A 110,910-nucleotide genomic window follows, 5' to 3' on the forward strand; every position below is an offset into this window, starting at 1 on the left:
TACAGTTTTGGTCTCCTTATTTAAGGAGGGATATACTTGCATTGGAGGCTGTTCAGAGAAGGTTCACTAGGTTGATTCCGAAGATGAAGGGATTGACTTACGAAGATATGTTGAGCAGGTTGGGCCTCTACTCGTTGGAGTTTAGAAGAATGAAACGTATAAGATACTGAAGGGGCTCGACAAGGTGGATGCAGAGAGGATGTTTCCCTCGTGGGAGAATCTAGAACTAGGGGTCATAGTTTCAGAATAAGGGGTCACGCATTTAGAACTGAGATGAGGAGGAATTTCTTCTCTCAGAGGGTCGTGAATTCTCTGCCCCAGAACATGGTGGAGGTTGGATCATTGAATATATTTAAGGTGGAGATAGCAGATTTTTGAATGATAAGAGAGTCAAGGGTAATGGGGAGCAGGCAGGGAAGTGGAGCTGAGCACAAGATCAGATCAGCCATGATCGTATTGAATGGCGGAGCAGGCTTGAGGAGCCAAATGGCCGACTCCTGTTCCTATTTCTTATGTTATCAATCCAAAAAATCTGCACAGAATAGAAAATGAAGCATCACACATTGCTCCCCCTGCGTGTGGGACTGTCCCAGTGTGGGCAATGTCTCTCCCCCTGCCTGTGGGACTGTCCCAGTGTGGGCAATGTCTCTCCCCCTGCCTGTGGGACTGTCCCAGTGTGGGCAATGTCTCTCCCCCTGCCGGTGGGACTGTCCCAGTGTGGGCAATGTCTCTCCCTGCCTGTGGGACTGTCCCAGTGTGGGTGATATCTCCCCCTGCCTGTGGGACTGTCCCAGTGTGGGTGATATCTCCCCCTGCCTGTGGGACTGTCCCAGTGCGGGTGATGTCTGTCTCTGCCTGTGGGACTGTCCCAGTGTGGGTGATGTCTGTCTCTGCCTGTGGGACTGTCCCAGTGTGGGTGATGTCTGTCTCTGCCTGTGGGACTGTCCCAGTGTGGGTGATATCTCCCCCTGCCTGTGGGACTGTCCCAGTGCGGGTGATGTCTGTCTCTGCCTGTGGGACTGTCCCAGTGCGGGTGATGTCTCCCCCTGCCTGTGGGACTGTCCCAGTGTGGGTGATGTCTCCCCCTGCCTGTGGGACTGTCCCAGTGCGGGTAATGTCTCTCCCCCTGCCTGTGGGACTGTCCCAGTGCGGGTGATGTCACTCCCCCTGCTTGTGGGACTGTCCCAGTGCGGGTGATGTCACTCCCCCTGCCTGTGGGACTGTCCCAGTGTGGGTGATGTCTGTCTCTGCCTGTGGGACTGTCCCAGTGTGGGTGATGTCTGTCTCTGCCTGTGGGACTGTCCCAGTGTGGGTGATGTCTGTCTCTGCCTGTGGGACTGTCCCAGTGTGGGTGATGTCTGTCTCTGCCTGTGGGACTGTCCCAGTGCGGGTGATGTCTCTTCCCCTGCCTGTGGGACTGTCCCAGTGCGGGTGATGTCTGTCTCTGCCTGTGGGACTGTCCCAGTGTGGGTGATGTCTGTCTCTGCCTGTGGGACTGTCCCAGTGTGGGTGATGTTTGTTTCTGCTTCCCCTGTGGGACTGTCCCAGTTGGAATTGTTGTCCGGAAGTTCAGTCATAAAACAAACAATCAGATGCTTAATTAAAAGGATGCTGAGGGAAATCTCTGGCCCTTGGCACCTAAGTACACAATGCCTGCGTCTCTCAGACCCTCCTCTATCTCGAGGAGGGTATATGATATCCTCTTCCACTTAGGCGGTCCCTCAAATCAAGGATGACTTGTTTCCACGCCGAAAAGGGATGAGTTCACAGGTGTTTCAATGAAGGACATAAAAGTCCAGGTCCCGAACTACACGTTGAAGGGTGGAAGATGCCTGTGCGTGGATTTTTTTAACGTGTGGTGGCCGTTGCACAGCAATCATGACACGGGTTTGACAGAGCTAGGTCTTGGTCCAGTGGCAAGGGTTAACCAAGACGACTGGAGAACCGATCTGCTGCATGGACCTATCGCAGTGTGGGCTGGCCCGTGCTGCCCCTGGGCCCTCGCCTCTTCTGGGCCCCGGTCACTTCCCTCCACAATCTCTCGCCGCTCCTTCGCCCGACCTCACATAAATAATATATGATATCCAAGCACATGCGGGGAGGGTATTTTTATCTTTAATTCTTGGGATTCAAAGCGGTTCAAGAAGGCGGCTCACCACTAACTTCTCGAGGGGGATGGGCAATAAATGTCAGCCTTGCCAGCGATGCCCACATCCCATATATGTATAAAAAGAAAGCCATGCTCCCACTCTCTGGCTCACACAGACGTTTCAGCGGGAGCACTGGTGAGTGACCTGGAGCGGGAATGGTGATGACCTCTCTCCGCCTCAGACCGCGACATGCCAAGCCCCGCTGGAGAAGTCCTGTCATTTGTAAAAAAAAAGGGGGCAAATCTTCTGATGACGAGTCTCCGGAAAAGTGTGAGGGGAAAGAAAGCGGGAGGAAAAAGATAAAGAAAGGTGGAATGGGAAATGGAGAGAGAGAGAAATTAAACAACCGGGAGGAGGAGGAACGACCAGGAAGAAACATTTGAGAAGCAATTGTGATTGTGCAGCTTTGTCTGACAAAGCCTTGTTGACAAAGCTGTGTCGCTGCTCCTGATTAGACCGCCCGCCCCCAGCCCCACTCAAGAGTTGTCAGCTATCTGATTGGAGCTGATAGGTGTCAAACACAATGAAGGGCAACTGCATGAGATGCCATCACTGTGGGCTTTGCAGCATTAATCACGCGACAGATGACAGTAATTTAAATTACATTACATTTCCATCTTTATCCAGTTAGCATGAGTCTCAACGCTCCCATTCAGTGGGGAGTTGGGGATCTGTGAGCATTGCCAGAGCGGCTGGGACTTGTCACAGGACTCGGCTTGTCCAGAGTGGTAAAAGGAATCTGCCCCTCCGACAGTGCAGCACTCCCTCAGTACTGTCCCTCCGACAGTGCAGCGCTCCCTCAGTACTGACCCTCCGACAGTGCAGCACTCCCTCAGTACTGTCCCTCCGACAGTGCGGCACTCCCTCAGTACTGTCCCTCCGACAGTGCAGCACTCCCTCAGTACTGCCCCTCCGACAGTGCAGCGCTCCCTCAGTACTGACCCTCCGACAGTGCAGCACTCCCTCAGTACTGTCCCTCCGACAGTGCAGCACTCCCTCAGTACTGACCCTCCGACAGTGCAGCGCTCCCTCAGTACTGACCCTCCGACAGTGCAGCGCTCCCTCAGTACTGTCCCTCCGACAGTGCAGCGCTCCCTCAGTACTGCCCCTGCAACAGTGTAGCACTCCCTCAGTACTGCCCCTCCGACAGTGCAGCACTCCCTCAGTACTGCCCCTCCGACAGTGCAGCACTCCCTCAGTACTGCCCCTCCGACAGTGCAGCACTCCCTCAGTACTGCCCCTCCGACAGTGCAGCACTCCCTCAATACTGCCCCTCCGACAGTGCAGCGCTCCCTCAGTACTGTCCCTCCAACAGTGCAGCACTCCCTCAGCACTGCCCCTGCGACAGTGCAGCACTCCCTCAGTACTGCCCCTCCGACAGTGCAGCACTCCCTCAGTACTGCCCCTCCAACAGTGCAGCGCTCCCTCAGTACTGACCCTCCGACAGTGCAGCACTCCCTCAGAACTGCCACTCCCACAGTGCGGCGCTCCCTCAGTACTGCCCCTCCAACAGTGCAACACTCCCTCAGTACTGCCCCTTCAACAGTGCAGCACTCCCTCAGTACTGCCCCTCCGACAGTTCAGCACTCCCTCAGTACTGCTCCTCCGACAGTGCAGCACTCCCTCATTACTGCCCCTCCGACAGTGCAGCGCTCCCTCAGTACTGACCCTCCGACAGTGCGGCGCTCCCTTAGTACTGCCCCTCCAACAGTGCGGCGCTCCCTCATTACTGCCCCTCAGCCAATACGGCGCTCACTCAGTCCTGTCCCTCCTCTGACAGTGCAGCACTCCCTCAGTATGCCCCTCTGACAGTGCGATGCTCCCTCAGTACTACCCCTCCAACAGTGCGGCGCTCCCTTAGTACTGCCCCTCCGACAGTGCGGCGCTCCCTCATTACTGCCCCTCCGACAGTGCAGCACTCGCTCAGTACTGCCCCTCGGACAGTGCAGCGCTCCCTCAGTCATCATCATAGGCAGTCCCTTGAAGCGAGGATGACTTGCTTCCACGCCAAAAAGGGATGTGTTCACAGGTGTTTCAATGAATGGCCTAATATTCCAGGTCCCGATCTACATCCTGACGGGTGGAAGATGCCTGTGCGTGGATTTTTTTTAACGTGTGGTGACCGTTGCACACCATCCACATGGGCTTGACAGAGCCAGGTCTTGGTCCAGCGGCAAGGATTACCCAAGACTAACTGGAGACCAGCTCTGCTGCACGGACCTAGTGTGCACACATATCACAGTGTGGGCTGGCCCATGCTGCCCCTGGGCCCTCGCCTCTTCTGGGCCCCAGATTCACGCCTCTCCTGGGCCCCGGTCACTTCCCTCTACGGACTCTTGCCACTCCTTTACCCCTCTTGCTGTGCCTGCCTGCACTGCAATCAGTGACCTGGCTTCGTAGCCATCGCCCTCCTGCAGCAGCACGCGGCAACTCTATCTTGATCAGCCCGAGAACATATATACTGTATATATATAAGTTTTCCAACTCCCCATTCTGCCCCTCCCTCAGTCCTGCCCCTCCGACAGTGCGGCGCTCCCTCAGTACTGCCCCTCCGACAGTGCATCACTCCGAGTACTGCTCCTCCGACAGTGCAGCACTTCACAGGGGAGGGAACATAGGAACAGGAGGAGGCCATTCAGCCCCTCAACAACAACAACAAATTGTATTTATATAGCGCCTTTAACATAGTGAAACGTCCCAAGAAGCTTCACAGGAGTGTTCGGAGATTTAAAAATTTGACACCGGGAGAAATTCGGGCAGGTGACCAAAAGCTTGATCAAAGAGGTCGGTTTTAAGGAGAAAAGAGAGGTAGAGAGGCGGAGAGGTTTAGGGAGGGAGCTCCAGGGCTTGGGGCCCAGACAACAGAAGGCACGGCTACTGATAGTTAAACAATTATATTCAGGGATGCTCAGGAGGGCAAAATTAGAGGAGGGCAGACATCTCGGGGGGTTTGTGGGGCTGGAGGAGATTACAGAGATAGGGAGGGGCGAGGCCATGCAGGGATTTGAAAATAAGGATGAGAAGTTTGAAATCGAGGCATTGCTTAACCAGGAGCTTATGTAGGTCGGCGAGCACAGGGGTGATGGGTTAGGACATGGGGGCAGCCGAATTTTGGATCACCTCTAGTTGACGTAGGATAGAATGTGGGAGGCCAGCCAGGGGTGCGTTGGAATAGTCAAGTCTAGAGGTAACGGAGGCATTGATGAGGGCTTCAGCAGTGGAAGAGCTGAGGCAGGGGTGGAGACGGGCGATGTTATGGAGGTGGTCCTCGAGGAACTCAGTGACAGGGGTCCTTTCACCCCCCCACCCAACCAAAATCTAACGTCCTGGCTGTAATTTTAAGGTTACGTCCCTTGTTCTGGTCTTTCCCCCCAACCAGAGGAAACAGTTTCTCTCCATCGACCCTGGGCTTTGTTCTTCCTGGTTGACCATTGGAGGGTGGCTTCTAGCTTGGGTGGGCTTTAGTGAGATTTGTTGCCAGTGGAGGTCCCAGTGGTTTCTGGTTGTGAGTCTATGACTATTCCATTCTCCTCCCCACACAGAGATCATGCTAATGTCCCGTTACATGCAAGTTGCATTCAAGTTCATCACATGGGTTTTACATTTACATCTTGGTACATTTGTTGGGTGGATTACAGTTGCGTTTCTTTTTGTGTGGTACATTTACATGATCAGTACAGGTATATCAGTACAGGTACACAAGGACAGTCTAGTTCCAGCACGGCCGGATGAGATCCAGGTCGTTTGGTGGCGGTACAGCGCCCCATGCTAGTGGGTCTGTGGTCGAGGTGAGCTCATTTTGTTCGAGTTACCGGAGCTCAGGTCTTTTGCCGTTACTCCTAGTGTCGGGCAGGCCCAAAGACAGCTGATGTGTCTGTGACCTCCCTGTCCTTTTCGTTTGCACAATGTCGCTGCTGCTCCCTGGGAAGCGGTCTGAGCGAGTGAGCGTTTCGTCTAAGCGACGTTGGGGCTGCCTTGTCTTGTCTAGAAGTTCGTAGGGGACTGCTGACTCACTTTCCTTGAGCGCACCGTTGTGAGCACTCTCCAATTTGGGATCCTAGCTGGTTCAGGTCCCGTTCGGAGGAGCCATTGCAGGTGACCCTTTGCTCTTGGGCATTGCCGTGGTGGGGAGTGGGTTTGTGGGCTGTACCTTTTCCACCCGGGTGGTGGGCGATGGTAGCCGACTGCGAGCATAGGCGCAGATTACTGTTTCTGACCCGTGGCGGTTCATGCCATCGGGTGCCTGCAATGTTAAACTGATCTGAGGCAGGGTATCGCTACCGGTGCCTCTGCTCTCCGGGGATCGTTTACTCTGCGACTTGTCTACTTCTGTCAGCTGTGGGGACACTTTATGATACATCGCTCTGGTCCCGGGGACGCAGGCTACAGCATTGGATAGCCCGCTGGACATGTATACGACCGTTAGGTGTTCGCCCACTACATTGGCTGATTGTAATTTGCACCCGACATCGCTCAACAACATTTTGCTCATTACAGCTGGACTTTTACATTGATTATCAATTTCAAGCAGTTCATTCAAAAATGGCGGGTTGCTGGCCTCCTTTAAAATGGCCTTACTACTTTTACCCCAATCGTCTTCCTTGTGTGGAACCACGTGTCGTTGCTCCATTAGCACTGCACCTCGTGGTTTAGACACCATCTTTTCCCTGTCCATGATGTCGACTGCCGCGATCTTCTTTCCCAGTGATTCTGCCACTGAAGCTGGGAAGGCGCTCTCGGATCCAATCTTCCTCCCCAGGAGTCCTGCCACTGAAACCGGGAAGGTGCGTTCGGGTCATCTCGGCCGGATCATCGCCACACAGTCGTGATGAGTAGTCTGTGCCTCGGGGGCTGCGCGGATCTGCTCTCCTGTGCCTGGTCCAACCGAAGGTGGGGGCTTGCTCTACCTCTGAGCACGGGAGATATCGATCGCTGGAGGGATGAAGTCTTCCCAGTTCCAATGAATCTTTCCCATCCATCTTCTTCTAAGTAGCGTTGGTCCATCACCTGAAACAATCCACAATGGTAAATTGTGCACCACGCCATCATGGGATACACTTACATCCACACTACCAACAATTGATATCAGTTCCTTGGTGTAGGTGCGCAGCTTTGCCTGAACTGGGACCAGCTTGGGTCGTTCAGCTTGATCATTCCATAGCCTCTCAAAGGCTTCCTGGCTCATTACTGACTGACTCACCTCCGTGTCCACTTCCATGAAGACTGGAACGCCATTTATCTCGACTTCCATTATCACTGGAGGACAATCTGTGGTGCAGGTATATACTCCATACCCTTCGTCCTGGGACTGAGCTGCCTCTCTCGCCATCTCCTCGTAATCCGCACTGGATTCACAGCCAGCTGCTGATTCCTCTTCCACGTGGTGAGTCTCAGCTCTTTTGCACATTCTCTGGAGGTGGCCCTTTGTGCTGCAGCCTTTGCACACATAGTCTCTGAACTGACACTGATGAGCCCTGTGATTACCTCCACAACACCAGCATGGTGCTACTCGACTTAAGTTTGCACCCCTCGGCGGACTCTGAGTTACAGGACTTGGGGGCCTGTACGCTCTGCCCTGGGCAGATTCACGTTCAACAGTTCTGCCTGTGAAAGGTGCCATTCTATTTACAGTACTTGCCAAGTTTGAGTCCTGAGAGTGAGTCATCATCTGCTTGGAGCTGCAGCTTGAGGTCATGAACGCCTGGCTGATGCTGATGACCTTCTGCAGAGTGACGGTGGTTTCGGCAGACAGTAGTCTGTGAAGAAGGGCCTCATGACCGATGCCAGTTACGAAGACATCCCGCAACGCATCGGCGAGGGATGCGCCGAATTCACACGGTCCTGCCAGCCTCCCGAGGTCGGCAGCGAACTTCGCGATTTCCTGGCCCTCGGGGAGGCGGTGTGTATAAAATCGATGCCTGGCCATGAGGATGCTCTCCTTCGGTTTGAGTTGGTCCCGAATTAGCACTTTCAGCTCCTCATATGACTCGTTGTTTTCTCTGGTGCAAGCAAGTCCCTGACGAGGCTGTAGACGGCGGGCCCACAACTGGTCAACAGGATAGCTCTGCGCTTATCTGCCAGCGTGGCCGGAACATCGCCTAACAGGTCATTTGCTACGAAATATTGATCGAGCCGCTCCGTGAAGGCTTCCCAATCTTCACCCTCTGAGAACTTTTCTAATGCATTTTTGCGTGAAAGTTTGTAATCTCGTCGCCAGTTGTTATGTCTTTAATACTCTTATGAATGACTCCACGAGGTCTTGTAGTATACTTTAGATGTTGTGACCTTAGTCCCATTTATTGTAATTCCAGAGTGAGGCACAAGCATGGTGGGCAGCCTTTTATACTGGGCCCTGCACACCTATGCAGGTGACCCTCAGGTCTCCCACCGCAGTGCCCTCTGGTGGCACACCTTATGTGACTATACAGTTAGTATACATGGTCCACATACATGACAGATTAGATCGCCGTTTAACCCGTTAACCTCCTTGGGAATACAAGCCCAGTCAATGTATTGGGTGTCTTCATCAGGTTGTGGAGCAGAGAATTGTGCACAATGTCCGATCCATCCTTCAGTGTGGGGGAATGGTCCCCAGCACTTACACCATTCACACTTATCACACACAGACCATTATAATTGGGCAAATAGAAAGACTTGCATTTATATAGCGCTTTTCACAACCTCAGGACGTCCCAAAGCGCTTTACAGCCAATGAAGTACTTTCTGAAGTGTAGTCACTGTTGTAATGTGGAAAATGCAGCAGCCAATTCGCACACAGCAAGCTCCCACAAACAGTAATGTGATAATGACTAGATAATCTGTTTTAGTGATGTTGATTGAGGGATAAATATTAGTCCCAGGACACCGGGGAGAACTCCCCTGCTCTTCTTCGAAATAGAGCCATGGGATCTTTTACATCCACCTGAGAGAGCAGACGGGGCCTCGGTTTAAGGTCTCATCTGGAAGTGTCAGCCTAGATTTTTGTACTCAGTCCCTGGAGTGGGACTCGAACCTACAACCTTCTGACTCAGAGGCGAGAGTGAGCCACACATTTTTTTCCACTTTTTAAAAAATTATTTATTCAACATTAAAAACATCGTGATCATTCCACCCCTCTGCACTGCCATTCCTCCAACACATATTAATATCAAAACCTGAAATTTAATTTGTCTCCTGTAACATAATTAATCTATTGTACAGGTACAATGTCCCGAATCCACAATTCCGGAAACCGGATATTTTTGAGGCAGCCAAGATGGCGATATCGGGCGGCGGGAGATGAGGATCGGTGGGAATCGGCGGGAATCGGCGGGTGATGAGGAGCGGAGGAGTGACGAGGTTCAAAATGCGGCAAAACCCAAAAACAGTCACGGACTCGGTCCCGAGGTGGCTGGATTTCAGACATTGTCCCTGTACTTTAAAAATTGATCATAACCAAAGCTTCCGAACTCTCTCCAGGATCTCCTCATCCCAAAAGATTTCTTACAGACACAACAGGTCCGTGCCTTCAAAACACTGCAACAACAACCGACCCCCCCCCGCCCCCCCCCCAGTCCGTTCACATTAATCGAGAACAATGTAATCATTGCTCCTAATAAAGAAAGTGTGTCTGATAATTCCCCATCAGTTCATCTCCAGCCTTCCCTCCTCTCATGCTCCTCCCCAACTTTTCTGGCAGCTGTTGCTTTCTCCCACAGCCTCCGGCTTTTTCACCTCCTGTTTGGACCTTCCCTGCCGTTTCAGCCTCTTCCTTACATTAGGTTTAGGCCGAGGAGCTTCCCCTTCTCCCTCCTTCTGCCCCTCACTAACCTTTCCTTTTCCACATGACCCCCCCACCACCCAATTCCATGTAAGAACATAAGAATTAGGAACAGGAGTAGGCCATCTAGCCCCTCGAGCCTGCTCCGCCATTCAATAAGACCATGGCTAATCTGGCCGTGGACTCAGCTCCACTTACCCGCCCGCTCCCCATAACCCTTAATTCCCTTATTGGTTAAAAATCTATCTATCTGTGACTTGAATACATTCAATGAGCTAGCCTCAACTGCTTCCTTGGGCAGAGAATTCCACAGATTCACAACCCTCTGGGAGAAGAAATTCCTTCTCAACTCGGTTTTAAATTGGCTCCCCCGTATTTTGAGGCTGTGCCCCCTAGTTCTAGTCTCCCCGACCAGTGGAAACAACCTCTCTGTCTCTATCTTGTCTATCCCTTTCATTATTTTAAATGTTTCTATAAATTACCCTTCTGAACTCCAACGAGTAAAGACCCAGTCTACTCAATCTATCATCATAAGGTCACCCCCTCATCTCCGGAATCAGCCTCGTGAACCGTCTCTGTACTCACTCCAAAGCCAGTACATCCTTCCTTAAGTAAGGTGTCCATCCCCCACTGACTCCTCACTCTCGAGCTCTTCTGTAATCTCCCGTCCCTATGCCCCGTCAGATATAGAATCTCCTTTAGAGAGTCCTCCTGCTAACATGGCTTCTCCAACAGTGCCACTCCCTTCGGCCTCACCTCCACCGTTGAACCTTGCTCCCCGTTTCTTCTCTCTCTGGGACAATGGCGCGTCGCCACCCAACTTACTCCCTTTTAGCATCTTTGTCTCCCCGTTCCTGTCCTGCTGCCCCTTTAAGGCTCCTGCCTCTTGCACCCTCTCCTGGTCTTGCCCCCTCCTGCTCCCGAAGTATACAACTCCCCGTCTCTCTTTGGAGTACATACACTTACCCCGCACCCCGCTCCCCCCACGGACACCTGATTCTTTAGGGAGAGGTCAGCCATATTATGGCTCGACTCGGCCCTTGACCTGTGCCGCCCTCCGCTGACTTTTTCCTTTTCCACCAGACTTTGTGCGTTTTCCACCATCTCCATCCTGTTTTCTGCTCGGCAATTTTCTGCCTCTTCTTGTGCTCTTTCCTCATTCCGTTCGCCGGCTGTGTCTTCCTCCTGCTCTGCTCCTCCGGCCATTCCACTCACACCTCCTGCTCCTTCTCCCATCTCCTCATCACTCAAGGGACTTCCTTCTGCCTCACACTCACAGTGGGTGGGGCTTTTGCGACAAACTGCACAGCTCTCTGCCTTGCAGCTCTGAACAATGTGTCCAGACTTGCCACGGTTAGAACAGTACAGGTCTGGACAGCTTCTTACATGATGGTCGTGTCCAAGACAGTAATAGCAAACCTTCACCTGGTTATCATGCAGAACCCGGAAGTACTGCACTCCTTCCATTGTCTTGACTTTCATGCTGTAGGGTAATGACTTCACCCTCTCTGGGAACCACACTTTTACATAACGGGTTCCATCAGCTACCCGCGTTCCAGGATAGTATCTCCTCTTTATTATTGAGTAAAGTTTAACATCCCATGGCTCCAACTTTTTTATCAACACATCATCCTCAACATAAACCAGCAGGTTTAAGAATGAAACTACCACCTCTTCGGAATCCAGCAAAGATACATCCAAGTTCTTCTCACCGACCTTCAGGCTCAGTAAAAGTCTTTGCACCTCCTCTCGGCCACTGACCGTCAACTCGAGCCCAACATTCGGCTTTGGTCGTCAGGCAAAGCAACTTCCCTCCCCGCAGTCCTCATGTACCGTCCGAATAATATCCCAAGCTCGCATCTCCTTATCCTCGCACTGAACCACCACTGTGTTTTTTCTTCCAAACCTCCTGGGCTCCCAGCCCAAAGCTTTGGGCCTTTTATGCTCCCCTCCCCCAACATTTTTTCCCCTGATTAAATTCCTTAGAGGGCAGACGGGGCCTCGGTTTAACATCTCATCCAAAAGGTGGCACCTCCGACAGTGCAGCTCTCCCTCAGCACTGTCAAAAGTCCGTGCATGCATGGGTTTATCAATTTAAACAATGGAGGTTCAAAGACTTGGGAGTCCAGGTACATCGATCATTAAATTATCATGGACAGGTACAGAAAATAATCACAAAGGCTAATGGAATACTGGCCTTTATATCTAGAGGACTAGAATACAAGAGGATAGAGGTTATGCTGCAGCTGTACAAAGCCCAGGTTAGACCACACCTGGAGCACTGTAAGCAGTTCTGGGCACAACACCTGAAGGATATATTGGCCTTAGAGGGAGTGGAGTGTAGGTTTACCAGAATGATACGCAGACTTCTAGGGTTAAGTTACGAGGCGAGATTACACAAACTCGGGTTGTATTCCCTAGAATTTAGAAGGTTAAGGGGTGAACATAAGAAATAGGAGCAGGAGTCGGCCATTTGGTCCCTCGAGCCTGCACCGCCATTTAATAAGATCATGGCTGATCTGATCCTGGCCTCAGCTCCACTTTGAGTTGAGGTGAAGTGTCACATCTTTGGAGAGCACACAATACACAACCTGTAAGATGGCTGCAGGTTCCGGAATCTTCTGACCTGCTGGTCAGGTGACCTGCTCTTTATTAAACAGCACTAGCTGCAGTAACACAGGCGTCCACAGTGTGGAGCTACAGACATTACACTTCTCCCTCCTTAATGAAGAGTTATTATAACAAACAATCATCATACATAACTTGCATGGTTATACATGACAAAGGATATGGACTTATTTTGCCATATTTACAAATCAAGCTTAACCACTTGTTTTCTGTTTCGAAGACGATGCCTTCGCTCTTGAACAGAACCTTCCAAACGTGGTGTCGAATTTAAACTCATTCGAGGCTGATCCTGAGGGAAGTTTTCCTCCAAGGGTTGCCCTTGATTTCCATTTGAACTCTCTCTAACTTCAGACTGTTTGTTTTCCTGACTCGGACTCAGACATAAATTCTGACTTTCTCTTGGATTTGGTTCCAGTACATTGGATGTAGGATATGCTACTGATGTATCAAAACTATCTGATGAGTCAGAAATAATTGCATCACTCCCACCTTCAACTACTTCCATGTCTGTGGATAACATAGGATCAATGTGAACACACCTAACCTGTCCATTATCAAATATCTTGATCAAATATGTGCGAGGGCCACATATCTTCACCACTCTTCCTAGTGACCACTTTACCCATTTATGGTGATGGTTCTTCACTCTCACCTTCTGGTTTAATTTCACACTTCTCTCTTTTACTCTACCTCTATCATGATTCTCCTTCTGTCTTAATTGTGTCTCTTCTACGGACTGTGCCAAATTTGGTTTTAACAATGAGAATCTGATTCGTGGCTGTTGTTTGAGAAACAACTCTGCTGGTGTTCTACCAGTAGTTGTGTGAGGAGTATTATGATACGTTGTTAGAAAATTAGCCAATTTGTGGTCCAATGACAACTGTCATTTCTTTGGATTTGGATCAAACATTTGTTTTATGAGGGCACGTTTTACAATTTGTACAATGCGCTCTGCTGCACCTTTCGAAGTAGGGTGGTACGGTGGAACCTTGGTGTGTTTCACACCATTTTTGCTCGTGCAAATTCTTTTGAACGAAATTGTGGTTCATTATTCGAAACAATTTCTTCTGGGAGGCCAAATGAAGAAAATAATCTTCACAAAATGTGTAATGTTTTATTTGTTGTTATTTTCCATATTGGAAACATCTCGACCCACTTCGAATGGCTATCAATCACAATGAACAATTGTTGTCCTTCTAACTCAACAAAATCAATATATAGCCTTTGCCACACCCTGGGAGGCCATTTTCATGGCTGTAATGGTACTGATGATGGTTGCTTGCTTATCGATTGACATGTCGTACACTGACTTACGATGTACTCTATATCTTTAGCAAGACCTGGTCACCATAAGTAACTGCGTGCAAAACCCTTGGTCAAGCACATTCCCAGGTGCTGGTCACAGAGGTTTCCTAATAATTTGGACCTGAATTTATTTGGTATAACCACTCTTGCACCCCATATGATACAATCTTTATCGACTGATAATTCATTCCTACGAATGAAGAATGGATGAATATCTTTGTCTGTTACCTGATTTGGCCATCCGTTTACAATCATACACCTTTGACATAACTGGGTCACGTTTTGGTTGCTCTACCAATCTCTTCAGCTGTGACTGTCAGTTCATCAATGTATGAAAAATAGAACACCTCTTCCTTATTGGGTGTAACTTGTGATGGGGAAGGAAATCTAGACATTGCATCAGCATTACTGTGATCAGCTGATCGTCTGTATTCAATATCATATGTATATGCTGAAAAAATCAAAGCCCATCTCTGCATTCGGGCTGCAGCTAATGTTGGAACTGGGGACTTTGGATGGAGGATTGCTGTCAGGGGCTTATGGTCCGTAACGAGAGTAAACTTACGACCATACACGTAATTGTGGAACTTCTTGACCCCAAAAATTAATGCCAAAGCTTCCCTTTCGATTTGCGCATAATTACGCTCACTGGCACTGAGTGTGTGTGAAGCAAAAGCAATTGATTTCTCCTCCCCACTACGTAATACATGAGAGATCACTGCCCCAACTCCATACAGAGAGACATCACATGCTAGCTTGATCTCCTGAGATACGTCACATGGTGCTCTCTACCAAGTTGCTTTTACACTCCTTGAATGCTGTATCGCATTCTTTTGACCACTTCCAATGGACCTGTTTTTTCAATAGGTCATTCAGTGGATGTAATACTGCAACTAAATTTGGTAGGAACTTCCCATAATAGTTCAAAAGACCCAAAAATGATCGAAGTTCAGTGACATTCTTGGGAGTGAATGCATTTCTGACTGCATCCAGTTTTTCCTTGGTTAGATGTAAACCATCTTTAGCTACTCTGTACCCTAAGTACTCCACTGAGTTTTGAAATAACTCACACTTGCGAGCTTGTACTCTGTGCTTCTCTAGCCATTTGAGTACTTCATTCAATATTTTATTATGAATTTGCCTATTTGGTGCTGAAATTAGTATGTCATCTAAATAACATACTACCCCTTCAATACCTTGCAAAATCTGGTTCATTACCCCTTGGAATATGGCAGGGGCGGAAGACACTCCAAATGGTAGCCTATTAAATTGATATAGGCCTAGATGAGTATTTATAGTCAAGCATGACTTGGACTCCTCATCTAGTTCAAGCTGTAAGTAGGCATTCGTAAGATCCAACTTTGAGAAAATCTGACCACCTGTCAGTGTTGTGAACAAATCTTCTATATTCGGCAATGTATTGGGGACATTACCCTCTAGAACCTGGTTTACGGTTACTTTTTAATCACCACACAATCTTACCTTATCATCGGACTTAGGTACAACAATGGGTGTAGCCCAATTACATCGCTCTATCTTAGAAATAATGTTCTCAGTCTCCAGTCTCTTGAGTTCTTGCTCAACTTTCTCCTGGAGTGCATATGGTATGGAACGTGGCTTGCAGTAAACCGATCTAGCGTCCTTCTGTACCCTGACACTCGTCCACTAAAGCCTTGGATGGGATGCCCATTTCGCAGAACACCTTCGGATAATTCTTGATGACATCATGCTTTGACGCAAATCTCATTTCAACATGAAAAATCTCACTCCAATCCAGCTTCAGTGATCCCAACCAATTTCTTCCTAGTAAGGCAGGCTTGTCTCCTGCCACTACTATTAGAGGCAAGTTCTGAACTTGATCCTTGTATTTCACCAGTACGGTGATACAACCTACCACAGGAATGTTCTTTCCCGAGTAGCCTCACAGCTCTATCTTGGCTTTCTCCAATGGGAAATCCCGCAATTTTGCGAGGTATAGCGACTCCGGTACTACACTCATGGATGCACCAGTGTCGATTTCCATGGGTATCTTGAATCCTGCAACATCTATGTGGATTATGACACTTTTCGAATCGCCGTCCGTTAACCTTGTGCTCCTGATGACGTTTAACTCTAACATCTCCTCGTCCTGTTATTGTTCTTCCATGCTATGTAGTCTCTGGGGATTTCTACTCATAGTTTTGAAAGCTGGTTTACCCTTCAGTCAGCATGCCTTCGCAAGATGCCCAGTTTTCCTGCATTCACACATGGACAACTTTGAGGAATGTGTTGTCCCAGGCCGATAGCAGGACGTCAATGCTCTGTTCCCATTTCCAGTTTCTGAGACTTTGGGGCCCCACCGCCTTTTACTTTGAGCCTGCAGGCGATTCACCTCGGTTGTCTGATGACTGAAATTAGTATGAAATTCTTGGGAATATTGGTTGGCTATGCTCATCGACCTAGCTTCTGACAAGCTAAATCAAAAGTCAAGTTCGGCGTCATCAATAACTTACTTCTGATCGTATCATTTTTCATCCCACAAACAAAGCGGTCTCACAATGCTCGGTTCTGAAAGTCTCCGAAATTACAGTGAATGGATAGCTTTTTTAATGCTACAATGTACTCACTGATATTTTCTTTGGCCTTCTGATTTCGTATTCTGAAACGATAACTTTCAGCAATTTCTAACGGAACGGTGCTGTAATGTTGTTCTCAATTAGTTAGAATCTGTTTTAGCTTTGTATCCTTTGGCTTGTCAGGCACAAGCAAATTCATCAGCGTTTCATACACCTCAGGCCCGGCCTTGGTTAAGAATATAGCTCTTTTTCATTCCAACACCGCCTGGTTATTGTCTTCGTTACTGGGGGTTTTGATGATATTATTTGCAGTGAAAAACATTTCTAGCTAATCCACATATGCTCTGAAACTTTCACGGTCGTGTTGAAATGCACCAAATGCCCTATAACTCCAATCGGGGCAGCCATTTTTACTCTGGCAGTCTAACCAAGTGTGCTCGTAGTTTACCTCAGATTTGTAACTGTTTCCAAAAAGAGAGAAGCTCTCAAAGTCTCTATCGGCTGGCTGAATCCTTCACCAACAAATATTTCAGCTTTGTATTATCCGATTACATCCCATTCTCATTGTCAAATGTCATGCTCCACTTTGAGTTGAGGTGAAGTTTTCAGGATATTAAGGGGAACAGATAGGGTGGATAGAGAGAAACTATTTCCGCTGGTTGGGGAGTCTAGGACAAGGGGGCAGAGTCTAAAAATTAGAGCCAGACCTTTCAGGAGTGAAATTAGGAAACACTTCTACACACAAAGGGTGGTAGAAGTTTGGAACTCTCTTTTGCAAATGACAATTGATGCTAGAGCAATTGTTAACCAAAGGTATTACGGGATATGGGCCAAAGGTGAGCATGTGGAGTTAGGTCGCAGATCAGCCATGGTCTCATTGAATGGCGGACTTTTGACAGTGCTGATGGCCTCCTCCTATCCCTATGTCACTATGTTGACAATCTAGCTCACTGAACCCCTGGAGCACTGCACTGCCCCAGAGCTTAAAAGGAGCATTGGTTGTAGAGCCGGGGAAGGTTTCAGAGATAGGGAGGGGTGTAGGGCCAGGGGAGGTTAGAGAGATAGGGAGGGGTGTGGGGCTGGAGGACGTTAAAGAGATAGGGAGAATTGTAGGGCTGGAGGAGGTTTCAGAGATAGGGAGGGGTGTAGGGGCTGGAGGAGGTTACAGAGATAAGGAGGGGTGTTGGGGCTGGAAGAGATGACTGAGATAGGGAGGGGTGTAGGGGCTGGAGGAGATTACTGAGATAGGGAGGGGTGTAGGGGCTGGAGGAGGTTACAGAGATAGGGAGGGGTGTAGGGCAGGAGGAAGTTACAGAGATAGGGAGGGGTGTTGGGGCTGGAGGAGATTACAGAGATAGGGAGGGGTGTTGGGGCTGGAGGGGGTTACAGAGATAGGGAGGGGTGTTGGGGCTGGAGGGGGTTACAGAGATAGGGAGAGGTGTAGGGGCTGGAGGGGGTTACAGAGATAGGGAGAGGTGTAGGGACTGGAGGGGGTTACAGAGATAGGGAGCAGTGTAGGGCTGGAGGAGGTTACTGAGATAGGGAGGGGTGTAGGGGCTGGAGGAGGTTACTGAGATAGAGAGGGGTGTAGGGCTGGAGGAGGTTACAGAGATAGGGAGGGGTGTTGGATGGAGGAGGTTACAGAGATAGGGAGGGGTGTAGGGCCGGAGGGGGTTACTGAGATAGGGAGCGGTGTAGGGCTGGAGGAGGTTACAGAGATAGGGAGGGGTGTTGGGGCCGGAGGGGGTTACTGAGATAGGGAGGGGTGTAGGGGCAGGAGGAGATTACAGAGATAGGGAGGAGTGTTGGGGCTGGAGGAGGTTACTGAGATAGGGAGGGATGTAGGGCTGGAGGGGGTTACAGAGATAGGGAGAGGTGTAGGGGCTGGAGGGGGTTACAGAGATAGGGAGGGTGTAGGGCTGGAGGGGGTTACAGAGATAGGGAGGAGTGTAGGGGCTGGAGGGCGTTACAGAGATAGGGAGGGTGTAGGGCTGGAGAGGGTTACAGAGATAGGGAGGGGTGTAGAGGCTGGAGGAGGTTACAGAGATAGGGAGGGGTGTTGGGGCTGGAGGGGGTTACTGAGATAGGGAGGGGTGTTGGGACTGCAGGGGGTTACAGAGATAGGGAGGGGTGTTGGGGCTGGAGAGCGTTACAGAGATAGGGAGGGGTGTAGAGGCTGGAGGAGGTTACAGAGATAGGGAGAGGTGTAGGGGCTGGAGTGGGTTACAGAGATAGGGAGGGGTGTAGGGCTGGAGGAGGTTACTAATATAGGGAGGGGTGTAGGGGCTGGAGGAGGTTACTGAGAAAGGGAGGGGTGTAGTGCTGGTGGGGGTTACAGAGATAGGAAGGGGTGTTGGGGCTGGAAGGGGTTACAGAGATAGGGAGGGGTGTAGGGGCTGGAGGAGGTTACAGAGATAGGGAGGGGTGTTGGGGCTGGAGGGGGTTACTGAGATAGGCAGGGGTGTTGGGGCTGGAGGAGGTTACAGAGATAGGGAGGGGTGTTGGATGGAGGAGGTTACAGAGATAGGGAGTGGTGTAGGGCTGGAGGGGGTTACTGAGATAGGGAGGGGTGTCGGGCCAGGAGGAGATTACAGAGATAGGGAGCGGTGTAGGATTGGAGGAGGTTACTGAGATAGGGAGGGGTGTAGGGGCTGGAGGAGGTTACTGAGATAGAGAGGGGTGTAGGGCTGGAAGAGGTTACAGAGATAGGGAGGGGTGTTGGATGGAGGAGGTTACAGAGATAGGGAAGGGTGTAGGGCCGTAGGGGGTTACTGAGATAGGGAGCGGTGTAGGGCTGGAGGAGGTTACAGAGATAGGGAGGAGTGTAGGGGCTGGAGGGCGTTACAGAGATAGGGAGGGTGTAGGGCTGGAGAGGGTTACAGAGATAGGGAGGGGTGTAGAGGCTGGAGGAGGTTACAGAGATAGGGAGGGGTGTTGGGGCTGGAGGGGGTTACTGAGATAGGGAGGGGTGTTGGGACTGGAGAGCGTTACAGAGATAGGGAGGGGTGTAGAGGCTGGAGGAGGTTACAGAGATAGGGAGAGGTGTAGGGGCTGGAGTGGGTTACAGAGATAGGGAGGGGTGTAGGGCTGGAGAGCGTTACAGAGATAGGGAGGGGTGTAGAGGCTGGAGGAGGTTACAGAGATAGGGAGAGGTGTAGGGGCTGGAGTGGGTTACAGAGATAGGGAGGGGTGTAGGGCTGGAGGAGGTTACTAATATAGGGAGGGGTGTAGGGGCTGGAGGAGGTTACTGAGAAAGGGAGGGGTGTAGTGCTGGAGGAGATTACTGAGATAGGGAGGGGTGTAGGGGCTGGAGGAGGTTACAGAGATAGGGAGGGGTGTAGGGCAGGAGGAAGTTACAGAGATAGGGAGGGGTGTTGGGGCTGGAGGAGATTACAGAGATAGGGAGGGGTGTTGGGGCTGGAGGGGGTTACAGAGATAGGGAGGGGTGTTGGGGCTGGAGGGGTTTACAGAGATAGGGAGAGGTGTAGGGGCTGGAGGGGGTTACAGAGATAGGGAGAGGTGTAGGGACTGGAGGGGGTTACAGAGATAGGGAGCAGTGTAGGGCTGGAGGAGGTTACTGAGATAGGGAGGGGTGTAGGGGCTGGAGGAGGTTACTGAGATAGAGAGGGGTGTAGGGCTGGAGGAGGTTACAGAGATAGGGAGGGGTGTTGGATGGAGGAGGTTACAGAGATAGGGAGGGGTGTAGGGCCGGAGGGGGTTACTGAGATAGGGAGCGGTGTAGGGCTGGAGGAGGTTACAGAGATAGGGAGGGGTGTTGGGGCCGGAGGGGGTTACTGAGATAGGGAGGGGTGTAGGGGCAGGAGGAGATTACAGAGATAGGGAGGAGTGTTGGGGCTGGAGGAGGTTACTGAGATAGGGAGGGATGTAGGGCTGGAGGGGGTTACAGAGATAGGGAGAGGTGTAGGGGCTGGAGGGGGTTACAGAGATAGGGAGGGTGTAGGGCTGGAGGGGGTTACAGAGATAGGGAGGAGTGTAGGGGCTGGAGGGCGTTACAGAGATAGGGAGGGTGTAGGGCTGGAGAGGGTTACAGAGATAGGGAGGGGTGTAGAGGCTGGAGGAGGTTACAGAGATAGGGAGGGGTGTTGGGGCTGGAGGGGGTTACTGAGATAGGGAGGGGTGTTGGGACTGCAGGGGGTTACAGAGATAGGGAGGGGTGTTGGGGCTGGAGAGCGTTACAGAGATAGGGAGGGGTGTAGAGGCTGGAGGAGGTTACAGAGATAGGGAGAGGTGTAGGGGCTGGAGTGGGTTACAGAGATAGGGAGGGGTGTAGGGCTGGAGGAGGTTACTAATATAGGGAGGGGTGTAGGGGCTGGAGGAGGTTACTGAGAAAGGGAGGGGTGTAGTGCTGGTGGGGGTTACAGAGATAGGAAGGGGTGTAGGGGCTGGAAGGGGTTACAGAGATAGGGAGGGGTGTAGGGGCTGGAGGAGGTTACAGAGATAGGGAGGGGTGTTGGGGCTGGAGGGGGTTACTGAGATAGGGAGGGGTGTTGGGGCTGGAGGAGGTTACAGAGATAGGGAGGGGTGTTGGATGGAGGAGGTTACAGAGATAGGGAGTGGTGTAGGGCTGGAGGGGGTTACTGAGATAGGGAGGGGTGTCGGGCCAGGAGGAGATTACAGAGATAGGGAGCGGTGTAGGATTGGAGGAGGTTACTGAGATAGGGAGGGGTGTAGGGGCTGGAGGAGGTTACTGAGATAGAGAGGGGTGTAGGGCTGGAAGAGGTTACAGAGATAGGGAGGGGTGTTGGATGGAGGAGGTTACAGAGATAGGGAAGGGTGTAGGGCCGTAGGGGGTTACTGAGATAGGGAGCGGTGTAGGGCTGGAGGAGGTTACAGAGATAGGGAGGGGTGTTGGGGCCGGAGGGGGTTACTGAGATAGGGAGGGGTGTAGGGGCAGGAGAAGATTACAGAGATAGGGAGGAGTGTTGGGGCTGGAGGAGGTTACTGAGATAGGGAGGGGTGTTGGGACTGCAGGGGGTTACAGAGATAGGGAGGGGTGTTGGGGCTGGAGGGCATTACAGAGATAGGGAGGGGTGTAGAGGCTGGAGGAGGTTACAGAGATAGGGAGAGGTGTTGGATGGAGGAGGTTACAGAGATAGGGAGGGGTGTAGGGCCGGAGGGGGTTACTGAGATAGGGAGCGGTGTAGGGCTGGAGGAGGTTCCAGAGATAGGGAGGGGTGTTGGGGCCGGAGGGGGTTACTGAGATAGGGAGGGGTGTGGGGGCAGGAGGAGATTACAGAGATAGGGAGGAGTGTTGGGGCTGGAGGAGGTTACTGAGATAGGGAGGGATGTAGGGCTGGAGGGGGTTACAGAGATAGGGAGAGGTGTAGGGGCTGGAGGGGGTTACAGAGATAGGGAGGGTGTAGGGCTGGAGTCGGTTACAGAGATAGGGAGGAGTGTAGGGGCTGGAGGGCGTTACAGAGATAGGGAGGGTGTAGGGCTGGAGAGGGTTACAGAGATAGGGAGGGGTGTAGAGGCTGGAGGAGGTTACAGAGATAGGGAGGGGTGTTGGGGCTGGAGGGGGTTACTGAGATAGGGAGGGGTGTTGGGACTGCAGGGGGTTACAGAGATAGGGAGGGGTGTTGGGGCTGGAGAGCGTTACAGAGATAGGGAGGGGTGTAGAGGCTGGAGGAGGTTACAGAGATAGGGAGAGGTGTAGGGGCTGGAGTGGGTTACAGAGATAGGGAGGGGTGTAGGGCTGGAGGAGGTTACTAATATAGGGAGGGGTGTAGGGGCTGGAGGAGGTTACTGAGAAAGGGAGGGGTGTAGTGCTGGTGGGGGTTACAGAGATAGGAAGGGGTGTAGGGGCTGGAAGGGGTTACAGAGATAGGGAGGGGTGTAGGGGCTGGAGGAGGTTACAGAGATAGGGAGGGGTGTTGGGGCTGGAGGGGGTTACTGAGATAGGGAGGGGTGTTGGGGCTGGAGGAGGTTACAGAGATAGGGAGGGGTGTTGGATGGAGGAGGTTACAGAGATAGGGAGTGGTGTAGGGCTGGAGGGGGTTACTGAGATAGGGAGGGGTGTCGGGCCAGGAGGAGATTACAGAGATAGGGAGCGGTGTAGGATTGGAGGAGGTTACTGAGATAGGGAGGGGTGTAGGGGCTGGAGGAGGTTACTGAGATAGAGAGGGGTGTAGGGCTGGAAGAGGTTACAGAGATAGGGAGGAGTGTTGGATGGAGGAGGTTACAGAGATAGGGAAGTGTGTAGGGCCGTAGGGGGTTACTGAGATAGGGAGCGGTGTAGGGCTGGAGGAGGTTACAGAGATAGGGAGGGGTGTTGGGGCCGGAGGGGGTTACTGAGATAGGGAGGGGTGTAGGGGCAGGAGGAGATTACAGAGATAGGGAGGAGTGTTGGGGCTGGAGGAGGTTACTGAGATAGGGAGGGGTGTTGGGACTGCAGGGGGTTACAGAGATAGGGAGGGGTGTTGGGGCTGGAGGGCATTACAGAGATAGGGAGGGGTGTAGAGGCTGGAGGAGGTTACAGAGATAGGGAGAGGTGTAGGGGCTGGAGTGGGTTACAGAGATAGGGAGGGGTGTAGGGCTGGATGAGGTTACTGATAATAGGGAGGGGTATAGGGGCTGAAGGAGGTTACAGAGATAGGGAGGGGTGTTGGGGCTGGAGGGGGTTACTGAGATAGGGAGGGGTGTTGGGGCTGGAGGAGGTTACAGAGATAGAGAGGGGTGTTGGATGGAGGAGGTTACAGAGATAGGGAGTGGTGCAGGGCTGGAGGGGGTTACTGAGATAGGGAGGGGTGTCGGGCCAGGAGGAGATTACAGAGATAGGGAGGGGTGTTGGGGCTGGAGGAGGTTACTGAGATAGGGAGAGGTGTAGGGCTGGAGGGGGTTACAGAGATAGGGCGAGGTGTAGGGGTTGGAGGGGGTTACAGAGATAGGGAGGGTGTAGGGTTGGCGGGGTTACTGTGATGGGGAGGGGTGTAGGGCTGGAGGGGGTTACAGAGATAGGGAGGGGTGTAGGGCAGGAGGAAGTTACAGAGATAGGGAGGGGTGTTGGGGCTGGAGGGGGTTACAGAGATAGGGAGGGGTGTTGGGGCTGGAGGGGGTTACAGAGATAGGGAGAGATGTAGGGGCTGGAGGGGGTTACAGAGATAGGGAGAGGTGTAGGGGCTGGAGGGGGTTACAGACATAGGGAGGGGTGTAGGGCTGTAGGAGGTTACTGAGATAGGGAGGGGTGTAGGGGCTGGAGGAGGTTACTGAGATAGGGAGGGGTGTAGGGCTGGAGGAGGTTACAGAGATAGGGAGGGGTTTTGGATGGAGGAGGTTACAGCGATAGGGAAGGGTGTAGGGCCGGAGGGGGATACTGAGATAGGGAGCAGTGTAGGGCCGGAGGAGGTTAAAGAGATAGGGAGGGGTGTTGGGACCAGAGGGGTTACTGTGATGGGGAGGGGTGTAGGGGCAGGAAGAGATTAGAGAGATAGGGAGGGGTGTTGGGGCTGGAGGAGGTTACTGAGATAGGAAAGGGTGTAGGGTTCGAGGGGGTTACAGAGATAGGGAGAGGTGTAGGGGCTGGAGGGGGTTACAGAGATAGGGAGGGGTGTTGGGGCTGGAGGGGGTTACTGAGATAGGGAGGGGTGTAGGGGCAGGAGGAGATTACAGAGACAGGGAGGGGTGTTGGGGCTGGAGGGGGTTACTGAGATAGGGAAGGGTGTAGGGTTCGAGGGGGTTACAGAGATAGGGAGAGGTGTAGGGGCTGGAGGGGGTTTAACAGAGATAGGGAGGGTGTAGGGCTGGAAGGGGTTACAGAGATAGGGAGGGGTGTAGGGGCTGGAGGGGGTTACAGAGATAGGGAGGGTGTCGGGCTGCAGCGGGTTACAGAGATAGGGAGGGGTGTTGGGGCTGGAGGGGGTTGCAGAGATCGGGAGAGGTGTAGGGGCTGGAGGGGGTTACAGAGATAGGGAGAGGTGTAGGGGCTGGAGGGGGTTACAGAGATAGGGAGGGATGTAGGGGCTGGAGGGTGTAGGGCTGGAGGAGGTTACAGAGATAGGGATGGGTGTTGGGCTGGAGGAGGTTACAGAGATAGGGAGGGGTGTTGGGGCTGGAGGGGGTTGCAGAGATCGGGAGAGGTGTAGGGGCTGGAGGGGGTTACAGAGATAGGGAGAGGTGTAGGGCTGGAGGAGGTTACAGAGATAGGGAGGGATGTAGGGGCTGGAGCGTGTAGGGCTGGAGGGGGTTATAGAGATAGGTATGGGTGTTGGGCTGGAGGAGGTTACAGAGATAGGGAGGGGTGTTGGGGCTGGAGGGGGTTACTGAGATAGGGAGGGGTGTTGGGACTGCAGGAGGGTTACAGAGATAGGGAGGGTTGTAGGGGCTGGAGGAGGTTACAGAGATAGGGTGGGGTGTTGGGTCTGGAGGGGGTTACTGTGATCGGGAGGGGTGTTGGGACTGGAGGGAGTTACAGAGATAGGGAGGGGTGTAGTGGCTAGAGGAGGTTATAGAGATAGGGAGAGGTGTTTGGGCTGGAGGGGGTTACAGAGATAGCGAGGGGTGTAGGGCCGTTAAGGGTTACTGAGATAGGGTGCAGTGTAGAGCCGGAGGGGGTTACTGAGATAGGGAGGGGTGTAGGGCTGGAGGGGGTTACAGAGATTGGGAGAGGTGTAGGGTCTGGAACGGGTTGCAGAGATAGGGAGGGTGTAGGGCTGGAGGCGGTTACTGAGATAGGGAGGGGTGTAGGGGCTGGAGGGGGTTACAGAGATAGGGAGGGTGTAGGGCTGGAGAGAGTTACAGAGATAGGGAGGGGTGTAGGGCTGGAAGGGGTAACAGAGATAGGGAGGGGTGTTGGGGCTGGATGGGGTTACAGAGATAGGGAGTGGTGTAGGGGCTGGAGGAGGTTACAGAGATAGGGAGGGGTGTAGGGCAGGAAGAAGTTACAGAGATAGGGAGGGGTGTTGGGTCTGGAGGAGATTACAGAGATAGGCAGGGGTGATGGGGCTGGAGGGGGTTACAGAGATAGGGAGGGGTGTTGGGTCTGGAGGAGGTTACTGAGATAGGGAGGGGTGTGGGGGCTGTAGGAGGTTACAGAGATAGGGAGGGGTGTTGGGGCTGGAGGAGATTACAGAGATAGGGAAGGTTGTTGGGGCTGGAGGGGGTTACAGAGATGGCGAGAAGTGTAAGGGCTGGAGGGGGTAACAGAGATAGGGAGAGGTATAGGGGCTGGAGGGGGTTACAGAGATAGGGAGAGGTGTAAGGGCTGGAGGAGGTTACAGAGATAGGGAGGGGTGTAGGGCTGGAGGGGATAACAGAGATAGGGAGAGGTGTAAGGGCTGGAGGGGGTTACAGAGATAGGGAGGTGTGTAGGGGCTGGAGGAGATTACTGAGATAGGGATGGGTGTTGGGCTGGAGGGGGTTACAGAGATAGGGAGGGGTGTTGGGGCTGGAGGGGGTTACTGAGATAGGGAGGGGTGTTGGGACTGGAGGGAGTTACAGAGATAGGGAGGGGTGTAGGGGCTGGAGGAGGTTATAGAGATAGGGAGAGGTGTTTGGGCTGGAGGGGGTTACAGAGATAGCGAGGGGTGTAGGGCTGGAGGAGGTTACAGAGATAGGGAGCGTTGTAGGGCTGGAGGAGGTTACAGAGATAGGGAGGGGTGTTGGGGCTGGAGGAGATTACAGAGATAGGGAGGGGTTTTTTGGGGCTGGAGGGGGTTGCAGAGATAGGGAAGGGTGTAGGGGCTGGATGGGGTTACAGAGATAGGGAGAGGGGTAGGGCTGGAGGGGGTTACAGAGATAGGGAGAGGTGTAGGGGCTGGAGGGGGTTACAGAGATAGGGAGAGGTTTAGGGCTGGAGGAGGTTACACAGATAGGGAGGGGTTTGGGGGCTGGAGGAAATTACAGAGATAGGGAGGGGTGTAGGGGCTGGAGGGGGTTACATTGATAAGGAGAGGTGTCGGGGCTGGAGGGGGTTACAGAGATAGGGAGAGGTGTAGGGGCTGGAGGGGGTTACAGAGATAGGGAGGGGTTTGGGGCTGGAGGAGGTTACAGAGATAGGGAGAGGTGTCGGGGCTGGAGGGGGTTACAGAGATAGGGAGGGGTTTGGGGCTGGAGGAGGTTACAGAGATAGGGAGAGGTGTAGGGGCTGGAGGGGGTTACAGAGATAGGGAGAGGTGTAGGGGCTGGAGGGGGTTACAGAGATCAGGAGGGGTGTAGGGGCTGGAGGAGGTTACTGAGATAGGGAGGGGTGTTGGGGCTGGAGGAGGTGACAGAGATAGGGAGGGGTGAGGCCGAGGAGCGATTTGAAGACAAGGATGTGAATTGTGAATTGTAGGTGTTGCTGGACCGGGAGCCAATGTAGGTCGGCGAGCACAGAGGGTGATGGGATCAGAAGTTAATTGCTGGCCGGCTTCATGTGGTCAGGAGTTTGCTCTGAGCTCAGCCCCGACAGGACTCAAAGCACAACTGTGTCTTCAGTCGAAAGCTTGTGCTGCAATAAAGTGGTTGCACAATCAAAAGTATATTAAATCAGATCAGGATCGCATTCCATTGGCTGCTGACGGGGGCTTGTCTCCTTTCATCCCCGCTCCTCTAACTCTGGCCTCCCGAACATCCCCGATTTTAATCGCTCAACCATCAGTGGCCGTGCCTTTAGCTGCCTGGGCCCCAAGCTCTGGAATACCCTCCGCCTTGCTCTCCTTCTTTAAGATGTTCCCTAAGTCTCAGCCCTGGCTCAGTGGGCAGCACTCTCACCTCCGAGTCAGACGCTTGTGGGTTCAAATCCCACTCCAGATACTTGAGCACAAAAATCTAGGCTGACTGTCCAGTGCAGTGCTGAGGGAGTGTTGCACTGTCGGAGGGGCAGTACTGAGGGAGTGCTGCTCTGACGGAGGGGCAGTACTGAGGGAGTGCTGCACTGTTGGAGGGGCAGTACTGAGGGAGCACTGCTCTGTCGGAGGGGCAGTACTGAGGGAGTGCCGGACTATCGAAGGTGCCGTCTTTCGGATGAGACGTTAAACCGAGGCCCAGTCTGCTCTCTCAGATGGACGTAATAGATCCCATGACACTATTTTGAAAAAGAGCAGGGGAGTTATCCCCAGTGTCCTGGGCCAATATTTATCTCTCAATCAACATCACAAAAACAGATTATCTGGTCATTATCATGTTGCTGCTTGTGGGAGCTTGCTGTGTGCAAATTGGCTACCGCATTTCCCACATTACAACAGTGACTTCATTGGCTGTAAAGTGGTTTGAGACGTCCGGTGGTCGTGAAAGCCGCTATATAAATGCAAGTCTTTCTTTTCCTTTTTAAAACCGACCTCTTTGACCAAGTTTTTGGTCACCTGTCCTAATATCTCATGATGTGGCTCGGGGTCAAATTTTGTTTGATAATCGCTCCTGTGAAGTACTTTGGGACGTTTTACTGTGTTAAAGGCATTATATAAATACAGGTTGCTGTTGTCCTGTGGGAAGGAAGAGGGGGACAAACTGTGCTCCCTGAGAACCAGGCCCAGCACGTCACGATTCAAGCAAAGGAGGAATTGACCAGCATTGAGATCAAGAGCGGGCTGCCGCTACAGTGGAATAGCCTCCGATGCACTGTCTGGATTCAGGCGGAATAGCACTGGAAGCCCACCGGAGCTGGCTCTACACCCCAGCTGCCTCCATCAGAGCCCTGGCAGCACCTCAAACCCTTACAGGGCTTGACAGGGTAGATGCAGAGAGGATGTTTTCCCCAGGCTGGGGAGTCGAGAACCAGGGGTCACAGTCTCAAGATAAGGGGTCAGACATTTAGGACTGTGCTTGGGAAAATGTTGGAATCCATTATTAAAGAAGCAGAGTAGCAGGACATTTAGAAAAGCAAAATTCAGTCAGGCAGAGTCAGCATGGATTTATGAAGGGGAAGTCATGTTTGACAAATTTGCTGGAGTTTTTTGAGGATGTACCGAATAGGGTGGATGAAGGGAAACCAGTGGATGTGGTGTATTTGGATTTACAGAAGGCATTTGACAAGGTGCTACATAAAAGGTTACTACACAAGATAAAATTTCACAGGGTTGGGGGTAATATATAAGCATGGATAGAGGATTGGCTAACTAACAGAGAACAGAGATAAATGGTTCATTCTCTGGTTGGCAACCAGTAACTAGTGGGGTGCCGCAGGGATCAGTGCTGGGACCCCAACTATTTACAATCTATATTAACGACTTGGAAGAAGGGACTGAGTGTAACGTAGCCAAGTTTGCTGACGATACAAAGATGGGAGGAAAAACAATGTGTGAGGAGGACACAAAAAATCTGCAAAAGGACATAGACAGGCTAAGTGAGTGGGCAAAAATTTGGCAGATGGAGTATAATGTTGGAAAGTGTGAGGTCATGCACTTTGGCAGAAAAAAATCAAACAGCAAGTTATTATTTAAATGGAGAAAGATTGCAAAGTGCGCAGTACAGCGGGACCTGGGGGTACTTGTGCATGAAACACAAAAGGATAGTATGCAGGTACAGCAAGTGATCAGGAAGGCCAATGGCAAGACCAAGGGAAGTCTTACTACAGCTATATAAGGTATTGGTGAGGCCACACCTGGAATTTTGGTTTCCATATTTACGAAAGGATATACTTGCTTTGGAGGCAGTTCAGAGAAGGTTCACTAGGTTGATTCCGGGGATGAGGGGATGAGGGGATGAGGGGATTGACCTATGAGGAAAGGTTGAGGAGGTTGGGCCTCTACTCATTGGAATTCAGAAGAATGAGAGGTGATCTTATCGAGATGTATAAGATTATGAGGGGGCTTGACAGGGTGGTTGCAGAGAGGATGTTTCCACTGATGGGGGAGACTAACTAGAGGGCACGATCTTAGAATAAGGGGCCGCCCATTTAAAACTGAGATGAGGAGAAATTTCTTCTCTCACAAGGTTGTGAATCTGTGGAATTCGCTGCCTCAGAGAGCTGTGAAAGCTGAGACATTGAATAAAGTTAAGACAGAAATAGACGGTTTCTTAATCGAAAAGGGGAGAAGGGAAGGGATTATGGGGAGCGGGCAGAGAAGTGGAACTGAGTCCATGATCGGATCAGTCATGATCTTATTGAATGGCGGAGCAGGCTTGAGGGGCCGTATGGCCTACTCCTGCTCCTATTTCTTCTGTTTTTATGTTCATATGAGGAGAAATTTCTTCACTTGGAGGGTGGTGAATCTTTGGAATTCTCTGCCCCAGAGGGCTGTGGAGGCTCAGTCATTGAGTATATTCAAGGCTGAGATCGATAGATTTTTGGATATTAAGGGAATCAAGGGATATGAGGATAGTGCAGGCAAGTAGAGTTGAGGTCGAAGATCAGCCATGATCTTATTGAATGGCGGAGCAGGTGCGAGGGGCTGAATGGCCGACTTCTGCTCCTAATTCTTATGTTCACCCATCAGAGCGAGTGATACTGTAAACCACCTTAGTGTGGGACTGTAGTTATATATAGGCCCAGACAGGGTAAGGGTGGCAGATTTCCTTCCCTGAAGGAATATTAGTAAACCGGTTGGGGTTTTTAATGACAATCCCACAGTTTCATGGTCACTTTTAATTTCACATTATTAAAAACTGAATTCAAATTTTGGAGGGATTAGACCCGGCGTCCCTTGAATCAGTGGTCCAGCTCTTCCCCGTGTTACTGTGGCCAGAGCAGAGGCTACAGGCATCAGCTTCAATTCAGTGTTCACTTGGCGCCCCCTGCTGCTGTCTCCTGCCATTACCACTTCAAACTCCATCCAACTCACCAAAGCGCTCACAGAATACAAGTAGCAATTAACAATCTTGCATTTCTATAGCGCCTTTCACGTCCTCAGGACATCCCAAAGTGCTTTACAGCCAATGAAATACATTTTGAAATGTAGTCACTGTTGTAATGTAGGAACCGCGAAAGCCAATTTGCGCACAGCAAGCTCCCACAAACAGCAATGTGATAATGACCTGATCATCTGTTTTAGCTGTTGGTTGAGGGAAACATATTGGCCCCAGCACACTGGGGAGAACTCCACTGCTCTTTTCGAAATAGGGCCATGGTATCTTTTATGTTCATCTGAAAGGGCAGACGGGACCTTAGTTTAATGTCTCATCCGAAAGGCGGCATAGATCAGCACTCCCTCAGTACTGTCCCTCCCACAGAGCTGCACTCCCTCAATACTGCCCCTCCAACAGTGTGGTGCTCCCTCAGTACTGTCCCTCTGACAGTGCAGCGCTCCCTCAGTACTGCCCCTCCGACAGTGCGGCGCTCCCTCAGTACTGCCCCTCCGACAGTGCGGCGCTCCCTCAGTACTGCCCCTCCGACAGTGCGGCGCTCCCTCAGTACTGCTCCTCCGACAGTGCGGCGCTCCCTCAGTACTGCCCCTCCGACAGTGCGGCGCTCCCTCAGTACTGCCCCTCCGACAGTGCGGCGCTCCCTCAGTACTGCCCCTCCAACAGTGCGGCGCTCCCTCAGTACTGCCCCTCCGACAGTGCGGCGCTCCCTCAGTACTGTCCCTCCGACAATGCGGTGCTCCCTCAGTACTGCCCCTCCGACAGTGCGGTGCTCTCTCAGTACTGTCCTTCTGAAAGTGCAGCGCTCCCTCAGTGCTGCCACTCCGACAGTGCGGTGCTCCCTCAGTACTGCCCACCGACAGCGCATCGCTCCCTCAGCTCTGCCCTGGGAATGTCAGCCCAGATTTTGTGCTCAAGTCCCTGGAGTGGGGACTCAAATCCACAACCTTCTGACTCAGAAACGAGAGTACTGCCCACTGAGCCATGGCTGAGAAAGATCTTGCAATTATATAGCGCCTTTCACAATTTTCCCAATGCACTTTACAGCCAATGAAGTACTTTTTGAAGTGCAGTCACTGTGTAACGTAGTAAACGCGGCAGCCAACTTGCACACAGCAAGCTCCCACAAACTGTGATAACATAAACGACCAACTGCAACTTGAGCTGAACATGTTGGGCTGCGGGCTGCTTTAAACATCGATCTCGCTGGGTGAGGAATGATGCGAGCTCAATCCTCAGTTCTCCATTCCCTGGTTTCAAGCCAGTGCCCATTTCTCCTCCTCCTGCAGATCAGAACTGGACTAAACATTCCTAAACTGTTTACTAATTTACACACCAACATTAATCCACACATTCACGTGTAAATAGTTCACTTTCACACCGCCTTTTATTGGAGAAGTGATTCCACTTGGCGTGGTTTGTGATGTATGTGATACAGTTTACATTGCAGGGCAGATCTCAGGCACTTATTCACCACAACTTAAACTTTTTAAGATAGGCTCAGCTAAAGGTCTATTTTCTTACCGAATATCATATTTTCTGCCCATTAATCTCTCCAGCATTCACTTAATAGCAGAGCCTCGGTTTAACATCTCAACTGAAAGGCGGCACCTCCGACAGTGCAGCACTCCCTCAGTACTGCCCCTCCGACAGTGCAGCACTCCCTCAGTACTGCCCCTCCGACAGTGCGCTGCTCCCTCAGTACTGCCCCTCCGACAATACGGCACTCCCTCAGTACTGAGGGCCCTGAAGGAGTTCATTACTGGCCTGTATGTTCGGCCTGAGTGAAGAACATGGTACATTGATATAGTGCCTTTAATGTCTAAAAACATCCCAATGTGTTGCACTGAGGGTTAATCAGAAAATGGAGACCAGGCCAAAAGAAGGGAATTGCGGAGAATGTGATCTAAATCCCGGTCGAAGAGGCAGGTGTTCAGGAGGCAATGGTGAGGTTCGGGAGAGAATCTCAGAGAGTGGGGTCCAGGTGGCTGAAGGCACGGCTGCTAATGGTGGGGTGATGGGAGAGGAGGTACACAAGGACACCAGAGTCACAGGAACCGAGACATTGAGACTGAACTGGGAGAATTCGCAGCTGGTCCAAGAGATTTGACAGAGGTGCTCAAAATCATCAGGGTTTTGACAGAATAAATAAGGAGAGACCTTCTCTGGTGGCGGGGGGAGGGGGAGGGGTCGGTAACCCGGAGACACAGATTGAAGATAATCGGCAAAGAAGCCAGGAGGGGAAGATGACGAGAATGTTTTTACGCAGGGAGTTGTTGTGATCTGAAAGGGCGGTGGGAGCAGATTCAACAGTAATTTTTAACGGGGGGAATTGGATAAATACTTGACGGGGAAAAATTTGCAGGGCTGTGGGAGAAAGGGGGGCCGGGGGGGCAGTGGCTGGCACAGGCTCGATGGGCCCAATGGCCTCCATCCGTGCTGTGAGATTCTGTGATACCAAGTAGTCTGACAAGAGAGAGAGGAGGTGGAATGGGCTAGAGAGACGTGGAGAGGCAGAGCTAGGTGTTGTCAGTGTATATGAGGGGGGCTGAAACCCATGTCTTTAGATGCTGTCACCGAGGAGCAGTGTGTGGATGAGGGAGAGGAGGGGACCAAGGATTGATCCCGGGGGGTGGGTGTGAGGGGCGAAGGGAGGGGGGGAGGGGAACAGAAGCCATCGCCAGAGAATCTCTGGCCACAATCGGAGAACATTCGGATAGAGAGAGACAGAGAGAGAGAGGCGTGACCTGCAACGCCGACCGAAACACCAATGCACAAAATGGTGGTGGGGGGGGGTCCATAGGCAGTCCCTCGGAATCGAGGAAGACTTGCTTCCACTCTAAAAATGAGTCCTTAGGTGGCTGAACAGTCCAATATGAGAACCACAGTCCCTATCACAGGTGGGACAGACAGTCGTTGAGGGAAAGGGAGGGTGGGGAGTCTGGTTTGCCGCACACACTTTCCGCTGCCTGCGCTTGATTTATGCATGCCCTCGGCGATGAGACTCGAGGTGCTCAGCGCCCTCCCGGATGCACTTCCTCCACTTAGGGCAGTCTTTGGCCAGGGACTCTCAGGTGTCAGTGGGGATGTTGCACTTTATCAGGGAGGCTTTGAGGGTGTCCTTGTAACGTTTCCTCTGCCCACCTTTGGCTCGTTTGCCATGAAGGAGTTCCGAGTAGAGCGCTTGCTTTGGGAGCCTTGTGTCAGGCATGCGGACAATGTGGCCCGCCCAGCGGGGCTGATCGAGTGTGGTCAGTGCTTCAATGTTGAGGATGTTGGCCTGGTCGAGGACGCTAATGTTGATACGTCTGTCCTCCCAGGGGATTTGTAGGATCTTGCGGAGCCTCGTTGGTGATATATCTCCAGCGACTTGAGGTGTCTACTGTACATGGTCCATGTCTCTGAGCCATACAGGAGGATGGGTATTACTACAGCCCTGTAGACTATGAGTTTTGAGGGCCTGGTCTTCGAACACTCTTTTCCTCAGGCAGCCAAAGGCTGCACTGGCGCACTGGAGGTAGTGTTGAATCTCGTCGTCAATGTCTGCTCTTGTTGATAAGAGACTCCTGAGGTATGGGAAATGGTCCATGTTGTCCAGGGCCGCGCTGTGGATCTTGATGACTGGGGGGCAGTGCTGTGTGGCGGGGGCAGGCTGGTCGTGGCGGGCTCGCTTACTCCCAGCAGCAGCAGATAGTTTCCGTGGAAACGGGGCCTACATTCAGCACGTTGCCGAGTCTGCTCGCTCAGTCCCCGTAGCTCTGGGAGTGGATGGGGTCATGGGACAGCCCTGGGTCGGCTGGAAACGGCCGGTGTCCGTCACAGCCCGCGTGCCCACCCTCGCCGCTGGGCCACATCATCCCCAGGAGCCAATCCAATGACAAATCCTTGCGGGTAGAGAGAGGGAGAAAAAAAAAATATTACCCCCATTGAATTATTGAGAAACTAATATTTTCAAACTTTTCTTTCATTTACACAATGCTCCCCCCCCCCCCCCCCCCCCCACCCACCCGCCCCAACCCATCCACACACACACACCTCATACCCGGGCCAGGGACCGAGCTGGGGGCTGGTGTTTGTTGGGCCTCCCCGTGTGGTACCCCTTCCTCAGTGGCAGAGCGAGGCAAATTGTCACGGACTGGAGTTTTTGCCCAAACACCGCTCACCGCAGGGCCTTGGGAAGTGATCACTGGGAACAGTGGAAGTCATGGCTCATCAATAGGTCGCATCTCTCACCATACAGTCACAAGGTCGTGGGTTCAAGGCCCAGTCCAGAGACTTGAGCACATACATCCAGGCTGACACTCCAGTGCAATACTGAGGGAGCTCTGCACTGTCGGAGGGTCAGTACTGAGGGAGCTCTGCACTGTCGGAGGGTCAGTACTGAGGGAATACAGCACTGTAGGAGGGGCAGTACTGAGGGAGCAATGCACTGTCAGAGGGGCAGTACTGAGGGAGTGCCGCACTGTCGGAGGGGCGGTACTGAGGGAGCAATGCACTGTCGGAGGGGCAGTACTGAGGGAGCAATGCACTGTCAGAGGGGCAGTACTGAGGGAGTGCCGCACTGTCGGAGGGGCGGTACTGAGTGAATGTAGCACTGTAGGAGGGGCAATACTGAGGGAGTACTTCACTGTCAAAGGGGCAGTACTGAGGAAGTGCCGCACTGTCGGAGGGGCAGTACTGAGGAAGTGCCGCACTGTCGGAGGGGCAGTACTGAGGGAGCGCCGCACTGTCGGAGGGGCAGTACTGAGGGAGCGCTGCACTGTCGGAGGGGCAGTACTGAGGGAGCGCTGCAGTGTCGGAGGTGTCAGCTTTTGGATGAGACGTTAAACTGAGGCCCGTCTGCTCTGCCAGTTGGATGTAAAAAATCCCATGGCGCTATTTCAAAGAAGAGCAGGGGATTTTTCACCAGTGTCCTGGCAAATATATATCCTCAATCAACATCACAAAAATAACAGATGGTCTGGTCATCATCACATTGCTGTTTATGGGAGCTTGCTGTGCCCAAAATTGGTTGCCGCGTTTCCTACATTACAACAGTGACCACACTTCAGAAGTACTTAATTAGCTCTAAAGCGCTTTGGGACATCGTGAGGTGGTGAAAGTCGTTATAGAATTGCAAGTTCTTTCTATCCAAAGCTTTCCTTTGTTCTAAATCCTTGCGAGTAAGAGGATAACTAAAGAAAGGGTAGGGCCTATTGGAGACCATGGGCAATGTGTGTGTGGAGGAGGGAGATGTGGCTATGGTTCTTAATGAATACTTTGCTTCTGTTTTCACAAAGGAGAGGGGTGATGCAGACACTGCTATCGGAGAGGAGAGTGAAATATTAGAGGAAATAAACATAGTGAAAGAGGAGGTATTAAGGCGTTTAGCATCTTTGAAAGTGATTAAGTCCCCAGACCCGGATGAAATGCATCCCAGGCTGTTAAGCAAAGCAAAAGAGGAAATAGCAGAGGCTCTGACCATAATTTTCCAATCCTCCCTGGCTTCAGGTGTGGTGCCAGAGGACTGGAGGACTGCTAATGTGGTGCCTTTGTTTAAGAAGGAAGAAAGGGATAGACCGAATAATTATAGAGCAGTCAGCCTAACCTCAGTGGTGGGAAAATTATTGGAAAATACCCTGAAGGACAGAATAAATCTTGACTTAGAAAGACACTGATTAATCAAGGACAGTCAGCACAGAATTGTTAAGGGAAGGTCGTGTCTGCCTAATTTGATTGACTTTTTTGAGGCAGGTAAAGCATATGATGTAGTGTATATGGATTTTAGCAAAGCTTTTGGTAAGGTTCCACATGGTAGACTGGTCACGAAAGTAAAAGCCCATGGGATCTAGGGCAAAGTGGCAAGTTGGATCCAAAATTGGCTCAGAAGCAGGAAGCAGAGGGTAATGGTTGATGGATGTTTTTGTGACTGGAAGGATGTTTCCAGAGGGGTTCCGATGGGCTCAGTACTGGGTCACAATCACTAAGGAGGTAGTACTCAGTAAGATAATGGGACTAAAGACAGATAAATCCCCTGGACCTGATGGCTTGCATCCGAGGGTATTAAGAGAAGTAACGGCAGGGATGGGGGATGCATTGGTTGTAATTTACCAAAATTCCCTGGATTTTGGGGCGGTCCCAGCAGATTGGAAAACTGCAAATGTAATGCCCCTATTTAAAAAAGGAGACAGACAAAAAGCAGGAAACTATCGACCAGTTAGCCTAACATCTGTGGTTGGAAAAATGTTGGAGTCCATTATTAAAGAAGCAGTAGCAGGACATTTGGAAAAGCAAAATTCGGTCAGGCAGAGTCAGAAACATAGAAACATAGAAAATAGGTGCAGAAATAGGCCATTCGGCCCTTCGAGCCTGCACTGCCATTCACTAAGATCATGGCTGATCATTCCCTCATTACCCCTTTCCTGCTTTCTCTCCATACCCCTTGATCCGTTTAGCCGTAAGGGCCATATCTAACTCCCTTTTGAATATCTCCAATGAACTGGCATCAACAACTCTCCATGGCAGGGAATTCCGTAGGTTAACAACTCTCTGAGTGAAGAAGTTTCTCCTCATCTCAGTCCTAAATGGTCTACCCCTTATCCTAAGACTATGTCCCCTGGTTCTGGTCTTCCCAACATCGGGAGCATTCTTCCCGCATCTAACCTGTCCAGTCCCGTCAGAATCTTATACGTCAGCATAGATTTATGAAGGGGAAGCCATGTTTGACAAATTTGCTAGAGTTCTTTGAGGATGTAACGAACAGGGTGGATGATGGGGAACCAGTGGATGTGGTGTATTTGGACTTCCAGAAAGCATTTGACAAGGTGCCACATAAAAGGTTACTGCACAAGATGAAAGTTCATGGGGTTGGGGGTAATATATTAACATGGATAGAGGATTGGCTAACTAACAGAGAACAGAGAGTCAGGATAAATGGTTCATTCTCTAGTTGGCAACCAATAACTAGTGGAGTGCCGCAGGGATCAGTGCTGGGACCCCAACTATTTACAATCTATATTAACGACTTGGAAGAAGGGAAGTAGCCAAGTTTGCTGACGATACAAAGATGGGAGGAAAAACAATGTGTGAGGAGGACACAAAAAATCTGCAAAAGGACATAGACAGGCTATGTGAGTGGGCAAAAATTTGGCAGATGGAGTATAATGTTGGAAAATGTGAGGTCATGCACTTTGGCAGAAAAAGAATCAAAGAGCACGTTATTATTTAAATGGAGAAAGACTGCAAAGTGCCGCAGTACAGCGGGACCTGGGGGTAGTTGTGCATGAAACACAAAAGGATAGTATGCAGTTACAGCAAGTGATCAGGAAGGCCAATGGTATCTTGGCCTTTATTGCAAAGGGGATGGAGTATAAAAGCAGGGAAGTCTTGCTACAGTTGTACAGGGTATTGGAGAGGCCACACCTGGAATACTACGTGCAGTTTTGGTTTCCATATTTACAAAAGGATATACTTACTTTGGAGGCAGTTCAGAGAAGATTCACTAGGTTGATTCCGGGGCTGAGGGGGTTGACTTATGAGGAAAGGTTCAGTAGGTTGGGCCTCTACTCATTGGAATTCAGAAGAATGAGAGGTGATCTTATCGAAAGGTATAAGATTATGAGGGGACTTGACAAGGTGGATGCAGAGAGGATATTTCCATTGATGGGAGAGACTAGAACTAGAGGGCGCGATCTTAGAATAAGGGGCCGCCATTTAAAACAGAGATGAGGTGAATTTTCTTCTCTCAGAGTATTGTAAATCTGTGGAATTCACTGCCTCAGAGAGCTGTGGAAGCTGGGACATTGAATAAAGTTAAGATAGAAATAAACGGTTTCTTAAATGATAAGGGGATAAGGGGTTTATGGAGAGTGGGCAGGGAAGTGGAGCTGAGTCCAAGATCAGAGCAGCCATGATCTTATTGAATGGCGGAGCAGGCTCGAGAGGCCGTACGGCCTACTCCTGTTCCTATTCCTTATGTTCTTATGTTCTTATGTCCCTTGCTTTTTAAGGCATACATCAATGATCTAGACTTGAATATATGGGGTATGATTAAGAAGTTTGCAGATGATACTAAAATAGGCTGTGTGGTTGATATTGAAGAAGAAAGCTGTAGACTGCAGGAAGATATCAATCAACTAGTTAGGTGGGCAGAACAGTGGCAAATGGAAGTTAATCCAGAGAAGTGTGTGATATGCATTTGGGGAGAGCTAACAAGGAAAGGGAATACACATTAAATGGTAGGACACCGAGAAGATTAGAGGAACAAAGGGACCTTAGAGTGCAGATCCACAGATCCCTGAAGGTAGCAGGCCAGGTAGATAAGGTGGTTAAGAATGCTTGCCTTTATGAGCTGAGGTGTAGAATACAAGAGCAGGGGGGTTATGCTTGAACTGTATAAAACACTGGTTAGGCCGTCAGCTGGAGCACTGTATGCAGTTCTGGTCACCACATTACAGGAAGGACATAGAAACATAGAAAATTAGGTGCAGGAGCAGGCCATTCGGTCCTTCGAGCCTGCACCATCATTCAATAAGATCATGACTGATCATTCACCTCAGTACCCCTTTCCTGCTTTCTCGCCATACCCCTTGATTCCTTTAGCCGTAAGGGCCATATCTAACTCCCTCTTGAATATATCTATTGAACTGGCATCAACAACTCTCTGCGGTAGAGAATTCCACAGGTTCACAACTCTCTGAGTGAAGAAGTTTCTCCTCATCTCGGTCCTAAATGGTTTACCTCTTATCTTTAGACTGTGACCCCTGGTTGTGGACTTCCCCAACATCGGGAACATTCTTCCTGCATCTAAAATGTCCAGTCCCGTCAGAATTTAATGTTTTCTATGAGATTCCCTCTCATTCTTCTAAACTCCAGTGAATATAGGCCCAGTCGATCCAGTCTCTCCTCATATGTCAGTCCTGCCATCCCGGGAATCAGCCTGGTGAACCTTCACTACACTCCCTCAATAGCAAGAACGTCCTTCCTCAGATTAGGAGACCAAAACTGTACACAATATTCCAAGTGAGGCTTCACCAAGGCCCTATACAACTGCAGTAAGACCTTCCTGCTTCTATACTCAAATCCCCTAGCTATGAAGGCCAACATGCCATTTGCCTTCTTCACCGCCTGCTGCACCTGCATGCCAACTTTCAATGACTAATGAACCATGACACCCAGGTCTCGTTGCACCTCCCTTTTCCTAATCTGCCACCATTCAGATAATATTCTGCCTTCATGTTTTTGCCACCAAAGTGGATAACCTCACATTTATCCACATTATACCACATCTGCCATGCATTTGCCCACTCACCTAACCTGTCCAAGTCACCCTGCAGCCTCTTAGCATCCTCCTCCCAGCTTAGTGTCATCTGCAAATTTGGAGATATTACATTCAATTCCTTCATCTAAATCATTGATGTATATTGTAACTAACTGGGGTCCCAGCACTGAGCCCTGCGGCACCCCACTAGTCAGGACGTAATTGCACTGGAGAGGGTAAAGAGGAGATTTACGAGGATGTTGCCGGGAGTGGAGAATCTAAGCTATGAAGACAGATTAGATAGGCTGGGTTTGTTTTCAGTGGAACAGAGGAGGCTGAGGGGAGACCTCCTTGAGGTGTATTAAATTATGAGGGGCCTGGAAAAGGCCTTTTTCCCTTAGCAGAGGGGTCAATAACCAGGGGACATAGACAGAAACCTTCAACACATTTAAAAAGTACTTGGATGTGCACTTGAAGTGTCACAACCTACAAAGCTACGGACCAAGAGCTGGAAAGTGGGATTAGGCTGGATAGCTCTTTGTCGGCCAGCACGGACACGATGGGCCAAAATGGCCTCCTTCCATGCTGTAAACTTCTATGACTCTATGATAGAACATAAGAATTAGGAACAGGAGTAGGCCATCTAGCCCCTTGAGCCTGCTCCGCCACTCAACAAGATCATGGCTGATCTGGCCGTGGACTCAGTTCCACTTACCCGCCCGCTCCCCGTAACCCTTAATTCCCTTATTGGTTAAAAATCTTTCGATCTGTGATTTGAATACATTCAATGAGCTAGCCTCAACTGCTTTCCTGGGCAAAGAATTCCACAGATTCACAACCCTCTGGGAGAAGAAATTCCTTCTCAACTCGGTTTTAAATTGGCTCCCCCGTATTTTGAGGCTGTGCCCCCGAGTTCTAGTCTTCCCGACCAGTGGAAACAACCTCTCTGCCTCTATCTTGTCTATCCCTTTCATTATTTTAAATGTTTCTATAAGATCACCCCTCATCCTTCTGAACTCCAACGAGTAAAGACCCAGTCTACTCAATCTATCATCATAAGGTAACCCCCTCATCTCTGGAATCAGCCTAGTGAATCGTCTCTGTACCCCCTCCAAAGCTAGTATATCCTTCCTTAAGGAAGGTGACCAAAACTGCACGTAGTACTCCAGGTGCAGTCTCACCAATACCCTGTACAGTTGCAGCAGGATCTCCCTGCTTTTGTACTCCATCCCTCTCGCAATGAAGGCCAACATTCCATTCATCTTCCTGATGACCTGCTTCACCTGCAAACTATCCTTCTGTCATTCATGCACAAGGAGCCTGCGGCCACACTAGTCTGAAAACGCCCGATCTCGTCTGATCTCGGAAGCTAAGCAGAGTCAGGCCTGGTTAGTACTTGGATGAGAGACTGCCTGGGAATACCAGGTGCAGTAGGCTTTACGTTTTAAAGTTTAATTTGTTTTAATTGCCGGTGCTTTTAGTGTCTCCCTTCCCTTTTATAGGGGGCACTGGGGAAAATTGTGATTTTAGTGCCCAAAAAAAAACCAAAAAAAGAAAAACACAAAAAAAAACAAAAAAAAAGGGGGGGAAAAAAAAATGGCCTTGTAAATGTCTGGAGTGTCATCCAGGTCGGGTGGCACCGTTTAATGTTTTATGTTTTCGCAGGTAAACTCAAAAGAGTTTCATGCACAAGGACCAATCGTGGAGCAGTGGAGGCGTATCCTGCTCAGTTGGAGCTGTGAGCAGTGAGAGAAGCAGCTAGCAACTTGAGCTCCTGCCTGGAGAGCCCTGAGACCAGCCCAGGAAGAGAAGGAGGGAAGGGGCTTCACCACCAACTTTTACCCAGAGGGAGAGGAGGAGAACAGAAAACTTTTTAACAACTTTACCATTTCTGCAAGGAGTTGGAGAGAGGGGGAAAAACCAACAACAAACCAGTGTGGAAGGAGGGAGACTCTACATTTCTACAGGTGGGTGTGGGTGCATTTCCCAAAAAGACTTTGTTGTATCGGTGGGGGGAGGAAAGAAGACCACTGAGGGCCGGAACATCGCGGGGGGTGTGTGTGTGTGTGGAAGTGTGCGTGGGGGCCGTGCTTACAACTAGGCCCCCCCCACAATTGGAACCCCCCCCAACCCCCACATTTGCCTAGCCTGGGATAGCTGGAGCTACCAGGCTGAAGATTTTTCTCATTTACCCAATTAACATCGTTAGGAGTGTGTGCCTGGTGGCTCTAGCTACCCCAGGTGAAGACATCTTCTCCCCCCACCTGAAGACAAACCCAAAGACTGTGCTTGTGTGTTTTGCCGTCTGGGGAGTGCACCCACCCACAGCTGCGAGGGGAGACCTGCCCTCGCAGTTCCCCCCCCTTCCCACCCCCCTCTCTCTTTCCCTGTTACTCTGATTCTCCCCTCTCTCTCTGAGAGCCCTTTTCCTCCCAAATCAATTAAAAAAAAACAACAAACAAACAACTGAGACAACTGAGCAGAGGGAGCAAGGCCCCTCCCCAATTGCCAACTAGGGGAGAGGTACCTCATTAAGGGCTCCTCTGCTCAGTCTAATCAAACGAGGCCAATTAAGACCATTAAGGCCTGTGACTTTGGGGTGGGTGTAGCCCTTAAAGGGACCCCGTGATGGCGACCCCATCCACGCCGGTGGCAGGGCCAGCGAAGACGTATGCGCAGGTGGCAACCGCTTCCACGGCACCTCCTGCGCCACCTGCTGCCCTGCCACCTTTCAGATTAATGACCAGAAAACACGGGGTCAAGAGCTACACTCACCTCACAATGAGCATCGAGGAGTGCGTGCGGGCGATGGCTGGGGTAGTCGGCCCCTCGGCCATTGTCGCGGCCTCCAAGATGTCTGGGAAGGCTGTTTTCTTCCTGGGGTCGGAGCGGGCGGTGTCCCTGGCCCTCGAAAAGGGGCTCACGGTGGGCGGGACGTTCCTGCCGGTGGACCCTCTCGAGGCCACCGCGCAGAGGGTCATCATATCGAACGTCCCGCCCTTTGTTCCCGCTGGGCTCCTCCTCCCTCACCTACACCAACTGGGGGAGGTAAGGTCGGGGATCAACTCCATACCGCTTGGCCTCAGGGAGAGCAGCCTGCGCCACGTGTTCTCCTTCCGCCGCCAGCTCTTTGTCCGGCTGGCACGGGAGGAGACGACGGAGGGGTCTTTTAATGTGGTGCACGAGGGGACTGCCTACCGCGTCTTCTGGACGTCGGACGGCGTGCGGTGCCATGCCTGCAGAGAGGTGGGGCACATTCGCAAGAACTGCCCCGCCTCCAAGGCCGCCAAACCACCGAGGGCGGCCAAGGCTGGCGCCGCCGCCACCCCTCCCCCTAGTTGCGTCCGCGTGCCGGGAGCCATAGGTGCGCGGGCATCGTCGGAGGCCTTTGTTTTCGGGGCCTCCGGCGGGGGGGAGGGAGAGCGTCCGAACGGAAGGAAGGCGCGGGAGAAGACGAGACATCTAGAGGCGGGTCCCCTCAGTGCGCCGGAAAGTTTGACCACCGCGCTCAGCCCAACCCAGTCACCGGCGAGCGCGGGGTGCCCCGAGCCCGTGCCCGAGCCCTTGAATAACACCACAGAGGGGCCCGGGCGCGGGCAAGAAAAGGAAAAGGGGGGGGCGGAGCGGGAGGCCTCGGCAGACATGGAGGTCTCCCTGCCTCCGCGCGCCCCCAGGAACAAAAAGAGGCACCGCCCCAATGAGGCGGAGGGGGAACAACATCCCTCCGCGGAGGAGTCGGTGCCCGCCGTGTGTCCCGCGTCCCCCACCAGCGCCCCCAAGCAGCGCCGTAGGCGGGAAGAGTTTGCCCCCGGGGAGGGTGAGACAGTTGAGGCTGCCCAGCCTCAGCCTCCCGGGGATGGCGTGGAAGATCTGCCTGTCGTGGGGGGCGTGGGGACCGCGGAGGAATGCGTAGCCGCCGGGCCGGGCGTCCCGGGGACTGAGGCGGGCGAGGCCGAAAAGGCCGAACCTGAACCCGCCCAGCCAATACCCAACTTCCCCCGGGAGTCGCTCGACCCGGCAGAAACACAATTTATTGATTTTAATGACACTGTAGATGCTGGGCCGGGGGGTGGCAGCGGGGAGGGGGAGGAACACCCACCCTCGCCCCTTACTTTGGAGCTGGTGCACTTGGGGAGCCTGGGGATTTCCTATGGCCGGGTCTCTCCTTGTTCCCCGGTTCCTGGGACGGAGGGGGAACCCCTTCCGCTGTCATTTCCCGACCCAGCACCATTTTTAAAAGAGCCCAGTGGGGACTGCTCTGCCAACGATCCTGGGGGTGGGATCGGGGCAGAGCCAGGGCCGGTTGGAGCGGCCGGTTCATTTGCCGTACCTTGTGCGGTCGATGGGCCGGCTGCTGGCGGCCACCTCCCGGAGGAGGACGGGGACTCGGTGGGGGACGCGGGTGAAGACCTAGAGACCACCGCCAGCGAGGCGGTGGATCTGCTCGCGGCCACCGCCGAGACCATCCTCATTCCTGCAAAGGAACTCCGGGACTTTTTGGCCCAGAGCCGGGGTCGCTGCAACCAAGCCCGACTGGCCCTGGAAAAATGGTCCGAGCCAGAGCTGATCAAGGGGTCCGTCCGCGCCGCCGTCAAAACCTTGGCCGTGGGCGGGTCCTTGACAAAGGCGCAACACCTTGAGCTGCGCGAGCTCGAGGGACTCCTCGCTGGGCTGCGGAGGGAGCGGAGTTCAACAAAAGACTCCGCTCCCTCCCCCACAATAGGTTAAGGTAGAGGTTGCACTATGCTTTTGCCATGAAGATAACCATAGCCAGCCTCAACATCAACGGCGGCAGAGGGGCACGCCGTAGATTTGACAATTTTTCGCTCCTGCGGGAGGGGAAATATGCGGTGTGCTTCCTGCAAGAAACCCACACCGTTCCGGGAGACGAAGCCACGTGGCTCCTGGAATGGCAAGGAGAGGTCCGCATGAGCCACCTCACCGCCATTTCTAGTGGGGTGGCCATCTTGCTGGGCCCGCATTTTCAGCCGGAGATCTTGGGGGTCGAGGAGCCCGTGCCAGGCCGCTTGCTGCACGTAACGGTTCACCTGGGGGACGTGCCGCTCCATCTCGTGAACGTGTACGCCCCTCAGCCCGGCCCGCAGCAAACGTGCTTCTTTGAAGAGGTGTCCGCTCTTCTTGGCTCCGTCGACGTCGGCGACTGCATTGTCCTCGGGGGGGATTTTAACTGCACCCTCGAGGCGAGGGACCGCTCCGGTGCCCCGCAGTGCATGACGGCGATGGAGAAGTTGAGGGACCTGGTCGGGTCCTTCGACTTGGTGGACGTCTGGTGAAATCTCCACCCCGACTCCAGCGCCTTTACTTGGGTGAGGCCTGGAGTAGGATGGTCTAGAGTCGACCGCCTTTACGTGTCTCGGGCGTACGTTTCCTGCGTCCCGGCGGCCTCCATGCGGTCGGTGCCGTGTTCGGACCACCACCTGGTGTGGGCGGAGCTCGCTTCGCTCCGCGCGAGGACGGGGTCCGCGTACTGGCACTTTAACAACCGGCTGCTGGAGGACGTGCGGTTCCAGGACTCGTTCCGTCGATTCTGGTCCGACTGGAGAAGGAAGCAGGGGGGCTTCCCCTCCTTGAGGCTATAGTGGGACGTGGGCAAGGCTCACGTCCGCGTCTTCTGTCAAGAGTACGCGAGGGGGTCGACCAAGAGGCGGGCGGCCAGAGTCGGGCGCCTAGAAAAAGAGGTGCTCGACCTGGAAGCCCGTCTCGGTCAAGTCGTCCAGGACCCGGCCCTGCGGACGGTGTACGAAGCGAAGAAGGCCGCGCTGAAGGACCTGCAGCTCGTCGGGTCCCGAGGCGCATTCGTGAGGTCGCGGATCCGGTTCCTGCGGGATCTGGACCGCGGCTCCCCCTTCTTCTACTCGCTGGAAAAAAGGCAGAGTGTCCGTAAGCAGCTCTTGACGCTGCTGGCCGACGACGGCTCTCTCGTCTCGGATCCGGAGGGCGTCAACAACAGGGCCCGTGAATATTACGGGGCTCTGTTCTCTCCGGATCCGTCCAGCGAGGAAGCGCGTAGAGTTTTGTGGGAGGACCTGCCGAAGGTCAGCCCGGAGGGCGCCGAAAATCTGGAAGCTCCGCTAAGCCTGGCGGAGCTGACCGGTGCCCTCGCCCGGCTCTCGAGGGGAAAATCCCCGGGGCTGGACGGGCTGACCGTGGAGTTCCACAGGGCGTTCTGGGACGTCCTGGGGAGCGACTACGCGCGGGTCCTGGGGGAAAGTCTGGCGACCGGGGAGATGCCCCTCTCTTGGCGCAGGGCAGTCATCGTCCTGCTGCCTAAGAAGGGCGATCTCCGCCTCCTTAAGAACTGGCGCCCGGTCTCCCTCCTCAGCACGGACTACAAAATCTTCGCCAGGGCGATGTCTGCTCGCCTTGGTGCCGTGCTGGACCACATGATCCACCCCGGGCGTGGAGGTCGTCCTCTCAGCTTACGCCGATGACGTGCTCCTCGCGGTAGAGGATCCCGCTGACCTGCGGAGGATGCGTGAGTGCCAGGAGATTTACTCGGCCGCGTCCTCCGCCAGGATCAACTGGGAGAAATGTTCCGGACTCCTGGTGGGTCAGTGGCGGGTGGACTCCCTGCCGGAGGAGCTCAGGCCTTTTGCCTGGAGCACGACCCATCTCCTCTATCTGGGAGTCTACCTTAGCCCCGACGAGGGAGCCTGGCCGGCGAACTGGCAGGAGCTGGAGGCCAAGGTCGCCGCTCGCCTAGGCCGCTGGACAGGACTGCTCCGAGTGCTGTCCTACAGGGGTCGAGCGCTAGTCATAAACCAGCTGGTGGCCGCAATGTTGTGGTACCGGCTGGTCACTTTGACCCCTCCCCCTGCGTTTGTCGCCAAGATACAGAAGAAGCTGGTGGACTTCTTCTGGAACAACAGGAAGCACTGGGTCTCTGCCGCGGTCCTGAGTCTCTCGCTTGAGGAGGGCGGTCAGTCATTGGTGTGCGTCAGCGCCCAGCTCGCGACTTTCCGTCTTCAGACCCTGCAGAGATACCTTTACGTCGAGCCCCCTCCTAGGTGGTGTGCTCTGGCGAGGTATTTCTTCCGCCAGCAGCTCGACCTCAATTATGACACGCAGCTCCTGTTTGTGAACTTGGGGGGTGTCAGGACCGCCCTCCGGGAGCTGCCTGTCTTTTACAGGGAACTCATCAGGGTCTGGAACAAAGTCTCCACCAAGCGCAGCTCTCCGCCGGCTGGAGTGGCGGCCGTCCTGCAGGAACCGCTGCTCGGGAATCCGTACCTCCACGGCCGAGGTTTTATGTGTCGGTCGGAAGAGAGGGCTGTGGCTGGTGAGGTGACCAGGGTCAGGGACCTGCTCGATGGCGGAGGAGCGGGCTGGATGGCGCCAGACACGCTGGCGCGGCGCCTAAATTCTGCCAACGTCCGCCACGCGGCCGATGCCATCGAGTCGCTAAAAACAGCTCTGGGCCCTGACTCCGTTAGGTGCATCGAGGAGGCTCAAGCACGTGGGGAGATTCCGTCCGAACTGACCCCCGTCCGGACGGAGTTCCTCATCGGCGCCAAACCCCGGAACCTCCCTCGGGGGCCGGCGCCTCACAACTTGAGCCGCCTCGGGGAAATCCCCTCCGTGCCTTTCAGTTCCGCGCGGAGGGGTTTCCTGTACGGGCTGCTCCTGCACACCCTCAACTTTGCCATCCTCGCCGGCCGTCCGGACACGCCATGGCGTACCATCTTGCCGTCCGGAGGAGGCGGGGGTCCCCGATGGAGGGCACTCTACGCAGGGGTCCTCCCACTATTCATCGGGGACTTGGCCTGGAGGGTGGTGCACGGAGCAGTGCCGTGCAATAAATTTTTAAACCGGTTCACGGACTCCCAGGCCGCCTGCAATTTCTGCGGTCTGGAGGAGTCCGTGTTCCATGTTTTTATTGAGTGCACGAGGTTGCAGCCCCTGTTCCATTATTTGAAGGGGCTGCTCCTGAAATTCTGGCTGCACTTCAGTCCCACTCTCCTGATCTTTGGGCACCCTGTGCGGAGGGGAGCGGGTAGGTCCGAGGGCCTCCTCGTAGGACTGCTCCTGGGCACGGCCAAGGGTGCCATCAGCCGGTCCAGGCAGCGGGCGGTCGAGGGGGTCGTTCAACCTGACTGCCTGCCTCTCTTCCGCTCTTACATCCGGTCCAGGGTGTCCTTGGAGATGGAGCACGCGGTGTCCACCGGTACGCTCGCGGCCTTCCGCGAGAGGTGGGCACCGGAGGGACTGGAGTGCATCATCACGCCCGGCAACCAAATTTTAATTTGATTTTACGTTTTAAAGTTTAATTTGTTTTCATTGCCGGTGCTTTTAGTGTCCCCCTCCCCTTTTATAGGGGGCACTGGAAAAAATTTGATTTTAGCGCCCCAAAAAAAACAACAAAAAAAAAAGGGGCCTTGAAAATGTCTGCTGTGTCACCCAGGTCGGGTGGCATGGTTTTAATGTTTATGTTTTTTGCAGGTAAACTCAAAAGAGTTTCATGCACAAAGACCCCCAGGTCCCTCTGCACTACAGCAAGTTGTAATTTTTCCCCATTCAAATAATATTCCCTTTTACTGTTTTTTTTTTCCCCAAGGTGGATGACCTCACATTTTCCGACATTGTATTCCATCTGCCAAACCTTAGCCCATTCGCTTAACCTATCCAAATCTCCTTGCAGCCTCTCTGTGTCCTCTACACAACCTGCTTTCCCACTAATCTTTGTGTCATCTGCAAATTTTGTTGCACTACACTCTGTCCCCTCTTCCAGGTCATCTATGTATATTGTAAACAGTTGTGGTCCCAGCACCGATCCCTGTGGCACACCACTAATCACCGATTTCCAACCCGAAAAGGACCCATTTATCCCGACTCTCTGCTTTCTGTTAGCCAGCCAATTCTCTATCCATGCTAATACATTTCCTCTGACTCCGCGTACCTTTATCTTCTGCAGTAACCTTTTGTGTGGCACCTTATCGAATGCCTTTTGGAAATCTAAATACACCACATCCATCAGTACACCTCTATCCACCATGCTCGTTATATCCTCAAAGAATTCCAGTAAATTAGTTAAACATGATTTCCCCTTCATGAATCCATGTTGCGTCTGCTTGATTGCACTATTCCTATCCAGATGTCCCGCTATTTCTTCCTTAATGATAGCTTCAAGCATTTTCCCCACTACAGATGTTAAACTAACCGGCCTATAGTTACCTGCTTTTTGTCTGCCCCCTTTTTTAAACAGAGGCGTTACATTAGCTGCTTTCCAATCCGCTGGTACCTCCCCAGAGTCCAGAGAATTTTGGTAGATTATAACGAATGCATCTGCTTTAACTTCCGCCATCTCTTTTAATACCCTGGGATGCATTTCATAAGGACCAGGGAACTTATCTACCTTGAGATCCATTAGCCTGTCCAGCACTACCCCCCTAGTGATAGTGATTGTCTCAAGGTCCTCCCTTCCCACATTCCCGTGACCAGCAATTTTTGGCATGGTTTTTGTGTCTTCCACTGTGAAGACCGAAGCAAAATAATTGTTTAAGGTCTCAGCCATTTCCACATTTCCCATTATTAAATCCCCCTTCTCATCTTCTAAGAGACCAACATTTACTTTAGTCACTCTTTTCCGTTTTATATATCGGTAAAAGCTTTTACTATCTGTTTTTATGCTTTGCACAAGTTTACTTTCGTAATCTATCTTTCCTTTCTTTATTGCTTTCTTAATCATTCTTTGCTGTCGTTTAAAATTTTCCCAATCTTCTAGTTTCCCACTAACTTTGGCCACCTTGTACGCATTGGTTTTTAATTTGATACTCTCCTTTATTTCCTTGGTTATCCACGGCTGGTTATCCCTTCTCTTACCGCCCTTCTTTTTCACTGGAATATATTTTTGTTGAGCACTATGAAAGAGCTCCTTAAAAGTCCTCCACTGTTCCTCAATTGTGCCACCGTTTAGTCTGTGTTCCCAGTCTACTTTAGCCAACTCTGCCCTCATCCCACTGTAGTCCCCTTTGTTTAAGCATAGTACACTCGTTTGAGACACTACTTCCTCACCCTCAATCTGTATTACAAATTCAACCATACTGTGATCACTCATTCCGAGAGAATCTTTTATTAGGAGATCGTTTATTAGTCCTGTCTCATTACACAGGACCAGATCTAAGATAGCTTGCTCCCTTGTAGGTTCTGTAACATACTGTTCTAAGAAACAATCCTGTATGAATTCTATGAATTCCTCCTCAAGGCTACCCCGTGCGATTTGATTTGACCAATCGATGTGTAGGTTAAAATCCCTCATGATTACTGCCGTTCCTTTTTCACATGCCTCCATTATTCCCTTGATTATTGTCCGCCCCACCGTGAAGTTATTATTTGGGGGCCTATAAACTACGCCCACCAGTGACTTTTTCCCCTTACTATCTCTAATCACCCACAATGATTCAACATTTTGTTCATTAGAGCCAATATTGTCTCTCACAACTGCCCTGATATCATCCTTTATTAACAGAGCTACCCCATCTCCTTTCCCTTCTTGTCTATCTTTCTGAATTGTCAGATACCCCTGTATGTTTAATTCCCAGTCTTGGCCACCCTGCAACCACGTTTCTGTAATGGCCACCAAATCATACCCATTTGTAATGATTTGTACCGTCAACTCATTTACTTTATTTCGAATGCTGCGTGCGTTTAGGTAAAGTGTTTTAATACTAGTTTTTAAACCATGATTTTTAGTTTTGACCCCTCCTGCAGCCCCTTTATATTCCTACATATTGTCCCTTCCTATCACCTTGTGGTTTATACTTACCCCAGTGTTACTCTGCTTTGTTGCCTCCTGCCTTTTGCATCCTTTCTTGGGGTCCTGCCTTTTGCATCCTTTCTTGGGGTCCTGTTCATCTGTGCTCTCACCCACTCTAACTAGCTCAGAGCCCTCTCCTGGGTTCCCATCCCCCTGCCAAGCTAGTTTAAAGCCCTCCCAACCGCACTATCAAATAGGACTCTATGACTCTCAGCTCCGGCCCATTGAATTGTTGGTCCCATCGCCCCACTGGTGAGCCTGACACAGAGAGAACCCAGCATGTAGAGTAGGTACCTGACTCCCGGCCTCGATCAGCAGACTGTGGGCAGCCTTCAGGCTCTTGGTGAAGGTGTACAGATCTTCCAGCCCAGTGAGCGTGGTCGGGTCGAAGTAAATACTCTGTCAGGGAAGCACACAGAAAGAGAGTGTTAGCGAGGGCCATTCATCACTGTCAGCTCGATCCCCAATGCCCGTCAGACTCCATAACCTACCTCTCCGCTGCACACAATGTTGGAGCTAAAATCCCCAGGGTGGAGACCGTGGTGCCAGCAAAAGGTCAGGAACCGCACGCAACGCTTGAAGATCTTCCTGTGGTCCAAGGTCGATCCTCTCAGTCTTCCAAACCCTGGAACGTAAACCACAGGGATTTATTCCCAAATCCTGAGAGGGAGAGTCCCCGAGATAGAGAGTGTCCATGGGCCGTGGGAGGGGAGGGGAGGGGGAGAGTGTACATGGGTCGTGTGAGGGGAGGGGGAGAGTGTACATGGGCCGTGGGAGGGGAGGAGGAGAGTGTACATGGGCCGTGGGAGGGGAGGAGGAGAGTGTACATGGGCCGTGGGAGGGGAGCATGTACATGGGCCGTGGGAGGGGAGAGTGTACATGGGCCGTGGGAGGGGAGAGTGTACATGGGCCGTGGGAGGGGAGAGTGTACATGGGCCGTGGGAGGGGAGAGTGTACATGGGCCGTGGGAGGGGAGAGTGTACATGGGCCGTGGGAGGGGAGAGTGTACATGGGCCGTGGGAGGGGAGAGTGCACATGGGCCGTGGGAGGGGAGAGTGCACATGGGCCGTGGGAGGGGAGAATGCACATGGGCCGTGGGAGGGGAGAGTGCACATGGGCCGTGGGAGGGGAGAGTGCACATGGGCCGTGGGAGGGGAGAGTGCACATGGGCCGTGGGAGGGGAGAGTGTACATGGGCCGTGGGAGGGGAGAGTGTACATGGGCCGTGGGAGGGGAGAGTGTACATGGGCCGTGGGAGGGAAGAGTGTACATGGGCTGTGGGAGGGGAGAGTGTACATGGGCCATAATATGTCCTTACTATACAGTATAAATGCACACAAGGCCCATAATTGAGAGATGGTCACTCTGTGACCAGTTACCTTTATTACCAAGACCTCAAGAGAGTGAAGGTGAGTAGAGCTTCCCCTTTTATACCTGAAGGTCCAGGTTAGGAGTGTCTCCCACAAGTTCACCTCCTTGTGGTCAATGTTCTCAAGGTGTACAACTTACGTCAGCTTATACATGGGTTACAATGACAGTTGAATACATGACATCACCTCCCCCCCAAAGTCTTATTGGGATCACAGGTTAAGTCTTTCTGGTGGTTTACGCTCCCTTGTAGAGCGCCTGAGTTGGGGCTCCGGTTGTTGGGCGCTGGCCTGAGTGTCTGCTGTTTGCAGTGCCTCAGGCCTGTCTGGACTGCCCACAGTGACTGGGCTCTCCTCCACTTGGTTCCGGTGTTCGGTCACCTGTGGTGGAGTAAACTCTACGTCGTGTTCTTCCTCTGCGTCTTCTATGGGGTTGCTGAACCTCCTTTTGGTTTGATCCACGTGTTTGCGGCAGATTTGTCCATTGGTAAGTTTAACTACCAAAACCCTATTCTCCTCTTTGGCAATCACAGTGCCTGCAAGCCATTTGGGCCCTGCATCATAATTAAGGACAAAAACAGGGTCATTGACATCAATACATCGCGCCCTCGCATTCCTGTCATGGTAGTCACATTGTGACTGACGCCTGCTCTCGACAATTTCTTTCATGCTGGGGTGTATAAGGGATAACCTGGTTTTGAGCGTCCTTTTCATTAGCAGCTCTGCGGGTGGAACTCCTGTGAGCGAGTGTGGTCGGGATCTATTGGCCAACAGGAGGCGTGATAAGCGACTTTGTAGGGAATCCCCTTGGATTCTGAGCATCCCCTGTTTGATTATCTGCACTGCTCGTTCCGCCTGGCCGTTTGAGGCCGGCTTGTCCGGTGCCATTCTGACATGGCTGATTCCATTGCCTGCCATGAAGTCCTGGAATTCAGTGCTTGTGAAGCATGGGCCATTGTCGCTGACCAAGATGTCCGGCAGACCATGGGTGGTGAACATTGCCCGTGGGCTTTCTACCGTGGCAGAGGATGTGCTTAAATTTAAAATGGCACACTCAATCCATTTGGAGTAGGCGTCTACTACAACCAAAAACATTTTTTCCATGAAAGGACCTGCGTAGTCCACATGGATGCGTGACCATGGCTTGGCGGGCCAGGACCAGAGGCTAAGGGGGGCTTCCATGGGTGTGTTGCCCAGCTGAGCACACGTGTTGCACCTGCGAAAACAAAGTTCCAGGTCTGCATCTATCCCTGGCCACCAAACGTGTGACCTGGCAATTGCCTTCATCATGAAGGTTCATTGTGAAGTTCTCTGATAAACACCTCTGTGCCCTTCTGGGGCATGACTACTCGGTTTCCCCACAGTAGGCAATCGGCCTGAATCGAGAGTTCATCCTTGCGCCTATGAAACGGTTTAAACCACTCAGGGCATGCCCCATTGTGGCTGCCCAGTCCCCATTCAGGACACATTTCTGAACTAAAGACAGTAGCGGGTCTTTATTTGTCCAGACTTTAATCTGATGGGCTGTCACAGGTGAGCCTTTGCTTTCGAAAGCTTCAACAGCCATGACCATCTCAGCATCATGCTCAGTTGCCCCTCAGTGGTGGCTCGTGGGAAACTGCTGAGTGCATCGGCACAGTTTTCAGTGCCCGGTATGTGCTCTATTGTGTAGTCACAGGCAGCTAATGTAAGTGTCCACCTCTGTATGCGGGCCAATGCATTCGCATTTATGGCCTTGTTGTTGGCCAAAAGGGACGTTAGGGGTTTGTGATCTGTCTCCAGCTCAAATTTCCTGCCAAACAGGTACTGGTGCATTTTTTTTTACTGCATATACACATGCAAGCGCTTCCTTTTCTACCATCCCGTAGCCCCTTTCTGCCTGGGACAGACTTCTGGAAGCATAAGCTACCGGCTGTAACTGACTATTGGCATTCACATGCTGCAACACACACCCGACCCCATAGGACAACGCATTGCACGTTAAAACCAGTTTCTTATACGGGTCATATAACATTAACAGTTTGTTGGAGCATAACAAATTGCGTGCTCTATTAAAAGCCCTTTCCTGGCTGTCCCCCCAGACAATCGCGACCTTTGCGTAGGAGCACGTGTAGCAGCTCTAACAGCGTGCTCAATTTGGGAAGAAAGTTGCCAAAATAATTCAGGAGCCCCAGGAACGAACGCAGCTCCGTCGTGTTACGGGGTCTGGGTGCTCTCTGGATCGCTTCCGTCTTGGACGCAGTAGGTCTGATCCCATCTGCTGTTACCCTCCTCCCCAGGAATTCTACCTCTTGAGCTAAGAAGACGCACTTCGCCTTTTTCAGTTGCAGCCCTACCCGGTCCAGTCTGCGTAGCACCTCCTCCAGGTTGTGGAGGTGTTCTTCAGTATCGCGACCTGTGATGAGGATGTCGTCTTGAAAAACCACCGTCCTTGGAATCGACTTGAGGAGGCTTTCCTTATTTCGCTGAAAGATCGCGGTGGCCGAGCGAATCCCGAACGGACATCTGTTGTACTCAAACAACCCCTTGTGTGTCGTGATGGTGGTCAGCTTCTTCGACTCACTCGCCAGCTCCTGGGTCATGTAAGCTGAGGACAGGTCCAATTTTGAAAAAGGTTTGCCACCGGATAGCGTCGCAAAGAGGTCCTCCGCTCTCAGTAGCGGGTACTGGTCTTGGAGTGACACCCGATTGATGGTGGCCTTGTAATCACCACATACCCTGACCGACCCATCCGCCTTGAGCACCGGCACGATCGGGCTCGCCCAGTCACTGAATTCGACTGGCGAGATGATGCCTTCCCTCAGCAGGCGGTCCAATTCGCCTTCTATCTTTTCCCACATCACGTACGGCACCGCTCTGGCCTTGTGGTGTACTGGCCTGGAGTCCGGGTTTATGTGAATCACTACCTTGGCCCCCATGAAAGTGCCGATGCCGGGTTGAAATAATGAGTCAAATTTGTCCAGGACCTGTGAGCATGATACTCGCTCCACAGAGGAAATTGCATTGACATCGCCCCATTTCCAGTTCATGACAGCAAGCCAACTCCTCCCTAGTAGTGCGGGACCGCCCCCCGGGACAATCCAGAGTGGCAACCTGTTCTCCGAATCTTTGTGGGTCACGACTACCGTGGCGCTGCCTAACACCGGAATGATCTGCTTTGTATATATCCGTAACAGTGTGTCAATTGGCAATAATTTTGGCCTCCTGGCCTTGGACACCCATAACCTTTCGAACTGTTTGATACTCATCGGGGACTGGCTGGCCCCCGTGTCTAGCTCCATTAATACTGGGATGCCATTGAGGAGCACTTTCATCATTATCAGTGGCATCCTAGTATATGAACTGTATATGTGCTCCACATGAACTCGCTGAACTTCAACTTCCAGCGATTTCCCCCAGTATTCATTTGGCCTCGTAGGGCTTACATCGGGCCTGTCCACCTCGTACATCAACCTGGCTGCAGGCTTCCTGCACATACGTGCCAAGTGACCGCTGACGTTGCAGTTTCTGCAGGTATATTGCTGATACCTGTAAGCTCTGGCTGGGTGTTTGCCTCCACACCTCCAGCATGAGCTGGAGGCCCCATTGTTGAAAACAAAAGGTCCATTACCAGTCGATTGTCTCTGACTGTCTCTGTAACTGTCCTTAAATGCACCATTAACAGGTGTTGATGGCCCCATTACTGGCCGTATTGTCCATTGCGATGGCATGAATCGACGTTCAGCTAGCCATTGTCTCTGTTGAATTCCCCCTTTGGGTTCGATTGCATGCTGGGGCATGTCCGATTGCCCTTGTCTGCCTAGAGAACTGTGTGCCGCGTTAACAATGTTGACTCCCTGGTCGTTTGCCGCATTTGACCCAAGACTTTTGCCATAAATCATTCTGGTCTCTTCCTCCCCGGAGATAATTGTCTGGGCTATCAGAGCCGCCGCTTCCAAGGTCAAGTCTTTGGTCTCAATCAGTTTCCAGCGTGCCTGATGCCCTCAATAAAAAAGTCTCGCTGCATCTCCGCTCTGTATGCATCTGGGAACTTACATAGGCTCGCCAGTCGCCGGAGATCTGCCACGAAGTCTGGAACGCTTTACTGTTCTCGCCACCGGTGCATGTAAAACCGGTGCCTCGCCATGTGCATGCTGCTCGCCGGTTTAAGGTGTTTCCCGATCAACTTACTGAGCTCTTCAAACGTCTTGTCCACAGGCTTCTCTGGCGCTAGAAGGTCCTTCTTCAGGGAGTATGTTCTGGATCCACAAATCTGTCAGGAGATGAACCCTGCATTTGTCGGCCGAATCCTGTCCCAACCATTCCTTAGTGACAAAACTTTGCTGTAGTCTCTCAATAAAGTCATCCCAATCATCACCAACACAGTACCTCTCTTCTGTGCTGCTAGCGGCCACGATCGCGTGGTTTAAATCCCAGTTTCTCGTCGCCAATAATATGTCCTTACTGTACAGTATAAATGCACACGAGGCCCATACTTGAGAGAAGGTCACTCTGTGACCAGTTACCTTTATTACCAAGACCTCAAGAGACTGAAGGTGGGTGGAGCTTCCCCTTTTATACCGGAAAGTCCAGGTTAGGAGTGTCTCCCACAAGTTCGCCCCCTGTGGTCAATGTTCTCAAGGTGTACAACTTAGGTCAGCTTATACATGGGTTACAATGATAGTTGAATACATGACAGGCCGTGGGAGGGGAGAGTGTACATGGGCCGTGGGAGGGGTGAGTGTACATGGGCCGTGGGAGGGGAGAGTGTACATGGGCCGTGGGAGGGGAGAGTGTACATGGGCCCTGGGGGGGGAAGAGTGTACATGGGCCATGGGAGGGGAGAGTGTACATGAGCCGTGGGAGGGGTGAGTGTACATGGGCTGTGGGAGGGGAGAGTGTACATGGGCCCTGGGGGGGGGGGGGGGGGGGGGGAGAGTGTACATGGGCTGTGGGAGGGGAGAGTGTACATGGGCTGTGGGAGGGGAGAGTGTACATGGGCTGTGGGAGGGGAGAGTGTACATGGGCTGTGGGAGGGGAGAGTGTACATGGGCTGTGGGAGGGGAGAGTGTACATGGGCTGTGGGAGGGGAGAGTGTACATGAGCCGTGGGAGGGGTGAGTGTACATGGGCTGTGGGAGGGGAGAGTGTACATGGGCCCGGGGGGGGGGGGGGGGGAAGAGTGTACATGGGCTGTGGGAGGGGAGAGTGTACATGGGCTGTGGGAGGGGAGAGTGTACATGGACTGTGGGAGGGGAGAGTGTACATGGGCTGTGGGAGGGGAGAGTGTACATGGGCTGTGGGAGGGGATTCGATGGGTGGGTTGAGTGACAGAGAAGAAGTAAATTAAGAGGACTTGAAATAATCTTTAACAAAACACTTCAGAAAAAAAAATGAATAAAAGAGTATGGTTTTAACCCACCGGTCAGCTGGGTGTCCTGGGTTACGTAGAGTATTGATCCCTGGCGATCACATATAACCGCGTGTGGCACAAGCACGACAGAATCCGGTTCCAGCCTCAGGAAGTTCCAAAGTCTCTTCTGCCAATCCGACACAATCATTTCCTGGGAACACAGGGCAGGGGGTGAGGGGGCATTTACCCACATTGATCACAGGGCAGGGGGTGAGGGGGCATTTACCCACATTGATCACAGGGCAGGGGGCATGTACCCACACTGATCACAGGGCAGGGGGTGAGGGGATGTGTACCCACACTGATCACAGGGCAGGGGGCATTTACCCACATTGATCACAGGGCAAGGGGTGAGGGGATGTGTACCCACACTGATCACAGGGCAGGGGGCATGTACCCACACGGATCACAAGGCAGGGGGTGAGGGTCGTGTACCCACACTGATCTCGGGGTGAGGGGTCATGTACCCACACTGATCACAGGCAGGGGCTGAGGGGGCGTGTACCCACACTGATCACAGGGCAGGGGGCGAGGGTGGGCGTGTACCCATACTAATTACAGAGCAGGGGGCGTGTACCCACACTGATCACAGGGCTCGGGGTGAGGGGGCGTGTACCCACACTGATCACAGGGCTCGGGGTGACGGGGCGTGTACCCACACTGATCACAGGGCAGGACAGGGTGTGAGGGGGTGTGTACCCACACTGATCACAGGGCTCGGGGTGAGGGTGAGCGTGTACCCACACTGATCACAGGGCAGGGCAGGGTGTGAGGGGGTGTGTACCCACACTGATCACAGGCAGTCTCTGAACCAACGCAATGTACCCGGTGTTATACAGTGACAGACCTGTACCCACGTGTACTGAACCCCTGTGTTATACAGTGACAGATCTGTACCCCAGTGTTATACAGTGACATACATGTACCCACCAGTAATGTACCCGGTGTTATACAGTGACGGACCTGCACCCACTAGTATTGTACCCCAGTGTTATACAGTGACTGACCTGTACCCTTCAGTAATGTACCCCAGTGTTATACAATGACAGACCTGTACCCATCAGTACTGTACCCCAGTGTTATACAGTGACGGACCTGCACCCACCAGTACTGTACCCCAGTGTTATACAGTGACGGACCTGTACCCACCAGTATTGTATCCCAGTATTATACAGTGACGGACTTGTACTCACCAGTACTGTACCCCAGTGTTATACAGTGACAGACCTGGTTAAAATCAGCCTGTATAATTGTCCTCATGGGAGCCTCTGAGATGTCCCTGAAGTCCTATGGGCAATACAGTTTATTATGCCCGTAATCCCCTAACGCTTGGTAAACACAATTAGCTCCTAGCAGCCCCAGCACTGGTGGAGCAGGGTGATCAATATCTGCCACCTCTCCTCTCTCTCCATCGCTGCCGCTCCAGTCCCCAAGTGATCACTAGAAGGATGAGCTCAATATTGTGAGCAGAGTGTGACAGCCAGTTTACATACTAATGATCACCATTAATACTTGTGAGAAAGCACTGCTCTCTCATTGCACCGAGAGACAAGCTGGAGAGGGTCGACCGATCGACGCACGTCCCACTGTACCGGGTGTTGTATCGATGAGACACTGGCTTCTCATCCATCCTGGTTAAGGGATTACTGCAGGCGGCAGCTCAATCGAGATGAATGAATTGAATGTTGTGAGAGCAACGTAACCTTCCTCAGTAATGAATGGTGTTTAAACAGGAAGGAGGTGGTTTTATTCCCTGCCAATCCTTCTCACCTTCCCTCCGAAGCGCCCTGTCCACTGCTGCCCCCCACTCTCCCCCACGCCCCACTCCCCCAACATAGAAACATAGAAAATAGGTGCAGGAGCAGGCCATTCGGCCCTTCGAGCCTGCACCGCCATTCAATGAGTTCATGGCTGAACATGCAACTTCAGTACCCCATTCCTGCTTTCTCGCCATGCCCCTTGATCCCCCTAGTAGTAAGGACTTCATCTAACTCCTTTTTGAATATATTTAGTGAATTGGCCTCAACAACTTTCTGTGGTAGAGAATTCCACAGGTTCACCACTCTCTGGGTGAAGAAGTTTCTCCTCATCTCTGTCCTAAATGGCTTACCCCTTATCCTTAGACTGTGACCCCTGGTTCTGGACTTCCCCAACATTGGGAACATTCTTCCTGTATCTAGCCTGACTAAACCCGTCAGAATTTTAAACGTTTCTATAGATCCCCTCTCATTCTTCTGAACTCCAGTGAATACAAACCCAGTTGATCCAGTCTTTCTTGATATGTCAGTCCCGCCATCCCGGGAATCAGTCTGGTGAACCTTTGCTGCACTCCCTCAATAGCAAGAACGTCCTTCCTCAAGTTAGGAGACTAAAACTGGACACAATACTCCAGGTGTGGCCTCACCAAGGCCCTGTACAACTGTAGCAACACCTCCCTGCCCCTGTACTCAAATCCCCTCGCTATGAAGGCCAACATGCCATTTTCTTTCTTAACCACCTGCTGTACCTGCATGCCAACCTTCAATGACTGATGTACCATGACACCCAGGTCTCATTGCACCTCCCCTTTTCCTAATCTGTCACCATTCAGATAATAGTCTGTCTCTCTGTTTTTACCACCAAAGTGGATAACCTCAAATTTATCCACATTATACTTCATCTGCCATGCATTTGCCCACTCAGCTAACCTATCCAAGTGACTCTGCAGCCTCATAGCATCCTCCTCACAGCTCACACTGCCACCCAGTGTCATCCGCAAATTTGGAGATACTACATTTAATCCCCTCGTCTAAATCATGAATGTACAATGTAAACAGCTGGGGCCCCAGCACAGAACCCTGCGGTACCCCATTAGTCACTGCCTGCCATTCTGAAAAGTACCCATTTACTCCTACTCTTTGCTTCCTGTCTGACAACCAGTTCTCAATCCACGTCAGCACACTACCCCCAATCCCATGTGCTTTAACCTTGCATGTTAATCTCTTGTATGGGACCTTGTCGAAAGCCTTCTGAAAGTCCAAATACACCACATCAACTGGTTCTCCCTTGTCCACTCTACTGGAAACATCCTCAAAAAATTCCAGAAGATTTGTCAAGCATGATGTCCCTTTCACAAATCCATGCTGACTTGGACCTATCATGTCACCTCTTTCCAAATGCGCTGCTATGACATCCTTAATAATTGATTCCATCATTTTACCCACTACCGATGTCAGGCTGACCGGTCTATAATTCCCTGTTTTCTCTCTCCCTAATTTTTTTTAAAGTGGGGTTACATTGGCAACCCTCCACTCCATAGGAACTGATCCAGAGTCTATGGAATGTTGGAAAGTGACTGTCAGTGCATCTGCTATTTCCAAGGCCACCTCCTTAAGTACTCTGGGATGCAGACCATCAGGCCCTGGGGATTTATCGGCTTCAATCCTATCAATTTCCCAAACAAAATCTCCCGACTAATAAGGATTTTGCTCAGTTCCTCCTTCTTACTAGACCCTCTGACCCCTTTTATATCCGGAAGGTTGTTTGTGTCCTCCTTAGTGAATACCGAACCAAAGTACTTGTTCAATTGGTCTGCCATTTCTTTGTTCCCAGTTATGACTTCCCCTGATTCTGATTGCAGGGGACCTACGTTTGTCTTTACTAACCTTTTTCTCTTTACATATCTATAGAAGCTTTTGCAGTCCATTTTAATGTTCCCTGCAAGCTTCCTCTTGTACTCTATTTTCCCTGCCCTAATCAAACCCTTTGTCCTCCTTTGCTGAGTTCTAAATTTCTCCCAGTCCCCAGGTTCGCTGCTATTTCTGGCCAATTTGTATGCCACATCCTTGGCTTGAATATACTATCCCTGATTTCCCTGGATAGCCACAGTTGAGCCACCTTTCCTTTTTTATTTTTACGCCAGACAGGGATGTACAATTGTTGTAGTTCATCCATGCGGTCTCTAAATGTCTGCCATTGCCCATCCACTGTCAACCCCTTAAGTATCATTCGCCAATCTATCCTAGCCAATTCATGCCTGATACCTTCAAAGTTACCCTGCTTTTAGTTCTGTACCATGGTTTCTGAATTAACTGTTTCATTCTCCATCCTAATGTAGAATTCCACCATATTATGGTCACTCTTCCCCAAGGGGCCTCGCACAACGAGATTGCTAATTAATCCTCTCTCGTTACACAACACCCAGTCTAAGATGGCCTCCCCCCTAGTTGGTTCCTCGACATATTGGTCTAGAAAACCATCCCTTATGCACTCCAGGAAATCCTCCACCATCATATTGTTTCCGGTTTGGTTAGCCCAATCTATATGCATATTAAAGTCACCCATGATAACTGCTGCACCTTTATTGCATGCACCCCTAATTTCCTGTTTGATGCCCTCCCCAACATCATTACTGGTGTTTGGAGGTCTGTATACAACTCCCACTAGCGTTTTTTGCCCCTTGGTATTCCATAGCTCCACCCATACCAATTCCACGTCATCCAAGCTAATGTCTTTCCTTACAATTGCATTAATTTCCTCTTTAACCAGCAACGCCACCCCGCCTCCTTTTCCTTTCTGTCTATCCTTCCTAAATGTTAAATACCCCTGGATGTTGAGTTCCCAGCCTTGGTCACCCTGGAGCCATGTGTCCGTGATGCCTTATTCCGAATACTCCTCGCATTGAGGCACAGAGCCTTCAGGTTTGCCAATTTATCACACTTAGACCCTTTAGAATTTTGCTGCAAAGTGGCCCTTTTTGTTTTTTGCCTTGGATTTCTCTGCCCTCCACTTTTACTCATATCCTTTCTGTCTTTTGCTTCTGTCTCCAATTTGTTTCCCTCTGTCTCCCTGCATTGTGCGCTCCCCAACTCCCAACTCCTCCCCCTGCCCCTCACTCCCCTCTCCCCCACCCCACTCCCTACTCCTCCCAACGTCCCTCACTCTCCCCCCAATGCCCCACTCCCAACTCCTCCCCCCACCCCCGCCCCTCCACTCATCCCCCATCAGGATAGACAGCGAGTGTCAGTAACTATCAGACAGTGCTGGGATTCCCAGCCACGTCAATCCGATTCTCCCCCAAAGCATGTACGCACTCACATACACATGCACTCGTTCATGAGTGAGTTAATTTACCCCAATCATTTCCCCTTTTTAAAAAAAAATTTGTTCCAGGGATGTGGGCGTCGCTGGCAAAGCCAGCATTTATTGCCCATCCTTAACTGCCCTTGAGAAGGTGGTGGTGAGCCGCCTTCTTGAACCGCTGCAGTCCGTATGGTGAAGGTACTCCCACAGTGCTGTTAGGGAGGGAGTTCCAGGATTCTGACCCAGATGAAGGAACGGCCGATATATTTCCAAGTCGGGATGGTGTGTGACTCGGGGGCAGCTCAAAAGCTATCCTGGATGACTGGACACGGAGCAGGAATCAAAGCTGGGACCTCCCCCAGGGGCCAGGAGGCTCAGACTGAACTCGGGAGCACGTGGTCTGTTTGGCTCATTCCCCCAGCAGAGCCAGCGAGGGAAGGGGAGGGGGCGACTCACTGTTTAAGGAAAGTAACAGACCTTTTTCAGCAGCAGGAGTTGTCCTGTCGTCTGGTCCTTGACTCGGAACCAGTTATTGCCCAACTCCTGGACACAAGCAAACTCCACACCGGGCCGGTAATAGCAGACACTGCCGTGCTCTGCCGGGCTCAGTCCCACTCGGGCTCCGTCTCGCTGCAAGCACAAAATATCGAAGTTCAGATTCGTCACCCGACCTTAGGAGACCTCAATTGTAACAGGAGCACCTCGGTGGTGTCGCAGATTTTGAGGCTCGAAGAAAGAACGAGCAAACTTGCATTTCTATAGCGCCTTTCACATCCTCACCACGTCCCAAAACGCTTTACAGCCAATTATGTACTTTTTGGAGTGTAGTCACTGTTGTAATGTAGGAAACGTGGCAGCTCAGCAAGCTCCCATAAACAGCACAGTGATAATGACCAGATAATCTGTTTTAGTGATGTTGATTGAGGGATAAATATTGGCCCCAGGACACCAGGGATAATGTCCCTCCTCTTCTTTGAAATAGTGCCACGGGATCTTTTGCGTCCACCTGAGAGAGCAGACAGGGTCTTGGTTTATCGTCTCATCCGAAAGACGGCACATCCGACAGTGCAGCCCCTCCTACAGTGCGGCACTCCCTCAACACTGCCCCTCCGACAGTGCAGCGCTCCCTCAGTACTGCCCCTCCGACAGTGCAGCGCTCCCTCAGTACTGCCCCTCCGACAGTGCGGCGCTCCCTCAGTACTGCCCCTCCAACAGTGCAGCACTCCCTCAGTACTGCCCCTCCGACAGTGCGGCGCTCCCTCAGTACTGCCCCTCCAACAGTGCAGCACTCCCTCAGTACTACCCCTCCGACAGTGCAGCGCTCCCTCAGTACTGCCCCTCCCAGAGTGCGGCACTCCCTCAGTACTGCCCCTCCCAGAGTGCGGCACTCCCTCAGTACTGCCCCTCCCAGAGTGCGGCACTCCCTCAGTACTGCCCCTCCCAGAGTGCGGCACTCCCTCAGTACTGCCCCTCCCAGAGCGCGGCGCTCCCTCAGTACTGCGCCTCTAACAGTGCAGCACTCCCTCAGTACTACCCCTCCGACAGTGCGGCGCTCCCTCAGTACTGCCCCTCCGACAATGGAGCGCTCCCTCAGTACTGCCCCTCCCAGAGCGCGGCGCTCCCTCAGTACTGCCCCTCCAACAGTGCAGCGCTCCCTCAGTACTGCACTGAGAGTGTCGGTCTGGATTTCTTTGCGCTCAAGTCCCTGGAGTAGGACTTGAACCCACAACCTTCTGACCCAGAGGCGAGAGTGCTGCCCACTGAGCCACAACTTATGCCAACAGGATCTAGAGGGAAGTGACTGTGGCGCAAACCATCCACGATTTCCCTTCATGCTAATGGGGTGGCACATTGATTCAATCATTCTCCACCCCCAATAGACGCACCATGCCCCCGAACCCTACTCGCTCAAGAGGCAATAGCACCGGAGACAGAGGGCCAGGGTCAATGCCTTGAAGCAATGGCGACCCCCATTCATAAGAACATAAGGAGTCGGTTATCTGGCCCCTCGAGCCTCCTCCGCCATTTAATGAGATCATGGCTGATCTGATCATGGACCCAGCTCCACTTCCCTGCCCGCTCCCCATAACCCTTCACTCCCTTATCGTTCAAAAGAAAAAAAAACGTCCACTTACCATGGTAACAATTACTTTGTCCATGTACGGCTCCCTCCCTGGGCTGGAAAGGGCAAGACCTGAATCCAGCAGCTCAAAGCATTGGCTGTTTTCCAGAAAGGCCTTGATATAGATCCTTCGCAACTCATCCAGCACTCGAGCGGTGAGTTCCCTTGTCACCCTGCAGTAAGCCAGCGCCACAGACTCCCCGATGAACCGTTCGGATGGGCGAGGAGGCTGCTTGCTCCTCTGCCTCTTCTTCCTCCTCCTCGTGGCCTCTTGTCCCGACGACGTCCGATCTCCCCCCGGCGAGCCGGCCGTTAGTGACTCGGACAGCGGAGGGTCTGGGCGGGACACCTCCTCCGCGGGACGCGGCACCCAGCCATCGCAGGGCCCGGGAGTCCCAGCGAACGCAGACACTGGGCGCTGGGGTCCGTCACCATCCTCGGCCCCTCCGGCTCGCCCGCCCTCCTTCCCGCTGGGACTGCGGTACAGGTCGACCCCGTCACAGTACAAGTCTCCGATATTCCCCCCCAACATCCAACCCTCCACCTGGTGAGCCTGGGAGAGGATCCCAGCGCTCCGGCGGTCCAGGGTGAGGTTTCCGTTCCCATCGGTCTCCATCACGGAGGTGGGCACTTCAGCCGGTGCCCTCTGACCCTGTTCTTGGGTCAACTCCGGTCCGCCCCCGATTGACCATCCCACAGGACCATGCACACTTCCCGCGCCGCCGTCCACCAGACCCGGTTTGGGGCTCGTTCCCAGACTGAAGGGGACTGTGCTGGACCCCAAGCTCTTGCCAGGGCCGCTGCTCCGACCGGGGGTCTCCTGGGAAAGGGTCTTAGAGGAGTTGCGGCCCGCTAGCGCCCGAGTGATCCCGTAGTCAGTGCGCCGGATGGAGAGAATCGGGCTCCCAGCCGTGTGCGCGCGGGGGCCGGGCGAGAAGCTGTACATGAAGGTAGTGTTGGCCCGAGGGGTGGTCTCGCAGATGGGGAGGGGTATCTGGCGGACCGGGAGGGGGGTCTGGCGGACCAGGAGGGGTGTCTGGCAGACGTGACTCGGCAGCCCTCCCGAGGGCACTAGCTGTGCCGTGAGGTCGATGTCGCTCTCCGTCGCGATCAGCGGCTCGGTTCCAGCGGGGAATTCAACTTCTCCATCGTCGTCGGAAACCTCTTCCCTGTTGGGAAAACAGGCCGGTATCAGATTGGCCGCACCGTGTTATATCGCTGGTTGAAGCTGGAGTTTGGAGAGGGTGAAATTACTGGTTATCTTTCTGTTTATCTAGTTCAAGAATATCAGTTTGGGGTCAGGAATTAGAGAGTAAAGCTCCCTCTACACTGTCCCATCAAACACTCCCAGGGCAGGTACAGCACGGGTTAGATACAGAGTAAAGCTCCCTCTACACTGTCCCATCAAACACTCTCAGGGCAGTACAGCACGGGTTAGATACAGAGTAAAGCTCCCTCTACACTGTCCCATCAAACATTCCCAGGGCAGGTACAGCATGGGTTAGATACAGAGTAAAGCTCCATCTACACTGTCCCATCAAACACTCCCAGGGCAGGTACAGCATGGGTTAGATACAGAGTAAAGCTCCCTCTACACTGTCGTATCAAACACTCCCAGGGCAGGTACAGCACAGGTTAGATACAGAGTAAAGGTTAATGTGTTTCACAACCAGCCTCCAGTGCCTCCCCTCACATCCTACCCAGGATTACACAGGATATACGGCACAGAAACAGGCCATTCGGCCCAACCGGTCCATGCTGGCGTTTATGCTCCACTCGAGCCTCCTCCAGTCTTTCCTCATCTAAATCTATCAACATAACCCTCTATTCCCTTCTCCCTCATATGCTTGTCCAGCCTACCCTTAAATACATCGATACTATTCACCTCAACCCCTCCCTGTGGTAGCATCTTCATTGTGAAGATACAGACACCAAACATAGCTCATGTGCGGGCCATCGAGACCAGTTCAAGCTTTAGTACAGTTGGGGTTCCCATTCAACCCCAGCGGTTATAGAAAGTCAATTTACTAATGACTTTTAAAATTCTGAATGATATTTTGGGTACAGAAGGTCCACAATCTAACCGTTTCTTTTCTATTTCAGTAAGTAACCTATTAACATTGTTGTTGCCAAATTAAGTTAATCTAGGGGTTAAGTCATGGCAGGAAAGCTCGAGCATGTGTTATGCTCCTCCTGTACTGTGTGGGAAATCAGGAATGCCTCCGGTGTCCCTGACGACTACGTGTGCGGGAAGTGTATCCGCCACCAGCTCCTGACGGACTGCGCTGTGGAGTTGGAGCTGAGGGTGGACTCACTCTGGAGCATCCACGATGCTGAGAATGATGTGAATAGCATGTTTAGTGAGTTGGTCTTACCGCAGGTAAAGGGTACACAGCCAGATAGGGAATGGAAGACCAGCAGGAAGAGCAGTGCAAGGAAGGTAGTGCAGGGGTCCCCTGCGGTCATCCCCCTGCAAAACAGATACACCGTTTTGAGTACTGTTGAGGGGAATGACTCATCAGGGGAGGGCAGCAGCAGATAAGTTCATGGCACTGTGGCTGGCTCTGCTGCACAGGAGGGCAGGAAAAAGAGTGGGAGAGCGATAGTGATAGGGGATTCAATTGCAAGGGGAATATATAGATGTTTCTACGGCTGCAACCGAGACTCCAGGATGGTATGTTGCCTCCCTGGTGCAAGGGTCAAGGATGTCTCGGAGCGGGTGCAGGACATTCTGAAAAGGGAGGGTGAACAGCCAGTTGTCGTGGTGCATATAGGTATCAATGACATAGGTAAAAAAATGGGATGAGGTCCTACGAGACGAATTTAGGGAGCTCGGAGTTAAATTAAAAAGTAGGACCTCAAAAATAGTAATCTCAGGATTGCTACCAGTGCCACGTGCTAGTCAGAGTAGGAATCGCAGGATAGCGCAGATGAATGCGTGGCTTGAGGAGTGGTGCAGAAGGGAGGGATTCACATTTCTGGGACATTGGAACCGGTTCTGGGGGAGGTGGGACCAGTACAAACCAGACGGTCTGCACCTGGGCAGGACCTGAACCAATGTCCTAGGGGGAGTGTTTGCTAGTGCTGTTTGGGAGGAGTTAAACTAATATGGCAGGGGGATGGGAACCTATGCAGGGAGACAGAGGGGAATAAAATAGAGACAGAAGCAAAAGATAGAAAGGGGAATAGTAAAAGTGGAGGGCAGAGAAACCCAAGGCAAAAAACAAAAAGAGCCACTTTACAGCAGAATTCTAAAGGGTCAAAGTGTGTTAAAAAGTCAAGCCTAAAGGCTCTGTGCCTCAATGCGAGGAGTATTCGGAATAAGGTGGACGAATTAACTGCGCAGATAGCAGTTAACGGGTATGATGTGATTGGCATCACGGAGACACGGCTCCGGGCTGACCAAGGCTGAGAACTCAATATCCAGGGGTATTCAGCATTTAGGAAAGATAGGCAGAGAGGAAAAGGAGACGGGGTGGCGTTGCTGGTTAAAGAGGAAATTAATGCAATAGTAAGGAAGGACATTAGCTTGGATGATGTGGAATCGGTATGGGTGGAGCTTCGGAATACCAAAGGGAAGAAAAAACTAGTGGGAGTTGTGTACAGGCCACCACATAGTAGTAGTAGTGAGGTCGGGGATGGCATCAAACAACAAATAAGGGATGTGTGCAATAAGGGTACAGCAGTAATCATGGGTGACTTTAAGCTACATATTGATTGGGCTAACCTAACTGGTAGCAATGCGGTGGAGGAGGATTTCCTGGAGTGTATTAGGGATGGATTTCTAGACCAATATGTCGAGGAACCAACCAGAGAGCTGGCCATCCTAGACTGGGTGATGTGTAATGAGAAGGGACTAATTAGCAATCTTGTTGTTCGAGGCCCCTTGGGAAAGAGTGACCATAATATGGTAGAATTCTTTATTAAGATGGAGAGTGACAAAGTTAATTCAGAAACTAGGGTCCTGAACTTAAGGAAAGGTAACTTTGATGGTATGAGACGCGAATTAGCTAGATTAGACTGGCAAATGATACTTAAAGGGTTGACGGTGGATAGGCAATGGCAAACCTTTAAAGATCATATGGACAAACTTCAACAATTGTACATCCCTGTCTGGAGTAAAAATAAAACGGGGAAGGTGGCTCAACCTTAGAATACAGCAGAGGAGGACAAAGGGTTTAATTAAGAGGGAGAAAATAGAGTACGAGAGGAAGCTTGCCGGAAACATAAAAAATGACTGCAAAAGCTTCTATAGGTATGTGAAGAGAAAAAGATTAGTGAAGACAAATGTTGGTCCCTTGCAGTCGGATTTGGGTGAATTTAGAATGGGAAACAAAGAAATGGCAGACCAATTGAACAAGTACTTTGGTTCTGTCTTCACAAAGGAAGACACAAATAACCGTCCCGATGTACTAAGGGTCCGAAGGACGAGTGAGAAGGAGGAACTGAAGGATATCCTTATTAGACGGGAAATTGTGTTCGGGAAATTGACGGTGTTGAAGGCCGATAAATTCCCAGGGCCTGATAGTCTGCATCCCAGAGTACTTAAGGAAGTGGCCCTAGAAATAGTGGATGCATTGGTGATAATTTTCCAACAGTCGATCGACTCTGGATCAGTTCCTATGGACTGGAGGGTAGCTAATGTAACACCACTTTTTAAAAAAGGAGGGAGAGAGAAAACGGGTAATTATAGACCGGTTAGCCTGACATCAGTAGTGGGGAAAATGTTGGAATCGATCATTAAGGATGAAATAGCAGCGCATTTGGAGAGCAGTGATAGGATTGGTCCAAGTCAGCATGGATTTATGAAAGGGGAAATCATGCTTGACAAATCTTCTGGAATTTTTTGAGGATGTAATAAGTAGGGTGGACAAGGGAGAACCAGTGGATGTGGTGTATTTGGACTTTCAAAAGGCTTTTGACAAGGTCCCACACAAGAGATTGGTGTGCAAAATCAAAGCACATGGTATTGCGGGTAATGTACTGACGTGGATAGAGAACTGGTTGGCAGACAGGAAGCAGAGAGTAGGGATTAACGGATCCTTTTCAGAATGGCAGGCAGTGACTAGTGGAGTGCCACAGGGATCAGTGCTGGGACCCCAGCTCTTTACAATATATATTAATGATTTAGATGATGGAATTGAGTGTAATATCTCCAAGTTTGCAGATGACACTAAACTTGGTGGCGGTGTGATCTGTGAGGAGGACACTAAGAGGCTGCAGGGTGACTTGGACAGGTTAGGCGAGTGGGCAAATACATGGCGGATGCAGTATAATGTGGATAAATGTGAGGTTATCCACTTTGGGGGCAAAAACACAAAGGCAGAATATTATCTGAATGGCGGAAGATTAGGAAAAGGGGAGGTGCAGCGAGACCTGGGTGTCATGGTACATCAGTCATTGAAAGTTGGCATGCATGTACAGCAGGCGGTGAAGAAGGTATGTTGGCCTTCATAGCAAGGGGATTTGAGTATAGGAGCAGGGCGGTCTTACTGCAGTTGTACAGGGCCTTGGTGAGGCCTCACCTGGAATATTGTGTTCAGTTTTAGTCTCCTAATCTGAGGAAGGACGTTCTGGCTATTGAGGGAGTGCAGCAAAGGTTCACCAGACTGATTCCAGGGATAGCTGGAATGACATATGAGAAGAGGCTGGATCAACTAGGCCTTTATTCACTGGAGTTTAGAAGGATGAGAGGGGATCTCATAGAAACATATAAGATTCTGACTGGACTAGACAGCTAGATGCGGGAAGAATGTTCCCGATGTTGGGGAAGTCCAGAACCAGGGGACACAGTCTTAGGATAAGGGGCAGGCCGTTTAGGACTGAGATGAGGAGAAACTTCTTCACTCAGAGAGTTGTTAACCTGTGGAATTCCCTGCCGCAGAGAGTTGTTGATGCCAGTTCATTGGATATATTCAAGAGGGAGTTAGATATGGCCCTTACGGCTAAGGGGATCAAGGTGTAGGAGAGAAAGCAGGAAAGGGGTACTGAGGGAATGATCAGCCATGATCTTATTGAATGGTGGTGCAGGCTCGAAAGGCCGAATGGCCTACTCCTGCGCCTATTTTCTATGTTTCTATGTTGGGAGAAGCACTCAGAATGTCACTTACTGAAAAAACACGGACTCGGCCGTCTCTTCCGAACTCAGAGAGGGGCGCTCACCGCCTGAAAGTAAAAATAACCAGCGTGTTACCGCATAGCTCACTGAGGAACAGAGAGGGGAAAGGAAGTATTAAGAGCAATTATAATCAGGGATGCTCAAGAGGAGCGCAGACATCTCGGGGGGGTTGTGGGGCTGGAGAAGATTACAGAGATAGGGAGGGGCGAGGGCCATGGAGGGACTTCAGGACATCTCAAAGTGCTTTACAGCCAATGAAGTACAATGGGAGTGTAGTCACTGTTGTAATGTAGGAAACGCAGCAGCCAATTTGCGCACAGCAAGCTCCCACAAACAGCAATGTGATAATGACCCAGATCTTGGCCCGTAATTTGCGATCAGCGGCAAAACAAAGGTGTTCACCACGGGCCCGAAGGTAAGGTTCCCACAAAGGTCTCGCGATCTCCGTGGCGATGTGGTCAGCTATTCCGACGTATAGTCGGGATCAACGCGCGTTAATGAGGAATCCCCAATGTGAGATGCTGTGATGTCAACAATCTGCCTGAGCAGCCAATCACAATGCAGAATTCTCAGAGACTGCGAACCAGGAAGTGAATAAACTCCTTTGATTCTAACTTTTTAACAATGTCAGAGCGAGCAAAACAAAGAGTGGGGCTCACACACAGGGAAAGGATAAACCTGAAATAAAGAAGAACAAACATTTTTTTTTAATGTTTAAAATACCATAAAAATTAAAATTTTTATTAAAATGGACATATTTGACACTGCACAAAATTTAAATGAATTTTTCAGAGCCGTAACATTTGTTTAGCAGTCAATATGCTGTTAAACCCCCAGTTATACCCAATCCCTTTGTGTCTAACTTTTAATGGGATGTTTAAAGAAAGACTTGCATTTACAACCACCAGATACCCAAAGCGCTTTACAGCCAATGAAGTATTTTTCGAGTGTAGTCACTATTGTAATGTGAGAAACGCAGCAGCCAACTTGCGCACAGCAAGCTCCCACAAACAGAAATGTGATAAGGAACAGATAATCTGTTTTTGTGATGTTGATTCAGGGATAAATATTGGCCCCAGGACACGGGGAATAACTCCCCTGCTCTTCTTCGAAATAGTGCCATGGAATCTTTTACACCAACATGAGAGAGCAGACGGGACCTCAGTTTCACAGTTTCTTCCAAAAGACGGCATCTCGGACAGTGCGGTGCTCCCTCAGTACTGCCCCTCCGACAGTGCAGCGCTCACTCAGTACTCCCCATCAAACAGTGCAGTGCTCCCTCAGTACTGCCCTTCCGACAGTGTGGCACTCCCTCAGTACTGGCCCTCCGACAGTGCGGCGCTCCCTCAGTACTGCCCCTCCGACAGTGCAGCGCTCAATCAGTACTCCCCATCCAACAGTGCGGTGCTCCCTCAGTACTGCCCTTCCGACAGTGTGGCACTCCCTCAGTACTGGCCCTCCGACAGTGCGGTGCTCCCTCAGTACTGCCCCTCCGACAGTGCAGCGCTCCCTCAGTACTGGCCCTCCCACAGTGCGGCGCTCCCTTAGTACTGCCCCTCCGACAATGCAGCACTCCCTCAGTACTGCACTGGGAGTGTCTGCCTGGATTATGTGCTCAAGTTCCTGGAGTGGGACTTGAACCCACGACCTTCTGACTTAAGAGGTGAGGGTGCTGCCCACTGAGCCACGGCTGACACTTAAAATCCGCATAATCTTGCCCACCCATCCCACCAGCCGAACTTACCTTTATCAAAAAATTTCTCTTCATCCCCTTCGACCTGCTGTGGAGCCAGAACGTCTGAAATGAGGGAGTTCATCCTGGGATTGCTGTCTCCTGCTGAGAAAGAGAACGCAGAGTCAGTCAGCTATCGCTCAAATTCCTCACTGCGGCCAATTCAACGTCAATGTACAGCACCAAAAAACTTAGTTATGCAAAAATCTAAATCAAGCAATGACTGGGGAGGGGGGGGGATTGGCGCGACTGGCGACGGGGGGATTGCGCGACTGGTGGGGGGGGGATTGGGGCGACTGGGGGGGGAGGATTGGGGCGACTGGGGGGAGGATTGGGGCGACTGGGGGGAGGAGGATTGGGGCGACTGGGGGGAGGAGGATTGGGGCGACTGGGGGGGGGATTGGGGCGACGGGGGGGGATTGGGGCGACTGGGGGGGGGATTGGGGTGATGGGGGGGGGGATTGGGGTGACGGGGGGGGGATTGGGGCGACTGGGGGGGAGGATTGGGGCGACTGTGGGGAGGATTGGGGTGACGGGGGGGAGGATTGGGGCGACTGGGGGGAGGATTGGGGCGACTGGGGGGAGGATTGGGGTGACTGGGGGGGGGATTGGGGCGACGGGGGGGATTGGGGCGACGGGGGGGATTGGGGCGACGGGGGGGGATTGGGGCGACGGGGGGGGATTGGGGCGACTGGGGGGGATTGGGGGGACTGGGGGGGATTGGGGGGACTGGGGGGGTAGATTGGGGCGACTGAGGCGGGATTGGGGCGACTGGGGGGGGATTGGGGGGACTGGGGGGGTAGATTGGGGCGACTGGGGCGGGATTGGGGGGGCTGGGGGGCGATTGGGGGGGCTGGGGGGGATTGGGGCGATTGGGGGCGACTGGGGGGGTGAGATTGGGGCGATTGGGGCGACTGGGGGGGGGGGAATTCAGGGGGACGGACGTGGTTCTCTCTGTGACAAGGAGAAGACTCAGAGGAGAACGCACGCCCATCTCCCCCAAACTGGTTCTCTGTCTGTCTCATCTCTCCATCCCTCCTCTCTAACTCTCCTACTTTTCTCAATCACTTTCCCTCTCCCCGTCTCTCCCTCTCTCACTCTCTCACTAACTCTTTCACTCACCCTCTCTCGGGCCGCGGGCAGTTCCGGGTTTCTGGCCGGCAGGGAGCGGCGGTGGGCGGAGCGGGAGCGGCTTCCGGGCTCGGGGAATCCCTGACAGCCCGGAACCCCAAAACACTCCCACACACTCTCTCACACAATCTGTCAACTCTCTCTCACACACACACACATTCTCACACTCGCTGTCTCTCTCACTCCCTCTCTCTCACACTCATCCTCCCTCCCTCATTCCCTCTCTCTCGCTCTCTGTCTATCTCTCTCATTCACTCTCACTCTCTCTCTCACCGTATCACTCTCTCTCACTCACACTGTCACTCTCCTCCTCACTCTCTCACTCACACTCTCCCTCTCTCACTCACACTCTCACTCTCAAACTCTGTCTCACACTCTTATCTCTCCCTCACTCTCTCTCACTGTCACTTTCTCTCTCACACACACTCTCTCTCTGTATATCTCACTCACTCTCGCCCGCTCTCACTCTCACTCTGTCACTCTCTCTCACATATTCACTTACTCTGTCACTCTCATACTCACTCTCCCACACTCTGTCACTCTCTCTCTCTCAAGCTCACTCCCACACTCTGTCTTTCTCCCTCACACACACACTCACTCTCTCTCTCACACGCTCACACTCTAACTCTCTCTCTCTCACACAATCTGTCACTCTCTCTCTCTCACACTGTCGCTCTCACTCTCTCTCTCACACTGTCGCTCTCACTCTCTCTCTCATGCTGTCACTCACTCTCTCTCTCTCTCACTCACACTGTCACTCTCTCCTTCCCTCACTCTCGCTCTCTCAACTCTCTCTCTCACACTCACTCTCTCACACTGTCACTCTCACACTGTCACTCTCACTCACTCTCTCTCACTCTCTCACACCCTGTCACTCTCACCATCTCTTGGTCTCTCTTTCACACCCTGTCTCTGTCTCTCTCTCTCTCTCTCTCTCTCCCCTCACCCTCTCACACACTGTCACTCTCACTCTCTCGCACACACTCTGTCACTCTCTTCCTCACTCACTCTCGCTCACTCTTCCTCGATCTGTTCTGTCTCTCTCTCACACTCTCTCTGTATCTCTCTCTCTCACACTCTCTCTGCATCTCTCTCTCTCACTCACTCGTTTTCACTCTCGTTTTCGCTCTCGCTTTCACTCTCGCTCTCACACTCTCACTCTCTCAAACTATCTCTCTCACACTCACACTCTCACACTGTCTTTCTCCCTTACTCTTCTCTCTCACTCTCTCTCTCTCACTATTTCTCTCTCTCTCTCTCTTTCACTCACTCTCACTCTCTCTCACACACATACTGTCAACTCTCTCATACTCTCTCTCTCACACTCTCTCACACTCACACTCTGTCACTCTCTTTCATTCTCACTCTCTCTCACACACTCACACTCACACTCTCTTACTCTCTCTATCTCACACCTGTCACTCTCGCTCTCTCACTCTCACATGCCCTCAAATCTGTCACTCTCACTCTCTCTCACTCACTCTCTCACTCTCTCCCTCTCCCCCTCTCTCTCTCTCTGGCTCTTACTCTCTCTATTTATCTCTCTCTCTCTCTTCTCACTTTCTCTCTCTCTGTCACTCACTCTCACTCTCACTCTTACACTCACTCTCATGCACACCCTGTCACTCTCACTCTCTCTCTCGTTCTCTCTCTCTCACACATCCTGTCACTCACTCACTCTCCCTCTCTCTCACACTCACCCTCTCACACTGTCATTCTCCTGCATTCTCTCAATCTCCCTCTCTCACTCTCACTCTCTCACACTTTCACACACTCTCACACATTCTCACACACTCTCACACACTCTCAATCTCTCAATCTCCCCCTCTCTCTCTCATTCTTTCTCACACACTCACTCTCCCACACTCTGTCAACTCTCTCTCTCTCACCCACACACATTCTCACACTCTGTCACTCTCACACTCACTGTCTCTCTCTCCCTCTCTCACTCACTCATTCTCACTCTCACTTGCTCTTTCTCTCTCTCTCTCTCTCTCTCTCACTCTCTCACTCACTCTCTCTCACTCACTCTCTCTCAGTCTCACTCTCTCACTCTCACTCTCTCACTCTCACTCTCACTCTCTCTCTCTCACACACAAACTCTCGCACACGCACTCTCTCTCTCACACTGTCACTCTCACTCTGCCCCACTCTCTCTCTCTCTCTCTCTCACTCTCTCTGTCTCTCTCTTACTCTATTTCTCTCTCATTCTCTCACTCTCACTCTCTCAAACACTCACCCTCTCAAACTCACACTCTGTCACTCCTGCATTCTCTCACTCTCTCTCTCTCACTCTGTCACTCACTCTCTCGCTCTCACTCTGTCACTCTCTCTCTCACTCTCACACACTCTCCTTCACTGTCACTCGCTCACTCTCTCTCTCACACAATCTGTCACTCTCTCTTTCTCTCTCTCACACTGTCACTCTCACTCTCTCTCTCTCTTACACTCTGTCAACTCTCTCTCTCACACACTCTGTCAACTCTCTCTCTCACACTCACTCTCTCACACTCACTCTCTCACACTCACTCTCTCACACTCACCCTCTCAAACTCTCTCACACTCTGTCACTCCTGCATTCTCTCTCACTCTCTCCTTCACTCTGACACTCACTCTCTCTCACTCTCACACACTCTCCCTCACTCTGTCACTCTCTCTCACTCTCTCAATCTCCTGCTCTCTCTCGTTCTCTCTCACACACTCTATCGACTCTCTCTCACACACACACTCACACTGCCCCTCTCACACTCACTGTCTCTCTCACTCTCATTCTCACTCTCTCTCACTCTCTCTCTCACTCTCTCTCACTCTCTCTCTCACTCTCTCTCACTCTCACACACACACACTCTCACACTCTGTCACTCTCACACTCACTCTCTCACTCACCCTCACTCTCCCTCTCTCACTCTTTCTTGCTCTCAGTATCTCTCTCTCTCCCTCTCTCTCACTCACTCACTCTCATTCTCACTCTCACTCTCTCTCACGATCTGTATCTCTCCCTCACTCTCTCTCACACACTCTGCCACTCTTTCTCTCTCACTCTCTCTCTATCTCACTCTCGCTCTCAGTATCTCTCTCTCTCGCTCTCTCTCACTCACTCAATCTCACTTTCGCTCACAATCTGTCTCTCTCTCTCACTCTCACACTCTCACTCTTTCTCACTCACTCTCACTCTCTCTCTCACTCACTCTGTCACTCTCTCTGTGCCTCTCTCTTTCTCACACAATCTCTCACTCTTTCTCACACTCTCACTCACTCTCACTCTCTCTCTCACACTCTCTCTCACACACCCTCTCATTCTCTTTCACTCTCTCGCTCTCTCATTGTCTGCCTCTCACTCACTCTCTCACACACTGTCATTCTCTTTCTCTCAAACTCTCTCTCTCACACTCACGCTCACACTTTCTCTCTCCCTCACACACTCTCTCACACTCACTCTTTCTCACACGCTCACACTCTCTCACACACAATCTGTCACTCTCTTTCTCTCACACACTGTCACTCTCACTCTCACACACATTCTGTCACTCACTCTCTGTCACTCTCTCTCTCTCACTCACTCTCACTCACTCATTCTCACTCACTCTCTCACACCCGTATTCTCTCTCTCGCTCTCTCTCACACTGTCACTCTCTCTCTCTCTCACACATACACTCTCTCTCTCTCACACACACACTGTCACTCTCCCTCTCTCTCGCTCACACTCTCACTCACACTCTCTTTCTGTCTCTCTCTCTTTCTCTCTCCCCCTCTCTCACTCACTCTCTCACTCACTCGCACTCACCCATTCACACTCACACTCACACTCTGTCATTCTCCTGCATTCTCACTCTATCATTCACACACAGTCTGTCACTCTCTCTTTCTCTCACTCACTCACTCTCACCCTCACTCTCCCTCTCTTTCTCACTCACTCTCTCACACTCTGTCATTCTCTCTCAAACTCTCTCGCACTCTCTCTCACACGCACTCTCTCTCTCTCTATCTCTCTCTCTCTCACACTGTCGCTCTCACTCTCCCCCCACACACACTCTCTCTCTCTCACTCTCTCCCTCACTCTCCCCCCACACACTCTCTCTCTCTCTCACTCTCTCCCTCACTCTCCCCCCACACACCCTTTCTCTCTCTCACTCTCTCTCTCACTCTCACTCTCTCTCTCACACTCTCTCTCCCTCACTCTCTCCCTCACTCTCTCCCTCACTCTCTCCCTCACTCTCTCCCTCACTCTCCCCTCACTCTCCCCTCACTCTCCCCCTCACTCTCTCTCTCTCTCTCACTCTCACTCTCACTCAATCTCACTCACACACTCTCTCTCTCGCTATATCTCTCTCTCACACACACTCTCACTCTCTCTGTCTCTCACAGTCGCCCTCTCAGTCTCTTTCACTCTCTCGCTCTGTCACTGTCTGCCTCTCACTCACTCTCTCACACACTGTCACTCTCTCTCTCAAACTCTCTCCCTCACCCTCTCATACTCTGTCATTCTCACTCACTCTCTCACTCCCTCATTCTCTCTTACTCTCTCTTGTTCACTCTCTCTCTCTGTCTCTCTTTCACTCTATTTCTTTCTCTCTCACTCACTCTCACACTCTCACTCTCACACACTCTGTCAACTCTTTCTCTCACTCACCCTCAGACTCTCTCACACTCTGTCACTCTCTCCCTCTCCTTCACTCCCTCTCACTCTCTCTCACTCACTGTCTCTCTCACTCTGTCACTCTCACACTCACTGTCTCTCTTACTCTCTCTCTCACCCTCTCACTCTCTCTCACTCTCTCTCACTCTCACTCTCTCTCACTCTCTCTCACTCTCTCTCACTCTCTCCCTCATTCCCTCTCACTCTTGCTTACGCTCTCACTCTCTCTCTCTCTCTGTCTCTCTCACTATATTTCTTTCTCTTGCTCACTCACTCTCTCACACTCTCATTCTCTCTCACACACTCATTCTCTCTCACACACTCATTCTCTCTCACACACTGTCAACTCTCACTCTCTCTCACTCTCTCTCACTCTCTCTCACTCTGTCTCTCTCACTCTCGCTCTCTCTCTCTCGCTGTCTCTTTCTCACTCTCTCCCACCCTCTGTGTCTCTCTCGCTGTCTCTCTCTCACTCTCACTCTCTCTCACTCTCTCACTCTCACTCTCTTTCTCTCTCACTCTCTGACTCGCTCACTCTCACTCACACTGTCACTCTCTCTCTCACTCACTCATTCTGTCACACTTTCTCACTCACTCTCTCTCTCTCTCTCTCTCACTCTCTCTCTCACTCTCACTCTCTCTCACACACTCTCTCACACACTCTCTCACACTCTGTCTCTCTCCCTCACACACTCATTCTCTCACATTCATTCATTCTTTTTCACACGCTCACTCTCTCACACACAGTCTGTCACTCTCTCTTTCTCTCAGGCACTCTCTCACTCTCTCACTCTCTCACTCTCTCACTCTCTCACTCTCTCACTCTCTCACCCTCTCACCCTCTCACCCTCTCACCCTCTCTCTCTCGCTCCCTGTCTCTCTCTCGCTCGCTCGCTGTCTCTGCCTCTCACTCTCACTCTCTCACTCACTCTCACTCACTCTCACTCACTCTCACTCACTCTCACTCACTCTCACTCACTCTCACCCACTCTCACTCACTCTCACTCACTCTCACTCACTCTCACTCACGCTCTCTCACTATTTCTTTCTCTTTCTCACTCACTCTCCCTCACTCTGTCACTCTCACACTCACTGTCTCTCTCACTCTCGCTCTCTGTCTCTCTCTCACTCGCTCTCACTCTCTCTCACCCTCTATCTCTCCCTCTCACTCTCTCACTCACTCTCTCTGTCTCTCTCTCTGTCTCTCTCTCTCTGTCTCTCTCTCTCTGTCTCTCTCTCTCTGTCTCTCTCTCTCACTATTTTTTCTCTTTCTCACTCACTCTCACTCTCTCACACTCTCACTCTTTCTCACACGCTTTGTCAACTCTCTCTCTCACACTCACCCCCTCAACCTCTCTCACGCATACTCTGTCTCACACTCTCACTCTCCTTCACTCTCTCTCACTTTCTCACTCAGTCACTCTCACATTCACTGTCTCTCTCACTCTCCCTCTCTCTCTCTCTCACTCTCTTGCTCGCTGTCTCTCTCTCTCTCTCTCTCTTTCTCACACTCTGTCTCTCTCACACTCTGTCTCTCTCTCTCTCACACACACACTATCTCTCTCCCTCTCTCACTCACACTCACACTCACACTCACACTCACTCTCACTCTCACTCTCACTCTCACTCTCACTCTCACTCTGTCACTCTCTCTCTCACACTCACTCTTTTTTACACGCTCACTCTCCTCACACACAGTCTGTCACTCTCTGTCTCACTCACTTTCTCACACTTTCGCTCACACGCACTGTCTCTCACACTCTCTCTCTCTCACACTGTCACTCTCACTCTCCCTCACTCTCCACCCACACACTCTCACTCTCTCTCTCTCCCACTCTGTCACTCACTCTCTCACTTTCTCTCTCTCACACACTCATTCTCACACTCTGTCTCTCCCTCACACACTCACTCTCTCACACTCACTCACACTCATTCTCACATGCTCTCTTTCACACAGTGTGTCACTCTCTCTCACTCTCTCTCACTCTCTCACTCACACACACTGTCTCTCTCACTCACACACACTGTCTCTCACTCTCTCTCTCTCACACACACTGTCTTTCACTCTCTCTCTCACACTGTCACTCTCACTCTCCCCCCACTCTCTCTCTCGCTCTGTCACTCACTCTCTCTCTCTCTCTCTCTCTCACACAAACTCATTCTCACACTCTCACTCTCTCTCTCACTCACTCACTCTCACTCTCTCTCACACTCTGTCCACAACTCCAGGAGCGAGCTGGATTAAGACCCGGAGTGAGAATGTGAGGGTGTGAGAGGGATCGACGAGGGATAAATACTTGTCCTGTGCCAAGGCACCATGACATTGCTGGTAACAATCCTGGGAAACTGTGAGTGCCCCAATCTGCATCTGGTGCTGGGTTTGGGAATGTAGTGATTATGTTACTGGACTAATAATCCAGAGAAGGTGAGTTCAGAACCCACCAGGGCCGTTTGAGAATTGAATTTCAGTTTTTGAAATCTAGAAATAAAACGTTGGTCTCAGTAAAAGTGGCCATGAAACTGTGGGATTGTCGTAAAAACCCAACCGGTTCACTGATACCCCTTTAGGGAGGGAAACCTACCGTTCTTACCCAGTCTGGGCCTATATGTGACTCCAGTCCCACACCCACGTGCCTGATACAGAACTGCCCTCTGCAGTGCCCCTCGGTTGAATCAAATCTGCAGCGGTTCAAGAAGGCAGCTCACCACCAACTTCCCAGGGGCCCCCAGGGACAGGCAATGAATGACAGCCTTGCCAGCAATGCACACATCCCCCAGAATGAATTTATAAAGAAATGTGGTTCTGCTGTTTCAGTCACCCGTCCAGTTCAGTCAGTGTGGGACTGAGATGAACGGCAGAGGGGTCAACAACCAGGGGGCATTGATTTACAGTCAATGGGGGGAGGTTTAGAGGGGATTTAAGGGGAAATGTCTTCACCCAGAGGGTGGTGGGGATCTGGAACTCACTGCCTGAAAGGGTAGTAGAGGCAGAAATCCTCATAGCATTGAAAAAGTACTTGGATGTGCACTGGAAGTGCTGTAATCTGCAGGGCTACAGACCAAGAGCTGTAAAGTGGGATTAGGCTGGGTAGCTCTTGGTCGGCCGGCACGGACATGATGGGCCGGAATGGCTCCTTTTGAATCTCTGAGTCCCTGCAGGCAGCCATCCCTTTACCCACCAACTTCGCAATTTGCCAAATTGCAATCTCATGTAGTGTCTGCATTCCACCACATGGTGGCAGTCCTGCTGCATGGATTGGAGGCACAGGACCTGAGATCGCCCCGAACTGTGAGAAAGAGGAAAAGAGCGAAAGAGGCGAAGGGAAAGAGAAAGGAAAGAAGAAAGGAAGGGGCGAGAGTAACAGAGGAAGAGAGCGGGAAAGTAAGCGAGAGAGAGAGAAAGGAAGTCGATATCGACCAACTGTGGGGAGATGCCGAGGAGTATTCCGCTCCGATCTGCCCCGGGGAGTGTGGCCCACTCCAGGCACACAGCACCTGGGCCCTCCGAGCAGGAGCCATCCCGGGCAGCCTGCCCATAGCCTCTGGGTGCTGCAGGACCTACCCTGGGTTCAAACCTCTGCTGCACCTCCGAGGAACTGGTGGGCAGAGTCAAACGGGGCTTGCAAGTGGGGGGTTGCCCATCTCCTCCAGTCCGCGCCCCCCCCCAAGACCAGCTGGGCAGATAATCCGCTGCCCGCCCCCCCGCAGTGTAATACCTGCCCCGGGGAGCATGCTCACAGGTTGGTGGAGCTGGTGAGTTGGGTGTGGCTTAGCCAGTCACGTGATGTTCACAGGACTCAATAAAACCCCAGCCAGTTGGGTTCGGGGGCTCCACTACGAGGCAGGTGGTTGTGAGCCTGGTAAATGACGTACCTGGCAGGGGAGTAGCCATGACCAAGAAGGTGGTTCCCCCGGGACGAGGCTAGCCCATTGCACTTCGCCAAATGCGGGATTCTCGACTGCAAAATTTGTGGTTGTGGGGGACTACATTCGTGCTCTAGTGTCCCCCACCCTTTTAGCCAGGGGGCACTGGTATAATTTGTGTGTTGGTGCTCTAAACCCCTCCCGCCCCCCCCCCCCCCCCAAAAAAAGGGGCACTGGAAAAAATGTATTTTGCAGTGTGACCCCCCTTGCAGGGGGCATTTGTTTAAAGTGCACAACTAAAATAGTTGAACTGGTTATGTGTAGTGTGATTGTTAAATCTTTGCTAATAAACCAACTAGTTCTTAACAGTAATGTGTTGCAGTGAATTCCGAAGCAAAGAACCCGTGAAGCAAATATATTACAGCCAGGGAGGGGCGGAACGGGCGAGATAGGTGTGGGCCCTCTCTCAGGATGTCTGCACGCCCGCATTCTCGCCTCTCCCCAACCAACAACTGACCAGGAGCCTGAGCCCCACAGCTGACCCCAGACTGGCCCGGCAGCAGTGCAGGGCCAGCGACCAGGCACAGCCGCAAACACCTCCGGAGCCTGACGGAGACACACCGCGGCCTCCCACCGCCCGCCCACCCGCCGTCCGCTCTCCCTCCGCCCGCTCTCCCACCGCCCGCTCTCCCTCCGCCCGCATACCCTCCGCCCGCACACCCTCCGCCCGCTCTCCCACCGCCCGCTCTCCCTCCACCCGCCCACCCGCCGCCCGCTCTCCCTCCGCCCGCCCACCCGCCGCCCGCTCTCCCACCGCCCGCTCTCCCTCCGCCCGCCCACCCGCCGCCCGCTCTCCCTCCGCCCGCTCTCCCACCGCCCGCATTCCCACCGCCCGCTCTACCTCCGCCCGCTCTCCCTCCGCCCGCTCTCCCTCCGCCCGCCCACCCTCCGCCCGTCCACCCGCCTCCCGCTCTCCCTCCGCCCGCACTCCCACCGCTCGCCCACCCTCCGCCCGCTCTCCCTCCGCCCGCCCACCCACCCTCCGCCCGCTCTCCCTCCGCCCGCTCTCCCTCCGCCCGCCCGCCCTCCGCCCGCTCTCCCTCCGCCCGCTCTCCCTCCGCCCGCTCTCCCTCCGCCCGCCCTCCCTCCGCCCGCCATCCCTCCGCCCTCCCTCCGCCCGCTCTCCCTCCGCCCGCCCACCCTCTGCCCGCCCTCCCTCCGCCCGCCCACCCGCCGCCCGCTCTCCCTCCGCCCGCTCTCCCTCCGCCCGCACTCCCACCGCCCGCTCTCCCTCCGCCCGCTCTCCCTCCGCCCGCACTCCCACCGCCCGCTCTCCCTCCGCCCGCTCTCCCTCCGCCCGCTCTCCCTCCGCCCGCTCTCCCACCGCCCGCTCTCCCTCCGCCCGCTCTCCCTCCGCCCGCACTCCCTCCGCCCGCTCTCCCTCCGCCCGCCCGCTCTCCGCCCGCTCTCCCTCCGCCCGCACTCCCACCGCCCGCTCTCCGTCCGCCCGCTCTCCCTCCGCCCGCCCACCCGCCGCCCGCTCTCCTGCCGCCCGCTCTCCCTCCGCCCGCTCTCCCTCCGCCCGCCCACCCTCCGCCCGCTCTCCCTCCGCCCGCTCTCCCTCCGCCCGCTCTCCCTCCGCCCGCTCTCCCTCCGCCCGCTCTCCCTCCGCCCGCTCTCCCTCCGCCCGCACTCCCACCGCCCGCTCTCCCTCCGCCCGCTCTCCCTCCGCCCGCACTCCCACCGCCCGCTCTCCCTCCGCCCGCTCTCCCTCCACCCGTTCTCCCACCGCCCGCTCTCCCACCGCCCGCTCTCCCTCCGCCCGCTCTCCCTCCGCCCGCCCACCCTCCGCCCGCTCTCCCACCGCCCGCTCTCCCACCGCCCGCTCTCCCTCCGCCCGCTCTCCCTCCGCCCGCTCTCCCTCCGCCCGCCCGCTCTCCGCCCGCACTCCCACCGCCCGCTCTCCGTCCGCCCGCTCTCCCACCGCCCGCTCTCCCACCGCTCACTCTCCCACCTCTCTCCGCCCGTTCTCCCTCCGCCCACTCTCCCACCGCCCACTCTCCCTCCGCCCTCTCTCCCGCCGCCCTCTCTCCCGCCGCCCTCTCTCCCTCCGCCCGCCCACCCTCCGCCCGCTCTCCCTCCGCCCTCTCTCCCACCGCCCTCTCTCCCACCGCCCTCTCTCCCTCCGCCCGCCCACCCTCCGCCCGCTCTCCCTCCGCCCTCTCTCCCTCCGCCCATTCTCCCTCCGCCCGCTCTCCCACCGCCCGCTCTCCCACCGCCCTCTCTCCCACCGCCCTCTCTCCCACCGCCCTCTCTCCCTCCACACACTCTCGCTCCGCCCACTCTCCCTCCGCCCTCTCTCCCTCCGCCCTCTCTCCCACTGCCCACTCTCCCACCGCCCTCTCTCCCACCGCCCTCTCTCCCACTGCCCTCTCTCCCTCCGTCCTCTCTCCCTCTGCCCACTCTCCCTCCGCCCACTCTACCTCCACCCACTCTCCCACTCACCCACCGCCCGCTCTCCCTCCGCCCGCTCTCCCACCGCCCGCTCTCCCACCGCCCTCTCTCCCACCGCCCTCTCTCCCTCCACACACTCTCGCTCCGCCCACTCTCCCTCCGCCCTCACTCCCTCCGCCCTCTCTCCCACCGCCCTCTCTCCCACCGCCCACTCTCCCACCGCCCTCTCTCCCACTGCCCTCTCTCCCTCCGTCCTCTCTCCCTCTGCCCACTCTCCCTCCGCCCACTCTCCCTCCACCCACTCTCCCACTCACCCACCGCCCGCTCTCCCTCCGCCCGCTCTCCCACCGCCCACTCTCCCACCGCCCTCTCTCCCACTGCCCTCTCTCCCTCCGTCCTCTCTCCCTCTGCCCACTCTCCCTCCGCCCACTCTCCCTCCACCCACTCTCCCACTCACCCACCGCCCGCTCTCCCTCCGCCCGCTCTCCCACCGCCCGCTCTCCCACCGCCCTCTCTCCCACTGCCCTCTCTCCCTCCGTCCTCTCTCCCTCTGCCCACTCTCCCTCCGCCCACTCTCCCTCCACCCACTCTCCCACTCACCCACTGCCCGCTCTCCCTCCGCCCGCTCTCCCACCGCCCGCTCTCCCTCCGCCCGCTCTCCTCCGCCCGCTCTTCCTCCGCCCACGCTCCCTCCGCCCACGCTCCCTCCGCCCACGCTCCCTCCGCCCTCTCTCCCACTGTCCTCTCTCACTCCGCCCACTCTCCCTCCGCCCACTCTCCCATCTCCCTCCGCCCTTTCTCCTACCGCCCTCTCTCCCTCCGCCCACTCTCCCTCCGCCCACTCTCCCATCATCCTCCGCCCACTCTCCCTCCGCCCTCTCTCCCTCCGCCCTCTCTCCCTCCGCCCTCTCTCCCACCGCCCACTCTCCCTCCGCCCACTCTCCCTCCGCCCACTCTCCCTCCGCCCACTCTCCCTCCGCCCACTCTCCCGCTCTCCCTCCGCCCGCTCTCCCTCCGCCCGCTCTCCCTCCACCCTCTCTCCCTCCGCCCGCTCTCCCTCCGCCAACTCTCCCTCTGCCCTCGCTCCCTCCGCCCACTCTCCCACCGCCCTCTCTCCTACCGCCCTCTCTCCCTCCGCCCAACGCACACTCTCCCTCTGCCCACTCTCCCTCCGCCCTCTCTCCCTCCGCCCTCTCTCCCTCCACCCTCTCTCCCTCCGCCCTCTCTCCCACCGCCCGCTCTCCCACTCTCCCTCCGCCCTCTCTCCCTCTGCCCGCTCTCCCTCTGCCCGCTCTCCCTCCGCCCGTTCTTCCTCCGCCCGCTCTCCCTCCGCCCGCTCTCCCTCCGCCCGCTCTCCCTCCGCCCGCGCTCCCACCGCCCACTCTCCCTCCGCCCACTCTCCCTCCGCCCACTCGCCCACTCTCCCTCCGCCCACTCGCCCACTCTCCCATCGCCCTCTCTCCCTCCGCCCACTCTCCCTCCGCCCACTCTCCCACCGCCCTCGCTCCCTCCGCCCTCTCTCCATCCGCCCTCTCTCCATCCGCCCTCTCTCCATCCGCCCAATCTCCCTCCGCCCAATCTCCCTCCGCCCAATCTCCCTCCGCCCTCTCTCCCACCGCCCTCTCTCCCACCGCCCTCTCTCCCACCTCCCTCTCTCCCTCCGCCCTCTCTCCCTCCGCCCTCTCTCCCTCCGCCCTCTCTCCCTCCGCCCGCTCTCCCTCCACCCGCTCTCCCTCCGCCCGCTCTCCCTCCGCCCTCTCTCCCACCGCCCACTCTCCCTCCGCCCACTCTCCCACTCTCCCTCCACCCGCACTCCCTCTGCCCGCACTCCCTCTGCCCGCACTCCCTCTGCCCGCATTCCCTCTGCCCACTCCCCCTCCGCCCACTCCCCCTCCGCCCACTCTCCCTCCGCCCACTCCCCCTCCACCCACTCTCCCTCCGCCCTCCCTCCCACCGCCCACTCTCCCACTCTCCCACTCTCCCTCCGCCCACTCTCCCACTCTCCCTCCGCCCTCTCTCCCACTCTCCCTCCGCCCACTCTCCCACTCTCCCACCGCCCACTCTCCCACCACCCACTCCCCCTCCGCCCACTCTCCCTCTCTCCCTCCGCCCTTTCTCCCTCCGCCCTCCCTCCCACCGCCCACTCTCCCTCTCTCCCACTCTCCCTCCGCCCTCTCTCCCACTTTCCCTCTGCCCACTCTCCCACTCTCCCAACGCCCACTCTCCCAACGCCCACTCTCCCACTCTCCCACTCTCCCTCCGCCCTCTCTCCCTCCGCCCACTCTTCCACCGCCCACTCTCCTTCCGCCCACTCTCCCACTCTCCATCCGCCCTCTCTCCCACTCTCCCTCTGCACACTCTCCCACTCTCCCACCACCCACTCTCCCACTCTCCCACTCTCCCACTCTCCCTCCGCCCGCACTCCCTCCGCCCGCTCTCCCTCCGCCCGCTCTCCCACCGCCCGCTCTCCCTCCGCCCGCTCTCCCTCCGCCCGCTCTCCCACCGCCCGCTCTCCCTCCGCCCGCTCTCCCTCCGCCCGCTCTCCCACCGCCCGCTCTCCCTCCGCCCGCTCTCCCTCCGCCCGCTCTCCCTCCGCCCGCTCTCCCTCCGCCCTCTCTCCCTCCGCCCACTCTCCCTCCGCCCACTCTCCCTCCGCCCACTCTCCCTCCGCCCACTCTCCCTCCGCCCACTCTCCCTCCGCCCTCTCTCCCTCCGCCCGCACTCCCTCTGCCCGCACTCCCTCTGCCCGCATTCCCTCTGCCCACTCCCCCTCCGCCCACTCCCCCTCCGCCCACTCTCCCTCCGCCCACTCCCCCTCCGCCCACTCTCCCTCCGCCCTCCCTGCCACCGCCCACTCTCCCACTCTCCCACTCTCCCTCCGCCCACTCTCCCTCCGCCCACTCTCCCACTCTCCCTCCGCCCTCTCTCCCACTCTCCCTCCGCCCACTCTCCCACTCTCCCACCGCCCACTCTCCCACCACCCACTCCCCCTCCGCCCACTCTCCCTCTCTCCCTCCGCCCTTTCTCCCTCCGCCCTCCCTCCCACCGCCCACTCTCCCTCTCTCCCACTCTCCCTCCGCCCTCTCTCCCACTCTCCCTCTGCCCACTCTCCCACTCTCCCACCGCCCACTCTCCCAACGCCCACTCTCCCAACGCCCACTCTCCCCACTCTCCCACTCTCCCTCCGCCCTCTCTCCCTCCGCCCACTCTTCCACCGCCCACTCTCCTTCCGCCCACTCTCCCACTCTCCATCCGCCCTCTCTCCCACTCTCCCTCTGCACACTCTCCCACTCTCCCACCACCCACTCTCCCACTCTCCCACTCTCCCACTCTCCCTCCGCCCGCACTCCCTCCACCCGCTCTCCCACCGCCCGCTCTCCCTCCGCCCGCTCTCCCTCCGCCCGCTCTCCCACCGCCCGCTCTCCCTCCGCCCGCTCTCCCTCCGCCCGCTCTCCCACCGCCCGCTCTCCCACCGCCCGCTCTCCCTCCGCCCGCTCTCCCTCCGCCCGCTCTCCCTCCGCCCGCTCTCCCTCCGCCCTCTCTCCCTCCGCCCACTCTCCCTCCGCCCACTCTCCCTCCGCCCACTCTCCCTCCGCCCTCTCTCCCTCCGCCCTCTCTCCCTCCGCCCGCACTCCCTCCGCCCGCTCTCCCTCCGCCCGCTCTCCCTCCGCCCGCTCTCCCTCCGCCCACTCACCCACCGCCCACTCTGCCTCCGCCCACCCTCCCTCAGCCCACCCTCCCTCCACCCACCGCCCACTCTCCCTCCGCCCACTCTCCCACCGCCCTCTCTCCCTCCGCCCACTCTCCCTCCACCCACTCTCCCTCCACCCACTCTCCCACCGCCCTCCGCCCACTCTCCCTCAGCCCGCTCTCCCTCCACCCACTCTCCCACCGCCCGCTCTCCCTCCACCCACTCTCCCACCGCCCACTCTCCTTCTGCCCACCCTCCCTCCGCCCACTCTCCCTCCGCCCACTCTCCCTCCACCCACTCTCCCTCCACCCACTCTCCCACCGCCCTCTCTCCCTCTGTCAAACGCACACTCTCCCTCCGCCCACTCTCCCTCCGCCCTCTCTCCCTCCGCCCGCTCTCCCACTCTCCCTCCGCCCTCTTTCCCTCCGCCCGCTCTCCCTCCGCCCTCTCTCCCTCCGCCCACCGCCCTCCGCCCTCCGCCCTCTCTCCCACCGCCCACCGCCCTCTCTCCCACCGCCCTCTTTCCCACCGCCCACTCTCCCACTCTCTCACCACCCTCTCTCCCTCCGCCCTCTCTCCCTCCGCCCACTCTCCCTCCGCCCACTCGTCGACTTGCCCTCTCTCCCACTCTCCCTCCGCCCTCTCTCCCACCGCCCTCTCTCCCACCGCCCTCGCTCCCTCCGCCCTCTCTCCCACCGCCCACTCTCCCACCACCCACTCTCCCTCCACCCTCTCTTCCTCCGCCCACTTTCCCTCCGCCCACTCTCCCTCCGCCCTCTCTCCCACCGCCCTCTCTCCCACCGCCCTCTCTCCCACCGCCCTCTCTCCCACCGCCCTCTCTCCCTCCACCCGCTCTCCATCCGCCCGCTCTCCCTCCGCCCTCTCTCCCACCGCCCTCTCTCCCTCCGCCCACTCTCCCTCCACCCTCTCCCCCACCGCCCGCCCTCCCACCGCCCTCTCTCCCTCCGCCCTCTCTCTCTCCGCCCACCGCCCTCCGCCCTCTCTCCCACCGCCCTCCGCCCTCTCTGCCACCGCCCTCCGCCCTCTCTCTCTCCGCCCACCGCCCTCCGCCCTCTCTCCCACCGCCCTCCGCCCTCTCTGCCACCGCCCTCCGCCCTCTCTCCCACCGCCCTCTTTCCCACCGCCCACTCTCCCACTCTCCCACCGCCCTCTCTCCCTCCGCCCTCTCTCCCTCCGCCCTCACGCCCTCTCTCCCACTCTCCCTCCGCCCTCTCTCCCACCGCTCTCTCTCCCACCGCCCTCTCTCCCACCGCCCTCTCTCCCTCCGCCCGCTCTCCCTCCGCCCGCTCTCCCTCCGCCCGCTCTCCCTCCGTCCTCTCTCCCTCCGCCCACTCTCCCTCCGCCCACTCTCCCTCCGCCCTCCCTCCCACCGCCCTCTCTCCCTCCACCCACCGCCCTCCCACCGCCCTCACTCCCTCCGCCCACTCTCCCTCCGCCCGCCCTCCCACCGCCCTCTCTCCCTCCGCCCTCTCTCCCTCCGCTCACCGCCCTCCGCCCTCTCTCCCACCGCCCTCTTTCCCACCGCCCTCGCTCCCTCCGCCCTCGCTCCCTCCGCCCTCTCTCCCACCGCCCTCTCTCCCACTGTCCACTCTCCCTCCGCCCTCTCTTCCACCGCCCTCTCTCCCTCCGCCCGCACTCCCTCCACCTGCTCTCCCTCCGCCCTCTCTCCCTCCGCCCGCTCTCCCTCCGCCCTCTCTCCCACCGCCCACTCTCCCTCCGCCCTCTCTCCCACCGCCCGCCCTCCCACCGCCCTCTCTCCCTCCGCCCACCGCCCTCCGCCCTCTCTCCCACCGCCCTCTTTCCCACCGCCCACTCTCCCTCCACCCACTCTCCCTCCACCCACTCTCCCACCGCCCTCCGCCTGCTCTCCCTCCGCCCGCTCTCCCTCCGCCCTCTCTCCCACCGCCCTCTCTCCCTCCACCCGCTCTCCCTCCGCCCGCTCTCCATTCGCCCGCTCTCACTCCGCCCTCTCTCCCACCGCCCTCTCTCCCTCCGCCCACTCTCCCGCTCTCCCTCCACCCGCACTCCCTCCGCCCGCCCACTCTCCCTCCGCCCACTCTCCCTCCGCCCACTCCCCCTCCGCCCACTCTCCCTCCGCCCACTCTCCCTCCGCCATCTCTTCCTCCGCCCACTCTCCCTCCGCCCTCTCTCCCACTCTCCCACTATCCCACCGCCCACTCTCCCTCCGCCCACTCTCCCACTCTCCCACCGCCCGCTCTCCCACCGCCCGCTCTCCCTCCGCCCGCTCTCCCACCGCCCGCTCTCCCTCCGCCCGCTCTCCCTCCGCCCGCTCTCCCTCCGCCCGCTCTCCCACCGCCCGCTCTCCCACCGCCCTCTCTCCCACCGCCCTCTCTGGCTCTGCCCTCTCTCCCTCCGCCCTCTCTCCCTCCGCCCACTCTCCCTCCGCCCACGCTCCCTCCGCCCTCTCTCTCACCGCCCTCTCTCCCACCGCCCTCGCTCCCACCGCCCTCTCTCCCTCCGCCCATTCTCCCTCCGCCCACTCTCCCACCGCCCGCTCTCCCACCGCCCTCTCTCCCTCCGCCCTCTCTCCCACCGCCCTCTCTCCCACCGCCCTCTCTCCCTCCACACACTCTCGCTCCGCCCACTCTCCCTCCGCCCTCTCTCCCTCCGCCCTCTCTCCCACCGCCCTCTCTCCCACCGCCCACTCTCCCACCGCCCTCTCTCCCACTGCCCTCTCTCCCACTGCCCTCTCTCCCTCCGTCCTCTCTCCCTCTGCCCACTCTCCCTCCGCCCACTCTCCCTCCACCCACTCTCCCACTCACCCACCGCCCGCTCTCCCTCCGCCCGCTCTCCCACCGCCCGCTCTCCCACCGCCCTCTCTCCCACCGCCCTCTCTCCCTCCACACACTCTCCCTCCGCCCTCACTCCCTCCGCCCTCTCTCCCACCGCCCTCTCTCCCACCGCCCACTCTCCCACCGCCCTCTCTCCCACTGCCCTCTCTCCCTCCGTCCTCTCTCCCTCTGCCCACTCTCCCTCCGCCCACTCTCCCTCCACCCACTCTCCCACTCACCCACCGCCCGCTCTCCCTCCGCCCGCTCTCCCACCGCCCACTCTCCCACCGCCCTCTCTCCCACTGCCCTCTCTCCCTCCGTCCTCTCTCCCTCTGCCCACTCTCCCTCCGCCCACTCTCCCACTCACCCACCGCCCGCTCTCCCTCCGCCCGCTCTCCCACCGCCCGCTCTCCCACCGCCCTCTCTCCCACTGCCCTCTCTCCCTCCGTCCTCTCTCCCTCTGCCCACTCTCCCTCCGCCCACTCTCCCTCCACCCACTCTCCCACTCACCCACTGCCCGCTCTCCCTCCGCCCGCTCTCCCACCGCCCGCTCTCCCACCGCCCGCTCTCCCTCCGCCCGCTCTCCCTCCGCCCGCTCTTCCTCCGCCCACGCTCCCTCCGCCCACGCTCCCTCCGCCCACGCTCCCTCCGCCCTCTCTCCCACTGTCCTCTCTCACTCCGCCCACTCTCCCTCCGCCCACTCTCCCATCTCCCTCCGCCCTTTCTCCTACCGCCCTCTCTCCCTCCGCCCACTCTCCCTCCGCCCACTCTCCCATCATCCTCCGCCCACTCTCCCTCCGCCCACTCTCCCTCCGCCCTCTCTCCCTCCGCCCTCTCTCCCACCGCCCACTCTCCCTCCGCCCACTCTCCCTCCGCCCACTCTCCCTCCGCCCACTCTCCCGCTCTCCCTCCGCCCGCTCTCCCTCCGCCCGCTCTCCCTCCACCCTCTCTCCCTCCGCCCGCTCTCTCTCCACCCGCTCTCCCTCCGCCAACTCTCCCACTGCCCTCGCTCCCTCCGCCCACTCTCCCACCGCCCTCTCTCCTACCGCCCTCTCTCCCTCCGCCCAACGCACACTCTCCCTCTGCCCACTCTCCCTCCGCCCTCTCTCCCTCCGCCCTCTCTCCCTCCACCCTCTCTCCCTCCGCCCTCTCTCCCACCGCCCGCTCTCCCACTCTCCCTCCGCCCTCTCTCCCTCTGCCCGCTCTCCCTCTGCCCGCTCTCCCTCCGCCCGTTCTTCCTCCGCCCGCTCTCCCTCCGCCCGCTCTCCCTCCGCCCGCTCTCCCTCCGCCCGCGCTCCCACCGCCCACTCTCCCTCCGCCCAATCTCCCTCCGCCCACTCTCCCTCCGCCCACTCGCCCACTCTCCCTCCGCCCACTCGCCCACTCTCCCATCGCCCTCTCTCCCTCCGCCCACTCTCCCTCCGCCCACTCTCCCACCGCCCTCGCTCCCTCCGCCCTCTCTCCATCCGCCCTCTCTCCATCCGCCCTCTCTCCATCCGCCCTCTCTCCATCCGCCCAATCTCCATCCGCCCAATCTCCCTCCGCCCAATCTCCCTCCGCCCAATCTCCCTCCGCCCTCTCTCCCACCGCCCTCTCTCCCACCGCCCTCTCTCCCACCTCCCTCTCTCCCTCCGCCCTCTCTCCCTCCGCCCGCTCTCCCTCCGCCCGCTCTCCCTCCGCCCGCTCTCCCTCCGCCCGCTCTCCCTCCGCCCTCTCTCCCACCGCCCACTCTCCCTCCGCCCACTCTCCCACTCTCCCTCCACCCGCACTCCCTCTGCCCGCACTCCCTCTGCCCGCATTCCCTCTGCCCACTCCCCCTCCGCCCACTCCCCCTCCGCCCACTCTCCCTCCGCCCACTCCCCCTCCACCCACTCTCCCTCCGCCCTCCCTCCCACCGCCCACTCTCCCACTCTCCCACTCTCCCTCCGCCCACTCTCCCACTCTCCCTCCGCCCACTCTCCCACTCTCCCACCGCCCACTCTCCCACCACCCACTCCCCCTCCGCCCACTCTCCCTCTCTCCCTCCGCCCTTTCTCCTCCGCCCTCCCTCCCACCGCCCACTCTCCCTCTCTCCCACTCTCCCTCCGCCCTCTCTCCCACTTTCCCTCTGCCCACTCTCCCACTCTCCCACCGCCCACTCTCCCAACGCCCACTCTCCCAACGCCCACTCTCCCACTCTCCCACTCTCCCTCCGCCCTCTCTCCCTCCGCCCACTCTTCCACCGCCCACTCTCCTTCCGCCCACTCTCCCACTCTCCATCCGCCCTCTCTCCCACTCTCCCTCTGCACACTCTCCCACTCTCCCACCACCCACTCTCCCACTCTCCCACTCTCCCACTCTCCCTCCGCCCGCACTCCCTCCACCCGCTCTCCCACCGCCCGCTCTCCCTCCGCCCGCTCTCCCTCCGCCCGCTCTCCCACCGCCCGCTCTCCCTCCGCCCGCTCTCCCTCCGCCCGCTCTCCCACCGCCCGCTCTCCCTCCGCCCGCTCTCCCTCCGCCCGCTCTCCCTCCGCCCGCTCTCCCTCCGCCCTCTCTCCCTCCGCCCTCTCTCCCTCCGCCCACTCTCCCTCCGCCCACTCTCCCTCCGCCCACTCTCCCTCCGCCCACTCTCCCTCCGCCCACTCCCCCTCTGCCCACTCTCCTCCGCCCACTCCCCCTCCACCCACTCTCCCTCCGCCCTCCCTCCCACCGCCCACTCTCCCACTCTCCCACTCTCCCTCCGCCCACTCTCCCACTCTCCCTCCGCCCTCTCACCCACTCTCCCTCCGCCCACTCTCCCACTCTCCCTCTGCACACTCTCCCACTCTCCCACCACCCACTCTCCCACTCTCCCACTCTCCCACTCTCCCTCCGCCCGCACTCCCTCCACCCGCTCTCCCACCGCCCGCTCTCCCTCCGCCCTCTCTCCCTCCGCCCTCTCTCCCTCCGCCCGCACTCCCTCTGCCCGCACTCCCTCTGCCCGCATTCCCTCTGCCCACTCCCCCTCCGCCCACTCCCCTCTGCCCACTCTCCCTCCGCCCACTCCCCCTCCACCCACTCTCCCTCCGCCCTCCCTCCCACCGCCCACTCTCCACTCTCCCTCCGCCCTCTCTCCCACTCTCCCTCCGCCCTCTCTCCCACTCTCCCTCCGCCCACTCTCCCACTCTCCCACCGCCCACTCTCCCACCACCCACTCCCCCTCCGCCCACTCTCCCTCTCTCCCTCCGCCCTTTCTCCCTCCGCCCTCCCTCCCACCGCCCACTCTCCCTCTCTCCCACTCTCCCTCCCGCCCTCTCTCCCACTCTCCCTCTGCCCACTCTCCCACTCTCCCACCGCCCACTCTCCCAACGCCCACTCTCCCAACGCCCACTCTCCCACTCTCCCTCCGCCCTCTCTCCCTCTGCCCACTCTCCCGCTCTCCCTCCGCCCGCTCTCCCTCCGCCCGCTCACCCACCGCCCACTCTGCCTCCGCCCACCCTCCCTCAGCCCACCCTCCCTCCACCCACCGCCCACTCTCCCTCCGCCCACTCTCCCACCGCCCTCTCTCCCTCCGCCCACTCTCCCTCCACCCACTCTCCCTCCACCCACTCTCCCACCGCCCTCCGCCCACTCTCCCTCAGCCCGCTCTCCCTCCACCCACTCTCCCACCGCCCGCTTTCCCACCGCCCGCTCTCCCTCCACCCACTCTCCCACCGCCCACTCTCCTTCTGCCCACCCTCCCTCCGCCCACTCTCCCTCCGCCCACTCTCCCTCCACCCACTCTCCCACCGCCCTCTCTCCCTCTGTCAAACGCACACTCTCCCTCCGCCCACTCTCCCTCCGCCCTCTCTCCCTCCGCCCGCTCTCCCACTCTCCCTCCGCCCTCTTTCCCTCCGCCCGCTCTCCCTCCGCCCTCTCTCCCTCCGCCCACCGCCCTCCGCCCTCCGCCCTCTCTCCCACCGCCCACCGCCCTCTCTCCACCGCCCTTTTTCCCACCGCCCACTCTCCCACTCTCTCACCACCCTCTCTCCCTCCGCCCTCTCTCCCTCCGCCCACTCTCCCTCCGCCCACTCGTCGACTTGCCCTCTCTCCCACTCTCCCTCCGCCCTCTCTCCCACCGCCCTCTCTCCACCGCCCTCGCTCCCTCCGCCCTCTCTCCCACCGCCCACTCTCCCACCACCCACTCTCCCTCCACCCTCTCTTCCTCTGCCCACTTTCCCTCCGCCCACTCTCCCTCCGCCCTCTCTCCCACCGCCCTCTCTCCCACCGCCCTCTCTCCCACCGCCCTCTCTCCCACCGCCCTCTCTCCCTCCACCCGCTCTCCATCCGCCCGCTCTCCCTCCGCCCTCTCTCCCACCGCCCTCTCTCCCTCCGCCCTCTCTCCCTCCGCCCACTCTCCCTCCGCCCACTCGTCGACTTGCCCTCTCTCCCACTCTCCCTCCGCCCTCTCTCCCACCGCCCTCTCTCCCACCGCCCTCGCTCCCTCCGCCCTCTCTCCCACCGCCCACTCTCCCACCACCCACTCTCCCTCCACCCTCTCTTCCTCTGCCCACTTTCCCTCCGCCCACTCTCCCTCCGCCCTCTCTCCCACCGCCCTCTCTCCCACCGCCCTCTCTCCCACCGCCCTCTCTCCCTCCACCCGCTCTCCATCCGCCCGCTCTCCCTCCGCCCTCTCTCCCACCGCCCTCTCTCCCTCCGCCCACTCTCCCTCCACCCTCTCCCCCACCGCCCGCCCTCCCACCGCCCTCTCTCCCTCCGCCCTCTCTCTCTACGCCCACCGCCCTCCGCCCTCTCTCCCACCGCCCTCCGCCCTCTCTGCCACCGCCCTCCGCCCTCTCTCCCACCGCCCTCTTTCCCACCGCCCACTCTCCCACTCTCCCACCGCCCTCTCTCCCTCAGCCCACACGCCCTCTCTCCCACTCTCCCTCCGCCCTCTCTCCCACCGCTCTCTCTCCCACCGCCCTCTCTCCCACCGCCCTCTCTCCCTCCGCCCGCTCTCCCTCCGCCCGCTCTCCCTCCGCCCGCTCTCCCTCCGTCCTCTCTCACTCCGCCCACTCTCCCTCCGCCCACTCTCCCTCCGCCCTCCCTCCCACCGCCCTCTCTCCCTCCACCCACCGCCCTCCCACCGCCCTCACTCCCTCCGCCCACTCTCCCTCCGCCCGCCCTCCCACCGCCCTCTCTCCCTCCGCCCTCTCTCCCTCCGCTCACCGCCCTCCGCCCTCTCTCCCACCGCCCACCACCCTCTCTCCCACCGCCCTCCGCCCTCTCTCCCACTGCCCTCTTTCCCACCGCCCTCGCTCCCTCCGCCCACTCTCCCACCGCCCACTCTCCTTCTGCCCACCCTCCCTCCGCCCACTCTCCCTCCGCCCACTCTCCCTCCACCCACTCTCCCACCGCCCTCTCTCCCTCTGTCAAACGCACACTCTCCCTCCGCCCACTCTCCCTCCGCCCTCTCTCCCTCCGCCCGCTCTCCCACTCTCCCTCCGCCCTCTTTCCCTCCGCCCGCTCTCCCTCCGCCCTCTCTCCCTCCGCCCACCGCCCTCCGCCCACCGCCCTCTCTCCCACCGCCCTCTTTCCCACCGCCCACTCTCCCACTCTCTCACCACCCTCTCTCCCTCCGCCCTCTCTCCCTCCGCCCACTCTCCCTCCGCCCACTCGTCGACTTGCCCTCTCTCCCACTCTCCCTCCGCCCTCTCTCCCACCGCCCTCTCTCCCACCGCCCTCGCTCCCTCCGCCCTCTCTCCCACCGCCCACTCTCCCACCACCCACTCTCCCTCCACCCTCTCTTCCTCTGCCCACTTTCCCTCCGCCCACTCTCCCTCCGCCCTCTCTCCCACCGCCCTCTCTCCCACCGCCCTCTCTCCCACCGCCCTCTCTCCCACCGCCCTCTCTCCCTCCACCCGCTCTCCATCCGCCCGCTCTCCCTCCGCCCTCTCTCCCACCGCCCTCTCTCCCTCCGCCCACTCTCCCTCCACCCTCTCCCCCACCGCCCGCCCTCCCACCGCCCTCTCTCCCTCCGCCCTCTCTCTCTCCGCCCACCGCCCTCCGCCCTCTCTCCCACCGCCCTCCGCCCTCTCTGCCACCGCCCTCCGCCCTCTCTCCCACCGCCCTCTTTCCCACCGCCCACTCTCCCACTCTCCCACCGCCCTCTCTCCCTCCGCCCTCTCTCCCTCCGCCCACACGCCCTCTCTCCCACTCTCCCTCCGCCCTCTCTCCCACCGCTCTCTCTCCCACCGCCCTCTCTCCCACCGCCCTCTCTCCCTCCGCCCGCTCTCCCTCCGCCCGCTCTCCCTCCGCCCGCTCTCCCTCCGCCCACTCTCCCTCCGCCCACTCTCCCTCCGCCCTCCCTCCCACCGCCCTCTCTCCCTCCACCCACCGCCCTCCCACCGCCCTCACTCCCTCCGCCCACTCTCCCTCCGCCCGCCCTCCCACCGCCCTCTCTCCCTCCGCCCTCTCTCCCTCCGCTCACCGCCCTCCGCCCTCTCTCCCACCGCCCACCACCCTCTCTCCCACCGCCCTCCGCCCTCTCTCCCACTGCCCTCTTTCCCACCGCCCTCGCTCCCTCCGCCCTCGCTCCCTCCGCCCTCTCTCCCACCGCCCTCTCTCCCACTGTCCACTCTCCCTCCGCCCTCTCTTCCACCGCCCTCTCTCCCTCCGCCCGCACTCCCTCCACCTGCTCTCCCTCCGCCCTCTCTCCCTCCGCCCGCTCTCCCTCCGCCCGCTCTCCCACCGCCCACTCTCCCTCCGCCCTCTCTCCCACCGCCCGCCCTCCCACCGCCCTCTCTCCCTCCGCCCACCGCCCTCCGCCCTCTCTCCCACCGCCCTCTTTCCCACCGCCCACTCTCCCTCCACCCACTCTCCCTCCACCCACTCTCCCACCGCCCTCCGCCTGCTCTCCCTCCGCCCGCTCTCCCTCCGCCCTCTTTCCCACCGCCCTCTCTCCCTCCACCCGCTCTCCTCCGCCCGCTCTCCATTCGCCCGCTCTCCCTCCGCCCTCTCTCCCACCGCCCTCTCTCCCTCCGCCCACTCTCCCGCTCTCCCTCCACCCGCACTCCCTCCGCCCGCCCACTCTCCCTCCGCCCACTCTCCCTCCGCCCACTCTCCCTCCGCCCACTCTCCCTCCGCCCACTCCCCCTCCGCCCACTCTCCCTCCGCCCACTCTCCCTCCGCCATCTCTCCCTCCGCCCACTCTCCCTCCGCCCTCTCTCCCACTCTCCCACTATCCCACCGCCCACTCTCCCTCCGCCCACTCTCCCACTCTCCCACCGCCCGCTCTCCCACCGCCCGCTCTCCCTCCGCCCGCTCTCCCACCGCCCGCTCTCCCACCGCCCGCTCTCCCTCCGCCCGCTCTCCCTCCGCCCGCTCTCCCTCCGCCCGCTCTCCCACCGCCCGCTCTCCCACCGCCCTCTCTCCCACCGCCCTCTCTGGCTCCGCCCTCTCTCCCTCCGCCCTCTCTCCCTCCGCCCACTCTCCCTCCGCCCACGCTCCCTCCGCCCTCTCTCTCACCGCCCTCTCTCCCAGCGCCCTCGCTCCCACCGCCCTCTCTCCCTCCGCCCACTCTCTCTCCACCCTCTCTCCCACCGCCCGCCCTCCCACCGCCCTCTCTCCCTCCGCCCTCTCTCCCTCCGCCCACTCGCCCTCTCTCCCACTCTCCCTCCGCCCTCTCTCCCACCGCTCTCTCTCCCACCGCCCTCTCTCCCACCGCCCGCTCTCCCTCCGCCCGCTCTCCCTCCGCCCGCTCTCCCTCCGCCCGCTCTCCCTCCGCCCTCTCTCCCTCCGTCCTCTCTCCCTCCGCCCGCTCTCCCTCCGCCCGCTCTCCCTCCGCCCTCCCTCCCACCACCCTCTCTCCCTCCGCCCTCTCTCCCTCCGCCCACCGCCCTCCCACCGCCCTCTCTCCCTCCGCCCACTCTACCTCCGCCCGCCCTCCCACCGCCCTCTCTCCCTCCGCCCTCTCTCCCTCCGCCCTCCGCCCTCTCTCCCACCGCCCTCTCTCCACCGCCCTCCGCCCTCTCTCCCTCTGCCCTCTTTCCCACCGCCCACTCTCCCACTCTCCCACCGCCTCTCTCCCCTCCGCCTCTCTCCCTCCGCCCACTCTCCCTCCGCCCACTCGCCCTCTCTCCCACTCTCCCTCTCTCCCACTCTCCCTCCGCCCTCTCTCCCTCCGCCCTCTCTCCCTCCGCCCTCTCTCCCTCCCGCCCACTCGCCCACTCGCCCTCTCTCCCACTCTCCCTCCGCCCACTCTCCCTCTCTCCCTCCGCCCTTTCTCCCTCCGCCCTCCCTCCCACCGCCCACTCTCCCACTCTCCCACTCTCCCACCGCCCACTCTCCCACCGCCCACTCTCCCACTCTCCACCTCTCCTCCCCCCACTCTCCCACTCTTGCTCCGCCCTCTCTCCCACTCTCCCTCTGCCCACTCTCCCACTCTCCCACCGCCCACTCTCCCACCGCCCACTCTCCCACTCTCCCTCCGCCCTCTCTCCTTCCGCCCTCTCTCCTTCCGCCCTCTCTCCCTCCGCCCTCTCTCCCTCCGCCCTCTCTCCCTCCGTCCGCACTCCCTCCGTCCGCTCTCCCTCCGCCCGCTCTCCCTCCGCCCGCTCTCCCTCCCACCCGCTCTCCCTCTCTCCCTCCGCCCACTCTTCCACCGCCCACTCTCCCTCCCGCCCACTCTCCACTCTCCATCCGCCCTCTCTCCCACTCTCCCTCTGCCCACTCTCCCACTCTCCCACCACCCACTATCCCACCGCCCACTCTCCCACTCTCCCTCCGCCCTCTCTCCCTCCGTCCGCACTCCCTCCGCCCGCTCTCCCACCCTCCCCGCCCGCTCTCCACCGCCCGCTCTCCCTCCGCCCGCTCTCCCTCCCGCCTCTCCCCTCCGCCCTCTCTCCTCCGCCCGCACTCCCTCCGCCCGCACTCCCTCCACCCGCTCTCCCACCGCCCACTCTCCCTCCGCCCGCTCTCCCTCCGCCCGCTCTCCCTCCGCCCGCTCTCCCACCGCCCACTCTGCCTCGCCCACCCTCCCTCAGCCCACCCTCCCTCCACCCACCGCCCACTCTCCCTCCGCCCACTCTCCCACCGCCCTCTCTCCCTCCGCCCACTCTCCCTCCGCCCACCGCCCACTCTCCGTCCGCACACTCTCCCTCCGCACACTCTCCCTCCGCCCACTCTCCCTCCACCCACTCTCCTCCACTCACTCTCCCACCGCCTCCTGCCACTCTCCCTCAGCCCGCTCTCCCTCCACCCATTCTCCCACCGCCCGCTCTCCCACAGCCCGCTCTCCCTCCACCCACTCTCCCACCGCCCACTCTCCCTCCGCCCACTCTCCCTCCACCCACTCTCCCTCCACCCACGCTCCCACCGCCCTCCGCCCACTCTCCCACCGCCCGCTCTCCACAGCCCGCTCTCCCTCCACCCACTCTCCCACCGCCCACTCTCCCTCCGCCCACTCTCCTTTGCCCACCCTTCCTCCGCCCACTCTCCCTCTGCCCACTCTCCCTCCGCCCACTCTCCCTCCACCCACCTCTCCCACCGCCCACTCTCCCACCGCCCTCTCTCCCTCCGCCAAACGCACACTCTCCCTGCGCCCACTCTCCCTCCGCCCTCTCTCCCTCCGCCCACTCTTCCACTCTCCCTCCGCCCGCTCTCCCTCCGCCCTCTCTCCCACCGCCCTCCGCCCTCTCTCCCACCGCCCACCGCCCTCTCTCCCACTGCCCTCCACCCTCTCTCCCACCGCCCTCTTTCCCACCGCCCACTCTCCCACTCTCCCACCGCCCTCTCTCCCTCCGCCCTCTCTCCCTCCGCCCACTCGTCGACTTGCCCTCTCTCCCACTCTCCCTCCGCCCTCTCTCCCACCGCCCTCGCTCCCTCCGCCCACTCTCCCACCGCCCTCTCTCCCACCGCCCGCTCTCCCTCAGCCCGCTCTCCCTCCGTCCTCTCTCCCACCGCCCATTCTCCTCCGCCCACTCTCCCTCCGCCCACTCTCCCTCCGCCCTCCCTCCCACCGCCCTCTCTCCCTCCGCCCTCTCTCCCTCCACCCACCGCCCTCCCACCGCCCACTCTCCCTCCGCCCGCCCTCCCCACCGCCCTCTCTCCCTCCGCCCTCTCTCCCTCCGCTCACCGCCCTCCACCCTCTCTCCCACCGCCCACCACCCTCTCTCCCACCGCCCTCCGCCCTCCTCCCACTGCCTCTTTCCCACCGCCCACTCTCCCACTCTCCCACCGCCCTCTCTCCCACCGCCCTCTCTCCCACCGCCCTCGCTCCCTCCGCCCTCTCTCCCACCGCCCTCTCTCCTACCGTCCACTCTCCCTCCGCCCGCTCTCCCTCCGCCCGCTCTCCCGCCGCCCTCTCTTCCACCGCCCTCTCTCCCTCCGCCCTCACTCCCTCCACCTGCTCTCCCTCCGCCCTCTCTCCCTCCGCCCGCTCTCCCACCGCACACTCTCCCTCCGCCCTCTCTCCCACCGCCCACCCTCCAACCGCCTTCTCTCCCTCCGCCCACCGCCCTCCGCCCTGTCTCCCACCGCCCTCCGCCCTCTCTCCCACCGCCCACTCTCCCTCCACCCACTCTCCCACCGCCCTCCGCCCACTCTCCCTCCGCCCGCTCTCCCTCCGCCCTCTCTCCCTCCGCCCGCTCTCCCTCCGCCCGCTCTCCCTCCGCCCGCTCTCCCTCCGCCCGCTCTCCCTACGCCCTCTCTCCCACCGCCCTCTCTCCCTCCGCACACTCTCCCGCTCTCCCTCCACTCGCACTCCCTCCGCCCACTCCCCCTCCGCCCACTCTCCCTCCGCCCACTCCCCCTCCGCCCACTCCCCTTCCGCCCACTCCCCCTCCGCCCACTCTCCCTCCGCCCACTCTCCCACTCTCACTCCGCCCACTCTCCCTCCGCCCACTCTCCCACTCTCCCACCACCCACTCTCCCACCACCCACTCTCCCACCACCGACTCTCCCACCGCCCGCTCTCCCTCCGCCCGCTCTCCCACCGCCCGCTCTCCCACCGCCCTCTCTCCTTCCGCCCACTCTCCCTCCGCCCTCTCTCCCACCGCCCTCTCTCCCACCGCCCTCTCTCATACCGCCCTCTCTCATACCGCCCTCTATCCCACCGCCCTCTCTCCCACCGCCCTCTCTCCCTCCGCCCGCTCTCCATCCGCCCGCTCTCCCTCCGCCCTCTCTCCCACCGCCCTCTCTCCCACCGCCCTCTCTCCCTCCGCCCTCTCTCCCATCGCCCTCCGCCCTCTCTCCCACCGCCCTCTCTCCCTCCGCCCACTTGCCCGCTCTCCCACTCTCCCACCACCCTCTCTCCCACCGTCCTCTCTCCCACCGCCCTCTCTCCCACCGCCCTCTCTCCCTCCGCCCGCTCTCCCTCCGCCCGCTCTCCCTCCGCCCGCTCTCCCTCCGCCCGCTCTCCCTCCGCCCTCTCTCCCTCCGCCCACTCTCCCTCCGCCCACTCTCCCTCCGCGCTCCCTCCCACCGCCCGCCCTCCCACCGCCGTCTCTCCCTCCGCCCTCTCTCCCTCCACCCACCGCCCTCCCACCGCCCTCTCTCCATCCGCCCACTCTCCCTCCACCCGCCCTCCCACCGCCCTCTCTCCCTCCGCCCTCTCTCCCTCCGCCCTCCGCCCTCTCTCCCACCGCCCTCTCTCCCACCGCTCTCCGCCCTCTCTCCCACTGCCCTCTTTCCCACCGCCCACTCTCCCACTCTCCCACCGCCCTCTCTCCCTCCGCCCTCTCTCCCTCCGCCCTCTCTCCCTCCGCCCACTCTCCCTCCGCCCACTCTCCCTCCGCCCACTCCGCCCTCTCTCCCACTCTCACTCCGCCCACTCTCCCACTCTCCCACCGCCCACTCTCCCTCTGCCCACTCTCCCACTCTCCCACCACCCACTCTCCCACCGCCCGCTCTCCCACCGCCCGCTCTCCCTCCGCCCGCTCTCCCTCCGCCCACTCTCCCTCCGCCCGCTCTCCCACCGCCCGCTCTCCCACCGCCCGCTCTCCCACCGCCCTCTCTCCCACCGCCCACTCTCCCACCGCCCACTCTCCCTCCGCCCACTCTACCTCCGCCCACCATCCCTCCGCCCACCCTCCCTCCGCCCACCCTCCGCCCACTCTCCCTCCGCCCACTCTCCTACCACCCTCTCTCCCTCCGCCCACTCTCCCACCGCCCTCTCTCCCACCGCCCTCTCTCCCTCCGCCCGCTCTCCCACCGCCCGCTCTCCCACCGCCCGCTCTCCCACCGCCCACCCTCCCACCGCCCACCATCCCTCCGCCCACCCTCCCTCCGCCCACCCTCCCTCCGCCCACCCTCCGCCCACTCTCCCTCCGCCCTCTCTCCCTCCGCCCACTCTCCCACCGCCCTCTCTCCCACCGCCCGCTCTCCCTCCGCCCGCTCTCCCTCCGCTCGCTCTCCCTCCGCTCGCTCTCCCTCCGTCCTCTCTCCCTCCGCCCACTCTCCCTCCGCCCACTCTCCCTCCGCCCTCCCTCCCACCGCCATCTCTCCCTCCGCCCTCTCTCCCTCCACCCACCGCCCTCTCTCCCTCCGCCCGCTCTCCCTCCGCCCGCCCTCCCACCGCCCTCTCTCCCACCGCCCTCTCTCCCACCGCCCTCTCTCCCTCCGCCCGCTCTCCATCCGCCCGCACTCCCTCCGCCCACTCTCCCTCCGCCCACTCTCCCTCCGCCCACTCTCCCTCCGCCCACTCTCCCACTCTGCCTCCGCCCACTCTCCCTCCGCCCACTCTCCCACCGCCCGCTCTCCCACCGCCCGCTCTCCCTCCGCCCGCTCTGCCACCGCACGCTCTCCCACCGCCCGCTCTCCCTCCGCCCGCTCTCCCACCGCCCTCTCTCCCACCGCCCTCTCTCCCACCGCCCTCTCTCCCACCGCCCTCTCTCCCTCCGCCCACTCTCCCTCCGCCCACTCTCCCTCCGCCCTCTCTCATACCGCCCTCTCTCATACCGCCCTCTCTCATACCGCCCTCTCTCCCACCGCTCTCTCTCCCTCCGCCCGCTCTCCCACCGCCCGCTCTCCCACTCTCCCTCCGCCCACTCTCCCTCCACCCACTCTCCCTCCACCCACTCTCCCTCCACCCACTCTCCCACCGCCCACTCTCCCACCGCCCACTCTCCCTCCGCCCACTCTCCCACCGCCCACTCTGCCTCCGCCCACCCTCCCTCCGCCCACTCTCCCTCCGCCCACTCTCCCTCCGCCCACCGCGCACTCTCCCTCCGCCCACTCTCCCTCCGCCCACTCTCCCTCCACCCACTCTCCCTCCACCCACTCTCCCACCGCCCTCCGCCAACTCTCCCACCACCCTCTCTCCCACCGCCCACTCTCCCTCCGCCCACTCTCTCTCCACCCTCTCTCCCACCGCCCGCCCTCCCACCGCCCTCTCTCCCACCGCCCTCAGCCCTCTCTCCCACCGCCCTCTTTCCCACCGCCCTCTCTCCCACTCTCCCACCGCCCTCTCTCCCTCCGCCCACTTGCCCTCTCTCCCACCGCTCTCTCTCCCAGCGCCCTCTCTCCCACCGCCCTCTCTCCCACCGCCCTCTCTCCCACCGCCCTCTCTCCCACCGCCTTCTCTCCCACCGCCCTCTCTCCCTCCGCCCGCTCTCCCTCCGCCCGCTCTCCCTCCGCCCGCTCTCCCTCCGCCCACTCTCCCTCCGCCCTCCCTCCCACCGCCCGCCCTCCCACCGCCCTCTCTCCCTCCGCCCTCTCTCCCTCCACCCACCGCCCTCCCACCGCCCTCTCTCCCTCCGCCCGCCCTCCCACCGCCCTCTCTCCCTCCGCCCTCTCTCCCACCGCCCTCTCTCCCACCGCCCTCCGCCCTCTCTCCCACTGCCCTCTTTCCCACCGCCCACTCTCCCACTCTCCCACCGCCCTCTCTCCCTCCGCCCGCTCTCCCTCCGCCCGCTCTCCCTCCGCCCTCTCTCCCACCGCCCTCTCTCCCACCGCCCCCTCTCCCTCCGCCCCCTCTCCCTCCGCCCCCTATCCCACCGCCCGCTCTCCCTCCGCCCGCTCTCCCTCCGCCCGCTCTCCCACCGCCCGCTCTCCCACCGCCCTCTCTCCCTCCGCCCACTCTCCCTCCGCCCACTCTCCTTCCGCCACCCTCCGCCCACTCTCCCTCTGCCCACTCTCCCTCCGCCCACTCTCCCTCCGCCCACTCTCCCACCACCCTCTCTCCCTCCGCCCACTCTCCCACCGCCCTCTCTCCCACCGCCCTCTCTCCCACCGCCCTCTCTCCCTCCGCCCGCTCTCCCTCCGCCCGCTCTCCCTCCGCCCACTCTCCCACCGCCCTCTCTCCCTCCGCCCTCTCTCCCTCCACCCACCGCCCTCTCTCCCTCCGCCCACTCTCCCTCCGCCCGCCCTCCCACCGCCCTCTCTCCCTCCGCCCTCTCTCCCTCCGCTCACCGCCCTCCGCCCTCTCTCCCACCGCCCTCCACCCTCCCTCCCACCGCCCTCCGCCCTCTCTCCCACTGCCCTCTTTCCTACCGCCCACTCTCCCACTCTCCCACTCTCCCACCGCCCTCTCTCCCACCGCCCTCTCTCCCACCGCCCTCGCTCCCTCCGCCCTCTCTCCCACCGCCCTCTCTCCTACCGTCCACTCTCCCTCCGCCCGCTCTCCCTCCGCCCACTCTCCCTCCGCCCTCTCTTCCACCGCCCTCTCTCCCTCCGCCCGCACTCCCTCCACCTGCTCTCCCTCCGCCCTCTCTCCCTCCGCCCGCTCTCCCACCGCCCACTCTCCCTCCGCCCTCCGCCCTCTCTCCCACCGCCCACTCTCCCTCCACACACTCTCCCTCCACCCACTCTCCCACCGCCCTCCGCCCACTCTCCCTCCGCCCGCTCTCCCTCCGCCCGCTCTCCCTCCGCCCTCTCTCCCACCGCCCTCTCTCCCTCCGCCCACTCTCCCGCTCTCCCTCCACCCGCACTCCCTCCGCCCGCTCCCCCTCCGCCCACTCTCCCTCCGCCCACTCTCCCACTCTCCCACCGCCCACTCTCCCACCGCCCACTCTCCCACCGCCCGCTCTCCCTCCGCCCGCTCTCCCACCGCCCGCTATCCCACCGCCCGCTCTCCCTCCGCCCGCTCTCCCACCGCCCGCTCTCCCACCGCCCGCTCTCCCACCGCCCACTCTCCCACCGCCCTCTCTCCCACCGCCCTCTCTCCCTCCGCCCTCTCTCCCACCGCCCTCTCTCCCTCCGCCCTCTCTCCCTCCGCCCACTCTCCCTCCGCCCACTCTCCCTCCGCCCTCTTTCCCACCGCCCTCTCTCATACCGCCCTCTCTCCCACCGCCCTCTCTCCCACCGCCCTCTCTCCCACCGCCCTCTCTCCCTCCGCCCGCTCTCCCTCCGCGCCCTCTCTCCCTCCGCCCACTCTCTCTCCGCCCACTCTCTCTCCGCCCTCTCTCCCACCGCCCGCCCTCCCACCGCCCTCTCTCCCACCGCCCTCTCTCCCACCGCCCTCCGCCCTCTCTCCCACCGCCCTCCGCCCTCTCTCCCACCGCCCTCCGCCCTCTCTCCCACCGCCCTCCGCCCTCTCTCCCACCGCCCTCAGCCCTCTCTCCCACCGCCCTCAGCCCTCTCTCCCACCGCCCTCTTTCCCACCGCCCACTCTCCCACTCTCCCACCGCCCTCTCTCCCTCCGCCCTCTCTCACTCCGCCCACTTGCCCTCTCTCCCACTCTCCCTCCGCCCTCTCTCCCACCGCCCTCTCTCCCACCGCCCTCTCTCCCACCGCCCTCTCTCCCTCCGCCCGCTCTCCCTCCACCCGCTCCCCCTCCGTCCGCTCTCCCTCCGCCCTCTCTCCCTCCGCCCACTCTCCCTCCGCCCACTCTCCCTCCGCCCTCCCTCCCACCGCCCGCCCTCCCACCGCCCTCTCTCCCTCCGCCCTCTCTCCCTCCACCCACCGCCCTCCCACCGCCCTCTCTCCCTCCGCCCACTCTCCCTCCGCCCGCCCTCCCACCGCCTTCTCTCCCTCCGCCCTCTCTCCCTCCGCCCTCCGCCCTCTGTCCCACCGCCCTCTCTCCCACCGCCCTCCGCCCTCTCTCCCACTGCCCTCTTTCCCACCGCCCACTCTCCCACTCTCCCACCGCCCTCTCTCCCTCCGCCCTCTCTCCCTCCGCCCACTCTCCCTCCGCCCACTCGCCCACTCGCCATCTCTCCCACTCTCCCTCCGCCCACTCGCCCTCTCTCCCACTCTCCCTCCGCCCTCTCTCCCTCCGCCCACTCTCCCTCCGCCCACTCGCCCACTCGCCCTCTCTCCCACTCTCCCTCCGCCCACTCTCCCTCTCTCCCTCCGCCCTTTCTCCCTCCGCCCTCCCTCCCACCGCCCACTCTCCCACTCTCCCTCTCTCCCACCGTCCTCCGCCCTCTCTCCCACCGCCCTCAGCCCTCTCTCCCACCGCCCTCAGCCCTCTCTCCCACCGCCCTCTTTCCCACCGCCCACTCTCCCACCGCCCTCTCTCACTCCGCCCACTTGCCCTCTCTCCCACTCTCCCTCCGCCCTCTCTCCCACCGCTCTCTCTCCCACCGCCCTCTCTCCCTCCGCCCGCTCTCCCACCGCCCTCTCTCCCTCCGCCCTCTCTCACTCCGCCCACTTGCCCTCTCTCCCACTCTCCCTCCGCCCTCTCTCCCAGCGCCAGCTCTCCCTCCGCCCGCTCTCCCTCAGTCCTCTCTCCCTCCGCCCACTCTCCCTCCGCCCACTCTCCCTCCGCCCTCCCTCCCACCGCCCTCTCTCCCTCCACGCACCGCCCTCCCACCGCCCTCTCTCCCTCCGCCCACTCTCCCTCCGCCCGCCCTCCCACCGCCCTCTCTCCCTCCGCCCTCTCTCCCTCCGCCCTCCGCCCTCTCTCCCACCGCCCTCTCTCCCACCGCCCTCCGCCCTCTCTCCCACTGCCCTCTTTCCCACCGCCCACTCTCCCACTCTCCCTCCGCCCTCTCTCCCTCCGCCCACTCTCCCTCCGCCCACTCGCCCACTCGCCCTCTCTCCCACTCTCCCTCCGCCCATTCTCCCACCGCCCTCTCTCCCACCGCCCTCGCTCCCTCCGCCCTCTCTCCCACCGCCCAATCTCCCTGCGCCCGCTCTCCCTCCGCCGTCTCTCCCACCGCCCCCTCTCCCTCCGCCCCCTCTCCCACCGCCCACTCTCCCTCCGCCCTCTCTCCCACCGCCCTCTCTCCCACCGCCCTCTCTCCCTCCGCCCGCTCTCCCTCCGCCCTCTCTTCCACCGCCCTCTCTCCCTCCGCCCGCACTCCCTCCGCCCGCTCTCCCTCCGCCCTCTCTCGCACCGCCCACTCTCCCTCCGCCCTCTCTCCCACCGCCCGCCCTCCCACCGTCCTCTCTCCCACCGCCGTCTCTCCCTCCGCCCACCGCCCTCCGCCCTGTCTCCCACCGCCCTCCGCCCTCTCTCCCACCGCCCACGCTCCCTCCACCCACTCTCCCTCCACCAACTCTCCCACCGCCCTCCGCCCAATCTCCCTCCGCCCGCTCTCCCTCCGCCCTCTCTCCCACCACCCTCTCTCCCTCCGCCCGCTCTCCCTCCGCCCGCTCTCCCTCCGCCCTCTCTCCCACCGCTCACTCTCCCTCTCTCCCTCCGCCCTCTCTCCCTCCGCCCACTCTCCCTCCGCCCACTCTCCCTCCGCCCACTCTCCCACTCTCACTCCGCCCTCTCTCCCCACTCTCACTCCGCCCACTCTCCCACTCTCCCACCGCCCACTCTCCCTCCGCCCACTCTCCCACTCTCCTACCACCCACTCTCCCACCGCCCGCTCTCCCACCGCCCGTTCTCCCACTGCCCGCTCTCCCTCCGCCCGCTCTCCCTCCGCCCGCTCTCCCTCCACCCGCTCTCCCTCTGCCCGCTCTCCCTCCGTCCACTCTCCCACAGCCCGCTCTCCCACCGCCCACTCTCCCTCCGCCCACCCTACCTCCGCCCACCCTCCCTCCGCCCACTCTCCCTCCGCCCACTCTCCCTCCGCCCACCCTCCGCCCACTCTCACTCCGCACACTCTCCCTCCGCCCACTCTCCTACCACCCTCTCTCCCTCCGCCCGCTCTCCCTCCGCCCGCTCTCCCTCCGCCCTCTCTCCCACCACCCGCTCTCCCTCCGCCCACTCTCCCTCCGCCCACTACCCCTCCGCCCACTCTCCCTCTCTCCCTCCGCCCTCTCTCCCTCCGCCCACTCTCCCTCCGCCCACTCTCCCTCCGCCCACTCTGCCACTCTCACAGCGCCCTCTCTCCCACTCTCCCTCCGCCCACTCTCCCACTCTCCCACAACCCACTCTCCCTCCGCCCACTCTCCCACTCTCCCACCGCCCTCCGCCAACTCTCCCACCACCCGCTCTCCCACCGCCCTCTCTCCCTCCGCCCGCTCTCCCACCGCCCGCTCGCCCGCTCTCCCGCTCTCCCTCCGCCCACTCTCCCTCCGCCCACCCTCCCTCCGCCCACCGCCCTCCGCCAACTCTCCCACCACCCTCTCTCCCTCCGCCCACTCTCTCTCCACCCTCTCTCCCACCGCCCGCCCTCCCACCGCCCTCTCTCCCTCCGCCCTCTCTCCCACCGCCCTCCGCCCTCTCTCCCACCGCCCTCAGCCCTCTCTCCCACCGCCCTCTTTCCCACCGCCCACTCTCCCACTCTCCCACCGCCCTCTCTCCCTCCGCCCTCTCTCACTCCGCCCACTTGCCCTCTCTCCCACTCTCCTCCGCCCTCTCTCCCACCGCCCTCTCTCCCTCCGCCCGCTCTCCCTCCGCCCGCTCTCCCTCCGCCCGCTCTCCCTCCGTCCTCTCTCCCTCCGCCCTCTCTCCCTCCGCCCGCTCTCCCTCCGCCCTCTCTCCCACCGCCCACTCTCCCACCGCCCGCTCTCCCTCCGCCCGCTCTCCCACCGCCCGCTATCCACCGCCCGCTCTCCCTCCGCCCGCTCTCCCACCGCCCGCTCTCCCCACCGCCCGCTCTCCCACCGCCCACTCTCCCACCGCCCTCTCTCCCACCGCCCTCTCTCCCTCCGCCCTCTCTCCACCGCCCTCTCTCCCTCCGCCCTCTCTCCCTCCGCCCACTCTCCCTCCGCCCACTCTCCCTCCGCCCTCTCTCCCACCGCCCTCTCTCATACCGCCCTCTCTCCACCGCCCTCTCTCCCACCGCCCTCTCTCCCACCGCCCTCTCTCCCTCCGCCCGCTCTCCCTCCGCGCCCTCTCTCCCTCCGCCCACTCTCCCTCCGCCCACTCTCTCTCCGCCCTCTCTCCCACCGCCCGCCCTCCCACCGCCCTCTCTCCCACCGCCCTCTCTCCCACCGCCCTCCGCCCTCTCTCCCACCGCCCTCCGCCCTCTCTCCCACCGCCCTCCGCCCTCTCTCCCACCGCCCTCCGCCCTCTCTCCCACCGCCCTCAGCCCTCTCTCCCACCGCCCTCTTTCCCACCGCCCACTCTCCCACTCTCCCACCGCCCTCTCTCCCTCCGCCCTCTCTCACTCCGCCCACTTGCCCTCTCTCCCACTCTCCCTCCGCACTCTCTCCCACCGCTCTCTCTCCCACCGCCCTCTCTCCCACCGCCCTCTCTCCCACCGCCCTCTCTCTCTCCGCCCGCTCTCCCTCCGCCCGCTCTCCCTCCGCCCGCTCTCCCTCCGTCCTCTCTCCCTCCGCCCACTCTCCCTCCGCCCACTCTCCCTCCGCCCACTCTCCCTCCGCCCTCCCTCCCACCGCCCGCCCTCCCACCGCCCGCTCTCCCTCCGCCCTCTCTCCCTCCACCCACCGCCCTCCCACCGCCCTCTCTCCCTCCGCCCACTCTCCCTCCGCCCGCCTCCCACCGCCCTCTCTCCCTCCGCCCTCTCTCCCTCCGCCCTCCGCCCTCTCTCCCACCGCCCTCTCTCCCACCGCCCTCCGCCCTCCTCTCCCACTGCCCATCTTTCCCACCGCCCACTCTCCCACTCTCCCTCCGCCCTCTCTCCCTCCGCCCACTCTCCCTCCGCCCACTCGCCCTCTCTCCCACTCTCCCTCCGCCCACTCTCCCTCCGCCCATTCTCCCACCGCCCTCTCTCCCACCGCCCTCGCTCCCTCCGCCCTCTCTCCCACCGCCCTCTCTCCCACCGCCCACTCTCCCTCCGCCCACTCTCCCTCCGCCCTCTCTCCCACCGCCCCCTCTCCCTCCGCCCTCTCTCCCACCGCCCACTCTCCCTCCGCCCTCTCTGCCACCGCCCTCTCTGCCACCGCCCTCTCTCCCTCCGCCCGCTCTCCCTCCGCCCTCTCTTCCACCGCCCTCTCTCCCTCCGCCCGCACTCCTCCACCCGCTCTCCCTCCGCCCGCTCTCCCTCCGCCCTCTCTCCCACCGCCCACTCTCCCTCCGCCCTCTCTCCCACCGCCCGCCCTCCCACCACCCTCTCTCCCTCCGCCGTCTCTCCCTCCGCCCTGTCTCCCACCGCCCTCCGCCCTCTCTCCCCCACCGCCCACTCTCCCTCCACCCACTCTCCCTCC

General features: G+C 57.5%; 1 protein-coding gene and 2 pseudogenes across 1 annotated transcript; 2 read left to right on the forward strand and 1 right to left on the reverse strand.

Moving 5' to 3' along the window:
- Positions 1-31,531: 31,531 nt before the first annotated feature.
- LOC139255418 (uncharacterized) lies at positions 31,532-71,930 on the reverse strand. Its single transcript, XM_070873916.1, has 8 exons — positions 71,861-71,930; positions 70,197-70,251; positions 64,100-65,255; positions 62,442-62,594; positions 56,913-57,054; positions 50,638-50,771; positions 50,441-50,545; positions 31,532-34,018 (listed from the first exon to the last, which is right to left on the reverse strand). Exons 1-8 carry the CDS (start codon positions 71,928-71,930, stop codon positions 33,878-33,880), a joined length of 1,956 nt encoding a protein of 651 aa, XP_070730017.1. The 3' UTR covers positions 31,532-33,877.
- On the forward strand, positions 40,691-40,809 carry LOC139260669 (5S ribosomal RNA; annotated as a pseudogene).
- Positions 71,931-81,568: 9,638 nt separating the features above from the next.
- Positions 81,569-81,713, forward strand: LOC139260677 (U1 spliceosomal RNA; annotated as a pseudogene).
- The last annotated feature ends 29,197 nt before the right edge of the window (positions 81,714-110,910 follow it).

Source organism: Pristiophorus japonicus, chromosome 3 (assembly GCF_044704955.1).
Source record: "Pristiophorus japonicus isolate sPriJap1 chromosome 3, sPriJap1.hap1, whole genome shotgun sequence".
NCBI classification, from domain to species: Eukaryota; Metazoa; Chordata; class Chondrichthyes; family Pristiophoridae; genus Pristiophorus; species Pristiophorus japonicus.

What these genes read in the sequence shown, in the direction of transcription:
- LOC139255418 (XM_070873916.1), bottom strand. Translation starts at nt 71,930, where the DNA reads ATGGGTGGGCAAGATTATGCGGATTTTAAGTGTCAGCCGTGGCTCAGT. An exon ending in ACAAAGTAATTGTTACCATG is followed by an intron (nt 62,595 to 64,099) that starts GTAAGTGGACGT and finishes TTGTGCTTGCAG; the next exon opens with CGAGACGGAGCCCGAGTGGG. An exon ending in ACATTGTGTGCAGCGGAGAG is followed by an intron (nt 50,546 to 50,637) that starts GTAGGTTATGGA and finishes CTTCCCTGACAG; the next exon opens with AGTATTTACTTCGACCCGAC.